Source organism: Coregonus clupeaformis, unplaced genomic scaffold, assembly GCF_020615455.1.
Source record: "Coregonus clupeaformis isolate EN_2021a unplaced genomic scaffold, ASM2061545v1 scaf0057, whole genome shotgun sequence".
NCBI lineage: Eukaryota > Metazoa > Chordata > Actinopteri > Salmoniformes > Salmonidae > Coregonus > Coregonus clupeaformis.
This window is the reverse complement of record NW_025533512.1, coordinates 18,672-162,850: the sequence shown is the minus strand read 5'-3', so window position 1 is coordinate 162,850 and position 144,179 is coordinate 18,672. Positions and strand designations below refer to the sequence as shown.

General features: G+C 45.6%; 5 protein-coding genes across 10 annotated transcripts in view; 2 read left to right on the top strand and 3 right to left on the bottom strand.

Moving 5' to 3' along the window:
• Nucleotides 1-33,415, top strand: part of LOC121569064 (noelin-2-like) — a 96,973-nt gene extending 63,558 nt beyond the window's left edge. For both annotated transcript variants that reach the window (XM_041879684.2, XM_041879683.2), the window contains exons 2-6: nucleotides 18,597-18,746; nucleotides 27,185-27,340; nucleotides 28,821-29,040; nucleotides 29,757-29,863; nucleotides 32,196-33,415. In XM_041879684.2, coding sequence (XP_041735618.1) covers nucleotides 18,597-18,746; nucleotides 27,185-27,340; nucleotides 28,821-29,040; nucleotides 29,757-29,863; nucleotides 32,196-32,870 — 1,308 coding nt within the window. In that variant the 3' untranslated portion in view covers nucleotides 32,871-33,415. The remainder of the gene's footprint in view (nucleotides 1-18,596; nucleotides 18,747-27,184; nucleotides 27,341-28,820; nucleotides 29,041-29,756; nucleotides 29,864-32,195) is intronic.
• A 32,282-nt stretch (nucleotides 33,416-65,697) lies between these two features.
• On the bottom strand, nucleotides 65,698-89,475 carry LOC121569065 (cdc42-interacting protein 4 homolog). Of its 5 annotated transcripts, XM_045212853.1 has the most exons (16): nucleotides 89,206-89,475; nucleotides 77,097-77,212; nucleotides 75,878-75,934; nucleotides 75,255-75,402; nucleotides 74,716-74,778; nucleotides 73,922-74,026; nucleotides 73,605-73,733; nucleotides 73,254-73,400; nucleotides 72,871-73,068; nucleotides 70,771-70,941; nucleotides 68,294-68,323; nucleotides 67,407-67,516; nucleotides 67,079-67,211; nucleotides 66,716-66,840; nucleotides 66,314-66,462; nucleotides 65,698-66,219 (listed from the first exon to the last, which is right to left on the bottom strand). In XM_045212853.1, exons 1-16 carry the CDS (start codon nucleotides 89,227-89,229, stop codon nucleotides 66,068-66,070), a joined length of 1,857 nt encoding a protein of 618 aa, XP_045068788.1. In that variant the 5' UTR covers nucleotides 89,230-89,475; the 3' UTR covers nucleotides 65,698-66,067. The 5 variants fall into 5 exon arrangements, with proteins under 5 accessions (XP_045068788.1, XP_045068789.1, XP_045068790.1 ...); XM_045212854.1 differs by lacking the exon at nucleotides 68,294-68,323; XM_045212855.1 differs by lacking the exon at nucleotides 70,771-70,941.
• A 2,879-nt stretch (nucleotides 89,476-92,354) lies between these two features.
• Nucleotides 92,355-97,372, bottom strand: LOC121570426 (intercellular adhesion molecule 1). The gene is made up of 10 exons (XM_041881886.1): nucleotides 97,167-97,372; nucleotides 95,995-96,258; nucleotides 95,575-95,904; nucleotides 95,119-95,469; nucleotides 94,731-94,994; nucleotides 94,312-94,641; nucleotides 93,958-94,191; nucleotides 93,589-93,822; nucleotides 92,985-93,143; nucleotides 92,355-92,718 (listed from the first exon to the last, which is right to left on the bottom strand). Exons 1-10 carry the CDS (start codon nucleotides 97,240-97,242, stop codon nucleotides 92,546-92,548), a joined length of 2,415 nt encoding a protein of 804 aa, XP_041737820.1. The 5' UTR covers nucleotides 97,243-97,372; the 3' UTR covers nucleotides 92,355-92,545.
• Nucleotides 97,373-99,443: 2,071 nt separating this feature from the next.
• On the bottom strand, nucleotides 99,444-106,607 carry angptl6 (angiopoietin-like 6). The gene is made up of 7 exons (XM_045212860.1): nucleotides 106,246-106,607; nucleotides 104,984-105,465; nucleotides 104,646-104,786; nucleotides 104,241-104,460; nucleotides 102,404-102,597; nucleotides 100,127-100,397; nucleotides 99,444-100,007 (listed from the first exon to the last, which is right to left on the bottom strand). The coding sequence occupies exons 2-7, from the start codon at nucleotides 105,443-105,445 to the stop codon at nucleotides 99,823-99,825; spliced, it is 1,473 nt and encodes a 490-aa protein (XP_045068795.1). The 5' UTR covers nucleotides 105,446-105,465; nucleotides 106,246-106,607; the 3' UTR covers nucleotides 99,444-99,822.
• A 29,224-nt stretch (nucleotides 106,608-135,831) lies between these two features.
• LOC121568656 (protein Peter pan) overlaps nucleotides 135,832-144,179 on the top strand; it is a 10,942-nt gene continuing 2,594 nt past the window's right edge. Inside the window, exons 1-12 of the mRNA XM_041879062.1 lie at nucleotides 135,832-136,018; nucleotides 136,328-136,498; nucleotides 137,012-137,113; nucleotides 137,621-137,671; nucleotides 141,650-141,820; nucleotides 141,999-142,075; nucleotides 142,311-142,418; nucleotides 142,687-142,810; nucleotides 143,135-143,213; nucleotides 143,405-143,534; nucleotides 143,617-143,777; nucleotides 143,896-144,179. The exon at nucleotides 143,896-144,179 is cut by the window's right edge and continues 169 nt beyond it. Of these exons, the coding sequence (XP_041734996.1) occupies nucleotides 136,004-136,018; nucleotides 136,328-136,498; nucleotides 137,012-137,113; nucleotides 137,621-137,671; nucleotides 141,650-141,820; nucleotides 141,999-142,075; nucleotides 142,311-142,418; nucleotides 142,687-142,810; nucleotides 143,135-143,213; nucleotides 143,405-143,534; nucleotides 143,617-143,777; nucleotides 143,896-144,179 (1,473 nt within the window). The 5' untranslated portion in view covers nucleotides 135,832-136,003. The remainder of the gene's footprint in view (nucleotides 136,019-136,327; nucleotides 136,499-137,011; nucleotides 137,114-137,620; nucleotides 137,672-141,649; nucleotides 141,821-141,998; nucleotides 142,076-142,310; nucleotides 142,419-142,686; nucleotides 142,811-143,134; nucleotides 143,214-143,404; nucleotides 143,535-143,616; nucleotides 143,778-143,895) is intronic.

Here is a 144,179-nt window from a genome sequence, read left to right as displayed (position 1 = left end):
GGACTTCCTCTTTAGTGTACATGGACTGCAGGACCTGGCTATGTTCCAATGTCCATACTAGCATACCACTTAGAATTCATGGCCAATATATTACATAATTTTAAGTAGACGGTATACATTTACATTTTAGTCATTTAGCAGACGCTCTTATCCAGAGCGACTTACAGTTAGTGAGTGCATACATTTTAGTAGTATGGATAGTAATGTGGCTATTGAAACAGAGCCATGGTCTAGAAGATCTGCTACAGGATGTGCTTTGAGATCAGTTCTGCTTCCATGGTTGATGTGGTGGATCTGGACTTGATGTTGTGGTAATGGAGTCACCATTTCACATTTTCTGGTTCAATAAAGAACCAATTAGTGTTTCTCATTTTTCAACACTCTCAAAGCAACATTGAAGGCTTCCATCGCCAACATTTTCATATTTTAAAGTCTTAATGACAACTTCTATGAGACATGGTAGATTGGGTGGAATCTAAGCTAGGGGGGAGGGGTTACTTTCCCTATCCACATTAAACACATTATAAAGCTCTCTAAGGTTCAACCATGCAGATGAGCTAGAGGTTAAACCTATGGAAGTCATGGGGGTTAAAGCATTAGAGGAATATTTGACTAACGTTGTTGTTAGGTTAATTTCAAACCCACTCGTCCTTTCTTGGGTCGTCTTGTGACATTGTGGCACCAGTGTGCCAATGGCCATGTATGGCTGCTCCTCACCCTAGTGTCCCCATGCATGCTCAGTGTCCCACATTCACACTGCTCTGAGCTACAATCACTCTGCTCCACTTGCCTTCTGTCCCTTTCCAACAACCAGCTGAGCTGAACTGATCCATGGGTGTGTGGCACTGCACTCAGCATCTAAAGAAGTTCACCATAGTGAGTTCTTCAAAAGGACTGAGCATCACAGTGCCTGAGTCCAAACATGGCTAGCCTGGGTAGTGCAAAACCATATCCGTGAATAATCCAATGAAACAAGACACAACCTTGACACCAGGCGGTATGGCAGTACTCTGTTACAGTATCAAACAAAGCAACAAGTGTGTGTGTGTGTGTTTCAGTGGGCAGTCTTACACACACTCCACACAGTGCTGTTGTCCCTTTGATTTCATGTATTAATAATAACCCAGCCAGGCATAAGGCTGAAGAAGGGAAATATCCCCGTCGATCAAAAGAGCCGGAGGAACAAACACTGGTACCACACAAAGACACAGAGGCCTGCCGCTCAGATTGGGGTCACTACGCTAGTCTGCCTGCATGGTGTCCCTGGCTGTAAACTTTTTCACGTCCCAAAGCCAATCTAAGAAAACTGACTCCATGATTGATTTATGACGGCAGATGAAAGGACCAACTCAGATTAAAGTCGCTCTGTGGTCTTTTATCCATATTCATACACAGTTATTTTATGTTTGATGGTAGAACCTCTTCTCTTGTTATTTGAAGCGCTTAGATCCTCTGTATGAATGAATATTTATATATCTATGATGAATATGAGGTATGATATAGAATGGAGGTAGAAGATATAGTCCTCTGTAGCTCAATTGGTAGAGCATGGCGCTTGTAACGCCAGGGTAGTGGGTTCGATCCCCGGGACCACCCATACGTAAAAATGTATGCACACATGACTGTAAGTCGCTTTGGATAAAAGCGTCTGCTAAATGACATATTATTATTATTATTATATACATCAGCTAGATAGATCACTTGTGGAGATGCTCTACTGAACATATTCACCAATCATCCTGATTGCGAACACACACATATACACTGAATGTACAAAACATTAGGAACACCTTCCTAATATTGAGTTGCACCCCCTTTTGCCCTCAGAACAGCCTCAATTCGTCGGGGCATGGACTCTACAAGGTGTCGAAAGCATTCAGGGATGCTGGCCGATGTTGACTCCAATGCGTCCCACAGTTGTGTCAAGTAGGGCGGCAGGTAGCTTAGTGGTTAAGAGCGTTGTGCCAGTAACCGAAAGGTCGCTGGTTCTAATCCCCGAGCCGACTAGGTGAAAAATCTGTCGGTGCCCTTGAGCAAGGCACTTAACCCTAATTGCTCCTGTAAGTCGCTCTGGATAAGAGCGTCTGCTAAATGACAAAAAATGTAAAATGTAAGTTGGCTGGATGTCCTTTGGCTAGCCATTTGATTAGATGTTCAGGAGTCTTATGGCTTGTGGGTAGAAGCTGTTTAGAAGCCTCTTAGACCTAGAATTGGCGCTCCGGTACCACTTGCCATGTGGTAGCAGAGAGAACAGTCTATGACTAGGGTGGCTGGAGTCTTTGACAATTTTTAGGGCCTTCCTCTGACACCGCCTGGTATGGCAGGAAGCTTGGCCCCAGTGATGTACTGGGCCGTACGCACTACCCTCTGTAGTGCCTTGCGGTCAGAGGCTGAGCAGTTGCCATACCAGGCAGTGATACAACCAGTCAGGATGCTCTCGATGGTGCAGCTGTAGGATCTGAGGACCCATGCCAAATCATTTCAGTCTCCTTAGGGGGAATAGGTTTTGTCGTGCCCTCTTCACGACTGTCTTGGTGGGCTTGGACCATGTTAGTTTGTTGGTGATGTGGACACCAAGGAACTTGAAGCTCTCAACCTGCTCCACTACAGCCCCGTCAATGAGAATGGGGGTGTGCTCGGTCCTCTTCTTTTTCCTGTAGTCCACAATCATCTCCTTTGTCTTGATCACATTGAGGGAGAGGTTGTTGTCCTGGCACCACATGGCCAGGTCTCTGACCTCCTCCCTAAAGGCTGTTTCGTCTTTGTCTGTGATCAGGCCTACCACTGTTGTGTCATCGGCAAACTTAATGATGGTGTTGTAGTCGTGCCTGGCCATGCAGTCATGAGTGAACAGGGAGTACAGGAGGGGACTGAGCACGCACCCCTGAGGGGCCCCCGTGTTGAGGATCAGCGTGGCGGATGTGTTGTTACCTACCCTTACCACTTAGGGACGGCCCGTCAGGAAATCCAGGATCCAGTTGCAGTGGGAGGTGTTTATTCCCAGGGTCCTTAGCTTAGTGATGAGCTTTGAGGGCACTATGGTGTTGAATGCTGAGCTGTAGTCAATGAATAGCATTCTCACATAGGTGTTCCTTTTGTCCAGGTGTGAAAGGGCAGTGTGGAGCGCAATAGAGATTGCATCATCTGTGGATCTGTTGGGGCGGTATGCAAATTGGAGTGGGTCTAGTGTTTTCTGGGATAATGGTGTTGATGTGAGCCATGACCAGTCTTTCAAAGCACTTCATGGCTACAGACGTGAGTGCTACGGGTCGGAAGTCATTTAGGCAGGTTACCTTAGTGTTCTTGGGCACATGGACTATGGTGGTCTGCTTGAAACATGTTGGTATTACAGACTCAGACAGGGAGAGGTGAAAATGTCAGTGAAGACACTTGCCAGTTGGTTGCGCATGCTCGGAGTACACGTCCTGGTAATCCATCTGGCCCTGCGGCCTTGTGAATGTTGACCTGTTTAAAGCGAGCATAGAAGTAATTTAGCTCGTCTGGTAGGCTCGGGTCACTGGGCAGCTCGCGGCTGTGCTTCCCTTTGTAGTCTGTAATATTTTGCAAGCCCTGCCACACCCGACGAGCGTCGGAGCCGGTGTAGTACGATTCGATCTTAGTCCTGTATTGACGCTTTGCCTGTTTGATGGTTCGTCGGAGGGCATAGCGGGATTTCTTATAAGTGTCCGGATTAGTGTTCCGCTCCTTGAAAGCAGCAGCTCTACCCTTTAGCTCAGTGCGGATGTTGCCTGTAATCCATGGCTTCTGGTTGGGGTATGTACGTACATTCACTGTGGGGATGACGTCATCGATGCACTTATTGATGAAACTAGTGACTGATGTGGTGGACTCCTCAATGCCATCGGAAGAATCCCTGAACATATTCCAGTCTGTGCTAGCAAAACAGTCCTGTAGCTTAGCATCTGCTTCATCTGACCACTTTTTTTATTGACCGAGTCAATAAAAACCTTTGACCGAGAAAAACCCAGCAGCGTTGCAGTTCTTGACACACTCAAACCGGTGCACCTGGCACCTACTACTATACCCCGTTCAAAGGTGCTTAAATATTTTTTCTTGCCCATTCCCCCTCTGAATGGCACACATACACAATCTATGTCTCAATTGTCTCAAGGCTTAAAAATCCATCTTTAACCTCTTAAGAATCGCATATGCATATTCTTGATACCATTTGAAAGTAAACACTATTGCAGTTTAGGCGCAATTTAGATTTTGGCCACTAGATGGCAGCAGTGTGTGCAAAATGTCAGATTGATCCAGTGAAGCATTGCAATACTGGACTATTTTGTATCAAGTCTGCCCAAATGTGCCGAATTGATAAATTGATACATTTTCAAGTACATAACTATAGAGAACATACAAAAATGATATGGTAATACAAAATGTACGTTTACACACAGCCCTCTGGTTCCATAGAGGGGGAGGGGCTTCCCACCATAATGGCTGCCCGTCCTGTCTGCTTTCTCTGACGTGTTGCAGTGCGGAATCAGAAGGTTGCTGACCTACTCCCAACATGTTCTCCAGACCCTGAAGGGCAGGTTACTGCCTATAGCTGTTAACAGTGTGGTCTATGTATCAAACTAAGCAGCTCATTCGCTAAACCCTACATATTGTATTGAATGTTGAGTGTGCAATTTGAAGAGACTAGTATGAAAATGTATGCACTAACTGTAAGTCGCTCTGGATAAGAGCGTCTGCTAAATGGTGGTCCTCTGTAGCTCAGCTGGTAGAGCACGGCGCTTGTAACGCCAAGGTAGTGGGTTCGATCCCCGGGACCACCCATACACAAAACATTTATGCACGCATGACTGTAAGTCGCTTTGGATAAAAGCGTCTGCTAAAAGGCATATTATTATTATTATTATTATTATTATTATTATTATTATTAAATGACTAAAATGTAAAATGTAAAATGTACACACTCCCAGGAATGTCATACATGATGTATCATTAGCTTATACACTAACTTTCACACATCTAGATGGCCGGGCGGGGTGGGTGTGGAGCCAGAGACAGCAGGGGTTCAAACTGTAGAACCCAGTTCCTACATTTGAATATAAAAAATGATTTTATCAAACAAAACTATGCTACATTTTATCTCTGGGACCCTTAAGATGACAAATCAGAGCAAGATTACTGAATGTAAGTACATTATTTACCTTCAGAGGTGAATGTATCAAACCAGTTGCCGTGATACGTTTTTTGTTGTTGTGCACTCTCCTCAAACAATAGCATGGCATTTCTTCACTGTAATAGCTACTGTAAATTGGACAGTGCAGTTAGATTAACAAGAATTTAAGCTTTCTGCCCATATATGTCTATGTCCTGGAAACTTTGCTGTTACTTACAACAGTCATGCTAATCACATTAGCTCACGTTATCTTAACCGTCCCGTATATGGGACACCGATCCCGTAGAGGTTAACCTGTTTCCTCCCCTTCATCTACACTGATTGAAGTGGATTTAACAGGTGACATCAATAAGGGATCATAGATTTTACCTGGTCAGTCTATGTCATGGAAAGATGATGTTCCTAATGTTTGTATACTGTACTAAAGCATTGTTTGTTTTCATTTATTCCCTTCCTGTCCTTACTTTACCAATGGTTGCAGGTGTTCATTTCAGGAGGAGATGGTTCACAAAGACAGGATGTATAGTTGGCTCGTGTTCCTCACCAGGACTCTGTATGGTTGTGCCAGGGCCTGGTGCCAGGCTGGTCAGGGTAAGAAAGAGCAGGACAAGTTACGCTCTGACACCACCGTATAGCCGACTCAAAACCACCTGCCTTAATAGCACTTCAGGCTCTTCCACTGAGAGGCAGATAAAGAAAAGAGGAGAAGCAGGCGACAGCAGCAAGAGTGAGAGAAGGGGAGGCCTATCGGACACAAGAGGCACACAAGGATAGAGTGTAGAAGCAATAGGGACCTTTAAAGAGGGTCTGAGGGAGGGAGGAGGAGGAGGGAGAGAAGAGTGATGAGTTTATGAGTCATATTATTGACCAGTAGCCATGCTGTGCTGATTGTGGTAATCAGTTTTACTCTGGACTGCATGGGGAGACCAGGGGCCCTGCTGCTGCTGTGTTGCTGTGATTGTGTGATTCTTCATTGAGTTATATTTAAGACCAGCAGCTGGTCGGTGTGCATTCAGGGGTTGTGGGACTACTGCTCATTTGAGGTGTGTGTGTGTGTGTGTGTGTGTGTGTGTTAACTCATCATGGCAGGCCGGTAATGAGGGAGAAGTTCAGGTGATCTTTTGGCCATGACATACAGTGGGGAAAAAAAGTATTTAGTCAGCCACCATTTGTGCAAGTTCTCCCACTGAAAAAGATGAGAGAGGCCTGTAATTTTCATCATAGGTACACGTCAACTATGACAGACAAATTGAGAAAAAAGAATCCAGAAAATCACATTGTAGGATTTTTATGAATTTATTTGCAAATTATGGTGGAAAATAAGTATTTGGTCACCTACAAACAAGCAAGATTTCTGGCTCTCACAGACCTGTAACTTCTTCTTTAAGAGGCTCCTCTGTCCTCCACTCGTTACCTGTATTAATGGCACCTGTTTGAACTTGTTATCAGTATAAAAGACACCTGTCCACAACCTCAAACAGTCACACTCCAAACTCCACTATGGCCAAGACCAAAGAGCTGTCAAAGGACACCAGAAACAAAATTGTAGACCTGCACCAGGCTGGGAAGACTGATTCTGCAATAGGTAAGCAGCTTGGTTTGAAGAAATCAACTGTGGGAGCAATTATTAGGAAATGGAAGACATACAAGACCACTGATAATCTCCCTCGATCTGGGGCTCCACGCAAGATCTCACCCCGTGGGGTCAAAATTATCACAAGAACGGTGAGCAAAAATCCCAGAACCACACGGGGGGACCTAGTGAATGACCTGCAGAGAGCTGGGACCAAAGTAACAAAGCCTACCATCAGTAACACACTACGCCACCAGGGACTCAAATCCTGCAGTGCAAGACGTGTCCCCCTGCTTAAGCCAGTACATGTCCAGGCCCGTCTGAAGTTTGTTAGAGTGCATTTGGATGATCCAGAAGAGGATTGGGAGAATGGCATATGGTCAGATGAAACCAAAATATAACTTTTTTGGTAAAAACTCAACTCGTCGTGTTTGGAGGACAAAGAATGCTGAGTTGCATCCAAAGAACACCATACCTACTGTGAAGCATGGGGGTGGAAACATCATGCTTTGGGGCTGTTTTTCTGCAAAGGGACCAGGACGACTGATCCGTGTAAAGAAAAGAATGAATGGGGCCATGTATCGTGAGATTTTGAGTGAAAACCTCCTTCCATCAGCAAGGGCATTGAAGATGAAATGTGGCTGGGTCTTTCAGCATGACAATGATCCCAAACACACCGCCCGGCAACGAAGGAGTGGCTTCGTAAGAAGCATTTCAAGGTCCTGGAGTGGCCTAGCCAGTCTCCAGATCTCAACCCCATAGAAAATCTTTGGAGGGAGTTGAAAGTCCGTGTTGCCCAACGACAGCCCCAAAACATCACTGCTCTAGAGGAGATCTGCATGGAGGAATGGGCCAAAATACCAGCAACAGTGTGTGAAAACCTTGTGAAGACTTACAGAAAACGTTTGACCTGTGTCATTGCCAACAAAGGCAACTTTTGTTATTGACCAAATACTTATTTTCCACCATAATTTGCAAATAAATTCATTAAAAATCCTACAATGTGATTTTCTGGATTATTTTTTTCTCATTTTGTCTGTCATAGTTGACGTGTACCTATGATGAAAATTACAGGCCTCTCTCATCTTTTTAAGTGGGAGAACTTGCACAATTGGTGGCTGACTAAATACTTTTTTTCCCCACTGTACGTATGCAGATCAGAGTGGAGTGGAGCTGGAGTGTTTGTAACCCAGCAGAGAGAGAGAGATGTTTCCTGCCTGGCTGTGGGCATCGCTGGGCAGGCAGCAGCTAAAGACGGAAACACCTAGCAGGCTACATCATGTTGCAGAGAGACAGACTCAGTGCTCACTTTCCCTCAAATAGAATCCTACTGTACTCCAGGCTTGTTGTCAGACCCCATCATTCTCTTCCCCTCTCCTTCATCTTCACCATGGAGACCCCTATTCTCTCTTCCCCTCTCCTTCATCTTCACCATGGAGACCCCTATTCTCTCTTTCATCTGTCCTTCATCTCCCTCTCTCGCTCTCTCTCTTCTTCCTCTCTCCGACCCCTTTTTATCCCCTCTTGCCCTCTTCTCTCAGACCCAATCTCTCTCTTCCCCCCCTCTCTCTCTCTGCTTATGAAAGTTGTAATAGACTTCCCGTCACGCTCGTAAAGTGGGGATCTGTAGATTTATAATGTAATTTACCCCGTCTTTACAGCGCTTAGCTCTGCTCCGCTTCAGGGTCGGCCTAATGAAAGGAAGTCAATCCTGCAGGCTCGAGCCCGCAGCGTAGCCCAGCTGCTAACACCTAATTGGTTAATCCCCACTGTAGTTAGTTCATCGGGGCTCAACTGGTAATGAGGCTGGCTGTGAGCTGATGGGTGAGGCGATGGATAGCTGTTGAGATAAAGTAGAGGTTTGAGAAGGTAGAGACGCCAGTGGCAGGGAGGTGGTACTGCAGGATACTGGGTCACCCTGATGGAGACATTGACATCACCCACAGGTCTGTTGAGCTCTCAATTGATCAGTCTTTATGGTCATTGGTCAGTCTGATCACAGATTGATCATTGGTTACTTATTTGGCCATTGATTACCTACAGTTGAAGTCGGAAGTTTACATAAACTTAGGTTGGAGTCATTAAAACTTGTTTTTCAACCACTCCACAAATTTCTTGTTAACAAACTATAGTTTTGGCAAGTCGGTTAGGACATCTACTTTGTGCATGACACAAGTCATTTTTCCAACAATTGTTTACAGACAGATTATTTCACTTATAATTCACTGTATCACAATTCCATTGGGTCAGAAGTTCACATACACTAAGTTGACTTCTCTCCTCATCTCATCTCACTTCTTCTCACCTCTCCTCATCTCACCTCTCCTCATCTATTCCCTCTTCATCTTATCTCTTCATCTCATCTCATCTCTTCTCTCCTCATCTCACCTCTCCTCATCTCTTCTCTCCTCATCTCACCTCTCCTCATCTCTTCTCATCTCTCCTCTCCTCTCCTCATCTCTCCTCTCCTCATCTCTCCTCTCCTCATCTCACCTCACCTCTCCTCATCTCTCCTCTCCCTTTCTCTCCTCATCTCTTTTCATCTAAACTCTCCTCATCTCACCTCTTCTCTCATCTCTCCTCTCATCATCTCTCCTCTCCTCATCTCATCTCATCTCACCTCTTCTCTCCTCATCTCACCTCATCTCACCTCTCCTCATCTCATCTCAAGTCTCCTCATCTCATCTCACCTCTCCTCTTCTGATCTCTCCACATCTCACCCTCTTCTGATCTCTCCTCTCCTCACCTCTCCTCATCTCTCCTCTCCTCATCTCCACACCTCTCCTCTCCTCATCTCTCCTCATCTCACCTCATCTCTCCTCTCCTCATTTATTCTCATCTCTCCTCTCCTAATTTCTTCTCTCCTCTCCTCATCTCACCTCACCTCTCCTCATCTCATCTCTTCTCTCCTCATCTCAACTCTTATCTCCTCTCATCATCTCTCCTCTCCTCATCTCTTCTCTCTTCATCTCTTCTCTTCATCTCTCCTCATCACACCTCTTCTCTCCTCATCTCTTCTCTCCTCATCTCACCTCTCATCTCATCTCACCTCTCCTCATCTCACCTCTCCTCTTCTGATCTCTCCTCATCTCACCCTCTCCTCATCTCTCCTCTCCTCATCTCCACACCTCTCCTCTCCCTTTCTCTCCTCATCTCATTTCATCTCAACTCTCCTCATCTCACCTCTTCTCTCATCTCTTCTCTCCTCATCTCACCTCTTCTCTCATCTCTTCTCTCCTCATCTCACCTCTCATCTCTACTCTTCTCTCCTCATCTCACCTCTCATCTCTACTCTTCTCTCCTCATCTCACCTCTCCTCATCTCTCCTCTCCTCATCTCTCCTCTCCCCATCTCTTCTCTCTTCATCTCTCCTCATCACTCCTCTCCTCATCTCACCTCTTCTCTCCTCATCTCACCTCTCATCTCATCTCACCTCACCTCACCTCACCTCTCATCTCACCTCTCCTCATCTCATCTCATCTCACCTCTCCTCATCTCTCCTCATCTCACCTCTCCTCATCTCTCCTCATCTCACCCTCTTCTGATCTCTCCTCTCCTCATCTCTCCTCTCCTCATCTCCTCACCTCTCCTCATCTCTCCTCTCCTCATCTCTCCTCTCCTCATCTCTTCTCTCCTCACCTCTCCTCATCTCTCCTATCCTCTACTCTTCTCTCTTCATCTCTTCTCTCTTCATCTCTTCTCTCTTCATCTCTTCCTCTCCTCATCTCCTCACCTCTCCTCTCCTCATCTCTCCTCATCTCATCTCTCCTCTCCTCATCTCACCTCTCCTCATCTCATCTCACTTCTCCTCATCTCATCTCACCTCTCCTCATCTCATCTCACCTCTCCTCATCTCACCCTCTTCTGATCTCTCCTCTCCTCATCTCACCTCTTCCCATCTCTCCTCATCTCTCCTCTCCTCATCTCCTCACCTCTCCTCTTCTCTCATCTCTCCTCATCTCACCTCTTCTGATCTCTCCTCTCCTCATCTCTCCTCTCCTCATCTCCTCACCTCTCCTCATCTCTCCTCTCCTCATCTCTTCTCTCCTCATCTCTACTCTTCTCACCTCTCCTCATCTCTCCTATCCTCTACTCTTCTCTCTTCATCTCTTCTCTCTTCTTCTCTTCTCTCCTCATCTCACCTCTTCTCTCCTCATCTCATCTCATCTCATCTCATCTCATCTCATCTCACCTCACCTCTCCTCATCTCTCCTCTCCTCATCTCCTCACCTCTCCTCTTCTCTCATCTCTCCTCTCCTCATCTCTCCTCTCCTCATCTCTCCTCTCCTCATCTCTCCTCTCCTCATCTCACCTCACCTCATCTCACCTCATCTCATCTCACTTCTCCTCATCTCATCTCACCTCTCCTCATCTCATCTCACCTCTCCTCATCTCACCCTCTTCTGATCTCTCCTCTCCTCATCTCACCTCTTCCCATCTCTCCTCATCTCTCATCTCCTCTCCTCACCTCTCCTCATCTCTCCTCTCCTCATCTCCTCACCTCTCCTCTTCTCTCATCTCTCCTCATCTCACCTCTCCTCATCTCACCTCTCCTCATCTCACCTCTCCTCATCTCACATCATCTCACTTCTCCTCATCTCATCTCACTTCTCCTCATCTCATCTCACCTCTCCTCATCTCTCCTCACCTCTCCTCATCTCTCCTCATCTCATCTCTCCTCACCTCTCATCTCCTCATCTCACCTCTCCTCATTTCTTCTCTTCTCTCATCTCTTCTCTCCTCTCCTCATCTCTCCTCTCCTCATCTCACCTCACCTCTCCTCATCTCTCCTCTCCTCATCTCACCTCACCTCTCCTCACCTCTCCTCATCTCTTCTCTCCTCATCTCACCTCTTCTCTCATCTCTTCTCTCCTCATCTCTTCTCTCCTCATCTCAACTCTCTTCTCTTCTCTTCTCACCTCTCCTCATCTCTCCTCTCTTCATCTCTTTTCTCTTCATCTATTCTCTCTTCATCTCTTCTCTCTTAATCTCTCCTCTCCTCATCTCTCCATCTCTCCTCTCCTCATCTCTCCATCTCTCCTCTCCTCATCTCTCCATCTCACCTCTCCTCATCTCTCCATCTCACCTCATCTCTCCTCTCCTCATTCTCCTCTCCTCATCTCTCCTCTACTCTCCTCATCTCTCCTCTCCCTTTCTCTTTTCATCTCATCTCACCTCTTCGCTTCTCTCCTCATCTCTTCTCTCCTCATCTCTCCTCCCTATCTCTCCTCTCCTCATCTCTTCTCTTCTCTTATCTCTTCTCTCCTCATCTCTTCTCTCCTCTCATCTCACCTCATCTCTTCTCTCCTCATCTCACCTCAGCTCTCCTCATCTCTGCTCTCCCTTTCTCTCCTCATCTCATCTCTTCTCTCCTCATCTCTTCTCTCCTCATCTCTTCTCTCCTCATCTCACCTCTCTTCTCTTCTCTCCTCTCCTCTTCTCTCATCTCACCTCTCCTCATCTCACCTCTCCTCATCTCACCTCTCCTCATCTCACCTCTCCTCATCTCACCTCACCTCTCCTCATCTCACCTCACCTCATCTCACTTCTCCTCATCTCATCTCACTTCTCATCTCATCTCACTTCTCCTCATCTCATCTCATCTCACCTCTCCTCTCCTCATCTCACCTCTCCTCATCTCACCTCATCTCACCTCTCCTCATCTCATCTCACCTCTCCTCATCTCACCCTCTTCTGATCTCTCCTCTCCTCATCTCACCTCTTCTCATCTCTCCTCATCTCTCCTCTCCTCATCTCATCTCTCCTCACCTCTCCTCTCCTCATCTCACCTCACCTCTCCTCATCTCTCCTCTCCTCTCCTCTCCTCATCTCTCCTCATCTCACCTCACCTCTCCTCATCTCTTCTCTCTTCATCTCTTCTCTCATCTCTTCTCTCCTCATCTCTTCTCTCCTCATCTCACCTCTCTTCTCTTCTCACCTCTCCTCATCTCTCCTCTCTTCATCTCTTCTCTCTTCATCTCTTCTCTCTTCATCTCTTCTCTCTCCATCTCTCCTCTCCTCATCTCTCCATCTCTCCTCTCCTCATCTCTCCATCTCTCCTCATCTCTCCATCTCATCTCTCCTCCTCATCTCTCCTCTACTCTCCTCATCTCTCCTCTCCCTTTCTCTTTTCATCTCATCTCACCTCTTCTCTTCTCTCATCATCTCTCCTCTCCTCATCTCTCCTCTCCCTATCTCTCCTCTCCTCATCTCTTCTCTTCTCTTATCTCTTCTCTCCTCATCTCTTCTCTCCTCTCATCTCACCTCATCTCTTCTCTCCTCATCTCACCTCAGCTCTCCTCATCTCTGCTCTCCCTTTCTCTCCTCATCTCACCTCACCTCTCCTCATCTCTTCTCTCATCATCTCACCTCTTCTCTAATCTCTTCTCTCCTCATCTCACCTCTCTTCTCTTCTCGTCTCTTCTCTCCTCATCTCTTCTCTCCTCATCTCTTCTCTCTTCATCTCATCTCTCCATCTCACCTCTCCTCTCCTCATCTCATCTCACCTCTCCTCATCTCATCTCACCTCTCCTCATCTCATCTCACCCTCTCCTCATCTCACCCCTCTCCTCATCTCTCCTCTCCTCATCTCTCCTCTCCTCATCTCACCTCTACTCTCCTCATCTCTCCTCTCCCTTTCTCTTTTCATCTCACCTCTTCTCACCTCTTCTCACCTCATCTCATCTCTCCTCTCCTCTCCTCTCCTCTCCTCTCCTCTCCTCTCCTCTCCTCTCCTCTCCTCTCCTCTCCTCTCCTCTCCTCTCCTCTCCTCTCCTCTCCTCTCCTCTCCTCTCCTCTCCTCTCCTCTCCTCTCCTCATCTCTTCTCTCCTCATCTCTTCTCTCCTCATCTCACCTCATCTCTTCTCTCCTCATCTCACCTCAGCTCTCCTCATCTCTGCTCTCCCTTTCTCTCCTCATCTCTCCTCATCTCTGCTCATCTCTTCTCGCCTCATTTCTCCTCATCACTACTCTCCTAATCTAATCTCTCCTCATCTCTCATCTCTTCTCTCCTCATCTCACCTCTCCTCACTGCTCCTCATCTCTCCTCTCCACATCTCTCCACTCCTCTTCCCCACCTCCAGCAGGCATGGTACTGAATGTGTCACTCACTCTTCTGACTGTGCAGAGATAGAGACAGAGACAAGACACAGGCTCAGCAGCTAGAGGAAATTGCTTCCCTCTCACTGAAATTAGACCTAGATTTTCTCTGTCAGCCAGTCTTTAACGGCATCTCCCTCTCTACCTCCTTCACTCTCTCCTTCACTCTAAGTATCTCTCTCTATGTCAGTCTAGCATGGCAGGATGGCTGGTGGGGAGAGAATAGTGTGCTGTGGGGGTGTGGCAGACCCTGGTTCAAATAGTATTGGTTTCCTTTCAAGTACTTAGAGTATTTGATTGAGCCTGTCTGGAGTGCCAGATGGGTGGGATTTGCACTTTTGGGCCTTCTCCATTGGTTCCATTATGCCAGACGATCTTAATCAAGCACTGTTTGAGCATTCAAAAGAAAACAAATACTATTTGAACCCAGGTCTGGTGGAGGTGCCCGGGGAAAGAGGCGAGATCCTAGTGATGATTAATGTGGAGGGGGCAGGTCAGACGTCTTAAGAGCAATGTAATTTTCATTTTAGTGACTAAACCCCATTGATTTGTAATCCCCCATCCCCCATTCTTTTTATTACCGCTGTCATCTCCTTAATGGGCTTTAGCATGGCAGCGTTGACTGTGACATCCCCAAATCTGCTGCTGTACATATTCTATTTAATCTGCAGCTCCTAATGGAGCCATTTCTGGGGTACCAGCAGCACCTCTCTCCTCTCCTCAAACACCCGTCTGGATCTGTCTGTGACTGTGGGAGAATAGGATTATAGTCAGGACTTGCTTTGCTGCCTCTATAAACATTGTTGAATGTTCAGTAGATTCATAGCTCTTTTATCATAAAGCCTAAGTTAACATACATATTGTACTATATACACAGTTCTCCATTCAACTCCCTGTCTGTCTGTCTCAGTCAGTCAGATACTATTCAAGCTTGGCATTTGAAGCTTATTGCTGTTCCCTTGATGCTCAGGAGATTGCTGTTAAAATGCTAATGAGAGGCTGGGAGCCTGCATGCATGGTGTGAATGTGTACTGTGTGTACAGATGCTAGATGATCCATTGTAAATTAGCCCGTTCTCGTCCCAGGAGAGGGAATTTAATAACAATCATATTTACTTAAGTAAGTGGGTGTTGTGTAACAATATGTCAGCTCACTAGGATCAGACTCCTACTCACCACTACTGCTGCTTATGGGGGCTGATGTTTACATGGATATGTGTGTGTGTGTGTGTGTGTGTGTGTGTGTGTGTGTGTGTGTGTGTGTGTGTGTGTGTGTGTGTGTGTGTGTGTGTGTGTTTACAAATATATATATATATATATATATATATATATATATATATATATATATATATATATATATATATCTGCGGCTCAGAAGCTGCGAGACAAATTACCCCCAGTTTCCTCCTTCTCCCCTCTGCTCCCCCTACAGCCACCTGCTCCCTCCTCTGCCATTACGGGGAGATGAGGGAAATTACTTACAGAAGTAATTCGTGGGTGGTAATGAAATTGGGTCTGATTTTTAATAAGCTCTTCATTTAAAAGTCAGTGTTATGAAACATTAATGAACAGGAGATGTCTCTCTCTGCACAAACCTTCTCGGCACCAGTGAATTGCCTGGAGAACGCAGTCACCATATGTGTGAAGATAAGAAGATATGAGGGCAATGGTGGAGCATGTATTGTACATGTGTTGCTGCACCAGATGTTTTGCATATTACTTTTCATGATCATTAGGCTGATTTATATACAGCTCAAGCATGTATGGTAGGCTGCATCATGTGCTGTGTGTAATATTGCTGCTCCTAATGTTTTGCATATTACTGTCATGCTTGTTAGTATTGGCCTACTTTTAAAACATTTTTAGTGAGGGAAACATTGCTTTGTAGTGTTAATGACTAGTGAATGTATGCATTGGCTCAGAACGGGATTGCTAGATGCCCAGTTTTTCTGGTGTTAATAGTCGGAGTAAAGCAACACACGATTTTGTAAGACTGTGGGTCAAAATTCTGTAAAGATCCTACAAAAAAAGGAACATATGCAATTCAGGTAAAATAACAATCTCCCAGGACAAATTAGCTAGCAACAGCAAGATAGCTAAATGTCCATTCATGTTTCATGTGTGTTTGACATGCCCCCAAATGAATGTAGTTGTTTCACTGTTGGTTTTGATATTTTAACCTGTGTGTGATGATCGCGTCTGGGGTGGATGGAGAAAATCAACATGCTCATGATGGAGGACGCACTCTAGTAGCCGGTGTAGTCAGCATATACCCTATATATACATATGTATATGGACACCCCTTGAAATTAGTGGATTCGGCTATTTCAGCCACACCCGTTGCTGACAGGTGTATGAAATCGAGCACACGGCCATGCAATCTCCTTAAACAAACATTGACAGTATAATAGAATGGCCTTACTGAAGAGCTCAGTAACTTTCAACGTGGCACCTTCATAGGATGCCACCTTTCCAACAAGTCAGTTCGTCAACTGTAAGTACTGTTATTGTGAAGTGGAAACGTCTAGGAGCAACAACGGCTCAGTTGCGAAGTGGTAGGCCACACAAGCTCACATAATGGGACCTCCTAGTGCTGAAGCATGTAAAAATCATCTGTCTTCGGTTTCAACACTCACAACCAACTTCCAATCTGCCTCTGGAAGCAACGTCAGCACAATAAATGTTTGTCGGGAGATTCATGAAATGGGTTTCCATGGCCGAGCAGCCGCACACAGGCCTAAGATCACCATGCACAATGCCATGCGTCGGCTGGAGTGGTGTAAAGCTCGCCGCCATTGGACTCTGGAGCAGTGGAAACGCGTTCTCTGTAGTGATGAATCACGCTTCACCATCTGGCAGTCCGAAGGACGAATCTGGGTTTGGCAAATGCCAGGAGAAGCTACCTGCCCCAATGCATAGTGCCAACTGTAAAGTTTGGTGGAGGAGGAATAATGGTCTGGGGCTGTTTTTCATGGTTCGGCCTAGGCCCCTTTAGTTCCAGTGAAGGGAAATCTAAATTCTACAGCATACAATGACATTCTAGATGATTCTGTGCTTCCAACTTTGTGGCAACTGTTTGGGGAAGGCTCTTTATTGTTTCAGCAAGACAATGCCCCTATGCACAAAGTGAGCTCCATACAGAAATGGTTTGTCGAGATCAGTGTGGAAGAACTTGACTGGCCTGCACAGAGCCTTGACCTCAACAAACACATTTGGGATGAATGGGAACGCCGACTGCGAGCCAGGCCTAATCGCCCAACATCCGTGCCAGACCTCACTAATGCTCTTGTGGCTGAATGGAAGCAAGTCCCTGCAGCAATGTTCCAACATATAGTGGGAAGCCTTCCCAGAGGAGTGGAGGCTGTTACAGCAGCAAAGGGGGGACCAACTCCATATTTAATGTCCATGATTTTGGAATGAGACGTTCGACAAGCAGTTGTTCACATACTTTTGGTGGGCTTTTCTTTCATTCTCTTGACTGTTATCACACTAAACAGGCAGCTGGTTTGAAGATGAAACAGGATCATGTATGAAGAAGAGAGACAGATTCATGTTGGAGTCTGAGATTGAGGAGTCAGTGAAGACCTGCCACGTCCTGTAATGCCCCAGAACCTTCTCTTCTCCTTTCTGTGTCTCAGACTGATCAGACACACATGCTCCACCTTAAATGAGAATTCATGAGACTGAGGCAGCCGACAGAGAGAAGGGAAGGGAAGTGAGATTAGCCTCAGACTAGAGAATAGAGCGTTTGAGTTGCTGGTAACTCTGAGCAACTTGATGATGTAAAGGTGGAATAATAAAGGTCACAGACTGACAGGAATATTACTCACAGTAACCAGCTAGATGTGCCACTGTGACATCAAAATATTACTGCCTACTTGAATAACATGGACCCCCAAAGCACCTTGAAAAATGAATGTGTAACAATACTTATCAAAAGGCATGTTGCTTGATGCTGTTTGCCATCATGTTTCTGTCGTCATTTAGAGTTAATGTGCTGTATCTTGTGTAATGTTTACCACGTGCATTAGTGGTGAGTGGTGAGTGGTGAGTGTGAGAGAGTGAGAGTGTGTGAGAATTAATTAATTGGCTGCTACTTTATACTCCAAACACATAGTCCTCCTGTCTGTCCCCCAAGACATTCTAATCTGATTGTCTTTCTCTCCACTTTTGAGGGGCTTGTGTATTTAATTGCATTGCTCTTCACTCTCTCATTACAATTTACTTTGTATTCTGTGTTGGGGTTTGTGTCCATATGCGTGTGTGTGTTGTACTAAAGCCATGTTTGCGTGTACGTGTCTCTTACAGGTGTGTGTGTTTCTGTACAGTATGTCAATGCTTGTGTGTGTGCACGACTCCTGATTTGGATTATTAAGAGAGACATCCATCCTTTCAGCCCCTCCCATGGTGCTCTGGTAAAGAGCAGCGCTATCGATCCCAAACAGCTCCATTTCCTCTCTGTGTCCAAACGTATTAGATGCTCTCCTCTCTCACAGCCCTTTGATCCCTCCTTCTCTTTCTCTACTTTGTATTACCCACTCTCTCTTTCTCCCTTCTTTTGTTTTCTCTCTACATCCTCTCCTGTCTTTCTCCTTCTTACCTTTCTTTACGCCATCTCTCTATTCCATTCTCCTTCCCTACCCCTCCCTCTCTCCCTGACTCCATCTTTCTTTGTCTCTTTCATCCGACCAGCTCTCTCCCCCCTCTATCTTTCCCTCTCTCTTTCCCTCTCTTTCTATCACTAACTCATCCCTCGCTCTCTGTGTCTCCATGCAGGCTCTCTATCCTAGCCCAGAGGAGGGCTGGCAGATCTACAGTTCAGCTCAGGACGCAGATGGGAAGTGTATCTGTACAGTGGTGGCCCCGGCCCAGAACATGTGTAACCGAGACCCACGCAGCAAACAGCTCCGCCAGCTCATGGAGAAGGTAACAGCCGTCAATAACACACACTCAGACATTTTGTTACCCACGTCTGGTACAATCACACACACACACACACACACACACACACACACACACACACACACACACACACACACACACACACACACACACGACACAGACCAATCCCTTCTGTAGTAAACCATTTAGACTCTTAGAGATTAACAGTCACACTATGACAGCCACACTCACTCTATCCCACTGACATTTGATCAGTCATGCACGCAAATATTGTTAGTCAAAAGACTGTAGGAGCATTAGGAAAAATCACTTCAAGGGAGGGCATGTCCTACATTTCCCCATGAAAATTGGCTTCATTGAGCCTTAGTCTTGTAGTGTTGTTCCAATTGGATCCATTAGGCTGAAAAAGCGGTGAGAAAAAAAGAATATGAACCAAATCAGTAAATGGAGCACCCAGCTTACTGCTGCAGCTGCACTCTAACTGTTCACACACAATGTCTGTGTAAATAAACACTCAAACGCACCATCTCTCTTGCTCACACACTCATACACTACAGCACAGCAGCCATATGAAATAGAATGCCTGCATAAACACATGAAAGCATGCACTCACTCACACATCTGTTTTTGTGCCTGCCTTCAACAAAGCTGTGTATAAAACATGTATCCTCATACACGTATCCCAAGACCTAGAGAGTTGCCGGGATAGCTTGGCAGCGGCCTTAGAGCACTGAATATGCAAATGCAATCTCCAACCACTCTCTATGCCCCACATACATACACAACACACACAGGTTTGATGAGAGTGATACTGAATTCCATAGCGAGTCTTAGCCCCTACTCCATAGACTTTCCTGTAAGTCTGAAACGATTGGATAGGTTTAAGCCACCCAAGCAAATCAGAAGCCAAGGTGAGTCACAAGGTGCAAGCTAACCGATCCTGTCAGGTCTAGAAGAGGGCCTAGGGGTTAGAGAGAGAGAGAGAGAGAGAGAGAGAGAGAGGCTCTTCTCCTCCATATCTAACCCCATCTCTCCACCTCCTTCCCTCCTCCCTCAAAGAGCCAGAGGTTTCAGTGGGTTGTGTTGTAGCTAATAGTTTGGCTTGCTGAGTCTTCTCCAGGCCTTTTTCCCAGCAGGGCACTCTGCTCTAACTTCTCATTGACACATCTCCATCTCTATATACTGGAGCCTGGCAGGATGCAGTATTGAGTTAGGGGTTGTGAGGGGAGACAGTGGGTGGGAAAAAGATGGAGGGAGAGGCGGAGGGAGGGAGAGAGGGAGAGAGGGGGGAGAGAGAGAGGGAGCGAGCGAGCGAGAGGAAGGCTGACATTGATATGGTGCTGAGAGAAAAGGAGAACTGAGGTAAATTGAGATGCTGAATGGGCTGTGGAAGCCTCAGTGGATCAATGAGACACCTGAATTCTCTGATCTTATTCACACTGTTAGATAGCCATCTCCTTCGCTCAGATTTTGGGCTACACACAAACTTTTTAGACAAATGCACAAGTGTGTGTGAGCTTGTAAGACAGCAGCTGTGAGGGACTACCGCTCCTGTCTAACAAAGGCCAGACTAATGAGGACACCTGGGGTCAGTGGTTCTGTCTCTGAGCCGCCCGCCCAGCGTACCATAGACTAGCGGAGGAGGTGGGCTGAATGGAGCCACTCTGTCATCCAATATAACATCCTCATTTAAAACGCACTAGACATGATCCTCACCTCAGACAGCCAAGGATATGCTAACAATGTACCATACAAAGTTCAATTATATCCAAAGATTGTAAAATACCACAATAAAATGCCACCATATCTAGCATCATTTGTAAAGCTGTACAAATTCCATACCCATGGTCATGGTTAGGGCTGTTGTGGTGACCATATTACCGCCACACCGGCGGTCATGAGTCATGGCCGCAGTAAAAATCCACGTGACAGCACAGTTGAAAGATATATGGCAAATAGAAATCAAAACTGGATGGTCTTCAGAGACAGATGGGAGGAGGGGTTGAGGGTAGCTGAAGGATGGGACTAAAAACAAACAAAAATAACTATTGTAAAATATACTGTGTCCGTAAAAATGTATATAGTATGTATAAACTGGAAGAAGAAGCCTCAGTGTTATTGTCCATTAGTTTACTCCAATTAGGGGAGGGGTGGTAGGGTCAGGGGAAAATAATAAAGGAAAATATATTTTAAAATATGTTATATACAGTACCAGTCAAAGTTTGGACACACCTACTCATTCAAGGGGTTTTCTTAATTTTTTTACTATTTTCTACATTGTACAATAATAGTGAAGACATCAATCATGTAGTAACCAAAAAAGTGTTAAACAAATCAAAATATATTTTATATTTGAGATTCTTCAAAAAGCCACCCTTTGCCTTGATGACAGCTTTGCACACTCTTGGCATTCTCTCAACCAGCTTCATAAGGTAGTCACCTGGAATGCAATTCAATTAACAGGTGTGCCGTCTTAAAAGTTAATTTTTGGAATTTATTTCCTTCTTAATGCGTTTGAGCCAATCAGTTGTGTTGTGACAAGGTAGGCGGGTATACAGAAGATAGCCCTATTTGGTAAAAGACCAAGTCCATATTATGGCAAGAACAGCTCAAATAAGCAAAGAGAAATGACAGTCCATCCTTACTTTAAGACATGAAGGTCAGTCAAACTGGAAAATGTCAAGAACTTTGAAAGTTTCTTCAAGTGCAGTCGCAAAAACCATCAAGCGCTATGATGAAACTGGCTCTCATGAGGACCGCCACAGGAATGGAAGACCCAGAGTTACCTCTGCTGCAGAGGATAAGTTCTTTAGAGTTACCAGCCTCAGAAATTGCAGCCCAAATAGATGCTTCACAGAGTTCAAGTAACAGACACATCTCAACATCAACTGTTCAGAGGGGACTGTGTGAATCAGGCCTTCATGGTTGAATTGCTGCAAAGAAACTACTACTAAAGGACACCAATAAGAAGAAGAGACCTGCTTGGGCCAAGAAACACGAGCAATGGACATTAGACTGGTGGAAATTTGTCATTTGGTTTGGAGTCCAAATTGGAGATTTTTGGTTCCAGCCGCATTGTCTTAGTGAGACATGGTGTGAGTGAACGGATGATCTCCGCATGTGTAGTTCCCACCGTAAAGCATGGAGGAGGAGGTGTTATTGTGTGGGGGTGCTTTGCTGGTGACACTGTCTATGATTTATTTAGAATTCAAGGCACACTTAACCAGCATGTCTACCACCGCATTCTACAGCGATACGCCATCCCATCTGGTTTGGGCTTAGTGGGACTATCATTTGTTTTTCAACAGTACAATGACCCAACACACCTCCAGGTTGTGTAAGGGCTATTTGACAAGGATGACAGTGATGGAGTGCTGCATCAGATGACCTGGCCTCCACAATCACCCGACCTCAACCCAATTGAGATGATTTGGGATGAGTTGGACCGCAGAGTGAAGGAAAAGCAGCCAACAATTGCTCAGCATATGTGGGAACTCCTTCAAGACTATTGGAAAAGCATTCCAGGTGAAGCTGGTTGAGAGAATACCAATAGTGTGCAAAGCTGTCATCAAGGCAAAGGGTGGCTACTTTGAAGAATTTAAAATCTAAAATATTTTCTGATTTGTTTAACACTTTTTTGGTTACTACATGATTCCATATGTGTTATTTCCTTCACTATTATTCTACAATGTAGAAAATAGTAAAAATAAAAACAAACCCTGGAATGAGTAGGGGTGTCCAAACTTTTGACTGGTACTGTATATTTACCAAGAAAATATATGGGGGATTGGAAATGATGCAGACAATTACATTGATGGAAGCCACAATCTATCTGCAATAAAAAAGCTGATCTACCCTAAAAAAAAAATACATTAATAATAATAATAATTCCATGTGACTTGAGTAATCTCCTCTTATGCACTTTGGACATGCGTTGGTAGTACCCAACTCACTAACTTGATCATCAGGTCCTAATGGCCTGGTACTCAGCGATTTATTGTCCCTCTAACCACTCTGACATCAATGCAAATGTATTCAAAATCACACCAAACACTTATGATCAAAACAGTCTCATTCTTTTAAAACTCACCTCACTGTGATGATCAATTTGAAGAAAGACGTTCAACAGCAGGTTGAAACTGAGTGGAAAACATGGTCATTGTGGATGTTGTTTCAAAGCCTAACACAACGAAATGAACAGCACTTTCTAAGGTGATGATTAATTCAAAACACCCATACTATTACAACTTATGAATACCATAGGCCTATATATGAGCCCAAGCCCGAAAACAAACCCTGAATTAAATTAACGATTGTGCCATTATACAATACATAGCCTATACTCCACAATTCACCAAATTCTAGTAATCGTCTTTGAGTTTGGACTGTAGTATTATGCATACTGGATGGGCTGGTTACCTTATGCTACGCTCCAAAATGTCTATCCATGAGTCAGGGAGAGAACGTCTAGGCCTAGGCGATGCTATTGGTTTGTTGATTGTGCAGGGCGGCTTACAGAGTTAGCCTACAATTATAGTGAATTTTGTATTTTATTTTTAAGCCTAGTAATAGGGCATTTTTTATATTTTCATAATTAATAGGCTGACACGGTGCGTTTCCATCTCCTCTCTCTCCTTAATTCCTTCTATATGCAATCCCGTGTGAAAGCAGTTTTTTGATGGTTGCCACTAAAAAGAGGAGGATCCCAGGTGCTACTATATTTATTCCTCAGCTGCTTATATTTAGCACATGCTCCACTATATAACCGGAGTAGCCTACCCAGCATGATTGAAAAACAAACTGTGGGCAAGCAATCTCCATTCGCTATTCGAGTGCATAGGGTTAACATGTATTTCTTCCCCTGGCTTTGTTCCTGCCCATTTGATAATGGGCCATTCTAAATCTAAACTAATTTTACATATTAATGAAGACAAGATTAAATTGAGAATAGTCTGATGGATGAAAATATGATCACTAGATGAGAGAACAGCGCGTGTAGCCTGAGGCAAGCAACAGAGCTCAAGTTTTTTTTGCAACATGCATCCCATATGTTTTGATTTAAGACATTCTAAGGTTTGTATCATTCACAACTAAAGTTGCCAAATAACTCTAAATCTAGAGTATAGGACCTGTTTAACATGATCACTTTTACGCTCAACATAGCCACTTCATATGCGCACTCGCTCCTGGAGGGGAAAAATATCCTTTCTATTTTATTCAGTGAAGTTCAATTATATTCTTAATACTATAAAATCATATAATATAAAATAATGGCATGGGACTTATAAGTGTATCTTGTTTGCTAAATGAACTAGCCTACAGCCTATGGCATGGGCGCACAGCAAGATAACATGTAGGCCAACTCATTTTCTGTTCTTCTGAAATACATTTTCTTCATATCATAATGTTTCTTTAGCCCTGCCTAAAATAAGTAATGGATTTATTGTGATGGTGTATTAAATGTATTTATTAGACTTTTAAAATGTAGATGTTCCACAGGGGCGCATGAGCGGCTTTTATGCAGCTTGTATGCGTGGGGGCCTGGAGATGCTAAACATGTTTTTACCGGGAGCCCTAGCCACAGCCCTAGTCATGGTGTTTGCTCAAATAGGTCTCTGTAGGTCCGCAGGTGACAGACAGTCCAGACAGAGAGACAGACTAAGATTTAAACAGACAGACAGACATTTAAACAGCTTTTATCACCTCCCTCAGTGAGCTAAGGAGGAGATATGGAGCAGCATGACTCATCGTGCTGGACCGCCAGACAGCAGAAGCAGATTGGACTAGAACATGTAGCTAAACCAGCCAGGAGAATGAATATGGAACTAGCTAGCAGTCTGTGGTTAGCGTTAGCTAGTGTTAGTGTTACCTCAAAGCCTCTCTGGGGATGGAGCTACCTGTCTGTCACACCTGCCAGGCCACAGTGTCTACACACAGTCACACACAGCCGGAGGCTTCATAATATACACTACATGACCAAAAGTATGTGAACACAAAATCATGGACATTAATATGGAGTTGGTCCCCCCTTTGCTGCTATAACAGCCTCCACTATTCTGGGAAGGCTTTCTAATGGATGTTGGAACATTGCTGCGGGGACTTGCTTCCATTCAGCCACAAGGGCATTAGTGAGGTCGGGAACTGATGTTGGGCGATTAGGCCTTGCTCGCAGTCGGCGTTCCAATTAATACCAAAGGTGTTCGATGGGGTTGAGGTCAGGGCTCTGTGCAGGCCAGTCAAGTTCTTCCACACCAATCTCGACAAACCGTTTCTGTATGGACCTCACTTTGTGCACGGGGGCATTGTCATGCTGAAACAGGAAAGGGCCTTCCCCAAACTTATGCCACAAAGTTGGAAGCACAGAATCGTCTAGAATGTCATTGTATGCTGTAGCGTTAAGATTTCCCTTCACTGGAACTAAGGGGCCTAGCTACCATGAAACACTACCATGAAAAATAAAGTAATCCTTCTACCCCCCTTACCCCACCCCAAAAAATAAAAATAAAACATATTGTAAAGTGGTTATCCCACTAGCTATAAGGTGAATGCACCAATTTGTAAGTCGCTCTGGATAAGAGCGTCTGCTAAATGACGTAAATGTAATTTTTTTTTTAAAAAGCGGCCGGTAGACCCATGGGGCAATTGACCCAGCGTCGTTCAGGGTAGGGGAGGGAATGGCCGGCTGGGATGTAGCTCAGTTGGTAGAGCATGGCGTTTGCAATGTCAGGGTTGTGGGTTCGATTCCCACGGGGGGCCAGTATGAAACATTTATGCACTCACTTAACTGTAAGTCGCTCTGGATAAGAGCGTCTGCTAAATGACTAAAATGTAAATGTAAAAACAGCCCCAGACCATTATTCCTCCTCCATCAAACTTGACAGTTTGCGCTATGCATTGGGGCGCAAGTAGCATTCTCCTGGCATCCGCCAAACCCAGATTTGTACGTCGGACTGCCAGATGGTGAAGCGTGATTCATCACTCCAGAGAACTGGTGATCTTAGGCTTGTGTGTGGCTGCTCGGCCTTGGAAACCCATTTTATGAACAGTTCTTGTGCTGATGTTGCTCCCAGAGGCAGTTTGGAACTCGGTAATGAGTGTTGCAACCGAGGACAGACGATTTTTACGCACTACACGCTTCAGCACTTGGTGGTCCCGTTCTCTGAGCTTGTGTGGCCTACCACTTCACGGCTAAGCTGTTGTTGCTCCTAGATGTTTCCACTTCACAATAACAGCACTTACAGTTAGTTGACTGGGGCAGCTCTAGCAGGGCAGAAATTTGACGAACTGACTTGATGGAAAGGTGGCATTCTATGACAGTGCCATGTTGAAAATCCCTGAGCTCTTCAGTAAGGCCATTCTACTGCCAATGTTTGTCTATGGAGATTGCATGGCTGTGTGCTAGATTTTATACACCTGTCAGCAACGGGTGTGGCTAAAATAACCGAATCCACTAATCATACTTTTGTATATGTAGTGTAATTCATGTACAGTACATACCTTAATACACAAATTGAATTAACTACAAACTCCATAATAATTAATGTACATAAATTAATACACAAATGAATATTTAATGATGTTAATTAGTTACATAAGGTTTGGCCAGTTGAACCCTGGCCAGTATGTGTGTGGGAGAGTGGGTGTAGTGTGTGGATGGAATAGAGCAGTAGCAGAGTGTATAGTGAGTGGGTGGTTCCAGTGGGCGGAAGTCACAGTGGGTGGGCTGGACATCTGGTGGTGAGAGGAGGAAGACACAACTAACTTCTGATAAGAGGAAGTGAAGGCAAAGTGCTGTTGGGAGTACGGTACAGCACACTCATTTTAATAAAAAGGAAAAAACATGCCACTGAATAAACATGTCATTCTGTGTGGGTCTGACTGCGTGTCTGTCTTAGTCTGACCCCGTTTATACATGGTGCTAACATGGGTCCTTAGTCCTGATCTTGTCCACATACTGATTGTGCCCACATGTCCAGAAATGTGTCTACACATGGTATTAACATGTGTCTGTTATCTGTCCACTGGGTCTGCATTGTGACTTCCTGGTCCCTTCATTTATGCAAATTATTTCACAGCTATTCTTTCAAAATAAGATGTATTTATTTATTGTAAGACACATATTGATGTAGTCAGTCAATGGTGCCACCTGTCAATGATTTTAGGAATAATGATGACTTAAATGGTTTCTATGTACAGATCTGTCTACACTTGTAAGATATCCAGACACAATGTGTGTCTGACTACCTCTGGAGGTGGGCAGGATGATCTGATCACAATCAGATCACATTGTGTCTTTTGATTGTCGACACCTGTCAAAAAATGTGGGCACAATCGGAATGTGGACAAGATCAGGAAAAGGACGCAAGTTAGAACCAGGTATAAACGGGGCTTCTGTATCTATCTGTCTCTGTCTTTCTGTGCGTCTGTGCACCTAACTGCGTGTGTATGTGTTTGACTGACAGGTCCAGAACATCACCCAGTCCATGGAGTTGCTGGACCTGCGGACCAACAGGGACCTTCAGTATGTGAGGAACACAGAGAGCCTGATGAAGGCTGTAGACGTCAAGCTGAAGACTGCCTCAGACAACCCCCGCAGCCTCAACCCCAAGAGCTTTCAGGTAACGCACATGAGATGCGTGCATGTGTCCATTCATGTGTACTGAATTTAAATCACACAGGTTTCTATGCGAAGCATATTTCTAAACTACGTGTGTGAACTTTCTATAGGAACCTCCTGTACTCTATCACAGTATTTATAAAGAATACTCACTACAGCTTCCTCTACATCACAACACATAATGACACACTAACACTCACATAGCTTATCTTCATCTGCTACTTCAGTGTAATTGAGTCATGTACAGGAGGCAATTTGAGCACGTTCAAATGCACCTTCATTATTAAAACCCCATGACCAAGGACAAGAGTGTTTCTCTCTCTCTCTCGCTCGCGCTCTCTCTGCCTGTTCTCAGTTAACAGCCATATATATTCACATTTATCTCTTCCTTATCTTCCTACAAGTGGAATCTCAGGCTCCATTATTACAGTGTTTCTGTCTTCCTGTCAGTATGCCTTTTCAGGCCTTTCTTTACACTCTCTCGGATATTAGATGGACCATAAAATGGTTTGATTAAAAGATGCTTTGATAAATGCTTTAATGCCTAAGCCTGCTTTACTGCTGGGACTGCACGGCAACAGGGATGGGCCTGGGGAATGGCCTCATGGTGTTTCTCTCTCAACACGTTTTATTATTAAAGTCACTGCAATGTTTACGAAATCCCCCCCATTCATCAATATATCTTAATATCACTAACATATGCCAAGTCGTGCAAATTCAAATAGCCTTCCAAATGTGAATGAATACTCATTCACGATCCAATGGGTTGAAAAAAAATGCATAAGTCTAAAAGCTGCATTTGACTTTCTGTGAGACAGCCTGATCTGTGGAGCTCAACGTCGCCGATGGCAGGGCACGGGAGATTAACGAGAGGGAATTTACAGGGGGTGAACTGGGTAAAATTAGATTTATGATGTGGCGCTGTGTGGCTGAGAGCTGCTCCATCACCAGATTTACGATTAAACTTAACAAGGAGAAAACAGCCCCTCCTGTGGTGGACTAGCTTTATTGATACACCTGCTGCTCCTAACTGCCGTACAGCACAGGGCTGCATTGATATAGCATAGCAGGCTACCTCAGGCTACCTCTTCTCTCCTCTCCTGCTACCCCTTCATCGATACACCACTGGCCTATGAGAAATCATCCCCACCACCTCCCTGACAGCAGATCAGTCATAGATGTGGAGCTGAGGCTAGGCTAGGATAGATGGGATAGGTCCCCCGGACGAGGAAGAGGTCTGCATTGGAAAATGAAACAATAGAGTCCAGGATCAACAGTATGCATGAAAACACATTTGGGTATTTATCATGAGAAAGGTGACTAGTTCTGACATTCGAATGCAGCCAGTACCATCACACACACAAATCTGCCCTTCTGTTTGCTATGTGTGTGGTTCCTCTCTCTCACTCCTCTTTCTACTGTTTTTCATCTTTCTGAATCCAATCTTCCCATTTGTCACCCCTCTCTTCTTCCAACCCCAGGAGTTGAAGGACAAGGTGACCCAGCTGCTCCCCCTGCTGCCGGTGTTAGAGCAGTACAAGATGGACGCCCGTCAGATCAGCCGGCTGAGGGAGGAGGTGAGGAACCTGTCCCTGGTGCTCATGGCCATCCAGGAGGAGATGGGAGCCTACGACTACGAGGAGCTGAGACACAGGGTCCTGCTGCTGGAGACCAGGCTCCACTCCTGCATGCAGAAACTGGGTGAGGAGGGTGGAGGGGGTGTGTGGTTGGTAGTGTCTGTGGAGATCCATAAATATCCATAAAGGTGAAGATCCAGGATGACATTATACTGATAGAAAGATGCTGACATCCCAACCCTAACAGAACGTCTTATGGCTACTCTACTATGACTGGTTAGAGGTAGTCTACATGTACATAATACTGTAAGGGCTATCCAAATTGACTAGGCAATGTGAGAACCTAACACAGATCATTTGTAATATTTTTTATACTAAATGTATTTGTTCACAACCTGAGATGCAGTTGGATTTAGAATAAAGGACTTACTTGTTTTTCTCAATGAATAGTCAAGCAGTGCTCTCTGAAAACACTATTATAAAAACCAGAAGAGTATCTTTACGATCAATTTAATTCAACACATTAATGATACACTAGCACTATAAGCAATGTGAAATGTAGCTAGCTGAGATGCAGGTTATTAATGGTCAACATTCTCGTGATGTTAATGTACAGTACTAGTATTAAGCTGGATAAATTATCCAGTAATGGCCTAGAGATGCCCGGATAAATGATCATTCTCATGTAATATGTGGAGCTAAACTGCTGATTTAGTAAAATCCTGTATATATAAACTGATGATTTAACAGAAAAAGGGATTGCAGCTAAAATGTTGCTTTTAGCTGTTTAATATTTCACGATATTCTGGGTGGGTGGGTGCGTGTGTGTGTGTGTCGCAGGCTGTGGGAAGTTGACCGGCGTCAGTAACCCCATCACCATCCGTGCGTCAGGGTCAAGATTCGGCTCCTGGATGACTGACACCATGATCCCTAGTTCAGACAACCGGGTAAGTTTTCCACACACATGAACGCACACACACACGTTTGTTTTACTATCCTTGTGGGGACCAAAACATTGATTCCCATTCAAAATCCTATTTTCTCTAACCCCTAAACCTAACCCTAACACCTAACCCTAATTGTAAGCCTAAAAAAGCAATTTTCCTTGTGGGGACTGGCGAAATGTCCCCACTCTGAATGTTCCTTGTTTTACTATCCTTGTGATGACCAGAAGTCCTAGGATAGTAAAAGAAGGAACATTCAGAGTGGGGACATTTCGCCGGTAAAAACCAAACCACACACCCTGACCCCCAAAACACAGTTTATCACATGGCTTAGACTACAGCTCCAGAGGACCCTCACAGGGGGGTTGTATGCTGTAATGCTACTTTGGTGACGGACTATTTTACCTACAGTCTGTCAGACTCCAGAGAGTCACTGAGAGCTGAGTCACTGATGGATGGCAGCCCTCCCTCCCTCCCGTCCCATCCCGTCACAGCTACAGTACTCCTGCTGATTAATCATTCTGTCATGGGGGAAGAAATGAACGACTTGTTTAAGCAGAAGTTTCTCCAATCACCTGGGTAATTACCAGCAGTGTGACTGCCAGCCGAGCAGCAGAGCAGCAGAGACTGAGACAGGGCTGTGAGTCTGGACACAGATGATACAGTAATGGGTTTTCCTAATTGGAGATGACATGTTGTCGCACGTTAACAAGCCCCTCTGGTGTAGAGTAAAGAAGAGAGGGGAGAGGAGAGGAGAGGAGAGGAGAGGAGAGGAGAGGAGAGGAGAGGAGAGGAGAGGAGAGGAGAGGAGAGGAGAGGAGAGGAGAGGAGAGGAGAGGAGAGGAGAGGAGAGGAGAGGAGAGGAGAGGGGGTGGTAGAAGGGAAGAGGAGAGGGAGAGAAGGTGGAAGAGGGGGAAGAGAGGGGAGGGGATGCGTGGAGGGGGAGCGGAATGGAGGATAGGAGAAGTGAGGAAAGAGAGAGGGGAGGAGAGGACAGACGTTCCTTTCCGTGGGGGAAAAATTAAGATGGACTTTCTCATCTAAACAGTGTCATCATGTCCCAGACTAAATAGATGGAATGTTGTGTTGTAGACAGCAAAGGTCATCGTCTCCCCCATGCAGTTTAATGATCACTTCGCTTACTGACATCACATTAGAATTCATATCAATCACTGATCCTATAGCCCCTATACATCCAAAGAGTATCACATTAACGCCCGTATCCATCACTGTGATCACATTTGGGATCCCAAATGTCATTGGCTCCTGAGAGTGAAATGTAATTGGCTCCACTCTGCCTCCCGAATGCTACATGACAGAAAACCTCTCTCTCAGACATGCCTGTCTGCCTGTGCGTGTCCCAACCATGGCACAAGTAAAGCCCATCCATGCTCTAGGGACTCGTTTAACTGTGAAAAGGAGAAATAATACTTAATGCTCCATAATCTTCCCTCCTCCATAATTCAGCTGCTATTCCAGCACCACCAGGGCTCCTGTCCTCCCTCCCTCCCTCCCTCCGGCGATCAGCCTAAAAACAAGTGGATAGGACCTAAATCCTTGCCTGATACATTAAGATACATTGTAGGCCGTCATTGTAAATAAGAATTTGCTCTTAACTGACTTGCCTAGTTAAATAAAAAGTACATAAATGAGCTGATTGTGGTTTAATTGAATCAATTAATAGTGGAGAGGCCAGGGGATGAGTGGAGTTTGGGTCATGGAGGGGGCTGATCTGTCAATGACCCGATCCAGTCATTCTCAGTAGCAGAGAAAAGAGAGAAAGAGACGCTAACGGGATTGATTTTCTGTAAGTGGGCTGGAAAGGGCAGTGTGGCAGGCTGGTCTGACTGCAGAGCATACAGACAAGGTCTTCACACACACACACACACAGACACACAGACACACAGACACATACACAGACACATACACAGTAGATCAATAGCACTGCACATACACCACACAAACACATGCACACACCTACGCACGCATGCAGGTATGAACACACACTTTACTCAGGGCACTGCTGTAGGCAGGTTATCAGGAAGAAAGAAGAATAGACACCTCTGATGTAATGGAGCACAACATTATCACTATGTTTACATCCTTACTCACTGCTCCACTCTCTCGCTCTCGCTCTCTCTCTCTCTCTGCCTCTCTCTCTGCTCCTCTCTCTCTCTCTCTCTGCCTCTCTCTCTGCTCCTCTCTCTCTCTCTCACTGCTTCTCTCTCTCTCCTCCTCTCTCTCTCTATCTCTATCTCTCTCTCTGCCTCTCTCTGCTCCTCTCTCTCTCTCTCACTCTCACTGCTTCTCTCTCTCTCTCTATCTCTATCTCTAGGTTTGGTCCATGGACGGCTACTTTAAGGGTCGTCGTGTCCTGGAGTACCGCACCCTAAACGACTTCATGAAAGGCCAGAACTTTGTTCAGCACCTGCTGCCCCACCCCTGGGCGGGGACTGGCCACGTGGTCTACAACGGCTCCCTCTACTACAACAAGTACCAGAGCAACATCATCATCAAGTACCACTTCAGGTCCCGCAGTGTTCTGGTGCAGCGCAGTCTCAGTGGGGCCGGCTACAACAACACCTTCCCCTACTCCTGGGGAGGCTCCTCAGACATCGACCTGATGGCAGACGAGAACGGCCTGTGGGCCGTCTACACCACCATCCCCAACGCCGGCAACATTGTCATCAGCCGACTGGAGCAGCAGAGCCTGGAGGTGCTGCAGACATGGGACACAGGGTTCCCCAAGCGCAGCGCCGGAGAGTCTTTCATGATCTGTGGCACGCTGTACGTCACCAACTCCCACCTGGCCGGGGCTAAGATCTACTTTGCCTACTATACTAATTCGTCTACCTACGAGTACACAGACATTCCCTTCCATAACCAGTACTCCCACATCTCCATGATGGACTATAACCCCAGGGAGAGGGTGCTGTACACCTGGAACAACGGACACCAGGTACTCTACAACGTCACTCTGTTCCAGGTCATTAAGACCGCTGGGGACTAGACATACCAGGGGTGGCTGGTGTCACTTTACATCGGAGGACGGGCCTATTGTAATGGTTGGAATGGAATGAATGGAACGATATCAAACAACCATTCCATTGATACCATTCCAGTCATTAGTATGTGCCGTCCTCCCTTCACAAGCCTCCATGGAGAGACACCTAGAGCTAGCCTGGTCCCAGGTTTGTTGTGCTGTCTTGACAACTCCTAGTGTGACAATGACCGTATGTGTTGGAAAGATAGCACAGACAGATCTGGGACCAGGCTAACCCATAGGCAGAGTCAGACCGATCACACAACAAAACTATAATGGTGTTATGGAGGGGGGGTGGGCGGGCAGACAGATGGACAGACGGAGGCTTGGACTTTTTTAAAGCATTTCAATCTTCTTCATAGACTGCTGTTATTCATTTGGGGAAAAAATACACTTCGACAGCAAGGTCGGTAAATATATACAGACTTGGGAGGCTTTCTGATTTTCTTTTCTGTGATGAGTAAGCATGGTTCTTTTTATTTGTGATGAGAAATAAATATCAACCTTTACCATTTAAGACTTTGTCCTTCATTGTGGCTCCCGCCTCTTGAGTAGACTACGTCCACCATTATTCTCTTTGAGGGCTGAAATAACTCATTTTCTTTAGAAATTATTTTCATTTTGAAAGCTCAATTTCCTTCAATAATCATCCTAACGCGACAGAAGAAACAACACGCAAAATAACATGTCCATCTTGAGCTCTCACCACGTGAAGATCTCAAAGTTTGAGTACAGCCACAATGTTGTTGTTTCCAAGGGGATCTGTCAGTGAAAGAAAGAGAGTGGTCATAAACAGTATGGATGAAAAGAAAAGAGGTGTGGAGGGATTGGAGAGTGTGTGAGAGAGAGAGAGAGAGAGAGAGATAAAAATGGTAAAGATGTGACAACATTAGCATTGAGACAGAAATGAGGCCCCAGGCAACACTGACGTCCGCTGTTGTTTGCGTTTGGCACGCTTCAATCTGCTTCCATCTCTTTAAAAGTACATAGTTCTTCTCCAGCCTGCTCTGCACTACAATAGACAGACACTCAGTATGACACCACCTGCATAAACAGTGACCTTTTCACTGTGTTCCTGTTTATTCAATGACACATAAAAACAAAACTACCAGCAAAATATTATAAAAACACCCTTGGCAGTTCTGAGGAGTTTGGATTGAGACAATGGCCCATTTTCTTTTCTTTTTATTCATTTATACAGGTTGAGACGAGATCAGATCTTTTTAGAAGAGACCCAGGAGAATAAAACAGGAGGACGAGCCGGTGGGGGGTAGCCCTGGGTTACCATGGTGATCTGATTCTCTGGAGGTGACCTTTCTATCAGTCAGCCTTCATGCTGTCCAGGACCATGATGAGTTCACAGATAGAGCAGGGCTGACATTTCACTAGCAGAAGGACGTATGGGAATGCAGGACAATATGAAAACTCACATGATGAACTCAAAACACAAAGGACATGTCTCAATAGCTTTCCTTTGAGACTTCACGTACACAAATCAATCTAATTCAACATGGAGAACAACACAGGCCATATCTCCCACAGAGTAGTGGTCTCTTAGATATACTTTTATTACAGTGTGGTTACTCCCAGCTGTGCCTGAAATGGCATACTATTCCCTATATAGTGCATCTCATAGAGCTCTGGTCCAAAGTAGTGTACTTTTTACGTAATAGGGTGGCATTCTGGATGCACCCTCAGATAGACAGTCCACCAAGAGAGGCTGTGTTTCATGACAAGGTCTAATTGTTCATCCATTTGAGTGAGCGAAGAGGAAGGAAATGTACAGCTGTGATGAAATGGAGGAAATAATTGTGCGTGAAATGAGTTTGGGATCTAAACAGTTGACCATTTTAAATATGCATACACACACTCATACAGTATAGCTATATTAACACACCACAGGAGGCTGGTGGCACCTTAATTGGGAAGGACGGACTCATAGTAATGGCTGGAACGGAAGAAATTGAATGGTAATCGAACTCATCAAAGACATGATTTCCATGTGTTTGATACCATTCCATTCACTCCATTCCAGCCATTATTATGAACCCTCCTCCCCTCACCAGCCTCCTGTGACTCACACATAACTGCTCATGTATTTCCAAAACGTTAAAATTATCATTTTCATCCTACATTCTCCTAAACAATCATATCCACCCAAAGGAAATTATTATATATATTATTTCACCATTATCAGGCTTATTTCAACAAACTTCTGCTTCAATTAGAGAATTTTGCTCCATAAGGTGGCTCTGTACATTGGAAGCCTCAGGCAAGGGTTCAGTCAATTGCAGATAGTGGCTTTCCAGAAATGTGTTTGATCTGCATAGCAACATGTCCTGGATGGAGGGAGATGACACTTGATTTAGAAACCGCCAGTCCATAGTGTTCAACTCATCAAAGTCATCCAGAGCACACAACCAGACTGACAATCTCTACAAGTGTCAACTCCCTCTATCCAGGACATGCTGCTGTGCAAATCAAACACTTCACACTTCTCAAAGTGATACCCTGAAAAATCCACTATCTGCGATTGATTGAATCCTAGCATTAATGCAATCCAGGAAGAGAAGTTTGAACCCTGGAGTGGCATAGTAAGAGTTCATTCACTCAGAGAGTATAGGCTAGCTGCCTATAAGTATGCATGTCTACTCTCCTTTGCTATGCATGCACTCGCTTTGATTGACTCATATAATAGTGGGAGACAGTGTGATGGAGAGGAGAAAGGCTGAGGAGGGCTGAGCTGAACAGGGAGAAGACAGAGAGAGAAACAGTCCCATCCACTCTGGTCCCTGAGAGTTGTGAGAGCCCGTTCCCATCCACCATATTAATCATGCATCCATCCCGTGGAGAGGCAGAAGAAGAAGAAGTCTATTCTACATATAAAGCTGCTGTGTCGTTCGACTGCAGCCGGAGCCGAGGCTGGAGCAGCAAAGATGCACTGCTGTTTAATTAAGACTTACAGTGCTTAATGCAAGCTCCGACAGCTGCTTTATATCCGGTCAATTAAACCATCAGTTACATCCTCCCTGCTATCCTGGACCGACAGCAGGCAGCATGAGGGAGGGAGGTACACATAAACATAACACAGTTACACTGCAGCTATATTCCTCCTCTTAAGAGGGTCCTACAGTATACTAATCACTCACCCATCCCCTGGTTATTCCACTCTGGATGAGCTCTCTCTCTCTCTGAAGGGAGGAGGGATTGTGGAGGTGGAGGTACAGAAGAGAGAGAAAGAGAGGGACAGATGGAGAAAATAAATATGTTTTATTCTACTCATCTCGTGAGAGACCCTGTCCTTTAATTGGTGTGTTTAATAGTGTTTTGGAGCAGCCATCGATCCTCCCAGCCCTAATTAGGCTGTGATTTGTGACGGACAGTAAAGCTGTAGTAATATTCTGGGGCGCAGCCACGGATCATTTGGTTTTATACCTGTAATGTTCTGACATGGCACACTTCATTGAGGCAGTCAAGATTTAGCATGAAATTTAGCTGATGGTGGTGGGGCCACGTGGGCTACTGCTCCCCCAATCTCCCTCTGTAATTACAGTGCTGTAGGTTAGTGGCCAGGGCTGAGGGTTCGGCCGCACCGTGGAAGGAAGCAGCTAGGGTTAGGGCTAATGTTAGGGTTAGGATAGAAAAAGGAGATGTGACCTGGGGAACCCTCACCAAGAAGGCAGCAGACCGGAAGCAGTGGCGCTCTCTTGTGGATGCCTTATGTGCCTCAAGGCACGAAGAGGATTAAGGGCTCTATTCAATCTGTATTGCTGAAGCATAACAGATTGCGCAATATAAATGTTAAGGTAATTTCCGAGTGAGCCGACATATGCAGCGTTTACCGTGAATGCAGTCTCCGCTAATGCGGGAACATTGCCTTTAAAATGTAATAATGCCCTTAGTAAGTAGGGTTATAGTTAGGGTTTAACCGGGGTGTGGACATGAAGCTAGGGTAGGGATAGGGTAAGGTCGGGGTGGGTGGCCACTCCGAAATAAAGGACCGACTGCATAAAAATGGAGAGTCTATAATAATATAATTCCATTTAGCAAATGCTTTTATCATCACACTGTCTCCCATCTCTTATATAACACTTAGTCATACATGCATACATTTTCATTTGGTCCCAGCGGGAATTGAACCCACAATCCTGGCATGGCAAGCGCCGTGTTCGACCAACTGAGCTTAATGTTGTAATGTAGTTAGGGAAGTGCCATATAAAATCACCACTAGGATTTCTTTATAGATTTGGTGCCTGTATCCTGGGATGTGGTGATAAAGAACGGTGTTTAAATGCTATTCATTCGCAATAGAAAAAGGTTGTGTATTAACACAGCATTTACGTGACATGTGTTTGAGTGTTTACCCTCCACTAGGTCACTGCCCGTGTCACAGGTGTAAATCAGGTGTGATATTGTGATGGTGCTGAGCAGGCTAGGCTATTAGTGTAAGTGCTTGTTGTTGTGTGTTCCTGTTACAGGGATCATGGCCTTGACTGATGTCACATCCTCCAGACTAGAACATGATATAGAGGTCTATAAACGTAGCTTAGTAGCAGTAGTGATGGAGCTATACACCACCTCCATCAGTCAGCTCAATGACCATTACATGTATTTACTAAAACATTCACAGTGCCATTAGGATCTCAACTAAATGGAACGCTCATAATCCTGCAGTTCACTCTCAGTTCTATTCTGTCTCTGTCTCACCTTCTTTTCACACCAACAGCCATTCATTTGGGAAGAGAAGGAATAAATGGGTTTCAATAATAAAACACTCCCTCCTCTCTCTTCTCTCTCTCCCTCTTCCTCCATCCTCGCTCTCACACTTCCTCCCCATTTCTCATTTCCTCTCAGATAATGCATCACCAGACAGGAACAGAGTGAATTCATTCTTCAATAGCAAACTGTCTATTCCTTTGGTGGGGTGTGGTGTGAGCTTATGGATTGGAATATAGGTATACAATAGTGAAATAAATACAAACGGAGATAACATGAAGTGCAACAGCGCTGACAGAGCAATAACGAGCTCTAACTCACATCAGATGCTCAAACAAAATATTTAACTGAATCTTGAGGTGAGAGAGGTAGGAGGAAGTGCTCCACGGGAGAGAGAGAGAGAAGGAGTGAAATCTGGGCTGAGGTGAGGAGACGGGAGAGATCAGAAGCCTTTTTCTGCTGTAGTTACTGTCAGTTAGACGAGGGGCTGTTCTCCCCCTCTGTTAGATGAAGAGAACAGGCGGTAGGGGAAGCATCTCAGAAGAGAGAGAGAATCTATTTCCTTCTGCTTCTTCCCTCCGCCTCTTCCTCTAGCCTCATTCCATGACAATGAGGACGTTTTCAGGGAGCAAATGAGAAAGAAGCGGGCTGCCTGTGCTGTCATAGGACCACATGAGTTCTGGCAGAGGGGAGAGGTGCAGAGAGGAGCAGGCTAAGACCCACTTTAGACGTCACAAAACAACACTACATGACCAAAAGTATGTGGACATCTGCTCATCTAACATATTTTTCCAAATTCATAGGTATTAATATGGAGTTGGTCCCCCCTTCTGGGAAGGCTTTCCACTAGATGTTGGAACATTGCTGCGGGGACTTGCTTCCATTCAGCCACAAGAGTATGAGTGAGGTCGGGCACTGATGTTGGGCGATTAGGCCTGGCTCGCAGTCGGTGTTCCAATTCATCCCAAAGATGTTCGATGGGATTGAGGTCAGGGCTCTGTGCAGGCCAATCAAGTTCTTCCACACCGATCTTGACAAACCATTTCTGTATGGACCTCGCTTTGTGCACGGGGTCATTGTCTTCCTGAAACAATAAAGAGCCTTCCCCAAACAGTTGCCACAAAGTTGGAAGCACAGAATCATCTAGAATGTCATTGTATACTGTAGCGTTAAAGATTTCCCTTCACTGGAAATAAGGGGTCTAGGCCCAACCATGAAAAACAGCCTCAGACCATTATTCCTCCTCCACCAAACTTTACAGTTGGCACTATGCATTGGGGCAGGTAGGCAGCTCTAGCATGGCAGAAATTTGACGAACTGACTTGTTGGAAAGGTGGCATCCTATGACGCTGCCACGTTGAAAGTCACAGAGCTATTCAGTAAGGCCATTCTACTGCCAATGTTTGTCTATGGAGATTGCATGGATGTGTGCTTGATTTTATACACCTGTCAGCAACAGGTGTGGCTGAAATAGCCAAATCCACTAATTTGAAGGGTTGTCCACATACTTTTGTATATATAGTGTGTGTGACTAAAACATGGAACTAATTGCAGTGAGCCCAGAGGGCCAAGCTTCCAAGGACACGCCTGCCTGCCGGCTCTCTCCAGCTCTCTCTCTCTCTCTCTCACACTCACACACACACACACACACACAAGCAGGCACGAACACTTGTGCACACACACACACAGTAATATGTTCAGCGGTCTTTGGGTTAGTGAATTCACATTCCTCCTTACACAGAGTTGTTGTATAATTCATGCCCATAGAATATAATAGGGATTCCTTTTAAACGCTACACAAATCTTCATTATATCCATGCATACTTCACAACCATACATACAAAACAGATTCATCCTTGACACCTAATAACGGTTTAGATATTGATTTATGTGGGACACATTCTGAAATCACATTAAAATCTATATGTTGGATTTAGATATCTGTGTGTATTATTTGTATTCAGTGTGTGTGAATGAGCAGGAACTTCCACACAAACCGCTTAGGCTATCGAAATTGGCCCACAGTGTCTCCTGAAAAATTGTGTGTTCCTCGCCCCTTCTGGCACTACAGAGCCCCACCCTGCCACCCTCCTCAGATACAGAAAGTAAAGGTCATTTAAAACACTGCACCCTCCACTTTACCACCCATAAACATTGCAGGAGGCACGCACAATGCCTCATTAATATGCAAATTGGGGCTAGGCCGCTTTACTGGTCCCGTAATTTAATACATTTCCCCCAAACAAGTGGAGGGTGGAAGGGAGGGAGTCTGCTGAGGTAGTCGATGGGTTTTCCTCCTGTCGACGCATATCAATGAACCTTTATCAATTTTACATTCATCACGGCAGGGGCCCTGTCAGCCAAGGAGTCAGAGGGAGACAGAGGGGGGCCGTCTCCTGCTGCAGCACAGTGCTGGCACCGCTACTCATCCCACGCTGCCACCACCGGGCTGGGGCAACCACCGCTGTTCTGCAGTCACAGTCACAGCCACTCACAGGGCCGTCCATCACCCCAGCCACCCAGGGACACAAAAGGATGCTCCCAGCCACACAGGACCTCCCTTGCCCTGCTGGCTCCGCTACCCTGTTCCCCACCTCGCTCCCCTTTTCCCTCCCTCACAACAACCCACTTTCCATCACTTTGCTCTGGCCACTTACCTGTCTCCACAGGGATGGGATGAATGATCAAGTGGCTGCAGTGATAGCGACATTATTTTGTGAAGCTGACATCATGGTGTAATTACCAAGAAGCAGGTGGGACTAACCGCTGCACTCACAGGTTAGCAAAATGAACTGCAGTGCCATCCACAAAATACAGGCCATCGCATACGCACAGACGCACACACACACACACACCACTCTCGCTACTCAATTTCTGCATGAAGGTGCATGTGGATAAAACTGGTTCCAAGCAGTAGCACCCCTTTACTCAATTATATAAAATAAACTGTCATTAGAAATATAATTATTTCTATTCTCTCTCTCTCCTTCAGTATCTCACACACACACACACACACACACTACACACTACACACCCTACCTGTCTATTATGCCACAAACCTTTCCAAATGGCTGACAGGCTGAGGTCTAACCAACAAACAGGGGGCAGTCAGTCCGTCCTTCAGTCCGTCAGTGCAGGTGGGATGAGGGGACGGACGAACGGCCCCCCTGGGTTGTGTGTGTGTGAAAGGCTTTGCAGTTGGTTTCTCCACTTCCTTTATTTGTGTCTTGGGTGACCTTGGGCAAAAGGCTAGAGTGTAGGACATCAGCCAACTGGTTAGCAATCGTTAGAGCAATAACTATGAAAACATGGGGCCACAGGGAGCACTATGTGCTTTGTGTTTAAAACCCTCCACCAGAGACCGCAGAGGAACAAAGATGCTAAGAAGACATGAGGAGAAAAGGGAAAAAATTTAGATAAAATGGAAGAACAAAAAGAGGGGGAGCGGGGAGGAATGGAGGGAGAGAGAAAGAGTGGGATAGAACATCTGCAGAGACAGCAGGTGGAGGGGGACTGTCTCTATGCTGTGGTTGGTAAGTGGGAGAGAGGAGGAGACTGGGGAGGAATACCAAAAAGAGAGGAGTGTGGAGAAGAGGGGGACATAGCGCGGCATACAAGCTAAGAGCAGTGAAGAGAGGAAGAAGGAAGTCAATAGTTGTCTTCTACCTCACCATGCATTTCCCTCCATACTGTTATAACCTTCATTTAAATTCAAACATTGTATTTCAGTTCTCTAAGGCATAAACTTTCCCCTCTTCCACCCCACATATCAGTGTGTACATGTGCAGCTAGCCTGGCGGCAGGCAAGGATGGCTGTTCTGAGTCCAGGTTGATAAGCAGCCAGAGCCGGAGGAGGTCACCAGACTCACTGCATTGAGACGTACCGCTAGTCAATTTTAACTTCCACAAGGACACATCCCAGTACTGCAATCTGAGCATTTCATATCACAGCTAACTCCTCTAGGCCGTTTACACTATCTCACCAGGGGAAGAGGGGAGAGAAGGGGGAGTGGGGGGGAAGGGGGAGGGATGGAGGAGGGGGAGGGGGGAGAGGAGGGGAGAGGAGAGGGAGAGAGGAGGGGGAGTGGGAGGGAGGAGGGGGGGTGGGGGAGAGGACGGGGAGTGGGGGAGAGGAGGGGGAGAGGGTGAGAGAGAGGATCTGCAATGGGCTGGAAAATCTGAATTTCCTGTTTCTGCGATTGTAACCACTGATGAAACTGCTGCGTCACCTCAAGAGAGAGCGAAGGGGGGAGGGCTGGGAACATCAGAGAACACTTTCACAAACAGATTCAGCAACGCTTGAACACTAAGACTAACAAACTAACACTGCAGGGACAGGGGCTCTGTGAAGGAGAGGAATACATACAGTGGCTCCCAGTCCCATTCATTATTCAGTCTGACTGGTTTGTATTTGACTTTGAGAGGAACAGCAGCAGTAAACACAGACCCACACTGAGGTTCAAACAATGTTACGCCACAGACTGTCAGAGAAGAGGACTCTGGGAGAATGAGGCTGTAGGACTCCATGTCTGAAAGAGATGGGGGGAGAGAGAGAGAGAGAGAGAGAGAGAGAGAGAGAGAGAGAGAGAGAGAGAGAGAGAGAGAGAGAGAGAGAGAGAGAGAGAGAGAGAGAGAGAGAGAGAGAGAGAGAGAGAGAGAGAGAGAGAGAGAGAGAGAGAGAGAGAGAGAGAGAGAGAGAGAAGAGAGAGAGAGAGAGAGAGAGAGAGAGAGAGAGAGAGAGAGAGAGAACGATGGCAATGACAGGAGAGCAGGACCCCTGTGGTTACCCGTCAACCAGGAACAAAATGAAAGATTTATCGTCCTGGCCTACTTGCAGCAAACAAAGCCAAGCATTTCCTTGTTATTTTAACGTCTCCTGTTAAATGTTTAATACAGGCATATGGTCCCACGAAATTCAACCCTCTTGCTCGCTTTCTCTTCTACTGTACACACAAGTTCTCTCTCCCTCTCCCCCTCTATCTCTCTGTACCTCTCTTTATTTCTCACTCTCTCTAAACGTTGTTCATGTAGAGTTGCTGCTAGACTTTGATTAGGCCATCTGTAGCAGTAGCAGTAGTGTGCTGATCTTTCAACTTGTGACGAGCCCATTATTAAGGCCTGGAACGAAAAACAGAACAGTGATGACGGGTCAGATCCTGCCAGTTGGAACATGATGCATTGGATTCTGCAAAGCTGTGATTTCTAGATTCTAATAAATGTAAACTAAATATGCACCAGTTTATACAAACTTTTTAGCTGATATTTGAGATATTATTATCAGCTTTAATATTGCATATAGATTGTAACTTCCATCAATGTAATTGTCTGCATCACTTCCAATCCCCCATATGTTTTTTTTTCTCGCAAATATATAGATACAGATATACATATACATACACATATACACAGACATACATATAAATACATATACATACATATATATACATATCCTTTTTAAAAAATATATTTCATTGGAGATATTTGCAGAGCCATGGGACTTCCAATACATACAAAAGTCTTTAGAGAAAATGGAAGAAAAACATTGGCATAGCTGAAAGCTTTCTGATCATTTAGTGGCTGAGCGAGAGAGAGAGAGAGAGAGAGAGAGAGAGAGAGAGAGAGAGAGAGAGAGAGAGAGAGAGAGGAGCAGTGAGAGAGAGAGAGAGAGAGAGAGAGAGAGAGAGAGAGAGAGAGAGAGAGAGAGAGAGAGAGAGAGAGAGAGATAGAGAAAGAGGAGAGAGCAACATATGCAGTTAGAACAAAACAAGTGTATTTCTCTGCCTATGGTGCAGACTTGACAAAGAGGTGAAAATCAATGTACAATCCACATAACTACTTCTACAACCGCTATCAAACTGTACTGCCCATAATAATCACACCAGGTTTTATTGATACTGCAAATGTAATGCTAATACAACAAGAGCATTCGTGCAGTCATTTGGTTGATTAATGAATCAGGTGGATACAGCGGTTTATGTGCATAATCAATACTTTGAGAGTTTTGGCAGCCCATGCAGACAAGCCATGCAAGCCAATGAAGAAGCTCAAATGAAAGTGTGTTTGGATGGAGAGAGTGTAGGACTGGGAGAATGGAGGAGGGGGGAGGAGGGATGGGTAAAGAACGAGTGTTGAAAAGAGGGAAGAAAAGGTAATGATGAGCGCCCCTGCGGAAGAGAAGAGAGGTTGATGAAATGATTGTAGGGTTTATAGAGGTAGAGAAAGAGAAGAGATGGACTCACAGTGAAGGAACCACAGCTCTGTATGAAATCACCCTTTTCAATCACTCATTTCCTTCTATTCAACAGTCGGACCGCTGGTGCAGGACAACATCGATACTACTCAAGCAAATGGCAAGCATATGTTATCATAAGCATCTTTCTCAAACACACACAGACACACACACGCACATTATTATTAGTGAAGTTCACCCAACAAAAAGCCAGCTGAAGAGTTGGAGGTCACTTGAGGCCTATGGTTACTATGGAGATGCATGGATCACTGATAGGATGGCAGGCTCAGGCAGAGGGGTTAGAGGTAATTCTTTATTATATTTCTCATCAGACAACTGTCATCCCCTCGCTCTGACTCACAGAGTTCACACCATGTCACTCAGTGTGTGTGTGTACGTCAGACAGGAGGGGATTTATGCAGAACTGTGTGTACCTGGTTGTGTGCAGTGTGTGCCTTGTGTAGGATTGAGAGAGGGAGAAAGAGAAGGAAGGAGGGAGGAAGAGAGAGAGAGGGAAGGAGGGAGAGCGAGGGGGAAGGAAAGAGGGAGAGAGAGAGAGAGAGAGAGAGGGAGGGAAGGAAGGAGGAAGAGAGAGAGAGGGAAGGAAGGAAAGAGAGAGAGAGAGAGAGAGAGAGAGAGAGAGAGAGAGAGAGAGAGAGATAGGGAAGGAAGGAGGAAGAGAGAGAGAGGGAAGGAAGGAAAGAGAGAGAGAGAGAGAGAGGGAGAAAGAGAAGGAAGGAGGGAGGAAGAGAGAGAGAGGGAAGGAGGGAGAGCGAGGGGGAAGGAAAGAGGGAGAGAGAGAGAGAGAGAGAGAGAGAGAGAGAGAGAGAGAGAGAGAGAGAGAGAGAGAGAGAGAGAGAGAGATAGGGAAGGAAGGAAGGAGGAAGAGAGAGAGAGGGAAGGAAGGAAAGAGAGAGAGAGAGAGGCAGCCAGACTAACAATGTCACTTAGATAGATCCTCTAGAGGTTTATTACCCAGACAGCAACAGCAACTCACCCATGAGAAAGCAAACTTCCTCTCCCCCCCTTCCTCCTACTGCATTCTCCTGTCTTTCCCCTCCCTGCCTTCTTCCCCTCCTCCTCCTCCTCCTCCTCTTCCATCCCACCATCTTCCTCCCCCCTCCCTAGCCCTCTCTCTTCTCTATCTGTGGAGTTTTCTCCAGTGTTGTCACTGCTGCTGTAACCCAGTAAGGGTCACTGCTTAGAGGATGCACCACAAACCTCTGTCTGCCTGGCTGACAGGTGAAGAGACAGAGAGGAGAAAGGGGGAGAGAGAGAGGGAGAGGACGAGCTAGGCATCCTCCTTGCCCAGCAGGAGATAGAGAGAGAGAGAGAGAGAGGAGGAGGAGGGCAGCATGGGGTCTGACAGCAGGTTTTATACTCTGATGTCTTCACAGAGACAGACTGAGTCTAACTGAGTTCCTACAGTACTGTACACATTAATAGCAGCTTTATACTCTGTCACAACCCTCTGCTTCACTGAAAGAATGTACTGACTACAACTACATACATGTGTATGTGTCTAGTGTGCGTACACCCCATGCATGAAATATGGTTTACAGACCTTACTAGGCTGAGTATGTCTCACATGTTACTCCGGTCATCATGTTATGATTTGAATTAGGGTGTGTCCATATGATTTTACTCCAATGCATGTTTGTGTTTTTGCATGTGTAAAGGACATCACACTGCTTGCTTAGCGAGTGCCGCTTCCCCGTGATTCCGCTCATACTGAGACTCGAACTAAGGACCTCTGCCTCGCAAACACACGTGACCGCCCTCCTGAAGCATTCCAACCAATCACGCCACCGAAAAATACCTTCTTCAATGGCGACACGTCAGGCTGAGGAGTGAGTTTCACAGATTCCCATCTGCTACATATGCATGTGGAGGAGGTACTACGTATGTCAATCCTTGTTTGTGAATGTGCATGTGTGCCTCCTCTGTGCGCGCTTCTATCTATTTGTGCTCATGTATGTCTATCTATACCCATTTGTAGGAATCTGAAGGTGATATTATCCAAACACTGCCGTGGAGGTGTGAGCTGTGTGAAGTGTGTGAGAACAGTAGAAATGACAATGGAAAGGTATAACCGTGCTGTGGCTGAGTAAGAGATTGAGGTCATTCTGCCTCCTGATCTTCATTATGTGTTGGGAGACGGAAGGAAGGAGGCTGTCAAACCATGCCAGATGCATGCATGCACACACAAACACACACAAACACAAACACACACACACACACACAAACACATGCAAACACACGCACACGCACACATGCACACACATGCACTCACGCACACATATACACACAGCCAACCACCTAATCATCCACTCCCCCACACGTCTGAACGCTGAAAGGAGATTACATTATTGGGACAGATTCCAATGAAAACAGTTGAATATATAAATACCTTTTTAATCCTGTTTATCTGACAGACCCAGGGGTGAAAAACAACAAACAATGTCTCAATCATTTGTAGCTATTTGAATTCTCTACATAAACATTCTACTCTACACTGCTACTGGCTGCCATCTCCATGTCATTACTTTGTAAGTTGTATAATTAAATAAAGTAATGTGAAGACTGATGCAGATAAAACAAGTCCCAATGGGAAGTATTTATTCATTAGCTCCTGACGTATTGGTCTGCTGTGTGTAAAGTTGGCGCTAAAAGATTAGCCAGGTCTGGGTCACAGCACAGAGTTGTTCTGGGCCAAAGGGGGGGAATTAAATGATGTGTCAAACTCAGCTTTTTCCCCTGAGGAAGTTCAGAGGGGCAAAGCTGTGATTTAAACATGAGCAGCCACTTACATCTGCTTTCTGTTGTCATTTGCATAGAGCCCAGCAGTGAGCAGGTCTGAGACCTGTTGGTACCTGCTGTACAGCACCTGGAAGGGCTGGTTTACTAGTCAGATACACAATGGTATGGGAGGACCAACTACATTACTGTAGCATCGTCACTCTAGCATCACGACAATGGCATCACATGATACATAGTGATTATTTATTTTCATTTAACATACAGTATGCATGCACGCATACACGCCCCGTGCTGTGCCGGTCTCCAGTAATGCAGTAATGGATGGCAGGTATGCTAGATGTCAGAGTGCCTCCCGGGATGCAGGAAGCTAATTAACCTCCCAGCTGGCCTGTTCCCTCCACGCACATCAGCCGCCACACACCAATATATATTTACATATCTAAAACACGGGCGTATGGGCTGTCGCTCTTAAAGACACCTTCATGGAGAATAAATGACACGCATTGGCTACTGGACGTCAACTTTATGAATACCAACACAATAGGACACACTGTTCCTGTGGGGGACAATATATAACAACATGCAGGACAGGACAAGGGCTGTCCTTATCCTGGTCTCATTTCCTTTGTGGTAGCTGATATGAGAAGACTGGTACACACAACAGTAGAACAGTCGACATTCCATTACTGTCCACCAGCAATGGTCAATACGAAATGAAGATTGATCTTTCTTCTACCTCTTTACTAAGAGAAGCCAGCAAGTGTATCTGCCGGAGACATATGGAAAATAATCTATAGCCCTATCCCTAGCCACAGTACAGTGCATATTGCTCTAACTCACATGCTGCAGTCTCTCTACCTCCACACACATGATTATAAATCATAGCAGCACCAGTTATTAATGATAGCCATTTCTATTTGTGCTCCTGTGAGCAGCTTTCCCCAGCCAGCCAGCTAGCAGCACATGTCTCGCATGCAGGCAGGTGATTCTAATTGAATCTGCTTATAAATTATAGATAAGAGCTTTCTAATTATTCCGGTTTGTTCCATTCTTTATAGGAACACAATTTAATTGAATGGAGTTTGAGTTAGGGCGCTTCACCACAGGCACTGAGGAGAATATGGATACCAAAAGAGCCAACCAGAGAATACATCTCTCCAGACCTGGTTTTGGTAGATAGAGATATTGAGGCAGAATACTAGCCAAAGACTACCTGATTACTTCTTAGAGGTGATGGTACTTTATTGTTCAGTTTTGAAACAACCATCCTTTGGCCCATATTCATATTTCAGTCAGTACTGGGCTGTCTCACTGGAACTGATGTGATTTGTGCTGATGTCAGCAGTGGGGATGGAGAAAGGGAATTGGGAAAAAGCAATATGCAAATACAAGGGAGTCTTTATGGGAGTTTGAATGGGGTAGGTGTGTGGCCAATAGGACAGCAATCTAAAAGTTTGTGTTTCTAAATCTCTTTCAATAATTTGGCAACAGCACACTGTTTGTTGTGGGTACCAATGCACCTTATTTGAATATAAATGTGGGGCGGACAGAGGGAGAGCAAGGAAGGCGATAAGGGTGGCTGTAGCGAGGGGAGTGAGAGAAGGGGAGAGAGAAAGAGAGAGAGAGAGAGAGAGAGAGAGAGAGAGAGAGAGAAGGAGAGAGAGAGAGAAGGAGAGAGAGAGAGAGAAGGAGAGAGAGAGAGAGAGAGAGAGAGAGAGAGAGAAGGAGAGAGAGAGAGAAGGAGAGAGAGAGAGAAGGAGAGAGAGAGAGAGAGACGGAGAGAGAGATAAGGAGAGAGAGAGAGAAGGAGAGCGAGAGAGAAGGAGAGAGGGAGAGAGAGAAGGAGAGAGAGAGGAGAGAGAGAGGAGAGTGAGAGAGAAGGAGAGAGAGAGAGGAGAGAGAGAGAGAGAGAGAGAGAGAGAGAGAGAGAGAGAGAGAGAGAGAGAGGAGAGAGAGAGAGAGAGAGAGAGAGAGAGAAGGAGAGAGAGAGAGAGAAGGAGAGAGAGAGAGAGAGAGAGAGAGAGAGAGAGAGAGAGAGAGAGAGAGAGAAGGAGAGAGAGAGAGAGAGAAGGAGAGAGAGAGACGGAGAGAGAGATAAGGAGAGAGAGAGAAGGAGAGCGAGAGAGAAGGAGAGAGGGAGAGAGAGAAGGAGAGAGAGAGGAGAGAGAGAGGAGAGTGAGAGAGAAGGAGAGAGAGAGGAGATAGAGAGAGAGAGAAGGAGAGAGAGAGAGAGAATAGCCTTGCTATTGAGAAAGGTCGCGTAGGCAGACCAGGCTCTCAAGAGAAGACAGGCTATGTGCACACTGCCCACAAAATGAGGTGGAAACTGAGCTGCACTTCCTAACCTCCTGCCAAATGTATGACCATATTAGAGACACATATTTCCTTCAGATTACACAGACCCACAAAGAATTCGAAAAACAAAATCACATTTTGATCAACTCCCATATCTATTGGGTGAAATACCACAGATTTGTGACCTGTTGCCACAAGAAAAGGGCAACCAGTGAAGAACAAACACCATTGTAAATACAACCCATATTTATGTTGATTTATTTTCCCTTTTGTACTTTAACTATTTGCACATCGTTACAACACTGTATATAAACATAATATGACATTTGAAATGTCTCTATTATTTTGGAACTTGTGAGAGTGTGATATTTACTGTTCACTTTTTATTGTTTATTTCACTTTTGTTTATCCATTTCACTTGCTTTGCCAATGTAAACATATGTTTCCCATGCCAATAAAGCCCCTTGAATTGAATTGAATTGAGAGAAGGTTGAGGGATCAGCAGCAGCAACAAGTCCAATCAGTCACAGAAGAGAGTCATTTATCTCAGTCGGAGAGGCACTCATTCAATTATTCTCTAACTGTTTACTTTGGTGGAAACAGAGACGCGCCGGCGGGCACCTATTCATTCATTAGATTTTTATACTGCCACATTATGCTACTAGACTAGGACCAAGCTGGCGTGAATAAATAGTACACACCTAAGACAGTTTGTAACAAGAGAGTGCACTTTGATGTGCCGTGCCAGAGAATGAGTGCACAATATATGAATGTATGGCGCAGTGGTCTAAGGCACTGCGTCGCAGTGCTAGCTGTGCCACTAGAGATCCTGGTTCGAATCCAGGCTCTGTCGTAGCCGGCCGCGACCGGGAGACCCATGGGGTGGCGTACAATTGGCCCAGCGTCGTCCAGGGTAGGGGAGGGAATGGCCGGCAGGGATGTAGCTCAGTTGGTAGAGCATGGTGTTTGCAACGCCAGGGTTGTGGGTTCGTTTCCCATGGGGGGCCAGTATAATAAAAAAGAATGTATGCACTCACTGTCTGGATAAGAGCATCTGCTAAATGACTAAAATGTAGGTGTAAGTTGAAAGTAAATGAGAGAGAGAAACAGAGAGGGGGGGAGAGTCTCTGTTTCCTTGGCGTGCATGAGTCATACACTGAGTGTACAAAACATTAGGAACACATGCTCATTCCATGACAGACTGACCAGGTGAAAGCTATGATATCTTCAATCAGTGTAGATGAAGGGGAGGAGACAGGTTAAAGAAGGATTTTTAAACCTTGACACAATGGAGACTGCCAGGTGCACCGGTTTGTCAAAAACTGCAACGCTGCTGGGTCTTTCATGCTCAATAGTTTCCCATGTGTATCAAGAATGGGGGGAGGGGTGCAACTCAATATTAGGAAGGTGTTCCCAACGTTTGGTATGTTCAGTGTATACCATATTGTAAATGTGCATTGTCAAGATGTACATAACAATGCTATCTGTGTGTTTATGCACTTTGTGTGTGCATGAGAGCGAGAGAGAGAGAGGTATAGCAAGGGATTGCAGTAAATCGTTAACTTTGAGTACACAGTAAATTGCTGACTCATGTAAAGAACAGGAGCCCAATTACATCCTAGGAATGCCTGGCGCCCCTTCGCCCCTCTGGTGATTGAACTGCTGCTTGGACTTCTCACAGCCATTTGTTATTTCAAGGATTTTTTTGAATGTGTGCAAACCCAAAGCAAAACGTGGTCGGTTGTGAGGCATAAAGTTGTGCCGTGACAATCAGCATTTACAGTCCAGATTAAGTCCTCGCTCAGGTTGGCAGTTATGTGTTTTCTTTGTGTTTGTGCCCTTGCGTTATCTACAAGCTTTTCCATCACATATTCCTCTCTGCAGTAAATAGGTCTCCATCCAAAGTGCCCAACTCGCAAGGTATAAATACTGTAATAAGTTAGATGGCAAGCGCTGGGGAAAGGAGACAGAAGCCATTTATTGTGAGAATGGGAACTCCAGTATCGAGAGTCCTAATAGCAGGAGAAGGACAGGGAGGAGACTTAAAGTGTAGGAGTGACTAATGGCCTTAGAGAAAGGGACTTGAGCTTTATACCACTGGTGCCACATTTGTTTGGTGGTTAAGTTTGTGTAAAGATCAAAATGTCTGTTTGAGAGAAACTTATGCAAATTGGATATATTTGGGAGCCTATCCAACAGTGGGGAAGCACTTCAGCTAAAAGTGAAGCAGAATTGGTAGCAAAAGAGGAATAATTGATTCAAATGTTTAGTTCTACAAAGAGGAGTTCTGATATCAATGGATAGGTTCCTGTGCTGAGATGTACTGACAGGTTAGTGGGAGTGGAAGGTTCGAGATAGAGGAGAGGTTGTATGGATATAAAGTGACAGAATGGGATATACAGTTTGGTCCCACTTTGACATAAACAAAATACTAGTTCTGTATCATTCCATCCACAATGATAACTCCATGCCTGAAATTCAGAAGCTGCCAGGGTGTGAAAGCTGTGAGCACACTCAGGTAAGAGCATTGGCTAAAGTAATTTAAGATGGAGAGTAATGTAATCTGTTGAATGGGACAAAGCCTTAACCTAAAACTCATTTCTTCCTCCATGGCATTGTGCTTTGTCTGCAGAAAATAGGATTTGTAGTGAGTTTCCAGACACCTAGAGCTAGTGTTAAAGAGGAGAGTTATAATTCACATCACACCAGATGCCCAGCCCAGTCAACATACACATACACACACACACACACACACACACACACACACACACACACACACACACACACACACACACACACACACACACACACACACACACACACACACACACACACACACACACACACACACACACACACACACACACACACACACACACACACACACATACACACACACACACACACACAGGCTGAATCCCAAATCACCCCCTTCCCCTTCCCCTCCACAATTTGCAGAAGTGTCCCAAAGCTGAGCGAGTGAAAAGTATCAAGGGTGTAGGGGCTAATTAGACCCCCAGATAGACACTTCAACCGAGCCAGCAAGGCTGCAGGCTTCAGAGCGAAGTACTATCCTGACACACACTGCGATATGTTTGGAGTTTGTGCAATTTCATACAAAATAATGGCAATGCCTGATTATATGTCATGTGCATTTATTTATGTCTGATTTGGAGACTTGACACAAAAACCTCCCAAATTACATTTTTAACTGTTACTGAGGTTTATATATTGTAAAACAACAGGGGGGATTTGTTCATTTGAATTTCATGCTTGCTTTGTGGAACATGAATTGCATCATTCAAGTCAGGAGTGTGTCCCTTAAGTTGATGGGTTTACTGATCCCATCGTCACTCTCTGGAAGTCACCCTCATTTCGTCAGCAACACATGACAACGGAGAGCCCTCCGAGCGAGTTGGAAGGGGTGGGGGGGTGGTTTGGGATTCACCGACACAAAACCAAGAGGTCCCTCACCTCTGTTCTACTTCCTCATTCATTACTATTCAGCTGCTGCTCCATATCAGTTTATTTAGGACACCCAGTGCAGCTCTTGGGCAGTATGGTTACAAGGGGCACAGACCTTGTTAAAAGCCCTTGCTGTATGTTCAAAGACACAGGAACAGTGGAGGAGGTAAGGAGAAGGGAGTAGTTAGTTAAGCAGTGGGTAGAAACAGTCTTCATGATTCACTGACTCAAGACCAGAACACTGAGAACACAGACAGAATGGAAGCAGAAAAACGATTAATTAGTTCTAACAGTTAAAGCCAGACCATCAAGGACCACTGGAGTAAAAGCACCATACAGTCTTGGCTGTAAGCTGCCTTCAAATAAATACTGCTATTATATAATTGTACTTTTTACTATTGAGAATAAATTACATGTATTAAACTACAGCGGGAGGTTTTAGGGTGTTACTTCTAGCATCCATTTCACTCAGCTGAAAGGGTATGCTAAGTAGCCCAATGTAAAGGGAACAGGTATAAAAACTGTATAGTGCACATTGGTGTCCATCATATTTCCACACAGTACAGAGTAATGGAACAATAGTAGGTAGGAAATTAGAACATTCATGAACTTACTAATAACTTTCTGACCTCTCAACAGTGGAAATAACATAAACAGTGGTTCTGTCCTTCTGTCCTTCCTCCATCCCTGTGTGTGTGTGTGTGTGTGTGTGTGTGTGTGTGTGTGTGTGTGTGTGTGTGTGTGTGTGTGTGTGTGTGTGTGTGTGTGTGTGTGCAAAGCATGAAGAGGAAATATTAAACTCATTTTGATTTTGGTATTTGGTCATTCATGTAATCATCAGGTTTACTGCAGCAGGTATTTGCTTAATTAATGTATAACTGTTTCCAGATGTGCTTAATAATGCAATAATAATGCCATTTCAGATAGCCCTTTCTGTCAGACTGTAGTCCTAGCCCGAGGCTTAGGGGACTCACCACCCCTCATACAAAACTGAGCATTAAGCTGTGCATATTCTGAGCAGAGGCACATCACTGTGGAAAGCAGAATTGGCTGGGAGGGGATCTATCAGCATGGGAATGGAGGAGGAAAACAAACGCATATGCAAAACAGAGGAGGGCAGAAATAAATCTAAAAAGTCACAGCCAGTAAATCTTTGATGAGTCCCAAACTATTCCTCTTTCAGCAGGAAGGCTTTGGGGTATTTTAACCAGTGTGTTGTTGTTTTTTCCGTCTTGGTGAAGGCCTGGGTTGATTTACTTTATTAGATGGCGGGAGAAATGAAAATAATGACTAGAAGAGTTTGGAGGCAGAGGAACTGAGGGCACAAGGGGATGTGTAGGGGGAGAATCATTCACGGCAGGAGACAGACGCAAAGTGTGTGTGTGTGTGTGATCACGTGAGTCTGCATATCTCTTCTACCTCCGCACCCTCTTCCCCCATAACATGATGGAGCTCATTGGCAAGGTAAATTGACAGCCATGTTTAATTTCCATGAAATAACTGAAAATTGAACACAGTGAGAATGGAGAGCGACATGGCTTTTCATCAAGAGCCCTAGACAAATAAACAGAGTAGGGCTACTATGCTACAGCAAGAGTCAGACACATTCCGTTTTCTCTGGCAGCAACGTCCCATAAACACTACACAGAATCTTATACAACAATGCGAACTGCAATAAGTATAAATGTCTTGAATCAGTTATTTTGTTCAGAAACTATAGAGGACAGAGATAACGGTCAAACAGCATAGGAGATGTTGTCTTTTGCAGTTACAGTATCTTGATAAACCAAGGCTTTATCCTCACATGTACCGTTTCATGTGGGCCAATATTCCCATAAACCACCAGTTACTGTATATGCCTGTAACATGAATAAAGACCCCGGTAACACTGACAATAACTCCATTCCTTATCAAGTCTCATGGTTGTACAGTGGCGGATCCTGTCTGCTGTTTAGAGCAACACCAAGATCTATTTTCTGAACCTCGGAACGCAGAGATGAAAGTATTTCAGCTTGTTGACACAGAACAGTGAGGATCATTATTTATACCCAGGCACACATGGGACTACTTCACTCAGCAGCTCCAAGCCCCAAATGCAACCGACTCACCCATCTCCCTCCTCCAGTCCAAACAAACATTCTCTCACTCAACCCCCCACCAAACACACAAACCTCAATCCGCTCTATGTACTGTAGAACGCCATGGGTCCTTTATTCATCTTTCAGCAGCCCTAATCTAGTCCTAATATCTGCTCTCCCTCCTTGAAAACATTATTTTGAAGAGTCAGAAGGGGTATTTCCATCCAATGAGTGTGAGTTACATAAAGCCCAGTGCATTCAGTGGATATTTCACAGCTTTGCTGTTTATCCTCGGACACAGAGGCTGCACAATAAGAGGGAAATGTAAGTGCTTAGTGGGCCTACTGAGAGGACCCTTAGCCGGGACACAAATTACTTCACTCTGCTCTGAACTAACATGGAGAGAGCTGTCCTGAAATTAGGCTTAATTAGACTCCACTTCATAACAGTGCATCTCTAACTGAAATACTGTAACTTCTCTGATTTGGTGACATACAGTATATGAATGTGCTTTACTCGAAAACATGTGGGATTTGATGGGTTGATGAATGGTTTCCTACATACAGTGAAAGTGTCCAGATATACTGTAGGTCTGTATACAGTCCTACAAGGCAGATCACAGCACACACCCGCTGTCCACTCATAATAATGGTGATCTTGATGCTTTTCACAGTCCAGCTTTCCAAGCAGTTTGTCTCATATGATCACTTTCTGTTCATAAAAAAGAATGAAATAGCCTTGATGCTTTGAATAACTGTGGCACTCACTCCCCCATGCAGTCCCTGTTCCCAGAAACAACTTAGGTCTGGGCATCCCTCCATCCCTCCTGACACGTACGCATGCACTCACACACAGAGACAGAGACACACACACACACAGAGCCACACACACACACAGAGCCACACACACACACAGAGACACACACACACACAAAGCCACAGCACACGTCCAGTCACCCGCCACTTCATCCAGACTGCTCTACTCCCCACGCCATCGCTGCCAGACAAACAGGCGAGAGCTGGCCTGTCTCATCAAACTAGCTAGCAGTAGAAATCTCTGCCCTCTCTTTCCATCTCAGGGAACAGCCGGGAGCTAGGCAACATCAGCTACATCTGCATAAGACATTTTATGTCACCGCTTCTGCAACCTTTGATGGTTTCTTTCCCGCCCCAGTGATAATAAAATGATGCTATGTATGTATGACAGGCTGCTTGGGGACTTTAAATGATGGATGGCAGTCTGTGCACTAATTTATGCTAAGCTAGTTCACATGTTTTCTTCAACAGAACAGTAATGGGTCCTCTAGCCCCTGGGTAGGTTCTAATGTGCTTTGCATGCATGCATGTGCGTGTGTCATTGGAATGGCTGTGTGTTGGAGGGTACTGTATGACTAGAGGAGAGAGTGTAGAGTAGCCAAAGGCTGCATTTACACAGGCAGCCCAATTCTGATATTTTTTTCACTAATTGGACTTTTGAACAATCAGATCAGCTCTGACAAAGATCTGATGTGAAAATATCTAATGTGATTGGTCAAAAGACGCAATTAGTGAAAAACAGACTAGAATTGGGCTGCCTGTGTAAACGCAGGCTAAGTGTGTGGCCAATTAGTAATTTCAGCAGCTCTGTGTTAAATTGCCAAGGTGCAGAGGTCGGTTTTAAACACTGAAACAATCAAGAGCTTAAACCAGGTATGTAGCTCCTCTAACAAGAGGCCAACTGGTAAATCACATGACATCTACATTCTACACAGCATATAATCGCAATTATGCACCGGGAAAAGAGCAGAGAGATGTTAAACGTTGGCTTGATGAGATAGAGCCGCATGGGAAAACAGAGCGTATAGCCTGATCCTCCAGAGATGCGGGCGGCAGGCTCTACGCTACCCTGCCTGGGGTTATAAAAACAGACCGATTCAGGCCCTCCAAAAGTGCATTTCTGATGGGATTTCTTCTTCATTGAGTTTTGTTTGATTGCCTTTCACAGGGAAATCATCCTGCCTGGGGGCAAATGAGCAGAGACAGTACTCTCCCCTATATCCTATCCAAACACACACATTCTCTTTTTCACTATCACCCCTGTCTCATTCTCTCATCTCTCCCCCAAATCTCACTCTCTGCTTTCTCGTTCAATTGAACTTGGCCTCAGAAATAACACATTTACGTTCTCTAAAAGGGTCAGCACCTCATATATATATATATACACAAAAGTATGTGGACACCCCTTCAAATTAGTGGATTCGGCTATTTCAGCCACAACCGTTGCTGTCAGGTGCATAAAATCGAGCACACAGCCATGCAATCTCCATAGACAAACACTGGAAGTAGAATGGCCCATACTGAAGAACTCAGTGACTTTCAACGTGGCACTGTCATAGGATGCCACCTTTCTAACAAGTCAGTTCATCAAATTTCTGCCCTGCTAGAGGTGCCCCGGTCAACTGTAATCTAGGAGCAACAACGGCTCAGCCACAAAGTGAAAAGCTACACAAGCTCACAGGATGGGACCGCCGAGTGCTGAAGCGCGTAGCGAATAAAAATCGTCTGTCCTCGGTTGCAACACTCACTACCAAGTGAGCAAGCAACGTCAGCACAAGAACTGTTTGTCGGGTGCTTCATGAAATGGGTTTCCATGGCAGAGCAGCCGCACACAAGCCTAAAATCACCATGCGCAACGCCAAGCGCCGGCTGGAGTGGTGTAAAGCTCGCCACCATTGGACTCTCGAGCATTGGAAATGCATTCTCTGGAGTGATGAATCACTCTTCATCATCTGGCAGTCAGACGGACAAATCTGGGTTTGGCAGATGCCAGGAGAACGCTACCTGCCCGAATGCATAGTGCCAACTGTAAAGTTTGGTGGAGGAGGAGTAATGGTCTGCGACTGTTTTTCATGATTGAGGCTAAGCCCCTTAGTTCCAGTGAAGGGAAATCTTAACGCTACAGCATACAATGACATTCTAGATGATTCTGTGCTTCCAACTTTGTGGCAACTGTTTGGGGAAGGCCCTTTCCTATTTCAGCATGACAATGCCCCAGTGCACAAAGCGAGGTCCATACAGAAATGGTTTGTCGAGATCGGTGTGAAAGAACTTGACTGGCCTGAATAGAGCCCTGACCTCAACCCCATCGAACACCTTTGGGATGAATTGGAACGCCGACTGCGAGCCAGGCCTAATCGCCCAACATCAGTGCCCGACCTCACTAATGCTCTTGTGGCTGAATGGAAGCAAGTCCCTGCAGCAATGTTCCAACATCTGGTGGAAAACCTTCCCAGAAGAGTGGAGGCTGTTATAGCAGCAAAGGGGGGACCAACTCCATATTAATGCCCATGATTTTGGAATGAGATGTTCGACAAGCAGGTGTCCACATACTTTTGGTCATGTAGTGTATCTTTCTTAAACACCGCTATGTTGCACTGCAGCTGTTCCCAGTGTGAGAGAGAAGAGAGGGAGGCGTTGAACAAGATGTAGAAGATGGGCAAAGATTTTAGAAAGATTTAGTGAGACGAAAAAGGCAGTTAAGCCAACAGTGGTGGAGACGTGCCTCTCCAGCAACAGCATGGAGCCAGAGAGTTGGACTACTGCACTTAGCTAAGTAAGAGAATGTTGGCCTGAATCTGCATTTAGTGGAAATATGCTGATGTGGATTCTGTATGCAGGTTCTCTGGAACTTCTTGTCCGTGTGGCTGGTGATGACAAGTCCAAACACCTCAAGCTCGTTTAGATAAACAAGCAATTTTGCTAACGAATTGTACATTTAGCACAGTTCTGGAGAAGCTGACGTGTTGGGTCAAGATTTGAGTGTTCAGCCAGATGCGCCAACTCTCTGTGATGGGTAAAATGTTGACAAAAACAGGCAGGGAGAGTTTTGTATTGAAGCTTGAAGAGCAGTGACAGCAGATAAGGTTTGCTGGATCAGAGCTCTCCAACTTATCTCACCTTGTGTCTCTGCTCTCTCCCTCTCTCTGGGACTTCTGCAGCAGGCGACCCGTGCAGGCTTCGCAGCCAAGAATTAAGTCACTTTCTGATGATTCATCTCTCTGTCCCTCTCTTTCTCTGCTTTCTGTCTGAAAGCAGTGGTCCTCCTGGCCCCTGTCACTTATCTGTCCTCTCCCTCTCTTCCTCCCTCCTGGGTGAATGGCCCCTTCCTTCTCTTTCTGCTTGTCCATGGCTGCTGAGGATAGAGCTGGTGATAAGAAACAGACCAAGCCAGGATGAAGGTTGCTGCTGCGTCTCCCTACCAGGTGCTGACATTTAATCCATGCAAATGTATCACTACTTTGGCCCACCGCAGCACACAATATTGGATGGCAGGCGCGTCAAAATTGACTGCAACCACAGACATATTGCAGATGACAAGCGCTCTGTGTGTGTGTACAAATGAGCAAGTGCATGTGAGAGGTGGGTGTTTTTGTATTTGAATAAAAATACAGGAGCCTCTTCATAAAGAGCTGATTGTTGTGACTGTAAAAGGAACGAACAAAGTGAGGAACAAACAAAGTGGGCACGGTTAACTGCGGTACTAAAGTGACAGGATGTAACATCGCAAAGTTCCCTCCATCAGACATGTATTAGCATATTATTTGCTGCATTGAGGAAATTGTCAGGAGATCACTTGGGACTTCATAAATAGTGCAGCAGGTCACTGTGGAAGCATCTATAATGTGTTTATCAAAGGCGAAGTCAGACTCCAACATGAGCTAGGTGTTTATGTACACAGGGCTGCAGCTGTCAGGACTAATACTGTACCTCCCACCAAACTCATCTCAGAGCCTAGGGAGTGTTTTACCCTCCATCTCTAGAGATGATAAAAACACAGAAATTAATTTTCTGTCAGGTTCTAGCCACACTCTGTGCATCACTGTGATTGATCTTCAGCTTATTCGCTACAGGGAGACGATCAGCCCCTGGCTTCAAAGAGGAGGAATCCGAGGTGGTTCTACCAGCAGATTACTGTCTGTGTGTGTGACAGTGTGGAGTCTGTCTCTCCCACACAAAGCAATGTTCCGGCTGATGTTGACATCCAAGGTGTCACGCATTCACTGAGAAAAGCTCATCGATCCCCCCCCCCCAGTATGTGTGGATACTGCAGGGAGAACGCAAACAGTCAAGAAAGAGGAGGACACATTTCTCTGACAGCCAATCTATCTGACATCATTGTAAATGTTTCCTCCCTGGTTGTAGAACCACACTGACAAACAGCTTATACCAAAGGACACAGTGCTGAAGTTTTAACAGTATTGATTTGAAGCACATATGGATGCTACTGGTGAGAAAGTCCTTCACCTGCCCTTTCAGAGTGTGGTTGACTGGGCAGAACTACTGTCTAACTAACCTGTTTCTGCTGCTACAACGATGTTCAGTCAAGTCGTTATTAACCAGAAGCTAAGTAAAAGTCAACATGGTCTGCCTGATATCCCTGCATAGCACTGAACAATAACTTATAAAGGCTTTATGAAGTATTCAGAAGCACTATATAAATGCTTTCTAAGCAAGGTCATACTTTTGTACATTCAAGGTGATAAAATATCCTTAGTAAGGACTCCCTACATCTGGTGTTTACTCTGCTGCATTCATAACAGCACTGATGAAATCTCAGCTTGGGGAGAAATTGTGATATTGTGGACTGCTTGTTGCCTTTTCCTCCACATCCCGCCCCCTCCTCCGCCTCTCCCAGGCAGGCAGGCAGCAGTGGGCTCTCTCTCTCAGGCCCGTGGCCCATCAGTCCAACCCAGAGCAGAGCTCTGAGGGGCCATCCATCACAGGGCCCGCCCCGCAGCCAGGGGATAGATTTCCGCTCCCCCGGCCCACTCATCAATCACCACGGGCTCCCCTGCATACCCAAGCAGCACAGAGAGAAGAGGGTGGGAAAGACCAGGTAATGTCACAACTACTAGTACCAACCTGCCAGGCAGCTTCCAATAAGGTGATAAACACATACATACAGAACACTGCTTCTGAGGAGACCTCCATGAAAAGCAGGGGATAAACCAGCATCTGAGGAGGACTTGCATTTCTATCCACTATTCCATTTTTGCTTTGGATTAAATGAATATCAAGTATTTATACTGTAAAACTCCACCACGGTTGGAGATCTTCTCTCAAACGGTCTAAAATGGGATTCTGTGATCAGTGAAAATGGGTGGAGCCAACTGACTGATGCAAACTGATGCAAGGAAGAGAGAGACCTGAGACATTGCACACTACAGTAAAATGTCAATGTAAATGTACAGTGATGACAATTAAGAAAGAAAAGTAAGGAGCTGATGCAACAGGATAGAAAGAGCATGATCTGGGGAATGGGGGCAAAGAAACAAAGCTAGTGTGGGGTTGTGTATTGTGGGTTACACCACATCAACGGTAGTAGAGAGAGAGGGAACATATAAAAAGTACTTACTGTATTGAGTATGAGTCCAGCTGCTGAATTCTTCCTACAGGGCTAATGACAGATTATGGCTGGGGAGTCAGGGAGAAGGGGGTGGGGTCTACCTGCCCTGTTTGTATACTCGTCATAACCGTGATGAGAGGAGGGGCAGAAGGTTTGCTGATGTCAACACAGCCAGGAGGAGTTTACAGGTGTCTGCACTTCCTCAATGGTGACTCCTCCCCACCAACACACTTCTGCCCCACCCCTGAGTGAGTGACTGACAGAGGGGAGCGGGAGCTTCTGTTACTGCTGCTGCTACAGGCATGCTTGCAATTAAAACCTCTAATTAATCAGAGCTATTTAAAGAAGCCCATTCCTCCCCCTCGGCAGGCAGAGCAGGCAGACAGACAACCAGAGAGCATGCAGGCAGACAATCAGAGAGCAGGCAGGCAGACAACCAGGCAGGCAGACAGACAACCAGAGAGCAGGCAGGCAGACAACCAGGCAGACAACCAGGCAGAGGAACCAGGCAGACAACCAGGCAGGCAACACAGAGCAGACAACACAGAGCAGGCAAGAGGGAAAGATTAACTGAATGTTCTCTCTGATTTACCTTCTCTCCCTCTATCCCCCACTTTTTAGTTCTGCTGTTCTCTGTTTTCTTTCAGAGGCCAAGCAGCTGCTTTCAGAATTATTGCATAATGAGAGATTGGCTTTGCATTTGTGTGAGGAAAGGGCTGGCCCCGAGTATAAAGATGTGGACTATTATAAGCAGAGTAAAGTTTGATGTTTGTTTACAGTTCCAGCATAGCATTCTCAGAACTGTATAGTGTTCTGGAAATCAATTGTGTATTACAGTACATGATTTCTGTGATTGTGAATCCACTGACTGAAGATCATATGTGGAAGTTCCAACCCCACATACACAGCTATACCAAAGATCTGAAGCTTTTCCATATTTTCTCCAGTGCCTCTTTCTCCTGAAAAACGTAACTGATGGTGGATCTGGTTGTTTAATCTTTAATCACCAGTGCTGCATTAGGCACAGACATAATATCTTGTTTTGTTGGAACATGCAGCAATAAAGAGCGAGTGTGATAGTAACAGCCTGCTGGTGGCTGACAGAGACAGATTTCTACTGGAGATAGTAACAGAGGATCAGCTTGTTATTCATACTATCTACAGTGTATATATATCCCATTCTATCTAACTGATTTACAAGTAGCTCTACATTTACAGTAACTGATCAATAATCATCAGTTATCGGATGTTTAATGGATACTCTGATATTTAACAGCTACCAACAAAACCACAGGACATCTCAGTTGGGAGGTGAGGTCATACTCTTTACCCATGAATTCAAAAGCTCCATGATCTGCTCTGACACAAACCGTCTCTAGAGAGTGACAAACATAGTAACCATGGCACCATATACTTATTGAGTAGGTATCTTCACTTGTACCTAGGGTTTCCTTGTGAAGCTTGTTTTGTTCATTTTCTCTGATACGGGCACTAATGTAATTCAATCTACATCCTAACATAAAACTAAATATATTGAATTCCCATGAAGAACCCATCCAACCTCAAGGAGAGCAAACATCTACACTAATGCACACGTGGACATCTGAGAGCATGAACATCAGTGTCTACAACGAGCCCAAGTACATCAGATGCACACACATCGATGCAAATTCCTTATGCAAGCAGATAGCCTATCATACATTACCTACTAGATCTCCAGCTATCTCTGGTCGTATCTCTTCTGTTTACTTTTCCTCTGCCTTGTCACTACATCTCTTGTTCCATCAGTCTCACATGCCTGTTGAGGAATCCACCATCCATTCCTGTCATTTAGTCTTTGAACATCTTATTATTAGGGGAAGAAGGGATCATTTAGTTTGTTTTAAGCACAGGAGCTTTTCCTGCTCTCCCACCGTATTGATTCATGAATAATGTCTTGAGTAGATGGAGAGATTTTAAATGACAGAAGTTTTTAAATATTAGGCTATCCCTTGACATTCAGAGAGCAAACAACAGGATGTTCCTTTCTGATTGGAGGAAGCCTACACCATTTAGCCTATCTGCTTGGTTTCTTAAAGACACAGTCTAAGACTTCCAGTGCCTAGTTTGAACAAATAAAATAAACTTGCACCATCCACAAAAATTCCGACCATAGCCCAAACTTTCCAACCAGTGGAGCGATTCAGCCTCCCACCTCAACAGTGAGGACAAAGTCATTGTTAATGCATCAGTTATGACAACAGAGGATGTTTAAGGCTAACCATCGGACCGTTTATCAGTCGCCGTGAGGATGGCTTCTCTACAGGAGAGACCTTTATCGTATCCAGAGAGTAAGAGTAATGCATACAAATGACCAAGCTCAATCAACTGAACAGACAACGCTGCCCGGTGGTCACTTGGCCTTGAGCGCAGCAGCAAGCCAATTAGGTTTTAGAAAGGAAAGGTATAATTTCCTCTTTATAGGCCCCCATACAGAGCATCATTATTCTTTTGGTAAAAAAGGACAGATCGAAACCCCCCCCAAAAATCTATCAGTTGTTGAAGGACTTTTAGATCACTAAATAAAAGTCCTTGTTTTGATCAAGCAGAGGCCAATGTTCGGAATGAGCGCAAGTGCACCGTGATAAGTAGGACATGCGTGAAAATAACCTCTGTCGCTGGTATGTTTTCAAGTGAATGGGTGTTAATGATGCATGCAAATTATTGGTCTAGATAATAATAAACAAGTTTAGGAATGCTTAATAAATAGTTTGAATACCCTGCTCAGAGAGAGGATAGAGGCTATTTGGATATCAGATCACAAGAAATGATACACTACAGCAATAGTGCCATCTGCTGTGACTCGGCTATATGTACATGCACTTGATATTTCTAGGCATTTTCTCATCTCATTCAAATGCATCTTATTTCATGGGGACCAACTTGCTCTCTTATAAATAATACAACAGTTGGCTCTATGCAAGACAAACATTAGCAATACAAAAATAATACATGAATAAATGATGATATAAATAAATGATACATTTATTAGTCTTTAAAACAGAAGACATTTGGATGTTAGGTATATACACAATGCTTTTAACCAGAAAGGCACCTGGACATGTGAGTGAGTTTTACGTTAGGAATATTCCTGCAGTGTGGCTCAACTGAAGGGTCTACTAAAATCCAGACAAAATGGACACATTCACCTCACGAAGATACACATCTGCTCTCAACTTCACAATCTTTATTTATAAGGTTAAAAAGCTAATAAGACAAGTGGTGTTGTGATAGCTAAAATATATTATTTATAACATAAATACGATAGTCTTAACATTGCACATATTCTGTCTGCAACAATTTATTGATATCTATCTCACCTCTGGATACAGACAGTCCACTGTGTTTGCAGGAAAAAGTACAAATGGGAGTTAACTCCAATGATACAAACCAAAACTTGCCTTAAACTTTAATCCTTAATGTAGCAACTTACACATACTTAATAAATTATATTCTCAATACAAACAACTCATTCTATATGATTCAGAATCAAGAGCTATAAAAGTGCTCTCGTATAGGCCATTTATGTTGATGGTTTGAAACTGAGCTGTAGTGAAGATATGGCTGTGATCGTCTGAAACATTTCTTTATTGCTATCAGTATGTGCATGTCTCTCTCTAAGGGGGCTATACTGTCAAAGTCTTTGGCCTCTTGGATGGCTAATATATTTATATATCAGAGCACAAGGAAATAAATTCACGCAAACTCATGGTGGGGCTCATGGTGGGGCGGCAGGTAGCTTAGTGGTTAAGAGCGTTGTGCCAGTAACCGAAAGGTCGCTGGTTCTAATCCCCGAGCAGACTAGGTGAAAAATCTGTCGATGTGCCCTTGAGCAAGGCACTTAACCCTAATTGCTCTTGTAAGCCGCTCTGGATAAGAGCGTCTGCTAAATGACTCAAATGTAATGTAAATGTAATGGTGTTGTCTTCACATACGAGCATATCTGATGTGAATAGTGGCTGTGTCAACAGCCACTATTCCACCATATCCTACTGTTGAATGAAATGCAGTGCCCATAGACCTGTGTTGAGACACTTCCTTGATCTGAGCAAATGTTCTTTGTCCAAAAAGCTGTATGCAATTATGAAGAAGAGCAAGAATGTGATCAGTTTACATTCTGGCTGCATGGGAGTGATAAGAGAGCAGTTTATGGTTAATAATGTGTCAAGGAATCTGGCTCCTGTTCAGTAGGGTACACTGTAGCACTGTGTTCTCATTGGACAAGTTAGTTAGTACCTCCCCGGTTCAAAACATTTTCTTCTTACTGAACACAACCCTGATGTCAAACGCTCCAGTACAGCCCTGACAACAGCCCTTATCTTCCTCCTCTTCCTCTCAATGTGAAAAGGAGAAGCCTTGCCACAGTGAGGGCATATGGACATGTTGGTTGGTTGGTGCCTCATTCTAATCTATATCATCAGTCCTGCTATGATATCCATTACTAAACCACAACCACACTGTGATAATATCTGGAGAACTACGATGAACTACGATGAACCCGGACTATTTGCACTGCCCCCCCACCCCATCCTTTTTACGCTGCTGCTACTCTGTTAAGTATTTATGCATAGTCACTTTAACTCTACCCACATGTACATATTACCTCAACTACCTCAACTAGCCGGTGCCCCCGCACATTGACTCTGCAACGGTACCCCCCTGTATATATAGCCTCCCTACTGTCACTTTATTTTACTGTATATATAGCCTCCCTACTGTCACTTTATTTTACTTCTGCTCTTTTTTTCTCAACACTTTTTTTGTTGTTGTTTTATTCTTACTTTTTTTGTTTAAAATAAATGCACTGTTGGTTAAGGGCTGTAAGTAAGCATTTCACTGTAATGTCTGCACCTGTTGTATTCGGCGCATGTGACCAATAAAATTTGATTTGATTTGAAAATGTGTGGCTTGTGGTAAGTATAGTGACCTAGTACAGCCTTGCAAGCCAGGAGGAACCAAAAGCACGATTGATTGCATCTTCTCTGGCCAGCAGGGGAAAGAAATCATGGGTGCGCATCTCATTGAGGAAATCAAAGCGACTCAATTGGCCTCCTTACGGACACCCAGATGGTCCCACCCACAGTGCTTTTATCTCTTTCGGATTGGTCCCATGAGAGAGCTGCCACAGTATTTTGGAATCATCATCAGTGATGATTGGCCGTTCCCTCAGGCCTCGTGTGGGTGGGATGGGTGTCGGGTCACTTGCTGAGGCTGATGCTGACGTAGGATGTTGGAATGTAGCCCTCGTTCCCATTGGCCCTGCGGACCCTGGTCCAACCGTCCCCTTTATCCTCCTCCACTACAGACAACACCTCCCCCTCCTGCATGGCGATGGTCCCCTCACTGGCACCTAGCAGGGACATGACAGCATGTTAGACTATAGCCATGTGTGTGATACCATAATAGTGTTGAGCACATTGTCATTGTGACCCATCCACACCTACCTGGGAAGTTGTACATGGCTGTACATTGGCCGATGGGAGCGACAAGCTCCTCCTCCTCCTCCTCCTCCTCCTCAAAGTCGTCGTCAAACTCGGCGTAGATGGCCTGAGAGGAGTCTGGGGTGCCTTCATCAGTGTGGGCTCCGTCAGGGCTGGAGGGAGAAACACATATGCTTAATTTAGTCCCGTGTAGCTCAGTTGGTAGAGCATGGCGCTTGCAATGCCAGGGTTGTGGGTTCGATTCCCACGGGGGACCAGTATGAAAGAAAAAAAAATTATGCACTCTAACTGTAAGTCGCTCTGGATAAGAGCGTCTGCTAAATGACTATAATGTAGAATAAATATACATATGACTTCAGTACATTCACTGACAGCCATGAGTGAAGTCTCAGCGTCGTTTCTAACCTGTATGGTTCGTGAGTGCTGCCGTTGTCGTTGAAGGAGTGAGACCTGTAGCTCAACGTATCCTCTCGTAACGTATCTCTCCTGAGCATCGTATCCCCTCGCCTTCCTGCCTCTGTCAACCATGACTACGAAACAAAGCACGGAGGAAATATACGATTGTTTCCTATAGTTTGTGCTTGTGACAGATTGTGAGTGAGACCAAGTACAAGAGAGGGACAGGTTAGTATACTAAATTAAGGAAAACATGAGGTCTGTGTTTACAAAGAACTATGTGAAGAGGTAACAAACAATATGTATTCTAGCTTGCATATGGGAACATAGCATGCGGTACATGACTGTGGCCAGTAGAGGGGAGTCCATTACCTCATACTTGTTGAGCTCTCCTCTCAGTCTCTCCATGTTCTGGGCTGTTTGGTTGATCTGGGTAGACAGACTGGCAGGGTCTCCCATCTGGGGGTTCTTCTCATACACATCCTTCATCTTCCCCAGGGCCTCACTGGAGAGACATGGGTGAGAGACACACAGAGAGAGAGAGGAGGAGGAGATGAGGGGTGGATTGATTCTCTGTGGAAAGGCATCCCCTGTGGAGTGCAGTAATTGGTAAACAACACACACAGGAATACTATGTTGGGAGCAGTTGTCAGTAGTCACAGAGATGGTTGTCAAAGCAGTCAGTCAAACCACCACACACCTCTGGTCCACTTCCTTCTGCAGCTCCTTGCCAATGTCGTCTAGTTTCTGTTGTAACCTCTTCCTGCGCTGCTCGGGGGGGAGATGGCCAAAGTCCTCTGTCACTGTGGGCTGAGAAAACACACAGGGAGGGGCAGTCACTTTAACACTCAACACACACAAGTTCTCCATCATCATGGCATGTGGTAGGAGAGGAACACACCCACCCATCCACACACAACCACCGCTAGAGGAAATGGCGGTCTGTGGTTATGGTTCAGCTCAAGGGAAACAGTTTATGACAAGAAACCATATTTCACCTCTAGTAGTGACATTTGTTTTTGCTTTAGAGTGAACAAACAGATATGCTTTGTTTTTACACAGTGAGCTGAACCCAAGACCACCACCATTTCACCCATATAATAATTCCCAATACCATCCCATTGGCAGCACACCCACCCTAATAAGATAACCTGTTTTTAGGAACTCTTCCATTGGGTTTGTAGTGAAAGTTTAAGGAGGTTTTTATCATAGTGACAGACCAGTAAACTGTGAAACAATGGAGGTAAACTGAAGCCAAAATATCTGTCAAATGATACAAATTAGATAATGTTTCCCATTGCTGAAGTGACTTGAGTTATTAAGTGTTGTCATTTTTTCAGCCCTCTGCTTTGCAACAAATCTTGAATGTGAATCTGGCTGTGTTCCAGTTCATGTGCATCTAAACTAGAGCGTGAACATTCCAGCATTGATTTGAGAGTGTAAACAAGCAGACTTTAGTGTGACGTTTGAGACCAAGATGCTTGTCCAATTGTACTGATGGAGAGGTGGTCATGTGTGAGATTCCCCGTCGATGTGAGAAGCTGTGACACCCTTTAACACCCCACACAGACACCACTCTAGTATTACCATTACTATGATCCTCTCTGGAGTGAGCCTCTGAGGGAGAGAGAAACAGACAGACAGCTCGTGTGTGTGTATACATACATATACACACACACATATATATATATATATACACACACACACACACAGTGGGGGAAAAAAGTATTTAGTCAGCCACCAATTGTGCAAGTTCTCCCACTTAAAAAGATGAGAGAGGCCTATAATTTTCATCATAGGTACACGTCAACTATGACAGACAAATTGAGAAGAAAACAAATCCAGAAAATCACATTGTAGGATTTTTTATGAATTTATTTGCTAATTATGGTGGAAAATAAGTATTTGGTCACCTACAAACAAGCAAGATTTCTGCCTCTCACAGACCTGCAACTTCTTCTTTAAGAGGCTCCTCTGTCCTCCACTCGTTACCTGTATTAATGGCACCTGTTTGAACTTGTTATCAGTATAAAAGACACCTGTCCACAACCTCAAACAGTCACACTCCAAACTCCACTATGGCCAAGACCAAAGAGCTGTCAAAGGACACCAGAAACAAAATTGTAGACCTGCACCAGGCTGGGGAAGACTGAATCTGCAATAGGTAAGCAGCTTGGTTTGAAGAAATCAACTGTGGGAGCAATTATTAGGAAATGGAAGACATACAAGACCACTGATAATCTCCCTCGATCTGGGGCTCCACGCAAGATCTCACCCCGTGGGGTCAAAATGATCACAAGAACGGTGAGCAAAAATCCCAGAACCACACGGGGGACCTAGTGAATGACCTGCAGAGAGCTGGGACCAAAGTAACAAAGCCTACCATCAGTAACACACTACGCCGCCAGGGACTCAAATCCTGCAGTGCCAGACGTGTCCCCCTGCTTAAGCCAGTACATGTCCAGGCCCGTCTGAAGTTTGCTAGAGTGCATTTGGATGATCCAGAAGAGGATTGGGAGAATGTCATATGGTCAGATGAAACCAAAATAGAACTTTTTGGTAAAAACTCAACTCGTCGTGTTTGGAGGACAAAGAATGCTGAGTTGCATCCAAAGAACACCATACCTACTGTGAAGCATGGGGGTGGAAACATCATGCTTTGGGGCTGTTTTTCTGCAAAGGAACCAGGACGACTGATCCGTGTAAAGGAAAGAATGAATGGGGCCATGTATCGTGAGATTTTGAGTGAAAACCTCCTTCCATCAGCAAGGGCAATGAAGATGAAACGTGGCTGGGTCTTTCAGCATGACAATGATCCCAAACACACCGCCCGGGCAACGAAGGAGTGGCTTCGTAAGAAGCATTTCAAGGTCCTGGAGTGGCCTAGCCAGTCTACAGATCTCAACCCCATAGAAAATCTTTGGAGGGAGTTGAAAGTCCGTGTTGCCCAGCGACAGCCCCAAAACATCACTGCTCTAGAGGAGATCTGCATGGAGGAATGGGCCAAAATACCAGCAACAGTGTGTGAAAACCTTGTGAAGACTTACAGAAAAAGTTTGACCTGTGTCATTGCCAACAAAGGGTATATAACAAACTATTGAGAAACTTTTGTTATTGACCAAATACTTATTTTCCACCATAATTTGCAAATAAATTCATAAAAAATCCTACAATGTGATTTTCTGGATTTTTTTTTCTCATTTTGTCTGTCATAGTTGATGTGTACCTATGATGAAAATTACAGGCCTCTCTCATCTTTTTAAGTGGGAGAACTTGCACAATTGGTGGCTGACTAAATACTTTTTTTCCCCACTGTGTATGTATGATATATATATGTATTTTTTTTTTACTGAGTATACAAAACATTAAGAACTGCTCTTAGGTTAAAGAAAGATTTTTAAGCCTTGAGACATGGATTGTGTATGTGTGACATTCAGAGGGTGAATGGGCAAGACAAAATATTTAAGTGCTTTTGAACGGGGTATGGTAGTAGGTGCCAGGCGCACTGGTTTGTGTCAAAAACTGCAACACTGCTGGGTTTTTCACACTCAACAGTTTCCTTTGTGTATTAAGAACAGTCCACCACCCAAAGGACATCCAGCCAACTTAACACAACTGTGGGAAGCATTGGAGTCAACATGGGCCAGCATCCCTGTGGAATGCTTTCAACACCTTGCAGAGTCTATGTCCCGACAAATTGAGGCTGTTCTCAATATTCAATATTAGGAAGGTGTTCTTAATGTTTGGTATATTCAGTGTATGACACCTTCAAAGATTCTGTCTTTCCACTCTGAAAGGTCAACATGACAGAGATCATTGCAGGTATTATGTTGCAGGTATTATGTTGTTTTATCTACAAATAAGAACAGAGGGTTTCGATCAGATACGGTCTGCACTCTTTTGGAGGGAACACCTGAAACATTTTGCTCATTAAATTAGTCTGTTTTGATTGGACGAATTCAGTCATTTCCTGGAACAATAAGACAGAACAGGTTGATCCACCAAACAGGTTGGGCGGAGGCCTTTGTGAGGAGACGTTGCGGCCCCTGACCCTGATGACTCACCGATCGCCCGAGGGTCCGGAAGGAGGATATTCTGGGTTTGACTGTCTTATTGATCTCCTTCAAACAGTACGACAAGGGGTCCCGGCCGAACTTGGGGGAGGGGGGTCCGTTAGCGGGCGAGGGGGCGGGGGGCGTGGACAAGGGGGTGAGTGAGGAAGGGGAGGGAGAGAGCTGGGGCGGGGTGAGGCACAGACACCCAGGGAGGGGGTATGCAGGGGAGAGGGTGGGGAGGACAAAAACAAACAGATGACAAGGGAAAGAGAGAGACACACCATCAACACCTTAAGCACACCACACAGAGAAGACAACACTGCAGCAATTACCCCTGCAGAAGCCCACAGTCACCGGACCATTCACATAGCACCACAACAGCCGCAACACCAGCAATGAAACACCAGTACAGCACCACAGCCCCAACACCAGCACCAGCAACAAAACACAATCCACGACGAAGGGTAGAGTAGAGTGAGCCTACGTGAGAAACAAGGTTGACAGATTGGAGCGGACCAATGGGATTGTTCAATGGGAGGTTCCATTGGTTAACCTCAATCTGGACACAGGTACACAGCTAGACTGAACTATGTACAAAGGACACCCTATAGGTCTGGGCCTAGTATACATGCTTGTAATAAGGGTAATAAGAAACAGGGGAGGTCTCTAAACTGGTGGGAACTACTGAACATTGGCATAATGATGTAACCTCATGACCAAGTGAGGAGCAGTGAGGGAGAATATTGTCAAATCTACAGGCTGGTTTCTCAGACACAGATTAGCCTAAACCTAGAGTAGTCCTGGACTAAAAAGCACTTTAACTAGGAGCTGTTTGAATCAGTGTTGTGCAGTGGGGAGGGGGTATACTTTTTACAAATGACATCCAAAGCTCTTTCTCACAGGCAAATATGAAAGTTAACTCTACTAATTATTGAACCACCTCTTTGGGGAGAGCAGGAGCGATGACACAGAGCAGTGCACCACACAGACAGGACGATAGGGCGTATTACAGGAACAGGATTGGACACCAGTTAGCAGGGTAGCCAATCAGACATGCAGCAGGAGGAAAGTGCTGGAAGAGATTGTGGAGAGAGAGATTGTGGAGAGAGAGAGAGAGATTGTAGAGAGAGAGAGACGGAGAGAGAGGTGCAGCAGTGGGTAGAGGCTGTCGGTGATGTAGGTTAGCTAGGTGTTAGTTTGCTTTACGCTCAACAATAATGTCTAGTTTATTTGTATTCATTTCAGACTGGCTCAGGAGGCTCGTTCAAGGGAGATCCAATATATTCTCGATCTAGACGGCCTCTAGTGGTAGTCCAACGTCATCCATGATCTCCAATGATTGTGTAGAGAGAACACAGCAAAAATGTGTTCACCTGGAACTAGTCATCCCTCCCTGTCCCAGTATCATCCCTGATGGTTGGCATTTCCCAAAGGTGTCATTGTGGTGGTGTGACTCCTAATGTTATAGTCTGGGCCAGTATAATACAGTATAATAGCAGAGTGTTTGTAGCTGATGAAAGCACAAGCCCAGCAGAATGCTGCCTGCCAGTAGCGTTGACCTATTGGAAACCACAGTCAGTCACACACTGCAGAGAGAGAGAGGGGGCTTATTCACAGACAGGCCAGGGACACAGCCATGCAAAGACCTGTTCTAGAAAGGTGTGTGTACGTGCGGGTGTGTGTGTGTTAGAGAGGGGGACCATGCAGTATGTACATGCATAGCTCTGGGAACAGGAAAGATTGTGTGTGAGACCATAGCTTCAGGACCATTGTGACTGAGGTGGTCCCCAGAGGGAAGTTCCCAGACTCTGTCTCCCTGATTCAGCCCCTCTGCCTTAACACTGACACACTGCTCATGGTTGATCTAACTGCACCTTGGAGCACTGATCATTTCATACACTAATAAATCCACTCGGGGGACTAGTCATTCATAGAAGACGGAAATAACCTGATTTGGGCATGAATTGTAGATTAGGATAATAATGTCTATTCCTAATTCAGAAAGCTACTCAGCTAGTCAGAACTGAGTCATGGGAGTGGGATGTACCAGGGGTGTAAACTAGTCTGTCATTGTGTCTGTGAGGAGGAGAGGTGGTACTAGCAGCCTACCTTACTCTTCTTGCTGAACAGCCAGAATGGTTTGCTCCTGTTCTTGCCCAGCAGCTCCAGGGGGCCTTTGGGGGTACCGAGGGTGCCCAGGCTGCTGTCTGAGGAGGCACGGTTGATGCCCTGACTGTAGTCCTCAAAGTCCAGGTCCCCAGGACGCTCAAAGCCTGACTTGTACTGCTCTATAAGAGCTATGGAGTCCTGCAGGGATAGTAGGTTACATTATGACAGTGAAACACAGACCAACAATACCAAAATGTTTCAAAGCATTTGTGTTTAATACCTATTTCCCTCACATTCTGTCAACCTTCATCGGACCACATGTATCTATGTACATTACGTCTGGGTTTGTTTTGTATACATGCAGTACAGTATGGCCGACTCACATTCCTCTCATTGACATTAGTGCCTGCTTTAGCGACGCCCTCCAGACACTTCCCGATAATGGGTATCACGTGCTTCTCTGTGTCTGAGAACAAGACGTAGCCCTGCGCCAGCTTCCTCACCCGCCTCTCATCCATGTCCTGGAGTTTCTATAGGGAGAGGAGGCACATACAGGACAGGGCGTCACTCACTCAGGTCTGCCATGTCAGGGTGCCTGATTAAAGTATAACAACCTCAAAGGACAGCTATGTTTAATGTCTGTTGAACCAAATGTTAGTATTCAAAATAGTTCCAGCATAAGGAAGGAAATCTAGGCTAAGGTCAGGATGGATGGGTGAGAGGCTCTGCCTTACGTTGAAGATGAGAGGCATGTCGCTGAAGTAGAACTGGCTCTGCTCCTTGTTGTATTTCTGCAGCTGGGCTGCGTAGTCGTTCTTACACTCCTCCGCTATGTGTGTCCTCATGTTGGCCTGCTGTTTGGCCTGGACACAAGTAACAAAACACACAGGTCACACACAGGTCAGTCTGGTGGCTCACATTCCACTGTTTAAGGGGAAGCAGGACAAGTAGGACAGCTGGGATGTGTTCAGTAGGGCACACCGTAGGAAAATGTTTTGCAACGGAAAATGAAAATCAGTGTTCTTTTTATTCTGTGTTGGTGTCCTACTACCTTCTCGACGTCGGCCTTTGTGGCGTTGATGTCCTGGTCAGTTTTCTCGGCATACTGAGCAGCTTTGTCCGCTTCCCGCCACTCCCTCTCAAAACGTTTCTTACTCTAAACAGAGAGACAGAAACACCTCCATGTTGATCTTACCTAACCCAATACTGTGCTCTGTGGGCATTGTTTGAATGGAATAGAATAGGCTCTCCTATTGTGTACAAGAGGGACCTCTGCTTCACCCAAGGGTAGTGAACACTTGCCCTAGGCCCACTAGCACCTGACTCTTTACTGAAGGGGGCTGGAACAGCAGTGGTTTAGGCCAGTGGTGCTGACCCATACAGTGAAGAGCGATGGGCTGGAGTGCTGCTGGTTTCTGGTCGCGTTTTGGTTCCCTACCCCTGCTTTAAAAGGAGCTCCTCATCTCTTTTTACTGTATACATCACAAATACTGTTCACCTGAGTCACCATACACACATGCATGCGCTCACAACTAGTCAACAAACGTCCCTTTCACTGATGTAACAATGACCACACTCACAGTAGACAAAAAGCAGACAATATGAGAGTGCATTCAGAAACATTTGACCTCTTTCACAACTATAGACAATGGAGGACAGTGACTGGACAAAACATTGCCCTTTGACTGAAGAGAAATAATAAACAGAAAAGTTGTTCACTGACAAGCAAAGTATAGGCCTACTGTATAGAGAGGATGTATACATTAGTATTCTACCAACAACGTAGATTTTACCTTTGGAAGAGGGATGTTATTGGCAGACGGCCCGACATGTAAACAAACTTACACTGTCGAGCTGCTTATAGGTGCTCTCCAAACTCTGCTGGGCTTTCTTGGCCTCCGACAGATGCTGAAAACAGACAAACAGAGAGAGGACACATGAGACACAGAGAACACTAGGATGACATGACGGTCCCTACTTAGACAGGGCCATGGGCATTGGGTACAGAATAAACAATGGCCACCAAAAACCACTGAACAAAACAGATGGTAAACAAATAGCAGTCTGTCTGTCTGTGGATCATGTCTACTGGGAGACTTTATAGTGTTTCTATATTCCATTGGGGTTGGGCCAAGGCATTCCTCTCCTTTCAGAGGATGATACAACACTAATGTGACCACCCCCTACGAGACAACCCAAGTAAGGCTTCCTTCCTGCCATAACAGGGGAACCTACAAATCTCTGCTCCTCCTTCCTGTCTCCTTCTGACTCTCCCTCCTTTTCCCTAGCTCCCTCCCATCTTCACTCACCCTCACTAAAATATTCTATAAGAGTTTTGAACTCTTCCATCCTTCCCTCTCAGTGTGGATTTTTCACTCTCTCACCGTCTTGCGCTCCATCTTGAGCTCCTGCAGGTACTTGGTGAGTTCGATGCAAATGTTCATCATCATGTTCTCAGCAATCAGCTCCCTCTGTCCTGCGTAGTCGTTCATCTCATTCAGGATGTCCAGGAAGGACTGGTGGTTGGAGAACCTATGGAAGAGGGTGGTGAGTAAAGAAGAGGAAGGGAGGGAGGGAGGGAGGGAGGGAGAGGAAGGATACAGAAGAGATGAGATCTATAATGGATTTGGGCATTGACAGGAAGTTACATACACTGTTGCTTAAATAGCTGTGTTAGCCAGGTAATGATAGGTCCATTACTTCCTTACTCCCGTTTCCCTCTCAGGGGGTATAGTAGCAGTCATTTGCATTGCTCTGCAGGTGCTGGCATAGCCTCTCCAACTACAGTACTATAGACAGGAAAGCAGTTTGAAAACACGTCATTGAAATTACGTCATGTATTGTTGGTGTATTATTTTAGTCAAGCTTTGTTTTCCTTCTCTATGTCTGATTAGGAACTGAAAGTCATGTTGAAGATCACAGCTGGCCTGGGCAGGTAAAAATACAGCACATTTATTTTATGCACACGCACATTCATTCACACACACAAAAGCACACAATAGCTCACCTGCATTCCTGTTCCTCTTTACTGCCTCGTTTAGGATTGTATTTCTTTGTTAGATTTCTGTCAATATTAGGAGAGGGGGAAAGATATGGTAAGTAGTCTGGAAGATTGCATATGTGCTTTTGACATATTCTAACTTAATTATCCTAAATGATAGGAAAACACAATGCATCAACTTAGGGAGTCTATTAAAATCTCAATGAACAAGTTCTACCGACCTAAATTGGTTTGCGTTTAATAGAAATTATTCAACTTAAAATCAATCCACTCCTCTAAAAAACAATACACACAAATATGATTTGCTTCTTGTAGGCAAGACTGGCCCAGTTCACTAGCACACTTTCATTTTTGCTGTTTTTGTCTCAATATCAAATCATTTCTGGGTAACAATTAATTACCTTACTGTAATTGTTTTTAATAAAAAATGGTTCAAAAAATCAAAAATAGCTTCTTTGAAAAATTACATTTCTCAAAAAAGAATTTTGCTAAGACTGCGAGTGGTCTGTCTGCGAGTGGTCTGAGAGACGAGCCTAATGGGAAGGATGTGTAACCTGAAAGCTAGCTGTTACTGGCCTATTATTAACGTATAGGTCAACAACAAAAAAACACGCAGCCAAACAAGCTGAAATTTCAGGCAGCTCTTACACTAAAAGTGCATTATCATAATTTTCTCAATTTCACTGTATTATTCTAACCTCAGTGTGGATATATATAGATATATAAAAAACACAGGAAAATCACGTCTTTGACTGCACTGCCCCTTTAAGGGAAAGCCAACGCAAAACTACAGTCAAGAAGAACATCCATGTTAAAACAGATCCACTTCTCCTATTCTTCCTTCTTTCACTAGAGCTCTCTCTGACCACATCCTGTCCGTCATGTGCCAGTCTGCTCCCACTTCCTCTGCTCTCCACCAGAGCTCAGCAGCAGATACTGACAGACACACTCGGGGTGAGAGTGAGGAATAGAGAGTAAGGGAGGCAGCAGTGCAGGCCCAAGCTTGAGAATGAGGGCAGTGTTTCTGGGACTGTGTGGGCTGGGGCAATGCCAACAGGAGGAGACAAGTTCAATTCTGCCCCAAACTAGTCATAAGACACCACATACGTTTCATAAAACAGCATACATTTCATAAAACAGCTTTTGAGCACACACATCAACTGCTGTGGGCACACATGCAGGAATGAGCCCCGAGGAATGAGGAACCATGAGAAATGAGGCCTACCTCAGCTGCTTGGCATAGTTCTGCTCTATCTCCGTCCTCTCCTTCACAAACTTGACATACTTCTCTACCAGTTCCAGGCCGGATTGCGTGTGCTTGTCGATGATGTCATATTGGTCCTGGGGAGAAGGAACATGAAAGCGAGAGAGAAAGAGATATTATTCACGATACACACAAGATGGATGGATAGCTCATCTCCATTAGATAAGAATGACAGGGCACGTTCCATTGGATGAGTGACGTCATCTAAAGAATGCTGGATATTAATCAGTCTGAGGCAACATTTTGTTTACAGACTGTTGATACTGAATCTCAAGTCACCATATCTACCCATATGTTATGCATTCCAAAAATTCTCTACATATGCACAACCCTTGACCCCCAGCCTTGTGGCGCTAAATCATGCTGCTGCCTTAGAGGGAGAAAAGTGAGAAAAGGGCCAGAGAGACACAGGGAGGAGGACCACCTTTTACCGACAGGAAATAGGAAGCGCCTCGCTCTTGCACTTCCTGTGGTACGTGGACTCAGTAGAAACATCCCAAACTGAGATATCAATATGAATTGCATAGAACACTAAACAACCAACTGATTGCAGCATTACCGCAAACATGGAAGAGGCAAGTGGAAGGGAACTAGTTTGTCTCCCCTTTAAAGGCCAAAATTGGCTAAAAGAAATCGTCATAAATTGAAAAACATACCAGTTTCATTTGAGGACCAAAATGTTGACAGCGGTGCCATACAGATTGCAAAATAGTTGGGAAGAGGTTTTCGATGTACCGATTCCATGGCACATGGTTTATGAACTGATACAAAAACACTTGATTCAAAACGTAAGAGTTTTTCAATTTAAATGATTGTACAGAATTCTCGCCACCAACAGAATGTTATGTATATAGGGCATACAACCATCTCAGCTCTGCAGATTTTGCTGCGAAGAGACAGAATCATTAGATCATTTATTCTGGTATTGCCCCTATGTAGCTTGTTTCTGGTCGCAGGAAGGGGGTGGGTGGGGGGGGGTGCTGATGATTATTTATGTCTGTAATAAAGCCATTTTGTTGGGAAATACTCATTCTGATTGGCTGGGCCTGGTTCCTGCCCAGTCATGTGAAATCCATAGATTAGGGCCTAATGAATTCATTTCAATTGACTGACTTCCTTATATGAACTGTAACTCCGTAAAATCTTTGAAATTATTGCATGTTGCGTTTATATTTTTGTTCAGTATATATTCTTGCTATGTGTAACTACTGTGAAGAAAATAAAGAAGTGCCATGTATGTCAACTGTGTGTATAATGTAGAAAAAATAAAAAGCTGTAAAAACAAAGTTTATTTTTGCCCCCTGAAGAGGGTGGTGGATGGGCGAATAAAGAAACCTACAAAAAACACTAAACATAACACATCGTTATTTGATTTCCCTACATATCGTCAACTCACACAAGAAAAACAAATAGGCTTGCTACCACACGTATCTTTAACAGAAATTCCCACACTTTGATATGCAGCGAGGAGTCTTCTAGTCTCTTCTCTTTAGTTCCTTTTTTGGCTGGGTGCTTTATGGCCACTTCAAGCACAGACAAGCCTGTTAGAGAGTGATGATGATATCTATGAACAGCCAATCCTCCCTCCCTCTGAACACCTCCAAGCCCTCTGTAGTTACAGTATGGAGGAGGGACATCTATGGGAAGAGAGTCCTATCATGTTGGGCCATGTTCTTGACCCATCCTACCCCTCTCAAAGGGCACACAAAAAGAGAGTGAACAAATAACACCTAAGGCCTTTTATTTGAGAAGAGATATTTATTAATCAGTTTGGGAGATTGAATTTATCAACACAGGCTAATTTCTGTGGTAACACGTCAACATGTGGGCTTGTATGAGACATTGTGAGGGAGTTGCTGTATGTGTGCATGTGTATGTCCAACACGGAGGACTTATTTTTAGAAGTCTGATCAAAAGTTTTGGGGCAGGAAAATGAGAGCCACAGCACACAGTGTGCTATTTTGTGTTCACCCTAAACACCACCAAGAGACAAGGAGAGAACATACCAACTGGTTGGTTTTCATTCAAGTTTAACAGAGTCCTCCTGTCTTCCCTCTCCATAAGACCATTTTGTTTAGAAATTGGTCCAATTTAAAGTTTCAGTAAGCTAGGACATTCAGTTTGGCTTTTCATTAGCATACTGTTGGCTTCACGATAGCATTTAGGACACACAGACACATCAAAGACAGTAGGCCTATCCATCCATACCCAGCAGCCTGTCTTCTACCTCCACTCCACCAGCCTGTACTCACTCAGTCACACTAGCAGCCAGGTCTAATGCCCATGCACTGATCTTGCACACTGAACACTAGGTGCCTAAAATAGCTGCTGGATTAACGGCAAGGAAAGCAGGGTGATAGATGCCACAGAGCAGGCAGCAGAGTTGGCCACGAACGTTACTGGCCAAACACAATCACAACCAATTAGGCAGTCTTGACGTTGTGTCCAGATAAATAATTAATGTTGAATGAATGTTGCCAATGCCAATAGTCTCCCTCACACATAAATACAAACATATGAAAACCTGGTTAGGTCTGTGTCATTCTCTCACAATCAATTTAACTAGTAGTATTTGCTAAACCTGATAGGAGAAGGTACAGTAAAATACTAGCTAATAAAATCTGTTTGAGTTTGCATGTTTTCAGAGAAAAGTAAGAGGTTTGAAGAAATACCTCTTGGGTTAAAAAGTGAAACAGATGTGGCACATATATCCATATAAATAAATACAAAAGCATGGATAGATGAGATGTTTTGAGTTCATTAGCTAAATGAGGTCAAAACTAATTAGGTTGCTGGTGCTCCATGCAGCGCAGCACTGAGGATGGAAAGGGGACAGGACGGACAGGAGGAAGAGAGAGAGGCCCAGGGGGAACATGGGTAATGAGGTCAGAACCTACCGTCACACCCTCCTCTCTGTAACGCTCCATTTGTATATTCACTAAGTGTGTGTGTAGGAAGTCAGATCACTGGGTGGGTGGTGGAGTAGCCATAGCCTAGCTCTCAGACAAACAGTGTAGCAGCATTGAGGGGCAGTGTGTTCTTGGCCTGATTTTTAGTAAAAAGACTACTTGTTTCTCTGTTTGTCTTGTCCATTGTGTCGCCTACCAGCTACCACTGTAACTCACTCTGGTGCACATTGGCTGGGGAATCCATGACAACCGGTGTCAGTCAACAGATGTTGAAATCAACTCATTATACTCATTAAAACCATGTGAGATCGATTAGTGAGAGCAAAGATCCATCCAGCAATCTATGTAAAAAAGTAGGCTATTGCTTGTTGTCACACGGTACTCTAGTGGGCACAAATCCTGGTCCTGGAAAGCAACAGTGTACACTACAGTGCTTTTCCAGGCTATTTTAAACTCCTCAATGAAGGTATTGGTGGTCAGTAATTAGCCTAGTTGGCAAACCCTCTCTCCAGGACTAGAGTTGGGTTGGGTTGGTGACCACTGGCATGCTCAGTACAGTGCACTGTTGAAAACATTGAAGGATTGGGGGTAAACGTGCCGTCATGTAACTGATATCATTCAATATGTCAACTTCAAGTCAATGGTGGGTGTCAATATAAGTCGCAAAAGAAAATGTATTTGAAGCAAAATGACTACAGGGGAGCAAGCAAGTGATTGGTTCAAGCAGCCATGCCCATGCCCATGAGACTGTGTGCTCCATCCATGCGCGCGGTGGGCAGCAGGAGGCAAAAGTGTCCTATTTCTGGGAATCAAGTAACGCCCAACTGGGTGACAACTTGTTGCGGGCCCTCCCAAAAGTGGATCCTTCCTTAGGACACAACATAAATTAGTCTTGGGGCAAGGAATGTCAATGAAGTTCACACAAGTTCAAAACATCAAAGGCCTAGGCCCTAGACATTCTGCATGTCTGGCAGTTTGTGCACGACAATCTGGGTCATAAGCTTTTTCTTGAGAAATGAAACACTGACTTGAACTTGGCTAGCTAGCTAATACCATAATGAGCTGAGAGACTAGACAAGAGACCAGCATGAGCCGCTTTGTTGTTCAGCGTCCCCAATGACAGCACTTCGATTCGAAAGTTACAAATCGTGCTGCAACTTATGTACCTGCTACAATGGCTGCGTTTACACAGACAGCCCAATTCTGATCTTTTGCACAATTATATGCAGATTCAGGAATGCCCACATGCAGGAACGCCACAAATTGCGTGCTGCAATCACACACTATTCCAATTATGGGCAAAACGAACTGATTTGATTGGGACAAATTAGTGAAAAATATCAGAATTGGGCTGCCTGTGTAAACAGCGTCAAATTTGTATCTGATCAGAGAGTGACACGCTGGTTCAACTCAAGGTGTCCCAAAAAAATTATGCACCCATCCAATTGGCGACAGATTATCATGTGAATATTCTAAAATCTTCATAAAAACAATATGCCATTTCAGAGTTTCCTTTAGGAAAATATGGCGCCGGACAACATAACAGGGAACATTTTCATTTACCAGACATTTGAGAAATGTTATGGACATCCATCTGCATTCAGATCCAACCTGGTGTAGCCAGCGCCATCAATAAATGAGGGATGTTGGCCAAATGAACCACATTTTACGAGTCCTTAAAAACAGCCTAGAACAAATTACAAAAATACTATTCCTTGTGGGTTTTTTTTGGCTACTTTCCTAAAACAATATTTGTCCACCTCACGGTTCAGCTGTCAGAGATTTGAGCACTAAATGCATCAGGGCATTTCATGCAAAGGCTTAGGTGTCCACTGTATGATATTCATATTTTAAATAGCTTATTTCTCTAAATTGTTGTGCACAAATTTGTTTACATCCATGTAAGTGAGCATTTCTCCTTTGCCAAGATAATCCATCCACCTGACAGGTGTAGCATATCAAGAAGCTGATTAAACAGCATGATCACTACACAGGTGCACCTTGTGCTGGGGACAATATTAGGCCACAAAAATGTGCAGTTGTGTCACACAACACAATGCCACAGATGTCTCAAGTATTGAAGGAGCGTGTAATTGGCATCCACTAGGAGCTGTTGCCAGAGAATTTAATGTCAATTTCTCTACCATAAGCCACCTCCTTAGTCGTTTAGAGAATTTGGCAGTACATCCAACCGGCCTCACAACCGCAGACCACGTGTAACCACGGCAGCCCTGGACCTCCACATTCGGCTTCTTCACCTGCGGGGTTGTCTGAGACCAGCCACCCGGACAGCTGATGAAACTGTGGGTTTGCACAGCCAAATAATTTCTGCACAAACTGTCATAACCCATCTCAGGGAAGCTCATCTGTGTGCTCGTCATCCTCACCAGGGTCTTGACCTGACTGCAGTTCGTAACCAACTTCAGTGGGCAGATGCTCACCTTCAATGGCCACTGGCATGATGGAAATGTGTGCTCTTCACAGATGAATCAACTGTACCGGGCAGATGGCAGACAGCGTGTATGGCGTTGTGTGGACGAGCGATTTGCTGATGTCAATGTTGTGAACAGAGTGCCCCATGGTGACTGTGGGTTATTGATAGCAATTTGAATGCACAGAGATAACGTGATGAGATCCTGAGGCCCATTTCATGCCATTCATCCGCCGCCATCACCTCATGTTTCAGCATGATAATGCACGGCCCCATGTCGCAATTACTGGAAGCTGAAACTGTCCCAGTTCTTCCATGGCCTACATACTCACCAGACATGTCTCCCATTGAGCATGTTTGGGATGCCCTGGATCGATGTGTATGTCAGCGTGTTCCAGTTCCCGCCAATATCCAACAACTTCACACAGCCATTGAAGAGGAGTGGGACAACATTCCACAGGCCACAATCAACAGCCTGCCAACTCTATGCGAAGGAGATTTGTCATGCTGCATGAGGCAAATGGTGGTCACACCAGATACAAACTGGTTTTCTGATCCCCGCCCCTACCTTTGTTTTTAAGGTATCTGTGACCAACAGATGCAGATCTGTATTCCCGGTCATGTGAAATCCATAGATTAGGGCCTAATGTATTTATTTCAATTGACTGATTTCCTTATATGAACTGTAACTCAGTAAAATCTTTGAAATTGTTGCACGTTACGTTTATATTTTTGTTCAGTATGTACGTATCAAATCAAATTATTGGTCACATACACGTGTTTAGCAGATGTTATTGTCAGTGTAGCGAAATGCTTGTGTTTCTAGCTCCGACAGTGCAGTAATATCTAACAAGTAATATCTAACAATTTCACAACATATACCCAATACACACAAATCTAAGTAAAGCAATAGAATTAAGAGTATCTAAATAAATATATGGACGAGCAATGTCAGAGCGGCATAGACTAATGTATACATTGTATTCGGAAAGTATTCAGACCCCTTGACTTTTTCCACATTTTGTTACATTCCAGCCTTATTCTAAAATAGATTAAATTGTTTATTTTCCTTATCAATCTACACACAATACCTCATAATCTCAAAGCAAAAACAGATTTAGAAAATATTGCTAATTTATTACAAATACAAAAACGGAAATATCACATTTACATAAGTATTCAGACCATTTACTCAGTACTTTGTTGAAGCACCGTTGGTAGCGATTACAGCCTCGAGTCATCTTGGGTATGACGCTACAAGCTTGGCACACCTGTATTTGGGGAGTTTCTCCCATTCTTCTCTGCAGATCCTCTAAAGCTCTGTCAGATTGAATGGGGAGCGTCACTGCACAGCTATTTTCAGGTCTCTCCAGAGATGCTCGATCGGGTTCAAGTCCGGGCTCTGACTGGGCCACTCAAGGACATTCAGAGACTTCTCCCGAAGCTACTCCTGCGTTGTCTTGGCTGTGTGATTAGGGTCGGTGTCCTGTTGGAAGGTGAACCGTTGCCCCAGTCGGAGGTCCTGAGCGCTCTGGAGACGGTTTTCATCAAGGATCTCTCTGAAATTTGCTCCGTTCATCTTTCCCTCGATCCTGACTAGTCTCCCAGTCCCTGCCACTGAAAAACATTCCCACAGCATGATGCTGCCACCACCATGCTTCACCGTAGGGATAGTACCAGGTTTCCTCCAGACGTGACGTTTGGCATTCAGGCCAAAGAGTTCAATCTTGGTTTCATCAGACCAGAGAATCTTGTTTCTCCTGATCTGAGAGTCCTTTAGGTGCCTTTTGGCAAACTCCAAGCTGGCTGTCATGTGCCTTTTACTGAGGAGTGGCTTCCGTCTAGCCACTCTACCATAAAGGCCAGATTGGTGGAGTGCTGCAGAGATGGTTGTCCTTCTGAAAGGTTCTCCCATCTCCACAGAGGAACTCTGGAGCTGTGTCAGAGTGACCATCGGGTTCTTGGTCATCTTCCTGACCAAGGCCCTTCTCTCCCGATTGCTCAGTTTGGCAGAGCGGCCAGCTCTAGGAAGAGTCTTGGTGGTTCCAAACTTCTTCCATTTAAGAATGATGGAGGCCACTGTGTTCTTGGGGACCTTCAATGCTGCAGATATTTTTTGGTACATTTCCCCAGATCTGTGTCTCGACACAATCCTGTCTCTGAGTTCTACGGACAATTCCTTCGACCTCATGGCTTGGTTTTTGCTCTGACATGCAATGTCAACTGTGGGACCTTATATAGACAGGTGTGTGCCTTTCCAAATCATGTCCAATCAATTGAATTTACCACAGGTGGACTCCATTCAAGTTCTAGAAACATCTCAAGGATGATCAATGGAAACAGGATGCGCCTGAGCTCAATTTCGAGTCTCATAGCAAAGGGTCTGAATACTTATGTAAATAAGGTTTCTGTTTTTTATTTTTAATACATTTTCTAAAAAACTGTTTTCGCTTTGTCATTATGGGTTCTTGTGTGTAGATTGATGAGGTGAAAAAATTTATTTAATCAATTCTAGTGTCATCCATTTTAGAATAAGGCTGTAACGTAACAAAATGTGGAAAAGTGGAAGGGGTCTGAAAACTTTCCGAATGCGCTGTGTATATACAGTGGGGAGAACAAGTATGATACACTGCCGATTTTGCAGGTTTTCCTACTTACAAAACATGTAGAGGTCTGTAATTTTTATCATAGGTACACTTCAACTGTGAGAGACAGAATCTAAAACAAAAATCCAGAAAATCACAATGTATGATTTTTAAGTAATTAATTTGCATTTTATTGCATGACATAAGTATTTGATCACCTACCAACCAGTAAGAATTCCGGCTCTCACAGACATGTTAGTTTTTCTTTAAGAAGCCCTCCTGTTCTCCACTCATTATCTGTATTAACTGCACCTGTTTGACCTCGTTACCTGTATAAAAGACACCTGTCCACACACTCAATCAAACAGACTCTAACCTCTCCACAATGGCCAAGACCAGAGAGCTGCGTAAGGACATCAGGGATAAAATTGTAGACCTGCACAAGGCTGGGATGGGCTACAGGACAATAGGCAAGCAGCTTGGTGAGAAGGCAACAACTGTTGGCGCAATTATTAGAAAATGGAAGAAGTTCAAGATGATGGTCAATCACCCTCGGTCTGGGGCTCCATGCAAGATCTCACCTCGTGGGGTATCAATGATCATGAGGAAGGTAAGGGATCACCCCAGAACTACACGGCAGGACCTGGTCAATGACCTGAAGAGAGCTGGGACCACAGTCTCAAAGAAAACCATTAGTAACACACTACGCCATCATGGATTAAAATCCTGCAGCGCACGCAAGGTCCCCCTGCTCAAGCCAGCGCATGTCCAGGCCCATCTGAAGTTTGCCAATGACCATCTGGATGATCCAGAGGAAGAATGGGAGAAGGTAATGTGGTCTGATGAGACAAAAATAGAGCTTTTGGTCTAAACTCCACTCGCTGTGTTTGGAGGAAGAAGAAGGATGAGTACAACCCCAAGAACACCATCACAACTGTGAAGCATGAAGGTGGAAACATCATTCTTTGGGGATGCTTTTCTGCAAAGGGGACAGGACGACTGCACCGTATTGAGGGGAGGATGGATGGGGCCATGTATCGCGAGATCTTGGCCAACAACCTCCTTCCCTCAGTAAGAGCATTGAAGATGGGTCGTGGCTGGGTCTTCCAGCATGACAACGACCCGAAACACACAGCCAGGGCAACTAAGGAGTGGCTCCGTAAGAAGCATCTCAAGGTCCTGGAGTGGCCTAGCCAGTCTACAGACCTGAACCCAATAGAAAATCTTTGGAGGGAGCTGAAAGTCCGTATTGCCCAGTGACAGCCCCGAAACCTGAAGGATCTGGAGAAGGTCTGTATGGAGGAGTGGGCCAAAATCCCTGCTGCAGTGTGTGCAAACCTGGTCAAGACCTACAGGAAACGTATGATCTCTGTAATTGCAAACAAAGGTATCTGTACCAAATATTAAGTTCTGCTGATGTATCAAATACTTATGTCATGCAATAAAATGCAAATTAATTACTTAAAAATCATACAATGTGATTTTCTGGATTTTTGTTTTAGATTCTGTCTCTCACAGTTGAAGTGTACCTATGATAAAAATTACAGACCTCTACATGCTTTGTAAGTAGGAAAACCTGCAAAATCGGCAGTGTATCAAATACTTGTTCTCCCCACTGTACTTCCATTAATCGTTTCAACTGGTGCTGGGGGACCTTCAGATGAGTCTTGAGGCCTGTGGGCGTCCTAGAACAAAACAACCTACATGTACAAGTTTGTGAGTCTAACCTTTCCACAGAGGCGTCATTTTAGTGTGTAGCCCAGACTGTTTGAATGCTACAGACAGAAGTTGGCAGATCGGCTGTACCGACTTCAGATGCGTCCCATTGTGTTTGTGAGAGTCATCTTTCCATAGAGGGGTCATAATAATTTGTAGGCCAAACCGTTCAGACGCTACATTTGATTTTCCGAGAAGACAGATTTTCGGGATGTATCATGGTCTGACAACCCCTGCTATAATTCTGCCACTTTTCACAGCAGATGCGGAACTGCAACATCAGCGGATGCGGTGGATTGAGACACATCCAATGCAAAAAAACATATCTCTAGCTTGAATTGACAGATTCCCAAAACATGTGCATTAGTGTTCCAACAGCATTCATATGGCATCGATCACATATTGGTGTAGGAATCAGCTTCGTAGAATGCAGCCTTTTGACAGCATGTACTAAAGTCAATTTAATCCACACTTGCATTAGTCCCCTCGTTTGGGGATTGGTATTTAGGCTGTAACAACGAAAAGGCATCAGACAGACCTACAGTATGTTTTAGCAGGGAAGTTTGGTAGGGTGACCTTATTTGTAACAATGAAAATAATTTTGTCAAAGAGATTGTGAACCGAAAAGTGTATGTTTGATTCTAGAGGGGGGGACAATGAATAGAACAATTATTTGGTAAGGGTGTAGGGGCAGATTTATGTAATCTTGTCTTCAGGAGATTTTATTATCTATTTACTTAATTTAGTCTGATCAGCGGAACAATTCTCATTCTTAAGAATGGGCTAAAATAGAGGGTAATTAGTGTGCTTGTCAGCAAGAACACTACTGGTATTCCCCACACATATTAATATTCCACTTCTTCCCAATTTTATCAGTGTAATCACATATTTGAAATCTGATATGCATACTTGTGTCTTTGAAAATGAATGATATGAGGCTATGTATTATTGCAGCAATTCATGGACAGTTTGGAATAAATCATACAAATAAGCATTGATATTAAATGCTCCAGCAATCAAATATTTTAGTATTGTGCACAAGCTAGGCAGAGATGGTAGGGGGACTCACAACTCATCATATTTAGTCTATATAGAGTAAGATGACGCCAAGGATCTTCAACTATATAGTAGGCATAAGTAGTAAGTAAGTAGCCCTGCACAAGCCTTGGTTTGTGCGAACCGGACTGGCTCATAGGGCAGGAGCCTATCTCCTGTTTCTGTAGCGTGAGGCAGCTTGATGTATACCCCCTGGACAGGACGCTAGTCTATCGCAGGGCCTTACCCCCAATCTATCTCCTTAGTAGGCATAAACCACCTGAATATTGATATTCATTCGATTTTTCATCTAGCTTGGGTGATTTTAAGAAAATATTGTTATAACAAGTACATTTTCAAACACCCAGCACTTTGGAAACATAGATCAGGTGTAGCCAACCTTCCTGGAGAGCAAGCAGGATTTTCCTTCTAGCCCTATTTTAAAGAGAGAGTTCACCCCAATTACAAAATGTTTGTGTTTACCTTGAAAGCAGTCTATGGACAAGGAGACTACAATCTATGATTTGGTTACCCACTGCCATCAACCATTAATATTACAATTTCCTGTGCAGAGCCTTGGTGTAGTGGTAACACTCCCCGGCACATGTTGCATACATCTTTCCACCTGAGAACAGGGATCAATCCCTGCCTACAACCTTTCAACTGTTTCTAGCATTTGCCCCATCTCATTTCATTACTGTCTGAATAAAGTGTCAAACCACATAAATCCCCCAAAAATCTCAAAGTAGTCAAATTTTTTGTGTTCATTTATAGTTCAACGCATCCTAAATAAACCTGACCTGTGGTTTTAATTTCCCACCCCGGTCATAGGCCTAAACCATGTCAAAATATGTAGAATTGCAGGAAATTCGTTTTAAAACAGTAACATTTTCCTGGGGAGGACCTCCAGTCCCCCATCTAGGGTTTGTGCCAGGAGGCAATGAAATTCACATAGCAAATCCCGCTCCAAGCATTCTTCAAAAATTGGCAGCCCTGAATTCTGCATGGGGCAAAGATTGTTTTTGCTGTTTTAAAGCTTATTTCCTGCAATTTTACGATATCATGTGTGTTTATATGTTACCAGGGGACAAAGCCTAAATGAGTTCATTATATATATTATTATTATTATTATTTTTATTTATTTTTTTACACTTGGGACCCGCAGTCCGTTTTGACCCCGTTCTGGGTCCAGTTGAGTATGGCTGGGACAGATGTTTTGAGAGAAAGAATTCTCAGTATAGTTTGACTACCTCCATCAAACCCCGTCTCTTGGTATGCTCATAGTCGTACAAGAACCTACATGCTACATCACATTAAAATTGGCAAAAACAATACTTTGAAAACTTCACGAGAGCTAAAGCGCTTGGCAGAGCCCATACAGCTCGCGAACTCACCCATAGATCCGTGCCCCAGTCCATGTTTAACGTCTTCTTATCAGCGGATCCAAGAATACAAAGAACTTCTTCAAAGTTATCCCAATTTGGAGGACGCCTCAAGCCTGAAAATATTAATTCAGAGGACGCTCAAACAGCCCTTCTGGTATCCTTTCCGTTTCTAAACAGTGAGAATAATTTCACCCTACAATTTAGCTAGTTATCGCTAACTAGTCTAGTTAATCTAAACAATATTCGTTGCAAAGGAAAGAGGGATAAACTAGCTTTCATATCCGCGTCACTCCCAAATCCTAATTCTTAAAGGGACCGTTCACTAATGTATTTGCCTTCATTTACATTTTCACTGGCGACAGACTGGCAGTGGCATATCAAAAGCAGTGATGCTTGTTTATTCATGGCCATACACAAGTCACTTTTAAAAACAATACAATTAATTACTGATATAGAAATATTAACATTCTTATGAAATTCAATGTTATGGTGACAGATGCAAGACACTTGTTGAACAGGCAAAAAAAAAATCTACAAAAGCATAAAGAATAAACACTAGAGTCACACAAAAAAGCTCATAGTTAGATTGTATAAACACAATTCAACAAACTGTACCACTGAATCAAGGCCTATGTATCTACAGTATTCTGATTCCTTTTCTAGACTGAGATAAGCACACACATAGCTACTTCATACTTACATAAATCCTCTAATTTTACAACATTATTTGTTCAAGAGGGCAGCCAGCGCATGGCATTAATCAATTTCCTTTTGTTATTTTCTTATACAGTGTAATTTCTAGTCTAGTCTACACACAGTTGAAATTGATTCAAAATCCCATACAAGCACTTTAACATGCTCTGCCATAGTTGTCTGCCAGAGATAAAAGTTAAAAACCATTGAGTAAACTCACATAGATTTCTTACTCAAAGTCACATTCAAAATCAAGCAAGATACATTAGTCTGATTGAACCCCCACCCTAATCTTACATTTTAAAGAAACATTTTGCAGATCACGCAGTCTCATTGTTGTTTGAAATAAATTATATTTAGTTTTTCATTCAGAATTAATTGTTCATTGATGTGGATGAAATGTCTTTTTAAGGATTTGATTTATTAAATCCCATTGTTGCTTGTAGACCATTTTAGTGTCATACAAAAGTGTTACTGTGGGTGAAGTTTAAAATGCATTTTGTCATTCCTAAATTTGTAATGTGATATATTTTAACATTTCAATTTTTTAACATTTCAATTTTTTAACACACAAAAAAAGATTTAATGAATAAAAGATTGTCTTCCTCAAATGAAGGGGGTGATGACGCAATCTTTACAAGAGGGAAGGAATCTTATTTCAATGGTCCTAAACTCGTGGCTCAGTCATTTCATTCAGGGTAAGTGGAGTTCACAGGAGGTTGGTGGCACCTTAATTGGGGAAGACGGGCTCGTGGTAATGGCTGGAGCGGAATCAGTGAATGGTATCCATGTGTTTGATGCCATTCAATTCGCTCTGTTCCAGCCATTATTATGAACCGTCCTCCCCTCAGCAGCCTCCAATGGACTGGAGTTAGCCGGAGCAGATTAGTTCTGAAATGTACAGTACCAGTCAAAAGTTTGGACACACCTACTCATTCAAGGGTTTTTCTTTATTTTCTACATTGTAGAATAATAGTGAAGACATCAAAACTATGAAATAAAACATATGGAATCATGTAGTAACCAAGTTTTTTATAAACAAATCTAAATATATTTGAGATTTGAGATTCTTCAAATAGCCACCCTTTGCCTTGATGACAGCTTTTCACACTCTTGGCATTCTCTCAACCAGCTTCACATATGCTGAGCACTTGTTGGCTGCTTTTCCTTCACTCTGCAGTCCGACTCATCCCAAACCATCTCAATTGGGTTGAGGTCGGGGGATTGTGGAGGACAGGTCATCTGATGCAGAACTCCATCACTCTCCTTCTTGGTAAAATAGCCCTTACACAGCCTGGAGGTGTGTTGGGTCATTGTCCTGTTAAAAAAACAAATGATAGTCCCACTAAGCCCAAACCAGATGGGATGGTGTATCACTGCAGAATGCTGTGGTAGCCATGCTGGTTAAGTGTGTCTTGAATTCTAAATAAATCACAGACAGTGTCACCAGCAAATCTTGACACAATGCCCGCTTAACCCAGAAGCCAGCCGCACCAATGTGTCGGAGGAAACATCATACACCTGGCAACCGTGTCAGCGTGCACTGCGCCCGGCCCGCCACAGGAGTCGCTAGTGCTCAATAATACCCCTGCCGGCCAAACCCTCGCCTAACCGGGACGACGCTGGGCCAATTTTATGCTGCCCCATGGGTCTCCCGGCTGCAACAGAGCCTGGACTCAAACCAGGATCTCTAGAAGAGACCACTGCGCAACTCGGGAGCCCATTGCTCGTTTTTCTTGGCCCAAGCAAGTCTCTTCTTATTATTGGTGTCCTTTAGTAGTGGTTTCTTTGCAGGAATTCGTCCATGAAGGCCTGATTCACACAGTCCCCTCTGAACAGTTGATGTTGAGATGTGTCTGTTACTTGAACTCTGTGAAGCATTTTTTGGGCTGCAATTTCTGGGGCTGGTAACTCTAATGAGCTTATCCACTGCAGCAGAGGTACAGTGAAGGAAAAAAGTATTTGATCCCCTGCTGATTTTGTACGTTTGCCCACTGACAAAGAAATGATCAGGCTATAGTTTTTATGGTAGGTTTATTTGAACAGTGAGAGACAGAATAACAACAAAAAAATCCAGAAAAACACGTAAAAAATGTTATAAATTGATTTGCATTTTAATGAGGGAAATAAGTATTTGACCCCCTCTAAATCAGAAAGATTTGTGGCTCCCAGGTGTCTTTTATAAAGGTAACGAGCTGAGATTAGGAGCACACTCTTAAAGGGAGTGCTCCTAATCTCAGCGTGTTACCTGACACCTGTCCACAAATTAACTTTTAAGAAGGCACACCTGTTAAATGAAATGCATTCCAGGTGACTACCTCATGAAGCTGGTTGTGAGAATGCCAAGAGTGTGAAAAGCTGTCATCAAGGCAAAGGGTGGCTATTTGAAGAATCTAAAATCTAAAATATATTCCATATGTGTTATTTCTTAGTTTTGATGTCTTCACTATTATTCTACAATGTAAAAAATTGTAAAAAGAAACTAAAACTTTTGAATGAGTAAGTGTGTCCAAACTTTTGACTGGTAGTGTACCTGGCTAATGGGTGAGACACTTTCACATGACCGGTTATCCTGAATTGAACTCAGAGTTGATAAAATTTACCTCGGTAACTCCTCAAACCTGCTTCGTAGGATACCCCGCTGGATCAGGGTTGCCTACCCCAACAGTGTCATCAATGGAACATCGTTTAGCTGGTTGACTTCTGTGGTGTCGTTTGGTATGACTTTATAATGTCCTTGTCTTTTCCTCCACTTATAGAAGATAAATATCAGGGCAAAACTGACCAAGATACCTACTATAATCCCCAAAATGACATTTGTGTAGTAATCTGAAGAGGAGGAGATAGAAAGAGAACAGGAGAGTTTAGACATGATTCAGACCAATTCTGTTTATAATTAGATTCAGGCTAGCTCGTGACCTAGGATTCCTGTTTTGTAATTCATCTCTGTGGGATTGAATGTGATTCATTCATTCATCTTACTGAAAGAATGGTTGGCGTTTGCAAAGATGATGTGTATATGAAGTATGTTTAATGACAACATGAATCACTTCGTGTCTACCATAACATGACCCACAGTCGGTCACTTATAATACCTTTCATAGTTACTGTTGTAGTTCTAGTGGCTGTCCCAACTCTATTCGTGGCAGTGCAGATCTCAGGAGGAGGGTTCCCCTCAGCACTGCAGTTCAGAGACACATCACTGTTGCTGCTCACCCTCACTGTGTCATTCCCTAGAAGGAACTCAGGAGCATCTAAGGAGAACGGGAGGTGCTTTTAGAGTAGGCCACTCAAAACCATGCAATTTATGGGATTTCAGATGGGGTGCCATGCAGTTCAGTTTACATTTCAGTCATTTATCAGACGCTCTTATCCAGAGCGACTTACAGGAGCAGTTAGGGTTAAGTGCCTTGCTCAAGGGCACATCGACAGATTTTTCACCTAGTCGGCTCGGGGATTAGAACCAGCGACCTTTCGGTTACTGGCACAACGCTCTTAACCACTAAGCTACCTGCCGAGACTAAAATACTAAAGGTTGTAAACAATTATGTAAAACCTGGCTCAATCACTATTAGGCCTATTCTACCTTTAAGATCGGTTTGAACAGCGTAAAGCTGATAGTATGTGTGGCTAGAATTAGTTAAACATTTGTAAAATAGTCCAATAATAACATACTTGAAAGATAGAAACATTACTTACACAAGACGTCAATAACAAGCGTGTGAGAGGCATGTCCATGTTTGTTCTTTGTAACCAGGGTGTACTCCCCTCTGTTTTCCCTAGACAGACTTTGAGGGATATCCACTTCCTGTAGGTCTTTCAACCAGGTGATTTTAGAAGAAGGGTAGCCATCAACTGTACAGGTGACAGAGAGGTTGTGATTTTCATTCTCTTTAACTCTATATTGATCAGGACAGGTAAACTTGGGGGCATCTGAAAAGAGTAGGGAGAGAAATATTCAGCATAGACTTCATCAATTTGAAAACAGATGGAGATAGAGAAGCATCTTACAGGAAACAATCTGATAGATCTCATCTCGCAATACAATACTAGATCTCACACACTTACATTCCACTGTGATGTGAACAGTAGAGTTGGTGCTGCCTATGTCATTGGTGATCGTGATGACATACTGGCCTGAGTCCGTCCTGGCCAGGGGTGCAGAGGCATTGACCTGTCTGCCCTCCTGGTACCACACAGCATTAGGGGGAGGATTCCCATTGACAGTATAAAGGATCATGTCCAGGGTGGAACTCTCATTCACATGACTGTCCAGGTTTAGACGTTCAATCACTGGCTTGTCTGCAAATGGAGAGAAAGAGAGAAGGAGTATCAACTCTAAATGAGTCAACTGGAAGCTAAACCTGTCATGTGGTGCTGTTTTTGATTTATGATCATGATAAAGATTAATAGCCAACTCACAGTGCACAGTAATGTTGAGAGGTTCTGATGTCACTGTAGGATGGGGTTGTGGTCCCTCTGGTCCCAGGTCCAGTTCTGCTCTACATCTATACTGAGCTCCATCATCATCTCTACTGGGGCTGATCATCAGAGGAGCTGACACATCCACTGGTGTCTTACTGATGTTACTGTAAATTACATTATCTACGGGTTCATTCCCTTTGTACCACTTCACAACCAGGTTCTGTTGAGGAGCGATGTTCTGGATGTCACACTGCAGCTGGTACTCTGTCCCCTCCACCATGGGACCAGAGTGGCTCAGAACAGAGATGGACACGCTGTCTGGAGTCTCTGTAGAGGAGGTCAACAAGGTAAAAAACCCTCAATGCTGATATACAGTTAAATATAACTTTCACATTCACAAGGAGGAAACTACTCACTGTAAAGAATGACTGGAAGCACTTCTATGAGTTGGTTGCCGTCATTGAGGATGATGTAGCATGTAGGTTCTATTGTCCAATCAGTAAGGTTATCTACAGTCCAGGTGACAATGTTGACATCTTGTCCAAAACCTGTACCTCCGTATGTGGCCTCCCAAACCATCCCCTCATGGTCTGTGGAGGATGTGCTGCAGTTGACTGAGACTGAGTCTCCATATCTCACCACCACTCTGGGAGGGTTGAGCTCAAGAGGAGAGGTAACTACTGTAAAAACATACAAGAATGAAGACATCAGTGTCAAATCCACATCAAATATAAACTGTTCTGCCTTGTGAGATAAGTGAGGGTGAATTAAATAATGTGACTGCAGAGATGAGCTGGTAAATACCTTTTGGCTTGGCTGCTGCTGGGAGGGTGGTCGTAGCTCCTGGAGTTGTGGGTACTGTGGGGAACATCGTTAGGTGACGTTGTGGAGGTACTTCTACAAGGACATGCATTTGCTTGGTGATGGAGCCCAGTCTATTTGTGACTGTGCAGTTGTAAGTTGCATTAGCTGTTACTCTGGAGATAGAGAGAGTACGCAGGCGCCCTACAATGGTCTCATTGGCATTTCCCTCTGCAGTGTTGTTGGTCCACTTCAGCTCAGGAGGAGGGTTCCCCTCAGCACTGCAGTCCAGAGACACATCACTGCCTGCACTCACCACCACTGTGTCATTCCCTGGAAGGAACTTAGGAGCGTCTGAGGAGAAAAGGAGGTGCTTTTAGACAGTTTAAACGTATACAGTTGTAGAATTTCCCTCCTGGTCAGGGGTACAGAGGCAAGATTGAGTATTGATAAACTCACAGTGCACAGTAATGTTGAGAGGTTCTGATGTCACTGTAGGATGGTGTTGTGGTCCCTCTGGTCCCAGGTCCAGTTCTGCTCTACATCTATACTGAGCTCCATCATCATCTCTACTGGGGCTGATCATCAGAGGAGCTGACACATCCACTGGTGTCTTAATGATGTTACTGTAAGTTACATTATCTATGGGTTCATTCCCTTTGTACCACTTCACAACCAGGTTCTGTTGAGGAGCGATGTTCAGGATGTCACACTGCAGCTGGTACTCTGTCCCCTCCACCATGGGACCAGAGTGGCTCAGAACAGAGATGGACACGCTGACTGGAGTCTCTGTAGAGGAGGTCAACAAGGTAAAAAAACCCTCAATGCTGATATACAGTTAAATATAACTTTCACATTCACAAGGAGGAAAATACTCACTGTAAAGAATGACTGGAAGCACTTCTATGGGTTGGTTGCTGTCATTGAGAAGGATGTAGCATTTAGGTTCTATTGTCCAATCAGTAAGGTTATCCACAGTCCAGGTGACAATGTTGACATCTTGTTCAAAACCTGTACCTCCGTATGTGGCCTCCCAGCCCATCCCCTCATGGTCTGTGGAGGATGTGCTGCAGTTGACTGAGACTGAGTCTCCATATCTCACCACCACTCTGGGAGGGTTGAGCTCAAGAGGAGAGGTAACTACTGTAAAAACATACAAGAATGAAGACATCAGTGTCAAATCCACATCAAATATAAACTGCAGTGATGTCCTACAGTGACATCAATCTGCAGCTGGTGAAGCAGTCAGAGTGGGTGGTGTCTTTAGTCTTTGGTTGGATTTCACAATGACATTTCCTAGAAACTGCAGTACAGGTGAACTCTGAGCCACATTACATAAAATGGCTGATCATTGGCTGCCCAAACATTTACATTTCTCGTGAAAATATTACATTATGTTGTTGATGATCTCATCCCTTCTAAAACGCATTGAAAGGAGAATCACCTTGCACAAAATATTCAGACGCATTTCCTATTGTGCAAGTAGAGTATATCATGGAACAACAATTGCTTAAAAGGGCACTGAAAAGCACATAGTCCATCCCTGTGTTACAAAATGAAAGTCAAAGGATTCTTATTTTTGACACCTGAGTGACAATGGTGGATCTGTCAAATATGGAGCTTCCATAGGTTAGCACATACTAGCCAAACTACCATACTAACAATCAAGCACCACACCCACCATCAGTGGTTTTCAGCAGTCATATATGTTGCCATCAATGTTACACCACATGGAAATTCACACGCACCACACCCATTTATACAATGACATATCGCTCAATAACATCAACAGTGTCTGTGTTGTACCTGAGTGAGTGTAAGTGTATTTCTTGTGATTTGATGTTATTATATAATTGTATCCTTTAATTAGGGTCCTGAGTTGTTCCTATCCATGTGACCTGACCAGGAAAAACTCAGACCCCTGTCTACTGATGACTGTTACAGTATTGCATTATTGCAACATATCAATATAAATGTTTTATTGCTCATTCAATACTTTAATTTCTTGACTTTAATTGCTCTCAAATATTAGGAACAAATTAACCACTCACCTCCATGTAACAATATGAGCATGAGGAGGCCCAACATCCTCTGGAGTGACAGCATGGTAGTTCTCTGGTACTCCATGCTGAGCAAGGTGAGGGTGATGGGGGATGTTGTAAGAGAGGATGCTCTGACTGAGGGTCCACCTGTTGGTCCAGGCTCAATCCTAACGCTGTGCTAGTGCCAGTTAGTGTATCTCAGGCAGAGAGCAATACCTTACTGTGTGAAGGGAGAGTTTCAAAGAGGAAATTCAAACCCTGCCCTGATGTTGTGCAGAAATGAGGAAGTTGCTAAATGGAAACATGACATCAAACCACAACGTCAGTGTCACGCCCTGGCTCGGGGGACTCTAGTATGTTGAGCCAGGGTGTGAGTTTTCATTTGTGTTCATTCTAGTATTGTGTTTCTATGTTGGCTAGTGTGGTTCTCAATCAGAGGCAACGAGTATCAGCTGTTGCTTGTTGTCTCTGATTGGGAACCATACTTAAGCAGCCAGTTTTCCCACAGTGTTTGTGGGATCTTGTTCGTGTATAGGTTTGTGGTTTGCACCTTTGGACGTCACGTTATCGTTTGTTGTTTTTGTTCGTGTTATCATTCAAATTAATAAAATATGTTCACCTTCCACACTGCGCCGTGGTCCTCTGTTCCCGACGATCGTGACAGAAGATCCCACCAAAACTGGACCAAGCAGCGTGTCCAGGAGCCATCGCCAGGGGAATCGCTAGCGGATCTCCGTGGCAACCTCGACTGGGTCAAGCCTAGTGAAGAGCAGAGAGGGTGGACTTGGGAGCAGTGGAGGAAGAGTCTCGACTGGGTCAAGCCAAGTGAAGAGCAGAGAGGTTGGACTTTGGAGCAGTGGAGGAAGAGTCTGGCGAGAGATAGGGAGGCCTGGTCCACGGGGAGGAGAGACACCCAGAACATTTTTAGGGGGGGGCTCACGCCGTGGACGACGGGGCAGCAGGAGGCCGCGATAGAGCGGTCCAGCGGGTTGGCAGAGGAGGCCGCCAGGTTACGGGGGCCACTGATATTAAAAGGGAAGGAAAGTGTAGAGGCACGGCGAGAGGTACTGGGGTGTGTTACCAGTCCGGTCCGGCCCGTTCCTGATCCCTGCGTAGGGCCAGTGGTGTGTGTCCCCAGTACGGTCCGGTCTGTTCCTGTCCCTTGCACCGAGCCTGTGGTGCGCGTCACCAGCCCAGTCCGGTCCATTCCTGCTCTCCGCACCAAGCCAATGGTGCGCGTCGCCAGCCCGGTCCGGCCCGCTCCTGCTTCCCGCACCAAGCCAATGGTGCGCGTCGCCAGCCCGGCCCGGCCTGTTCCTGCTCCCCGCACCAAGTCTATGGTGCGCGTCGCCGGCCCGGCCCGGCCTGTTCCTGCTCCCCGCGCCAAGCCAATGGTGCGCGTCGCCAGCCCGGCAAGGCCTGTTCCTGCTCCCCGCACCAAGCTTATGGTGCGCGTCGCCAGCCCGGTCCGGCCCGTTCCTGCTCCCCACACCAAGCCAGTGGTGTGCGTCGCCAGCCCGGTCCGGCCCGTTCCTGCTCCCCACACCAAGCCAGTGGTGTGCGTCGTCAGTCCGGCACGGCCCGTGCCTGTTCCACCGGTGCCTGGTCCGGCACCGGTCAGCTGCTTCACGCCGGAGCTGGAGCAATCCGCTCCACCAGTGTGCAGTCCAGCTCCGGCCAGCAGGGCCAGACCGGACCAGGGGTACTTTGGGGGGTTGGAGAGGGAGTGGGGATCAGGCCCGGAGCCGGATCCGCCGCCAAGGCGGAGTGCCCACCCGGTCCCTCCCCTGTGGTGTTTGGTTGGCGCGGCCGGAGTCCGCGCCTTTGGGGGGGGGGTACTGTCACGCCCTGGCTCGGGGGACTCTAGTATGTTGAGCCAGGGTGTGAGTTTTCATTTGTGTTCATTCTAGTATTGTGTTTCTATGTTGGCTAGTGTGGTTCTCAATCAGAGGCAATGAGTATCAGCTGTTGCTTCTTGTCTCTGATTGGGAACCATACTTAAGCAGCCAGTTTTCCCACAGTGTTTGTGGGATCTTGTTCCTGTATAGGTTTGTGTTTTGTACCTTTGGACGTCACCGTTTGTTGTTTTTGTTCGTGTTATCATTCAAAATAATAAAATATGTTCACCTTCCACGCTGCGCCTTGGTCCTCTGTACCCGACGAACGTGACAGTCAGTTCTCATAAGCAAAAGAAACGGACTCCTACCTCACCTTGTGGTGTTTGTGTATGCGAGTGTATATGTGTGAGAGGATAGATAGATAATATCAAAAAGTAATGTTCAAACATTGTTTTGCAGTTTTTTATTTAAAAAATACATTGCAGTTAGAAAACAATTCCACATGTTGTGTTGTCATGTCAGTCTAACACTGTCTTATTAACATATTTGTTTTAAATATAAGAACTTCATTAACATCCTTCCTTATCCATGAAGGCACAATAATATTGCCCTGAAGCATGATTGACATGTGTGTATAACACAGGAGGCTGCTGAGGGGAGGACGGCTCATAATAATGGCTGGAACTAAGAGAATAATGGCATCAAACACATGGAAACCATGTGTTGGATGTATTTGAAACTATTCCACTCCAGCCATTACCACGAGCACATTCTCCCCAATTAAGGTGCCACCAACCTCCTGTGGTGTATATCTAATATGGAGAGGGTTAGGTGGGTTTGATCATCATGGTGACCGTCTTGAGGGAATAGGAGCCCCCGTGGAACTCTGCCCAGTAAACCCCGTCCTGGTAGCGGCTGCGGTAGTGACCCCCTCGATACCACACGCCGTTTAAGTTGGAGTGGGCACACATGTGGTACCACCAGCCCCCCTTCTGGAAGTGGGCACAGTTCCCTAATGAAGAAATGGAGAGAAACCAACTCATCAAGCCAAACCTGGGTGTTAAAACAGGCAGCCATGAAAAGAGGCAGAAAGGAAAAGAGAGAGGGTAGTAGAGGTGAGAGAGGATTCACCTGAATAAGCATCCTTATCCTTGTCCAGAGTTGTAAAGGCTTTGTTATTGTGCCATGACATTGAGTCTCCGGCGTTGCCTTGGTATTCCCCCAGCCTCAGACGGTACCAGTCGCTCTCAGGCTCCAGGCGGAAGCTGTCGTACTCTGCAAACACCTGGCGGCCCTGCCAGTCCTCCATGGCCACCCGAAGCTTGTAGTGGGCCTGCTTGGTCAGCCAGTAGAGGTGCTCCAGACCCAGCCAGTACTCTCCATCCAGGTTCCCAAAGCCTTGCTGGGGTGGAGGGGTACAACAGATAGTTTAGGGTTATGTTCACTGTAGCAATAGTTTTCATGACTTCTGTGATGTTAAACCGTCCTCAACTGAAGGATACTCTTGAGTCTCTGACCTGTAATACCAGCTGTTCTTCTGGTTTTATAGCCCATTGTGATGATTGCCAATTACAGTAACTATACAGCTCATGTTTCATCACATACAGTGGGGAAAAAAAGTATTTAGTCAGCCACCAATTGTGCAAGTTCTCTCACTTAAAAATATGAGAGAGGCCTGTAATTTTCATCATAGGTACACGTCAACTATGACAGACAAATTGAGAAGAAAACAAATCCAGAAAATCACATTGTAGGATTTTTTATGAATTTATTTGCTAATTATGGTGGAAAATAAGTATTTGGTCACCTACAAACAAGCAAGATTTCTGGCTCTCACAGACCTGTAACTTCTTCTTTAAGAGGCTCCTCTGTCCTCCACTCGTTACCTGTATTAATGGCACCTGTTTGAACTTGTTATCAGTATAAAAGACACCTGTCCACAACCTCAAACAGTCACACTCCAAACTCCACTATGGCCAAGACCAAAGAGCGGTCAAAGGACACCAGAAACAAAATTGTAGACCTGCACCAGGCTGGGAAGACTGAATCTGCAATAGGTAAGCAGCTTGGTTTGAAGAAATCAACTGTGGGAGCAATTATTAGGAAATGGAAGACATACAAGACCACTGATAATCTCCCTCGATCTGGGGCTCCACGCAAGATCTCACCCCGTGGGGTCAAAATGATCACAAGAACGGTGAGCAAAAATCCCAGAACCACACGGGGGGACCTAGTGAATGACCTGCAGAGAGCTGGGACCAAAGTAACAAAGCCTACCATCAGTAACACACTACGCTGCCAGGGACTCAAATCCTGCAGTGCAAGACGTGTCCCCCCTGCTTAAGCCAGTACATGTCCAGGCCCGTCTGAAGTTTGCTAGAGTGCATTTGGATGATCCAGAAGAGGATTGGGAGAATGTCATATGGTCAGATGAAACCAAAATATAACTTTTTGGTAAAAACTCAACTCGGTCGTGTTTGGAGGACAAAGAATGCTGAGTTGCATCCAAAGAACACCATACCTACTGTGAAGCATGGGGGTGGAAGCATCATGCTTTGGGGCTGTTTTTTCTGCAAAGGGACCAGGACGACTGATCCGTGTAAAGGAAAGAATGAATGGGGCCATGTATCGTGAGATTTTGAGTGAAAACCTCCTTCCATCAGCAAGGGCATTGAAGATGAAACGTGGCTGGGTCTTTCAGCATGACAATGATCCCAAACACACTGCCCGGGCAACGGAGGAGTGGCTTCGTAAGAAGCATTTCAAGGTCCTGGAGTGGCCTAGCCAGTCTCCAGATCTCAACCCCATAGAAAATCTTTGGAGGGAGTTGAAAGTCAGTGTTGCCCAGCGACAGCCCCAAAACATCACTGCTCTAGAGGAGATCTGCATGGAGGAATGGGCCAAAATACCAGCAACAGTGTGTGAAAACCTTGTGAAGACTTACAGAAAACGTTTGACCTGTGTCATTGCCAACAAAGGGTATATAACAAAGTATTGAGAAACTTTTGTTATTGACCAAATACTTATTTTCCACCATAATTTGCAAATAAATTCATTAAAAATCCTACAATGTGATTTTCTGGAGAAAAAAAATCTCATTTTGTCTGTCATAGTTGACGTGTACCTATGATGAAAATTACAGGCCTCTCTCATCTTTTTAAGTGGGAGAACTTGCACAATTGGTGGCTGACTAAATACTTTTTTTCCCCACTGTATAATCAGCTGAAATGAAAGGCAAATGGAGGAGGGGAAATTATTATGGGTCTGCAGTGCACAGACTCACTGTGTGGGTTTTTGGTATTGCAGTGTTTTGGAGCACAACAATGGTAACTACACACTGTCTGATGTCATAACAAGCTCTTGAGAGCTTCGCTTTTAGCGGATCACTGCCACTGGAGGTGAGAGCACCTTGTACTGCTCCCAGGTCCTGAAGAAGTTGACTGATCCATCCTGTCTCTTCTGGATGACGGTCCAGCCTCCCTGGGCCTTGGTCTGTTCACACCAGGCCTGCAGAAGCCGGTTGGCGCTCTGTGGACGCAGCAAGTAGATCCCATTGGTGGTCTCGCCCGAGTCCAGCACATGCTGGCAGTCCCTCCAGGGTCCTGAGGGACAAAGATAGTATAGGTATGTGATTCACAAAGGCAGTTAGGATTTAGGAACAGACCTGGTTTCAAATAGTAATAATTGTGCTCGATTGAACCTGCCTGGTACAAAGGAACCAATGGGTGCAATGGAACCAATAGAAGTCCAGAACGTCCCAACTCCGCCCACCTGCCACCAGGCAGGCTCAACCAAATGCTTGAAATGAGGGAGTGATGTGAGGGAGTGAGTGAAACACGTAATAGAGAGAGGGGTCTGGAATTCTGTTTGTTTTAGAGCCAGATACATGTTTTCTCGCTTTGCTTCAGCTTATCTCTTTACTGCCGAAGACATTCTTTCACAACACATGTTGAATGTCTCATGTCACACTGGAAAAGATAAGCATACACTGCATAAACGGACACAGAAAGGCTAAGCATCACCTCTCTCTCACACACTTCAGACCAAGGGTCATCCATACTGTAACTGTACACTCATTCTATAGACGAGTATCTCCTTGTCACTCATCACACACATAGATAAGCTCTGAGTCATGGTCCCTTTATTATACACTCTAACTGGTGTGAAGTCCCCCTGTTACTGCTGCTGCTCAGCTCCACTGTGGGAGGACCCTGTCCATCAAGGTGGTCACACTCATCTAAATGGTCTGCCTTGTAATCTCACACATTCCAGTTGCACACACAAAGTGCATTGTAGGAGGGTATCGCCTTGTAATTCAAGGTTACATAGCAATGTCCTAAAGAGGGCTGTGATTAGGGTGTGTGTTTGTTAGGGTGTGTGTGTGTGTGTGTGTGTGTGTGTGTGTGTGTGTGTGTGTGTGTGTGTGTGTGTGTGTGTGTGTGTGTGTGTGTGTGTGTGTGTGTGTGTGTGTGTGTGTGTGTGTGTGTGTGTGTGTGTGTGTGTGTTTGCTGTGTGTACTGCTGGTAAATTAGATTTTTTTATTTGGAATTCATCCTAATCGCTCTTTCTAAAGAGGTGCTGACAAATCTGATTATTGGTGCCAAATTCTGGATTAGGTACTTTGATGGTTTATTTCCTAAAAGAGGGGATTATATTTTGGCCCATTTGATTGTTATTTATAACAAATATTATTGATGACTTTGCAAATGTTATATCAAAGTCAAACTTTGTGTGTGTGTGTGTGTGTGCATGCGTGTATGTATTCCTCATTAACAAAGCCCCAACTCTTCTCTGATGAGAACAGCTGGCAGTTAATAGACATTGTTTAGGCATTCCCAGAGAAATAACAAAGTCCTATCAGCGGGTCAGTGACTCTCCGAGCTTCTGCACAGTGTCTTCTGGAGAGTAAATAACACTGATAAAATACTGACATTGTTTCATACACAAAATCAAGGTCCGAACAGCAAACAATTAAGCATTTGAAAGGCCGAAAGAAAACAGCTTGCTTGTTGTGATTGTTGTCAGAGGTGACAATGAAAAACAACATCAAAACTAAACAGGAACCAATGAGATGTGCAATGTATTGACTGAAATAGAAACAAAGTGTTATAATGTGTGATAACGCTGCGGGGTGAAGATTGATACACAGTGTTGCTCTTTCACCCACTGCCTTACAAAGACAGTCCTCCATTCCTACACAGACAGTGATGGTTAAGCTGTAAGATCCGAGGGTGCAGTGATTTACCTGGGGTCTTAGTGACAGGGAAGCTTATGAAGGGGGCATCAGTAGGGGTGTCGGCCATGGTGGTGGGGAGCACCTTTATCCCCTGGAGGGGTTCTCTCTCCTCCTGTGGCTGTAGTGGAGAACCACCCTGGTCTCTCTGAACATCATTAGCCATCTCCTTGGACTCTGAGCTGTCATTCAGCGGCCCACTGGACTGGATACTCCGGGGTTCAGAGGTCATCTGTCCAATACAACACAAACACATAAATACTTTTGTACAGAGCATTATGAGTACTGTAGTATGTTATGGTCCAACTTTAGCTTAATGGGTAAGGGTCAGTGCTTGATTTGACTAGTCTTAATGTGAATCTGAGAAAGGCCCATGATAACAATGCCAGTGGTTTGATAAATACAGAGCTCCCCTACCTGTGGAGGTGGGGTAGTGTTCTTAGTGGCCTGGCACTGCTTCTCCAGCCGGGCGATGAGCTGACTCTGGTTGCTCATCATGGAGGTGAGGGCTCCATACTTCTTCTCCAGCTCCCTGTAACTATTGGACATCTGCAGCATCTGGGATGTTGGTCCACCATGACCGAGCAACAGACAATGGGACAATGAGGGATGTTATAAAGGTGTTACATGCCAGTCATAGATAGGCAAAGGATGCTAAGACAGTAGAGAGATAGTAGGAGCAGGTATACAGTTATATGATTCTAACTTCCCCCTTATGAACACAGCTGTTCCCATAATGCTCTCTGTCTGATTACCTGTGTGGTGGCGTTGAGCAGTAGGTTCTCAACCCGCCTCTGTTCGACCACTTGGTCCTTCTTGAACATAACCTCGTGCAGCAGCTGAGTGTAGAGCTGGGCGATGCGGGTGTTCATGCTGCCACTCTCTTTCCGTAGCGCCCGTACCTCCATAGCCAGGGCCCCCTCCTGTTCCAGCTGGCCCTTCAGCTTCTCCAGCTGTTCCTGCTGACGGCTCAACTCCTCCCGCAGAGCCGCTACCTCTGAGTGGTTGGCGGCGCCGGTGGTAGACTCGGTGCTCACACACAGCGCCCCTTTCAGTTTCTGCTGGGGAACGATGAAGGTGTAGGAGCAGCGGCCTGCTTTTTGCTCTGAGGAGTGGGACGGGTGCTTCTGGGACTCCTCCTTCCGCCCCCCCACCTCAGGCATGACTAGGAGGAGCCCCAGCAACAGAGACAGGCCAATAGTCAGCTGCTTCTCCATCTACCTGTTCAACTGCTCCTCTGTCCATGGAAATAAGCAGTGATAGAGATTCATTAGCAGATTCCCCCAATAAAACATGCTACTCTATATCTATAACATGTAGAAATGTATTAATTCAGTAAAAATAGCTTTCCCCCATTTGAAACAACTGTAATTGTACACCAACAAGTACATCACAGTCAGACAGTGCCCACACAGATGCAAAAATCCATACAGGCATTTTCAGTGGAAAGCAGAGCATGTAAAAGCTCTACCGCAATATCTAAGATGCAGCTCAGACTGTCTTTCAAGCCTTGAATGCCCACCAGATGTTCCCCAGGAAGGTGAAAGTACACTTTACCCTGTCTGCCTGGCTGAAGTTTATTAGCAAGTCAACACTGGGGTGACGATGGTCAACAAAACCCAGTCAGAGTCAACTCACACTTCCATCCCATTGATCAACACAATCCTTTCAGGGTCAACTCTGGCTACCACCATTGTCAACACCATAAACACCATTATCACCTCAACCTCAACCTCAACATTGACACAACACACTATATTTGCAGGGGTCACTACTCCACAACCTCAGTGGAACACATTATTGGTACCAACAATTAAACTGGAATACCAAATAACCTAATGATTAAAAAAAAATATATATATATATATATACATCACATGGTATTGTCAGAAGCCCTGTATCACATCGCCAAACATTAATCATTGATAATCTATAATTATAATAACAACACTATTCTTATTAAATCTGAGAGGGGATCCTAACTTTGTAACTTTTAAAGTGAGGGAGCATGACTTACCTCAGTCCTGATCAGCGGTATAGAGTCAGTTGGTGTATCCCAAAATCCTGAGCTCCAATGGGTACAGAATGGACTTATTTAAAGCATCCTCATCTAGAATCCAGATGACAGGACTAATGGACCTGTACTTAGCATTGCCTCAGAATGGTCTACTGCCTCAGAATTGCCTCCCAATAAAAAAGACCACCACTGTGGCTGTATCATGCAGCCCAGCGAACCTTTTTCCTAGTGTGTCTGAGCCTCACAGAGACAGGCAGACCAGAGAGACTGAGCTACAGTAAGAAAGACTCAAGGGAGAAAGAGAACTACACACACACACAACACTGACACACAACGTTTTTTCAGCAGCAAGACCTCCCCCTCACTTCATTCCTGTCACAGGCCCTCTAAACAAAGAGAGACATAATTACAAACTACCCTAATGACACCCCTTCCCTCCCTCCTCCCATCCTCTCAGCTCAGCTACCTCTGGCCCTCAGTGCAGGAGGCAGGAGCCCTCTCTGTCTCCGCCCTTCAGCCTGCTGTTCTCTCACAGAGGCCTCCCAGGCGGTCCAACCGTTACTGTAGTTCAGCTTGAAAATAGCCTATGAGTAATCAATATAATTTATTAAACAATGTCAAAACATTAAAACAATATATTGAGGGTTATAATATGGATGAAATGCAAGATGCAGATTAATGTGAATATCCCACTGTATGATGAGGAATAATTCTGTCAGTCATCATGGATAGTCTCTTTCAACTGCTGTGTACTAGTAGATACGGTAGAGAGGGGCTTTCCATCTAAAAGGACCCATGAGCGCAACGAGACGTTCACAGGAGCATGTCAAATTGGGTGTCAAATGAAAGCTAAGAGACTATTTTATTTATTTATTATTAAGGCATATTTACATTTTCCAACCATTTTCATCCTAAAAATGTGGAATAAGCAAAGGCTTTGATTTCTGGTCAAACAGATGGAAAATGGGTCTTAGAAAATATCTACCAGAAAAAGTATTAAAAGGTATTAGAAATACATTAAAACACAATAATGTAAAGACCTATGCCAAATAATATCAACACTTATATTTAGTTTTGGGTAAATGATTTGCCTTCTGTAAGTTTAAGAAACATTGCCTTGTGCCTTGTAATGCCGTTACCAAAACCCCACATATCTTTAAGATATTTTCACATTTCTCTCGCTCGTGAGGAGGGAGGATAATGAAAGGTCACAGAAGTAACAAGTAAAGGTATACCTACCAATTAGTTATAGTGTTTTTACTGATATCAAGTTTGTTTATGAATTATTAATTGATTAAAACTTGCATCATTTCGAGGGCGGGGGTGTGTGTCTCTTTGTTAACAACAGCTGGTGCACAATCTCTAATATTAAGGAAGTCTTGAAGTTCTACTCGCCTGAGTTAGAATACCTCATGATAAGCTTTTCGTAGCTGTCAATATACCACCACAAACCGATGCTGGCCTAAGACCGCACTAAAAGAGCTATTTGGGCCATAAGCCAACAAGATAATGCTCATCCAGAGGCAGCGCTCCTAGTGGCAGATGATTTTAATGCCGGAAAACTGACATCCATTTTACCTAATTTCTACCAGCATGTACACCTGTACTAGAGGGAAAAAACTCTAGCTCACCTTTACTCCACACACAGAGACGCATACAAAGCTCTCCTCGCCCTCCATGTCGCAAATCTGCCCATAACTCTATCCTCCTGATTCCTGCTTACAAGCAAAAACTCAAAAGAGGAAGTAACAGTGACACGCTAAATTCGGAGGTGGTTCGATAAAGCGGATGCTAAGCTACAGGACTGTTTTGCAAGCACAGACTGGAATATGTTTCGGGATTCATCCGATGCCATTGAGGAGTTTACCACCTCAGTCACCGGCTTCATTAATAAGTGCACTGACGACGACGTCCCCACAGTAACCGCACGTACATATCCCAACCAGAAGCCATGGATTACAGGTAACATCCGCACTGAGCTAAAGGCTAGAGCTGCCGCTTTCAAGGAGCGGGACACTAATTCGGATGCTGGTCAATACAGGACTAAGATAAAATCCTACTACACCAGCTCTGATTATCGTCAGATGTGTCAGTGCTTGCAAACTGTCACGGATTACAAAGGGAAACCCAGCCACGGGATGCCCAGTGACACAAGCCTACTAGACGAGCTAAATGCCTTCTATGCTTGCTTCGAGGCAAGCGATACTGAACCATGCGTGAGAGCACCAGCTGTTCCGGATGACTGTGTGATCACGCTCTCCATAGCCAATGTGAGTAAGACCTTTAAACAAGTTAACATTCACAAGGCCACAGGGCCAGATGGATTACTAGGACGCGTACTCAGAGCAGGTGCTGACCAGCTGGCAAGTGTCTTCACTGACATTTTCAACCTCTCCTTGACCCAGTCTGTAATACCTACATGTTTTAAGCAGACCACCATAGTCTCTGTGACCAACGCCAATGTAACCTGTCTAAATTACTATCGCCCCGTAGCACTGACATCTGTAGCCATGAAATGCTTTGAAAGGCACATCAACACCATCATCCCAGACACCCTGAACCATCTCCATTTCGCATGCCGCCCCAACAGATCCACAGCTGACGCAATCTCTATTACACTCCACACTGCCCTTTCCCACTTGGACAAAAGGAACACCTACGTGATCCTCTGTAGCTCAGCTGGTAGAGCACGGCGCTTGTAACGCCAAGGTAGTGGGTTCGATCCCCGGGACCACCCATACACAAAAATGTATGCACGCATGACTGTAAGTCGCTTTGGATAAAAGCGTCTGCTAAATGGCATATTATATTATTATTATAATGCTTTTCATTAACTACAGCTCAGTGTTCAACACCATAGTGCCCTCGAAGCTCATCACAAAGCTAAGGTCCCTGGGACTGAACACCTCCCTCTGCAACTGGATCCTGGACTTCCTGACGGGCCGCCCCCAGGTGGTGAGCGTAGGCAACAACACATCCGCCACGCTGACCCTCAACACGGGGGCCCCTCAAGGGTGCATGCTTATTCCCCTCCTGTACTCCCTGTCACCCATGACTCCAATACTATCATTAAGTTTGCCGACTACATGACGGTGGTAGGCCTGATCACCGACGACGATGAGACAGCCTATCTGGAGGAGGTCAGAGACCTGGCAATGTGGTGCCAGGACAACAACCTCTCCCTTAACGTCAGCAAGACAAAGGAGCTGATCGTGGACTACAGGAAACGGAGGGCCGAGCACGCCCCCATTCACATCGACGGGGCTGTAGTGGAGCAGGTCAAGAGCTTCAAGTTCCTCGGTGTCCACATCACTAAGGATCTATCATGGTCCAAACACACCAACAGAGTCGTGAAGAGAGCACGACAACACCTCTTAACCCTCAGGAGGCTGAAAAGATTCTACAGCTGCACCATTGAGAGCATCTTGACTGGCTGCATCAACGCTTGGTATGGCAACTGCTTGGCATCTGACCGCAAGATGCTACAGAGGGTAGTGTGTACGGCCCAGTACATCACTGGGGCCGAGCTCCCTGTCATCCAGGACCTCTTTACCAGGTGGTGTCAGAGGAAGGCCCAAGAAATTGTCAAAAACTTCAGCCACCCAAGCCACAGACTGTTCTCTCTGCTGACTCTATGCACACACACTAGACTCTATCCACACACTCACATATACTTACACTGACACCCCAACACACACATACACACACACACACCACATACAGTGGGGGAAAAAAGTATTTAGTCAGCCACCAATTGTGCAAGTTCTCCCACTTAAAAAGATGAGAGAGGCCTGTAATTTTCATCATAGGTACACGTCAACTATGACAGACAAAATGAGGAAAAAAAATCCAGAAAATCACATTGTAGGATTTTTTATGAATTTATTTGCAAATTATGGTGGAAAATAAGTATTTGGTCACCTCCAAACAAGCAAGATTTCTGGCTCTCACAGACCTGTAACTTCTTCTTTAAGAGGCTCCTCTGTCCTCCACTCGTTACCTGTATTAATGGCACCTGTTTGAACTTGTTATCAGTATAAAAGACACCTGTCCACAACCTCAAACAGTCACACTCCAAACTCCACTATGGCCAAGACCAAAGAGCTGTCAAAGGACACCAGAAACAAAATTGTAGACCTGCACCAGGCTGGGAAGACTGAATCTGCAATAGGTAAGCAGCTTGGTTTGAAGAAATCAACTGTGGGAGCAATTATTAGGAAATGGAAGACATACAAGACCACTGATAATCTCCCTCGATCTGGGGCTCCACGCAAGATCTCACCCTGTGGGGTCAAAATGATCACAAGAACGGTGAGCAAAAATCCCAGAACCACACGGGGGGACCTAGTGAATGACCTGCAGAGAGCTGGGACCAAAGTAACAAAGCCTACCATCAGTAACACACTACGCTGCCAGGGACTCAAATCCTGCAGTACAGACGTGTCCCCCTGCTTAAGCCAGTACATGTCCAGGCCCGTCTGAAGTTTGCTAGAGTGCATTTGGATGATCCAGAAGAGGATTGGGAGAATGTCAGATGAAACCAAAATATAACTTTTTGGTAAAAACTCAACTCGTCGTGTTTGGAGGACAAAGAATGCTGAGTTGCATCCAAAGAACACCATACCTACTGTGAAGCATAGGGGTGGAAACATCATGCTTTGGGGCTGTTTTTCTGCAAAGGGACCAGGACGACTGATCCGTGTAAAGGAAAGAATGAATGGGGCCATGTATCGTGAGATTTTGAGTGAAAACCTCCTTCCATCAGCAAGGGCATTGAAGATGAAACGTGGCTGGGTCTTTCAGCAAGAAAATGATCCCAAACACACCGCCCGGGCAACGAAGGAGTGGCTTCGTAAGAAGCATTTCAAGGTCCTGGAGTGGCCTAGCCAGTCTCCAGATCTCAACCCCATAGAAAATCTTTGGCGGGAGTTGAAAGTCCGTATTGCCCAGCGACAGCCCCAAAACATCACTGCTCTAGAGGAGATCTGCATGGAGGAATGGGCCAAAATACCAGCAACAGTGTGTGAAAACCTTGTGAAGACTTACAGAAAACGTTTGACCTGTGCCATTGCCAACAAAGGGTATATAACAAAGTATTAAGAAACTTTTGTTATTGACCAAATACTTATTTTCCACCATAATCTGCAAATAAATTCATTAAAAATCCTACAATGTGATTTTCTGGATTTTTTTTCCTCATTTTCTCTGTCATAGTTGACGTGTACCTATGATGAAAATTACAGGCCTCTCTCATCTTTTTAAGTGGGAGAACTTGCACAATTGGTGGCTGACTAAATACTTTTTTTCCCCACTGTACACCCACACACACGACATGCACACACGTATACTGACGCCACACACATGCATACTGACGCCACACACACACACTTTCACTCACCACATACGCTGCTGCTACTCTTTTATCTATCCTGTTGCCTAGTCACTTGACCCCTACCTATATGTACAGTACATCGCTACCTCAATTATCTCATACCCCTGCACATCAACTCGGTACTGTAATGAATACTCGGACAGAGTGGTAAGATCCAATCGCAGAATAGCGATGCTTTATTAAAGTACAGACAAGGGAAAGGCTTAATCGTGGTTGGGCGGGCTGTGGTCAAAACCGGGCCAGGCATAGACAGGCAGGGGTACCAAAGGAGCGGGCTTAGTCGTAGTCGAGGTCACAGGCACAGGATCCGAGAACGGTAATCACTGGGGTAGACAAGTAGAGGATTAAGCAATACGGGGAGTCAAATAACAAGGCACTGGTCGGATACACGGGTAATCAAAACAACAAACTCTCTCTCTCGGAACAAAACGCTTAGCAAGTCACAATGGAACAATACCTCGCGCCGACTGAGCTTCTGAGCACACCTTAAATCCTATACTAATTACTGACAGGTGTGCTCAGAACTCAGGTGAACCAGATCGAGTCTGATGACTCCCCCTCTCAGTAGATCGGGGAAGTGTCAGACTCTGTCTAGATCCTGCCAAACCCCGATCCCTTACAGTATCCCCCTCCCCAGAGCCGGCTCCTGACGGCCTTCTACCTCTACCGGGTGGTCTTCCTCTGGGTCGGGGTCCTGGCTGATCTGGGTGCTCAGCGTGGAAAGTGGCCTTGAGAGCGGGATCCAGTATATCCTTAGCCGGAACCCAGGACCGTTCCTCAGGTCCATATCCCTCCCAGTCCACGAGATATTCGATGCCCCCTCGTCTCCGTCTTGACTCCAGTATCTCGTGGACTGTATAGATGGTGTCCTGTTCATCCTCCAAAGGTGGTGTAGTAGGTTGTTGAGCGATTGGTGGATACATCGGGCTATAATGGACAGGTTTCAGCAGGGAGACGTGGAACGTAGGGTTTATCCTGTAGTGTCGAGGGAGGAACAGACGGTAGGTGACAGGGTTAATACGCCTCTGTACTTTGAAGGGACCAATGTACCTGGGTTGGAGCTTCTTGCAGCTCCGTCGGAACCGCAGGTCTCGGGTAGACAGCCACACTCGTTGCCCGGGTTGATAAATGGGAGTAGGTCTCCGGCGTCGGTCGGCGTAGGTCTTTTGTTGTTGTGAGGCTTGGCTGAGATGTTGATGGGCCGTCTCCCAGACCTGCGCACTCCGACGGAACCACTCGTCCACCGCCGGTACCATCCCTGATGCGGTATCCCACGGAAACAGGGGAGGTTGATACCCTAGAACACACTGGAAGGGCGTTAAACGTAGGGAGGTGTGAATGAGTGAGTTCTGAGCATACTCTACCCAAGGAAGGAATCGACTCCACTCTTGCGGTTGCCGCGAACATTGTTGCCGTAGATATTTCCCAATTTCCTGGTTGAGCCGTTCTGTCTGCCCATTGGCCTGGGGATGATATCCGGAGGTTAGGCCAACCGAAATGCCCAAGCGTTCGCAGAACGCCTTCCATACCCGGGATACAAACTGGGGTCCCCGGTCGGAAACAATATCCTCCGGGACACCAAACTGCCGGAACACCTGGGTAAACATAGTCTCAGCCATCTGAGTGGCGTTAGGCAAACGGGTCATAGGTACTAACCGACACATCTTGGAGAAACGATCGATGACCACGAGAATTACAGTATGGCCCTCTGATTCAGGTAGGTCGGTAATAAAGTCCATAGCAATGTGCGACCATGGTCGTTGAGGAGTTGGCAATGGCATAAGCTTACCCTCCGGTAGTGCACGAGGTACCTTGGACTGGGCACATACTGGACAGGATAAGACATAGTCTCTGACGTCATCTGCGAGGGAATCCCACCAGTATTTTCGGCTGATGAGTCGTGTAGTTCGAGTGATTCCAGGATGACCAGATCCCAGCGACGTGTGGCACCATTCCATCAGTTGAGGGCGAAGAGAAGCTGGCACAAACACCTTAGACTCCGGGGTTTCTGGAGGGGCTGGTTCCGCTTGTAAGCTCTCCTGAATCGTGTCATCAATAGCCCACCTCACCGGTCCAGCACGGTAACTCATGGGGAGAATAGTTTCTGGCTCCACGGGTCTTTCCGTGCGCTCGAACCGTCGGGAAAGCGCATCCGCCTTACCATTCTTGGACCCGGGGATATAAGACACAGTGAATCGGAACCGGTTGAAGAATAAAGACCACCTGGCCTGTCGGGAGTTCAGTCGTTTGGCGCTGTGACGATACTCCAGGTTGCGGTGGTCCGTGAGCACCTGGAACGGATGCTCTGCTCCCTCCAACCAATGTCTCCACTCCTCCAGGGCTAACTTCACCGCCAGTAATTCCCGATTACCCACGTCATAGTTCTGCTCGGCAGCATTCAATTTCCGGGAAAAGAAAGCACAGGGTCGTGATTTAGGCGGCTCACCTTGACGTTGGGATAACACGGCTCCAACTCCAACCTCCGAAGCGTCCACTTCCACGATAAACGGTAAGGTAGGGTCCGGCTGACATAGAATAGGAGCGGTGGTAAAACGTTGCTTCAGCGTCTCAAACGCACGCACTGCCCCCTCCGTCCAGTTCAGACCGCGACCCTTGTAGCTGGTCATCGCCGACAGAGACCTGCGGTTGTGCTGAAATTACGCACGAACCGTCTATAGTAATTGGCAAACCCTAAGAACCTCTGGAGCTCCTTCACCGTCTTGGGTTGAGGCCAGTCTTGTACCGCTTGCACCTTAGATTCATCCAGTTTAACACCGTCGGGAGTGAGTATGGCCCCAAGGAAGGAAATCGTAGTGACGTGGAATTCGCTTTTTTCTGCCTTCACAAACAGAGAATGTTGTAGGAGCCGATCCAGAACCTGTCGTACATGGGACACATGTTCACTCAGCGAGTTAGAATATATGAGGATGTCATCAATGTATACTATGACAAATCGATCAATCATGTCTCTGAAAATGTCATTCATGAACGCCTGAAATACTGAGGGCGCGTTGGTAAGTCCATAGGGCATGACACAATATTCGTAGTGTCCTCGATGTGTGATGAAGGCGGTCTTCCATTCATCCCCCTCTCTAATACGCACCAGATTGTACGCACTCCTGAGGTCCAGTTTACTGTACATGGAGGCCTGTCCCACCTGTTCAAGGGCGGCTGGAATCAAAGGAAGGGGATAACGATTTTTTATGGTTATATCGTTCAACCCTCGATAGTCGATACAAGGACGCAGTCCGCCATCCTTTTTCTTCACAAAGAAAAAACTGGATGCGGCGGGAGACGTCGATGGGCGAATGGCCCCTTGCTGTAGCGCCTCATCAACATACTGACTCATCGCTTCTCGTTCAGGCTGTGACAACGGGTAGATTCTTCCACGAGGAGGTGTAGCTCCGGATAGTAGATCATTCCCGCAGTCCCAGGCCCGATGAGGTGGTAACACGGTAGCCCTCTCCTTGGAGAACACCTGCGCGTAATCCTGGTATTCTGTAGGGACCACAGTAGACACCGCACCCTGCGCATCCTCCACAGTAGACGTTTTGCACGGTAAATTGAGGCACTCTGCCCTACATACCTCACTCCAAGCTGTGATATCGCCAGATTTCCAGGAGATGACCGGATCATGGAGGACGAGCCAGGGGTGGCCGAGAACTAGTGGCTCCCGTGGAGCGGAGATGACGAAAAAAAAAAAATTCTCCTGGTGTATGGCGCCCACTTGTAACTTGATCTCCCCGGTACGGTGCGTAATGAACCCAGTGCCCATGGGCTCACCGTCTAGCGCGTTGACTCGCAGGGGAGGTTGAATAGGAATAAGTTGAACTCCCAACTCCTCAGCAAGACCCATATCCAGAAAGCTGGCCGCCGCTCCGGAATCAATAAGTCCTTCCAACCTGCGCACTTTCTCTCCGACAGATAAGGTAACAGGTACATACATTTGTTTGGCTGTAATGTTCAAAACGGGAGTCTCACTCACCGGTTTGGCAGTTCCGAGGCGATATCCTGAGGTACGGTTAGGTCGCACCGGACATTGACGCACGAAATGACCCGACTGACCACAATACAGGCATAGTCCGTCTTGCCGACGTTGTTGTCTCACCGACCCTTGTAGAGGTGACCGTCCCAGTTGCATAGGTTCCTCCTCAGATTCTCTCCTCCGCTCTGTCGCTTGCATAGGACCAGTGATCGAGGGCTCCCGAACTGTGGATGCCTTGTGTTGCACTATAAGATTATCAATAGAGATGGCAATTTTGATAAACTCATGTAGCGTAGTGATATCTCCTCGACAAGCCAACTCAGTCTGTACGTCTTTGCGCAGTCCTCTACGGAAAACTGTGAGCAAAGCAGTCTCGCTCCATCCGCTACCGGCTGCTATAGTACGGAACTCTAAAGCGTAGTCGGCTACTGTGCGACGGCCCTGCTGAAGTTCGCATAGCTGATCTCCCACACTACGCCCAGATACTGGGTGGTCGAACACCTCTTGAAACAGTCTCTTGAACTGAACTTCCTCATTCAGCTCGGGGACCTCAGCTGCCCAAAGCGCAGTAGCCCAATCCAGTGCTCTTCCCGTTAGCAGAGAAATCATGAAATCCACCCTGCTACGGTCATCGGAAAACATGGAATGATTATACGACATATACAGGGACATCTGGAGTAGAAACCCCTGACATTTGCCAGGTTCCCCGTCGTACCTTGTCGGTATAGAAATCGGAGGTGCATGACGAGGACTGACCGTACTCGGGGTGGTGCCTTCCGCTGCACCAGCGTTGAGTAACTGTAGGAGTTCATCCATGCATTTCTCCTGTATCTCCCATCGCCTCTGAAATTCCGCTGGATCCATGGGTGGGGCGAGGTATTCTGTAATGAATACTCGGACAGAGTGGTAAGATCCAATCGCAGAATAGCGATGCTTTATTAAAGTACAGACAAGGGAAAGGCTTAATCGTGGTTGGGCGGGCTGTGGTCAAAACCGGGCCAGGCATAGACAGGCAGGGGTACCAAAGGAGCGGGCTTAGTCGTAGTCGAGGTCACAGGCACAGGATCCGAGAACGGTAATCACTGGGGTAGACAAGTAGAGGATTAAGCAATACGGGGAGTCAAATAACAAGGCACTGGTCGGATACACGGGTAATCAAAACAACAAACTCTCTCTCTCTCTCTCTCTCTCTCTCGGAACAAAACGCTTAGCAAGTCACAATGGAACAATACCTCGCGCCGACTGAGCTTCTGAGCACACCTTAAATCCTATACTAATTACTGACAGGTGTGCTCAGAACTCAGGTGAACCAGATCGAGTCTGATGACTCCCCCTCTCAGTAGATCGGGGAAGTGTCAGACTCTGTCTAGATCCTGCCAAACCCCGATCCCTTACAGGTACTGGTACTCCCTGTATATAGCCATGTTATTTTCTACTCCCTGTATATAGCCATGCTATTTTCTACTCCCTGTATATAGCCATGCTATTTTCTACTCCCTGTATATAGCCATGTTATTTTTACTCATTATTGTTATTCATTATTCACTGTGTATTTAGTCCTCGTGTCACTATTTTTATATATATATATATTTTTAAATCTTATCTTTAACTCTGCATTGTTGGAAAAGGACCCGTAAGTAAGCATTTCACTGTTAGTCTACACCTGCGACTAATAAAATCTGATGTTATTCTGTTATGAAATTGCTAATGTAATTAGTGAACAATCTGTAACAGAATTACTGCAATTGAATTGGCTACAATGGGAAATCATAGTTCAAACCACAGCTGGGACCAACCAAATGTGGTCTTGTTTGGGCCAGAGCACATTACAATGATAGGCAGTGTGTAGAATACCCAAATATGCGAAAGAAGGACATTTAATATTTCTACCTTTATGGTGATGTATCCTCTATTCATTTATATACATCACGATGAAGATAATGATATTCATATCCATAAAGAAAGTAGTGGGATGAGCAGTAGGCTTACTAGACGGCATCTTAACTGTAACTTTTACTTTCTTTATCCGACCTTTAGCTACAGTAGTCAATCCAATATTCTCATCAACTTCTTTCCCATTGTTGCTGGCGTCATCGGATTGAAACTCGACATCTTCATCCATCATCCTCAATCTTGGATAGACATACCCATTAGTATCCACATCGCTTTCACTATCGGATGCCATCGCCGTAGCCACATACACGACTTGGAAACATACACGACTTGGTAAAGACTACTTAAATGAGGATGTGCTGTTTGTTTTCCTGACAACACGTTCTTTCTGCAGATATCTTTGAATCTTAATTTGGAGCAGATATTTAACAGAGTTTTTGGAAAACTTGGTCGCATAAAGAACTGAGGGAGATTTTACCGTAATTGTGTTACCAAACTTTGCATCGGCACAGTTCTTCCAGTAAATGTGTTTTTTGAGAAATGTTCTATGTAAATTGTTCAAAGTTGTCATTGTGCATAGAGTTGTATGGTTTGTTAAACTTTGAAATTAATGTTTTTTGTTTGGCATACATTTTAAAGTGAAAAATCTGAGTCAGCCCCCTCCTGCACGTCACCAACTCAATCATCAAGTTTGCAGACTACACAACAGTGGTAGGCCTGATTACCAACAACGACGAGACAGCCTACAGGGAGAAGGTGAGGGCCCTGGCGGAGTGGTGCCAGGAAAATAACCTCTCCCTCAACGTCAACAAAATGAAGGAGCTGATCGTGGACTTCAAGAGACAGCAGAGGGAGCAAGCCCCCATCCACATCGACATGGCCGCAGTGGAGAAGGTGAAAAGCTTTAAGTTCCTCTGCGTACAGATCACTGACAATCTGAAATGGTCCACCCACACAGACTGCCTGCCCTCCAGGACATCTACAGCACCCGGTGTCACAGGAAGGCCAAGGAGATCACCAAGGACCTCAGCCACCCGAGCCAAATGGTCCACCCACACAGATAGTGTGGTGAAGAAGGCGCAACAGCGCCTCTTCAACTGCAGGAGGCTGAATAAATTTGGCTTGGCCCCTAAGACCCTCACAAACTCTTACAGATGCACCATTGAGAGCATCCTGTTGGGCTGTATCACCACCGCCCTCAACCACAGGGCTCTCCAGTCTCCAGAGGGTGGTGCGGTCTGCCCAACGCATCACCGGGGGCACACTGCCTGCCCCCGAGGACATCTACAGTACCCGGTGTCACCGGAAGGCCAAGAAGATCATCAAGGACTTCAGCCACCCGAGCCACGGCCTGTCTACCCCGCTACCATCCAGAAGGCGAGGTCAGTACAGGTGCATCAAAGCTGGGACAGAGAGACTGAAAAACAGCTTCTATCTCAAGGCCATCAGAATGTTAAATAGTCACCACTAGCCGGCCTCCATCCAGTACCCTGCCCTGAACTTTACTCACTGTCACGGTTTCGGCCGAGGCTGCCTCTCTCCCTTGTTCGGGCAGGCTTCGGCGTTCGTCGTCTCCGGAATTCTAGCTGCCACCGATTGATGTTTCATGTTCGTTTGCTTTTGTCTGTTTGTTTCTACACCTGTTTCTGTTTTGTAGTAATTAGTGTCCTATAAGTTTCTCGTTGTGTTTGTCTTTTGTTGTGTGTGATTGTTACCGTCAGTCTGTGTATTGCTCGGTTGAGCGTTATTTTCTCCACTGTTTGCTGGAGCGTTCGTTGCACTTGTGTGTGCACTTATTTCATCCTGACGCACCTGTTTGTGCGCATTGTCTTTCGCCTTCGTGCGTATTTTGCTGTCAGGCTTATTTCGTCCTGTTGCCTGTGTTTAGGCAGGAATACAGCTTTTGGAATTCAGTCTGCTTCCTGCGTTTGATTCCTACACCACACCTACAACACGACCTGACAGAATCACACACCACACAGTATGGAATCAGCAGGAGCCGAAGCAGCACATTCAAGACTGGAAACCCAGGTTCGGGAACAGCAAGAGCAGCTCCTGCAGATGGGGGCCGCCCTGCAGGAGGTGATGACCACCCTCCGAGGCTGGGGTCCGCCTCCACCGCCAGCCGCCCTGCCAGCACCATCGGCCAGCCCACCCAGTCCAGCGCCGGAACCTCGCGGAGTCCGACTATCTCTCCCGAGGTCCTACGACGGGACCGCAGCTGGGTGTCAGGGATTCCTGCTCCAGGTAGAGCTGTACCTGGCCACAGTACATCCGGCACCTTCAGGGCATGAGAGCGTGTCCGCCCTGATCTCCTGCCTGGCCGGTAAAGCGTTGGAGTGGGCCAACGCGGAGTGGAGGAAGATCGACGCCACGACTATTACATACACCGAGTTCTCCCGCCGCTTTAGGGCGGTGTTCGACCATCCCCGGAGGGGAAAGCGGCGGGGGAGCGTCTGGTCTTCCTCAGGCAGGGGAGGAGGAGTGCCCAGGAATTCGCACTCGAATTCCGTACTCTAGCGGCAGATGCAGGGTGGAATGAGCGGGCCCTCATCGATCTATACCGATGTAGCCTCAGAGAGGACGTCCGTCGGGAGCTGGCCTGTAGGGACACCAGTCTCACTTTCGACCAGCTGGTCGACATGTCAATCAGGTTAGATAACCTATTGGCTACCCGCGGACGTCCTGAGGGGGTCCGTCCATTCCATCCTCCAGCGCATCCGAGCCGTGTCCTATGGAGCTCGGGGCGCTGGCGCTAGAGATAGGAGGAGTCGGCAGACTAGGGGGTCCATCCACTGCACCAACTGTGGTCGGGGAGGACACACCGCGGCTAGGTGCTGGGGATGGCCTCCTAGGGGAGATGACGACAGGTCCCGCACTGGGGATTCCTTCCAGGTGAGTAGGCGCCCCACTCACCCAGAGCTCTCTGTTGCCCATTTCTGTATGCCTGTATGTTTTCCACAGGTAGCACCTCATGCCCAGCATAAGGCGCTGGTAGATTCAGGCGCAGCTGGGAATTTTATTGATAAAAAGTTTTGTTTAGCGTTAGGGATTCCCCTCATTCCTGTTGATGTTCCTTTTCCCGTTCACGCCCTAGATAGTCGTCCGTTGGGTACGGGCTTGATCAGGGAGGTCACGGCGCCACTTAGGATGTGTGCGCAGGGGGGATCATCAGGAGATGATTCAGCTGTTCCTGATTGACTCTCCTGCGTATCCGGTGGTGCTGGGCATGCCCTGGTTGAGTACCCATAACCCAGTGATTTCGTGGCAGGAGAGGGCTCTGATGGAGTGGTCTGCTCAGTGTGTGGGTAGATGTTTGGGCGTTTCCGTAGGGGGCTACCTCGGTGGAGAGTCCAAACCAGGTGCCCGCATTGCACATTCCACCTGAGTATGGGGATTTGGCTATCGCGTTTAGTAAGGCGAGGGCGACGCGGTTGCCACCCCATAGGCAGGGGGATTGTGCGATAAACCTTCAGGCAGGAGCTGCGCTCCCACGGAGTCATGTGTATCCTCTGTCTCAGGAGGAGAAGAAAGCTATGGAGATTTACATAGACGAATCGCTGAGACAGGGATACATACGGCCGTCCACTTCCCCCGCGTCCTCGAGTTTCTTTTTCGTGAAGAAGAAGGATGGTGGTTTGCGTCCGTGCATCGATTACCGTGGTCTCAATCAGATTACGGTGAAGTATAGTTATCCACTCCCGCTGATTGCGACCATGACTGAGTCGTTGCATGGGGCGCGTTTCTTCACGAAATTAGATCTCAGGAGCGCGTACAACTTGGTGCGCATCAAGAAGGATGATGAATGGAAAACAGCCTTTAGTACCACCTCGGGCCATTACGAGTATCTAGTCATGCCATACGGGTTGATGAATGCTCCGTCGGTTTTCCAATCATTTGTGGATGAGATCTTCAGGGACATGCAGGGACAGGGGAGTCGTTGTGTACATAGATGACATTCTCGTGTACTCACCTACCCGTGTCGAGCATGTGGCCCTGGTGCGCAGAGTGTTGCGGAGGCTGGTGGAGCACGACCTGTATGTGAAGGCAGAGAAGTGTCTGTTTTTCCAGGAGTCTATCTCCTTTTTGGGGGTATCAGTTGTCAGCGTCAGGGGTGAAGATGGAGGTAGACCGAAGGCGTCGGCCGTGCGTAATTGGCAAACACCAACCACTGTGAAAGAGGTGCAGCAGTTTTTGGGGGTTTGCGAATTACTACCGGAGGTTTATCCGGGGTTTTGGGCAAGTGGCAGCTCCCATCACGTCTCTCTTGAAGGGGGGTCCGGTGCGTCTGCAGTGGTCAGTCGAGGCGGACAGGGCGTTTGGGAGGTTGAAGGACCTGTTTACCTCGGCTCCGGTGCTGGCGCATCCGGATCCCTCTTTACCATTTCAGGTAGAGGTGGACGCGTCTGAGGCCGGTATTGGCGCCGTGCTTTCACAACGGTCAGGCGCGCCACCTAAACTCCGCCCCTGTGCCTTCTATTCCAAGAAGCTCAGCCCGGCGGAGCGAAATTATGACATAGGGGACAGGGAGCTGTTAGCTGTGGTACAGGCCCTTAAGGTGTGGAGGCACTGGCTGGAGGGGGCTCAACACCCTTTCCTCATTTTGACGGACCACCGTAACCTGGAGTACATCCGGGCAGCGAGGAGGCTGAACCCTCGGCAGGCTAGATGGAGTATGTTTTTGACCCGTTTCTCTTTTAAGATCACCTACATCCCTGGGTCACAAAACGGGAAGGCAGATGCGCTGTCTCGGCTGTATGACGGGGAGGAGAGGTTCGTGGAGCCCACTCCCATACTGCCGGAGTCGTGTCTAGTGGCACCGGTGGTGTGGGAGCTCGATTCTGAGCTCGAGCGGGCATTACGCACCGACCCTAGTCCACCACAATGCCCGGAGGGTCGGAAGTATGTTCCGCTCGAGTGTCGGGATCGATTGATCTATTGGGCTCACACGTCACCCTCCTCTGGACACCCGGGTATCGGCCGGACAGTGCACTGTCTTAGTGCCAAATATTGGTGGCCCACGTTGGCCAGGGATGTGAGGGTTTATGTTTCCTCCTGCTCGGTGTGCGCCCAGTGTAAGGCGCCTAGACATCTGCCTAGGGGTAAGTTACTGCCCCTGCCCGTTCCACAACGACCATGGTCCCACCTCTCGGTGGATTTTATAACTGACCTTCCCCTCTCTCAAGGGAATACTACCATCCTGGTCGTTGTGGACCGGTTCTCTAAGGCCTGTCGTTTGCTCCCCATGCCGGGTCTTCCTACTGCCCTGCAGACCGCCGAAGCTATATTCACCCATGTGTTCCGGCACTACGGGGTGCCCGAGGACATTGTGGCTGACCGAGGTCCCCAATTCACCTCCAGAGTCTGGAGAGCTTTTATGGAGCGGTTGGGGGTCTCGGTGAGCCTCACCTCGGGTTACCACCCGGAGAGTAATGGGCAGGTGGAGCAACGTTAACCAGGATGTGGGTAGGTTTCTCAGAACGTACTGCCGGGATCGGCCGGAGGAGTGGGCGAGATATGTGCCCTGGGCCGAGATGGCACAGAACTCTCTCCGCCACTCCTCCACCCAACTAACCCCTTTTCAGTGTGTTTTGGGGTACCAGCCGGTTCTGGCACCATGGCATGAGAGCCAGATCGAGGCCCCCGCTGTGGATGAGTGGGTGCGGCGCTCGGAGGAGACGTGGGGACGCTGCACACGTCCATCTGCAGCGTGCCATACGTCGACAGAAGACGAGCGCCGACCTACACCGCAGTGAGGGGCCCAGTGTACGCACCTGGAGATCGAGTCTGGCTCTCTGCCAGAAACCTGCCCCTCCGCCTGCCCTGTCGGAAGCTGGGTCGGCGGTTTGTAGGGCCATTTAAAGTCCTGAGAAGGTTGAACGAGGTATGTTATAGATTACAGTTACCAGTTGAGTATAAGTGTATTAACCCCTCGTTCCATGTGTCCCTTCTCAGGCCGGTGGTAGCAGGCCCACTCCAAGAACATGAGATCTTGGAGACCCCCCCGGCCCCGTTGGACATCGAGGGGTACCGGCGTACACCGTGAGATCCATCTTGGATTCTAGACGTCGGAGAGGGGGTCTTCAGTATCTAGTGGAGTGGGAGGGGTACGGTCCGGAGGAGCGGTGCTGGGTGCCGAGGAGAGACATCTTGGACCCGTCGCTCCTGACGGAATTCCATCGGGGGTATCCGACGCGCCCTGCGCCCGCGGCCTCCGGGTCGTCCCCAAGGCCGGAGTCGGCGCGCGTCTGGAGCCGCGCGTCAAGGGGGGTACTGTCACGGTTTCGGCCGAGGCTGCCTCTCTCCCTTGTTCGGGCAGGCTTCGGCGTTCGTCGTCTCCGGAATTCTAGCTGCCACCGATTGATGTTTCATGTTCGTTTGCTTTTGTCTGTTTGTTTCTACACCTGTTTCTGTTTTGTAGTAATTAGTGTCCTATAAGTTTCTCGTTGTGTTTGTCTTTTTGTTGTGTGTGATTGTTACCGTCAGTCTGTGTATTGCTCGGTTGAGCGTTATTTTCTCCACTGTTTGCTGGAGCGTTCGTTGCACTTGTGTGTGCACTTATTTCATCCTGACGCACCTGTTTGTGCGCATTGTCTTTTCGCCTTCGTGCGTATTTTGCTGTCAGGCTTATTTCGTCCTGTTGCCTGTGTTTAGGCAGGAATACAGCTTTTTGGAATTCAGTCTGCTTCCTGCGTTTGATTCCTACACCACACCTACAACACGACCTGACACTCACTGTCACTAGCCGGCTACCACCTGGTTACTCAACCCTGCACCTAAATAATGGAACACTAGTCACTTTAATAATGTTTGCATACTGTTTAACCCACTTCATATGTATATACTGTATTCTAGTCAAGGCCTATCCTATTTAACTATTGCTGTACAAATACTATTCTATACTACGTATTCTTCAGATATACTGCATATTCTATCCATATACTATCCATATACTGTCCATAATGTCTATACATCCCAGCATTCGGAAAGTATTCAGTCCCCTTGACTTTTTCCACATCTTGTTACATTACAGCCTTATTCTAAAATTGATTAAATAGTTTTTTTCCCTCATCAATCTACACACAATACCCCATATTGACAAAGCAAAAACAGGTTTTTAGAATTTTTTGCAAATGTATGAAATAAAATAAAACTGAAATATCACATTTACAGTATTCAGACCCTTTACTCAGTACTTTGTTGAAGCACCTGTGGTGGATATTATAAAATAAGTATTTGCTGGAGTCTAAAATTCTTATTTCTGAGATTAGAGGGAACAGAGTTACACAGCACAGTGTAGACAGTCTGAATTCCGAAGCATTGGGTGATAAGCACATTTCTTTATAGTTTCCTATTCTTGGGCGGAACTTTCAGTTATCCTTTCATCTATATAAGGACACAGGAGCAAGCTGGAGCAGGTTTTCATCAAGGATCTCTCTGTACTTTGCTCCGTTCATCTTTCCCTCGATCCTGACTAGCCTCCCAGTCCCTGCTGCTGAACAACATCCCCACAGCAGGATGCTGCCACCACCATGCTTCACTATAGGGATGGTGCCAGGTTTCCTCCAGACGTGACGCTTGGCATTCGGGCCAAAGAATTCAATCTTGGTTTCATCAAATCAAATCAAATTTTATTGGTCACGTACACGTGTTTAGCAGATGTTATTGCAGGTGTAGAAAAATGCTTGTGCTTCTAGCTACGACAGTGCAGTAGAATCTAACAAGTAATATCTAACAATTTCACAACATATACCCAATACACACAAATCTAAGTGCGGAATGAATTAAGAATATATACATATATGGACGAGCGATGTTAGAGCTGCATGTTGTTTCTCATGGTCAGAGTCTTTAGGTGCCTTTTGGCAAACTCCAAGCAGGCTGTCATGTGCCTTTTACTGAGGAGTGGCTTCCGTCTGGCCATTCTACCATAAAGGCATGATTGGTGGAGTGCTGCAGTGATGGTTGTCCTTCTGGAAGGTTCTCCCATCTCCACAGAGGAACTCTGAAGCTCTGTCAGAGTGACCATTGGGTTCTTGGTCACCTCCCTGACCAAGGCCTTTCTCCCCCGATTGCTCCGCATGGCCGGGCGGCCAGCTCAAGGAAGAGTCTTGGTGATTCCAAACTTCTTCCATTCGAGAATGATGGAGGCCACTGTGTTCTTGGGGACCTTCAATGCTGCAGAAATGTTTTGGTACCCTTCCCCAGATCTGTGCCTCGACACAATCCTGTCTCTGAGCTCTACGGACAATTCCTTGGACCTCATGGCTTGGTTTTTGCTCTGACATGCACTGTCAACTGTGGGACCTTATATAGACAGGTGTGTGCTATTCCAAATCATGTCCAATCAATTGAATTTACCACAGGTGGACTCCAATCAAGTTGGAGAAACATCTCAAGGATGATCAATGGAAACAGGATGCACCTGAGCTCAATTTCGAGTCTCATAGCAAAGGGTCTGAATACTTAAGTAAATAAGCTAAGGTTTTCGCTTTGTCATTTTGGGGTATTCTGTGTAGATTGATGAGGGACATTTTTTATTTAATCCATTTTAGAATAAGGCTGTAATGTAACAAAAAAGTATAGGGGTCTGAATACTTTCCGAATGCACTGTATATATATCTTTATATATACACCACCAGTCAAAAGTTTGGACACACCTACACATTCAAGGGTTTTTCTTTATTTGTACTATTTTTTACATTGTAGAATGATAGTGAAGACATCAAAACTATGAAATAATACATATGGAATCATGTAGTAAACAAAAACGTGTTAAACAAATCAAAATATATTTTATATTTGAGATTCTTCAAATAGCCACCCTTTGCCTTGATGACAGCTTTGCACACTCTTGGCATTCTCTCAACCAGCTTCACCTGGAATGCTTTTACAACAGTCTTGAAGGAGTTCCCACATATGCTGAGCACTTGTTGGCTGCTTTTCCTTCACTTTGCCGTCCGACTCATCCCAAACCATCTCAATTGGGTTGAGGTCGGGGGATTGTGGAGGCCAGGTCATCTGCTGCAGCACTCCATCACTCTCCTTCGTGGTAAAATAGCCCTTACACAGCCTGGAGGTGTGTTGGGTCATTGTCCTGTTAAAAAACAAATGATAGTCCCACTAACACAAACCAGATGGGATGGCGTATCGCTGCAGAATGCTGTGGTAGCCATGCTGGTCAAGTGTGCCTTGAATTCTAAATAAATCACAGACAGTGTCACCAGCAAAGCACCCCCACACCATATCACCTCCTCCTCCATGCTTTACGGTGGGAAATACACATGCAGAGATCATCCGTTCACCCACACCGCGTCTCACAAAGACACAGCGGTTGGAACCAAAAATCTCCAATTTGGACTCCAGACCAAAGGACAAATTTCCACCGGTCTAATGTTCATTGCTCGTGTTTCTTGGCCCAAGCAGGTCTCTTCTTATTATTGGTGTCCTTTAGTAGTGGTTTCTTTGCAGCAATTCGACCATGTAGGCCTGATTCACACAGTCCCCACTGAACAGTTGATGTTGAGATGTGTCTGTTACTTGAACTCTGTGAAGCATTTATTTGGGCTGCAATTTCTGAGGCTGGTAACTATGAACTTATCCTCTGCAGCAGAGGTAACTCTGGGTCTTCCATTCCTGTGGCGGTCCTCATGAGAGCCAGTTTCATCATAGCGCTTGATGGTTTTTGCGACTGCACTTGAAGAAACTTTCAAAGTTCTTGAAATGTTCCACATTGACTGACATTCATGTCTTAAAGTAATGATGGACTGTCATTTCTCTTTGCTTATTTGAGCTTATCTTGCCATAATATGGACTTGGTTTTTTACCAAATAGGGCTATCTTCTGTATACCAACCCTACCTTGTCACAACACAACTGATTGGCTCAAACGCATTAAGAAGGAAAGAAATTTCACAAATTAACTTTTAAGACGGCACACCTGTTAATTGAAATGCATTCCAGGTTACTACCTAATGAAGCTGGTTGAGAGAATGCTAAGTGTGTGCAAGGCTATAATCTCAAATCTAAAATATATTTTGATTTGTTTAACACTTTTTTGGTTACTACATGACTCCATATGTGTTATTTCATAGTTTTGATGTCTACAATGTAGAAAATAGTAAAATTAAGAAAAACCCTGGAATGAGTAGGTGTGTCCAAACTTTTGACTTGTACTGTATATATATTTATACTCCGGACTCCAACATTGCTCGTCCTAATATTTCTATATTTCTTAATTCCATTCTTTAACAATCCTGTGTAACAACTAGCGACAACTTTGTACTTATGCAGATATTACAGATATGTACTCTGTGGTGTATTAGTGTGTTTATTTTCTCACTTGGATGGCGCTTTCAGAAGCTGACGATTAGATTGTCAGAATGGGTAACGTACTTTGTAGGTACACAATAATTAAAAGTATGTATACCTCTAGATACACTTCATTTTAACTAGCTAAATCCTGTGTAACACCTAGTAATTACATTGTACTTATGCAGTTATTACATATACTCTGTGGAGTACTAGTGTGTTCATTTTTTTACTTGGATGGTGCTTCCAGAAGCTTTAAAATTAGGGCCAGGTTGTCACGATGGTTAACGTACTATATAAGTACACATTCATTACAAGTAAGTACCCCTCAAGATTAGTGGTGGAAAAAGTACCCAATTGTTATACCTGAGTAAAAGTAAAGATACCTTATTAGAAAATGACTCAAGTAAAAATGAAAGTCAGCCAGTAAAATACTACTCGAGTAAAAGTCTAGAAGTATTTGGTTTGAAATATACTTAAGTATCAAAAGTAAATGTAATTGCTAAAATATACTTAAGTATCAAAAGTAAAAGTATAAATCATTTCAAATTCCTTATATTAAGCAAACCACAGGGCACCATTTTCTTGTTTGTTTTATTTACGGATAGCCAGGGGCACACTCAGACATCTTTACAAATGAAGCATTTGTGTTTAGTGAGTCCGCCAGATCAGAGGCAGTAGGGATGACCAGGGATGTTCTCTTGATAAGTGTGTGAATTTCACAATTTTCCTGTCCTGCTAAGCATTCAAAATGTAATACGTACTTTTGGGTGTCAGGGAAAATGTATGGAAAGAAAATTATTTTCTTTAGGAATGTAGTGAAGAAAAAGTAAAAGTTGTCAAAAATATAAATAGTAAAGTAAATTACAAATACCCCACAAAACTACTTAAAAAGTACTTGAAAGTATTTTTATTTAAGGACTTTACACCACTGCTCAAGATACACTTAATTTCAACTAGCTACAGTGAGGGAAAAAAGTATTTGATCCCCTGCTGATTTTGTACGTTTGCCCACTGACAAAGACATGATCAGTCTATAATTTTAATGGTAGGTTTATTTGAACATTGAGAGACAGAATAACAACAAAATAATCCAGAAAAACGCATGTCAAAAATGTTATAAATTTATTTGCATTTTAATGAGGGAAATAACTATTTGACCCCCTCTCAATCAGAAAGATTTCTGGCTCCCAGGTGTCTTTTATACAGCTAACGAGCTGAGATTAGGAGCACACTCTTAAAGGGAGTGCTCCTAATCTCAGCTTGTTACCTGTATAAAAGACACCTGTCCACAGAAGCAATCAATCAATCAGATTCCAAACTCTCCACCATGGCCAAGACCAATGAGCTCTCCAAGGATGTCAGGGACAAGATTGTAGATGTGACACTCTGGCTCCATGGACTTTGATATTTGAGCCAGGGTGTATTTTGTTTTGTTGGGTATTTGGGTGTATTTCGATGTTGGTAGTTCTGTTGTGTGTATTTCTAGGTTTGCCTTTCTGTTGGGTTCATTTCTAGGTTTGGTCTAAGACTCCCAATCGGAGGTAACGAGTGTCAGCTGTCGGCTCGTTATCTCTGATTGGGAGCCATATTTAATCTGTATGTTTTCTTGTTGGGTTTGTGGGTTTTTGTTCCTGTACAGTCATTGCCACTGTGGACTTCACTTTCGTCTTGTAGTTACGTGCTGTCTTTATTAAAGTCATCATGTTCACTCAACGCGCTGCGTATTGGTCTGCTCCTTTTATAGACGATCGTGACAGAAAAACCCACCATCAAAGGACCAAGCAGCGTGTCAAGCGGCAACAGGACCCAGCTCCAAAGGCTTCCTGGACATGGGAGGAGATTTTGGACGGAAAGGGGTCCTGGACTTGGGAGGAGATCCTGGATGGGATGGATCGCCGTCCATGGAGCGAAACGGTGGAGAGGCGACGGCGAGAGGAGCAACGGCGTCAGCAGGGCCATCGTCGGAAGGTCGAGAGGCAACCCCAAAAAGTTTTTTGGGGGGGGCACATGGCTTGGGCGGCTGGGCAGCAGGAGGCTACCACAGGGCTGACGGAGGCAGAGAAGGGGCGTATTCAAGAGGCAACCAGGTTACGGGGGTCACTGGGCAAAGTAGGGAAAGGAGATGTAGAGGCACGGCGAGTGGTACTGGGGTGTATTACCAGTCCGGTCCGGCCCGTTCCAGTTCCCGGGGTAGAGCCAGTGGTGTGTGCCTCCAGTAGGGTCCGGCCTGTTACGACCCCTCGCACCAAGTGTACGGTGCGCGTCTCCAGCCCGGCTCGGCCTGTTCCGGCCACTCGCACCAGGGATACGGTGCGCGCCGCCAGCCCGGCCCGGCCTGTTCCGGCCACTCGCACCAGGGATACGGTGCGCGTCGCCAGCCCGGCCCGGCCTGTTCCGGCCACTCGCACCAGGGAGACGGTGCGCGTCGCCAGCCCTTTCCCACCAGTGCCTACACCACGCACCAAGCCTCCTGTGTGGCCCCAGAGTCCTGTGCGTCCTGTTGTTGCTCTCCGCACTAGCCCTGAGATGCGTGTCCTCAGCCCGGTACCTCCAGTTCCGGCACCACGCATCAGGCCTACGGTGCGTCCCCAGGGTCCAGCATGCCCTGTTGCTTCTCTCCGCACTAGCCCTGAGATGCGTGTCCTCAGCCCGGTACCTCCAGTTCCGGCACCACGCATCAGGCCTACGGTGCGTCCCCAGGGTCCAGCATGCCCTGTTGCTTCTCTCCGCACTAGCCCTGAGATGCGTGTCCTCAGCCCGGTACCTCCAGTTCCGGCACCACGCATCAGGCCTACGGTGCGTCCCCAGGGTCCAGCATGCCCTGTTGCTTCTCCCCGCACTAGCCCTGAGATGCGTGTCCTCAGCCCGGTACCTCCTGTTCCGGCACCACGCACCAGGCCTACGATGCGCCTCAGACGGCCAGAGTCTGCCGTCTGCCCAACGGGGCCTGAACTGTCCGTCTGCCCAACGCCGTCTGAACTGCCCGTCTGCCCAACGCCGTCTGAACTGTCCGTCTGCCAAGCGCCGCAGGAACTGCCCGTCTGTACTGAGCCTGCAAAGCCGCCCGTCTGCCATGAGCCTTCAGAGCCGTCCGCCAGACCGGAGCCGCTAGAGCTCTCCGCCAGACAGGAGCAGCCAGAGCCTTCCGCCAGACAGGATCAGCCAGAGCCTTCCGCCAGACAGGATCAGCCAGAGCCTTCCGCCAGACAGGATCAGCCAGAGCCTTCCGCCAGACAGGATCAGCCAGAGCCTTCCGCCAGACAGGATCAGCCAGAGCCTTCCGCCAGCCAGGATCAGCCAGAGCCTTCCGCCAGCCAGGATCCGCCAGAGCCGTCCAGCCAGGATCCGCCAGAGCCGTCCAGCCAGGATCCGCCAGAGCCGTCCAGCCAGGATCCGCCAGAGCCCCTTAGTCAGGTACTGTCCCTTAGTCCGGTGCTGCCCCTTAGTCCGGTGCCGCCCCTTAATCCAGTGGGGGTTAGTTGGGGGGTGGTCATGTGGAGGGGGCTACGGAAGCGGATAGTGACTAAGGTGGGGTGGGGACCACGACCTGGGCCAGAGCCGCCACCATGGACAGACGCCCACCCAGACCCTCCCCTAGACTGTATGCTGGTGCACCCGGAGTGCGCACCTTTAGGGGGGGGTACTGTGACACTCTGGCTCCATGGACTTTGATATTTGAGCCAGGGTGTATTTTGTTTTGTTGGGTATTTGGGTGTATTTCGATGTTGGTAGTTCTGTTGTGTGTATTTCTAGGTTTGCCTTTCTGTTGGGTTCATTTCTAGGTTTGGTCTAAGACTCCCAATCGGAGGTAACGAGTGTCAGCTGTCGGCTCGTTATCTCTGATTGGGAGCCATATTTAATCTGTATGTTTTCTTGTTGGGTTTGTGGGTTTTTGTTCCTGTACAGTCATTGCCACTGTGGACTTCACTTTCGTCTTGTAGTTACGTGCTGTCTTTATTAAAGTCATCATGTTCACTCAACGCGCTGCGTATTGGTCTGCTCCTTTTATAGACGATCGTGACAGTAGACCTACACAAGGCTGGAATGGGCTACAAGACCATCGCCAAGCAGCTTGGTGAGAAGGTGACAACAGTTGGTACGATTATTCGCAAATGGAAGAAACACAAAATCACTGTCAATCTCCCTCGGCCTGGGGCTCCATGCAAGATCTCAACTCATGGAGTTGCAATGATCATGAGAACGGTGAGGAATCAGCCCAGAACTACACGGGAGGATCTTGTCAATGATCTCAAGGCAGCTGGGACCATAGTCACCAAGAAAACAATTGGTAACACACTACGCCGTGAAGGACTGAAATCCTGCAGCGCCCGCAAGGTCCCCCTGCTCAAGAAAGCACATATACAGGGCCATCTGAAGTTTGCCAATGAACATCTGTATGATTCAGAGGAGAACTGGGTAAAAGTGTTGTCAGATGAGACCAAATCGAGCTCTTTGGCATCAACTCAACTCGCCGTGTTTGGAGGAGGAGGAATGCTGCCTATGACCCCAAGAACACCATCCCCACCGTCAAACATGGAGGTGGAAACATTATGCTTTGGGGGTGTTTTTCTGCTAAGGGGACAGGACAACTTCACCGCATCAAAGGGACGATGGACGGGGACATGTACCGTCAAATATTGGGTGAGAACCTCCTTCCCTCAGCCAGGGCATTGAAAATGGGTCGTGGATGGGTATTCCAGCATGACAATGACCCAAAACACATGGCCAAGGCAACAAAGGAGTGGCTCAAGAAGAAGCACATTAAGGTTCTGGAGTGGCCTAGCCAGTCTCCAGACCTTAATCCCATAGAAAATCTGTGGAGGGAGCTGAAGGTTTGATTTGCCAAACGTCAGCCTCGAAACCTTAATGACTTGGAGAAGATCTGCAAAGAGGAGTGGAACAAAATCCCTCCTGAGATGTGTACAAACCTGGTGGCCAACTACAAGAAACGTTTGACCTCTGTGATTGCCAACAAGGGTTTTGCCACCAAGTACTAAGTCATGTTTTGCAGAGGGGTCAAATACTTATTTCCCTCATTAAAATGCAAATCATTTTATAACATTTCTGACATGCGTTTTTCTGGATTTTTTTGTTGTTATTCTGTCTCTCACTGTTCAAATAACCTACCGTTAAAATTATAGACTGATCATTTCTTTGTCAGTGGGCAAACGTACAAAATCAGCAGGGGATCAAATACTTTTTTCCCTCACTGTAAATCCTGTCTAACACCTAGAAATTGCATTGTACTTACTAAATGTACTCTGTGATGTACTTGTGGGTTTATCCTCTTACATGGATGGCAAGGAGATTCAGGTTTTCATAATGGGTAGCGTAAACATTAAATATACATTATTTTTGTATTATAAACTGGGTGGTTCGAACCCTGAATGCTGATTGGCTGACAGCCGTGGTATACCACGGGTATGACAAAACATGTATTTTTAATGATGTTGGTAACCAGTTTATAATAGCAATAAGGCACCTCAGGGGTTTGTGGTATATGGCCAATATACCACGGCTAAGGGCTGTATCCAGGCTTGTTGCGCCGTGCTTAAGAATTGCCCTTCGCCATGGTATATTGGCCATATACCACACCCCCTCGTGCCTTATTGCTTAATTATATTCTGGGATGACACCCATATGGTAGACCCCAGTCAGTGAGGTTGACCTATATACACTGCTCAAAAAAATAAAGGGAACACTTAAACAACACATCCTAGATCTGAATGAATGAAATAATCTTATTAAATACTTTTTTCTTTACATAGTTGAATGTGCTGACAACAAAATCACACAAAAATTATCAATGGAAATCAAATGTATCAACCCATGGAGGTCTGGATTTGGAGTCACCCTCAAAATTAAAGTGGAAACCACACTACAGGCTGATCCAACTTTGATGTAATGTCCTTAAAACAAGTCAAAATGAGGCTCAGTAGTGTGTGTGGCCTCCACGTGCCTGTATGACCTCCCTAAAACGCCTGGGCATGCTCCTGATGAGGTGGCGGATGGTCTCCTGAGGGATCTCCTCCCAGACCTGGACTACATTTTCCGCCAACTCCTGGACAGTCTGTGGTGCAACATGGCGTTGGTGGATGGAGCGAGACATGATGTCCCAGATGTGCTCAATTGGATTCAGGTCTGGGGAACGGGCGGGCCAGTCCATAGCATCAATGCCTTCCTCTTGCAGGAACTGCTGACACACTCCAGCCACATGAGGTCTAGCATTGTCTTGCATTAGGAGGAACCCAGGGCCAACCGCACCAGCATATGGTCTCACAAGGGGTCTGAGGATCTCATCTCGGTACCTAATGGCAGTCAGGCTACCTCTGGCGAGCACATGGAGGGCTGTGCGGCCCCCCAAAGAAATGCCACCCCACACCATGACTGACCCACCGCCAAACCGGTCATGCTGGAGGATGTTACAGGCAGCAGAACGTTCTCCACGGCGTCTCCAGACTCTGTCACGTCTGTCACATGTGCTCAGTGTGAACCTGCTTTCATCTGTGAAGAGCACAGGGCGCCAGTGGCGAATTTGCCAATCTTGGTGTTCTCTGGCAAATGCCAAACGTCCTGCACGATGTTGGGCTGTAAGCACAACCCCCACCTGTGGACGTCGGGCCCTCATACCACCCTCATGGAGTCTGTTTCTGACCGTTTGAGCAGACACATGCACATTTGTGGCCTGCTGGAGGTCATTTTGCAGGGCTCTGGCAGTGCTCCTCCTGCTCCTCCTTGGTAGCGGTCCTGCTGCTGGGTTGTTGCCCTCCTACGGCCTCCTCCACGTCTCCTGATGTACTGGCCTGTCTCCTGGTAGCGCCTCCATGCTCTGGACACTACGCTGACAGACACAGCAAACCTTCTTGCCACAGCTCTCATTGATGTGCCATCCTGGATGAGCTGCACTACCTGAGCCACTTGTGTGGGTTGTAGACTCCGTCTCATGCTACCACTAGAGTAGCGGCAGGTAGCTTAGTGGTTAAGAGCGTTGTGCCAGTAACCGAAAGGTCGCTGGTTCTAATCCCCGAGCCGACTAGGTGAAAAACCTGTCGATGTGCCCTTGAGCAAGGCACTTAACCCTAATTGCTCCTGTAAGTCGCTCTGGATAAGAGCGTCTGCTAAATGACCAATTTAATTTAACTAGAGTGAAAGCACCGCCAGCATTCAAAAGTGACCAAAACATCAGCCAGGAAGCATAGGAACTGAGAAGTGGTCTGTGGTCACCACCTGCAGAACCACTTCTTTATTGGGGGTGTCTTGCTAATTGCCTATAATTTCCACCTGTTGTCTATTCCATTTGCACAACAGCATGTGACATTTATTGTCAATCAGTGTTGCTTCCTAAGTGGACAGTTTGATTTCACAGAAGTGTGATTGACTTGGAGTTACATTGTGTTGTTTAAGTGTTCCCTTTATTTTTTTGAGCAGTGTATAATATGTTTTTGTAAACTCAACCAAGGTAACCCAGATGGTATACTTTGGGGGCAAGTGCTAGCAACAACATTGAGTGGAGATTTTGCAGAGTGCGTATTTACTGGTAGGTAATTGGAGCCTATTGAGCCTCCAACCTTTGTAATCTCTGACACCCTGCGCATCTGTCCACAAGAGAGTACAACCTTGTGACATTTATTACTGACTCGGATGCAGCTGAGAAGAAACTAAACACTAAATTGGTGAATTTAGTGGAAACTTGCCCATTTGTAACAAACATGGTAACAAGCATTTGTTGTTACACCTCTGTAATTACAGACTGCAATTACCACCAGTTACATGTTATTATAGTGTAACTATGAGTTATTACGATTAACTACAATACCTGTTACATGTAATTACACTGTAATAAGGACCCCTTAAAATGAAGTTTTAGCTTGCAAATGTTCTTTAAATTCCTCTAGCAACACCAGGTTGGTTGCCAAATACACACGTTAGAAACTGAGAACAAAAGTTTGGTTAGGCATTTGAATAAGACGAACGTTTTTCAATGTGACACAGAGTGCGTCGGCGCAGTGAGGTCCACGTGGTTGAAAAGCAGTCACTAAGTATCTGATTGAAATGGAGGACACGGAGAGGCATATCAGAATTTGCTCGCTTTTTACATTCAGATAGCTAGGTGCATTAGCCACGTTTTATATTATTGGATTCATTATATTATTTTGTTAAACTTCAACTGCCAGTATGGGAAAGTCTAAGGTAAGCAGTTAAGAAGTTGTTGGCTAACGTTAGCTAGCTAATGGTTTCTAACTAAAGTTAGGTTAGCTAGCTAGCTATTGACACGATTCATATTATTGTAAACTGAATATACTGGTAACTATATTGAACATTGTCTCATCAGCATGTGGATGTTTAGCTAGGTGGATGAAAATGATGTTATGAGAATATATGAACAATGATTAAAATATTTGTAACTGATTACATCCACAACGGCTACAGTACCCGCGTTAGCTCGTAACATAGGGAAGTATCTTGGCCAGCTAAACTAACGTGTTAATTCAATTTCAGACCAAAAACCAGAAGAAATCACGTTTGAGTGCGAACCATGTGGCGGAAGAGGTGTTCGGTGCGGTCCCTCACTCCTTCGTGTTTCACCGTGGGCAAGTCGGCAAGAATGTCGGTCAACTCGTGGAGGACATGCGGCGCGTCATGGAGCCCTTCACTGCAGAATCCCTTAAGGTCCGTTTGTTCATGTCATGAAACTCTAAACTGGTCTTTATAACTGACTTGAATCAAAGAATTTACTTCAAGCCACATTTGTTACTTAATATATTTTGTGAATTTATAGAACGATTCATAATTCTGTAATCTTGCACTTTCAACCACTGCTCTGAGTACATTTTACATTTTAGTCATTTAGCAGGCGCTCTTATCCAGAGCAACTTACAGTTAGTGAGTTTTATTTTTTCATACTGGCCCCCCGTGGGAATCGAACCCACAACCCTGGCGTTGCAAACGCCATGCTCTACCAACTGAGCTACATCCCTGCTGGCCATTCCCTCCCCTACCCTGGACGACACTGGGCCAATTGTGCGCCGCCCCATGGGTCTCCCGGTCACGGCCAGCTACGACAGAGCCTGGATTCGAACCAGGATCTCTAGTGGCACAAGTGGCCTTAGACCACTGCGCCACAAGTGCATCTTGTGCTCATAATGGATTGCATTTGAGGTCTTGCTTGCGTGTGATTGACAGGTGAGGAAGAAGAATGTGCTGAAGGACTTTGTGGCTGTAGCAGGACCACTGGGAGTGACACACTTCATGATCTTCACCAAGACGCCCAGCAGTATCAACATGGTAAATAAGTCTGCAAACACCAGGGGTGTATTCATTACTGAAACCGTTTCACTGTTAACTGTTTTTAAGAACCAAACTTAAGTAAACAACTCTTGTTTTTGTTGTCAAAACGTTTTATGTTTGGATTAAACAATTTATTTAGCAACAGAAGAACGTTTTGCAACATAATCTGTGTAATGAATACACCCCTGTTGCGTTACTGTACCATGAGGTGCTTTAACAGTAGACAGTCCCTATTTTTACAGCTGCTCTCTAAACCCTTGGCCTTTCAAAGGCAAGCAAAGGGAATATCTTTATGATTTATCGCTATTGATCAATGAAGTATATGCTGTGTCAGCCACCTCCTTAGTTATTCCAATTGCTGATGCAGATGATGAGTTATGAGAATATCTGAATTCATGATTAAGATGTTTTATCACTGATGCATCAATATCTACAGTTGGGCTGTTTACCAGATCCTAATGGCAAATGAGCGACTGTTTTAAATATTTTTTTTTCTCATTCCAGAGGCTTGCTCGGCTACCCAAAGGCCCTATGCTCCATTTCCGGGTGACCAAAGTGAGTACACAAACCCATATAATTTAATGTTATTTATTTTTACTTTTATTTAACCAGGTAAGCCAGTTGAGAACAAGTTCTCATTTACAACTGCGACCTGGCCAAGATAAAGCAAAGCAGTGCGATTAAAAACAACACAGAGTTACATATGGGGTAAAACAAAACATAAAGTCAAAAATACAACAGAAAATATATATACAGTGTGTGCAAATGTAGCAAGTTATGGAGGTAAGGCAATAAATAGGCCATAGTGCATAATAATTACAATTAGTAATAACACTGGAATGATAGATGTGCAAATAGAGATACTGGGGTGCAAATGAGCAAAATAAATAACAATATGGGGGTGAGGTAGTTGGGTGGGCTAATTTCAGATGGGCTGTGTACAGGTGCAGTGATCGGTAAGGCGCTCTGACAACTGATGCTTAAAGTTAGTGAGGGAGATAAGTCTCCAGCTTCAGAGATTTTTGCAGTTCGTTCCAGTCATTGGCAGCAGAGAACTGGAAGGAATGGCGGCCAAAGGAGGTGTTGGCTTTGGGGATGACCAGTGAGATATACCTGCTGGAGTGCATACTATGAGTGGGTGTTGCCATGGTGACCAATGAGCTAAGATAAGGCGAGGATTTGCCTAGTAGTGATTTATAGATGGCCTGGAGCCAGTGGGTTTGGCGACGAATATGTATTGAGGACCAGCCAACAAGAGCGTACAGGTCACAGTGGTGGGTAGTATATGGGGCTTTGGTGACAAAACGGATGGCACTGTGATAGAGTACATCCAATTTGCTGAGTAGAGTGTTGGAGGCTATTTTGTAAATGACATAGCCGAAGTCAAAGATCGGTAGGATAGTCAGTTTTACGAGGGCATGTTTGGCAGCATGTGTGAAGGAGGCTTTGTTGCGAAATAGGGAGCTGATTCTAGATTTAACTTTGGATTGGAGATGCTTAATGTGAGTCTGGAAGGAGAGTTTACAGTCTAACCAGACACCTAGGTATTTGTAGTTGGCATGGGCAAGTTGCAGCGGAGGGTGCAGAGCTGGTGGCCGGGGTAGCCAGGTGGAAAGCATGGCCAGCCGTAGCAAAGTGCTTGTTGAAATTATCGATTATTGTAGATTTATCGGTGGTGATAGTGTTTCCTAGCCTCAGTGCAGTGGGCAGCTGGGAGGAGGTGCTCTTATTCTCCATGGACTTTAGTGTCCCAAAACTTTTTGGAGTTAGTGCTACAGGATGCACATTTCTGTTTGAAAAAGCTAGCCTTTGCTTTCCTAACTGCTTGTGTATATTGGTTCATAACTTCCCTGAAAAGTTGCATATCGCGGGGGCTATTCGATGCTAATGCAGTACGCCACAGGATGTTTTTGTGCTGGTCAAGGGCCGTCAAGTCTGAGGAGAACCAGGGGCTATATCTGTTCTTAGTTCTGTATTTTTTGAATGGGGCATGTTTATTTAAGATTGAGAGGAAATTACTTTTAAAGAACAACCAGGCATCCTCTACTGATGGAATGAGATCGATATCCATCCAGGATACCTGGGCCAGGTCAATTAGGAAGGCCTGCTCACTAAAGTGTTTTAGGGAGCGTTTGACAGTGATGAAGGGTGGTCGTTTGACCGCGGACCCGTTACGGACGCAGGCAATAAGGCAGTGATCACTGAGATCCTGGTTGAAGACAGCGGAGGTGTATTTAGAGGGTAAGTTAGTCAGGATGATATCTATGAGGGTGCCCATGTTTACGGATTTAGGGTTGTACCTGGTAGGTTCCTTGATAATTTGTGTGAGATTGAGGGCACCTAGTTTGGATTGTAGGATGGCCGGGGTGTTAAGCATATCCCAGTTTAGGTCACCAAGTAGTACGAACTCTGAGGATAGATGGAGGGCAATCAATTCACATATGGTGTCCAGGGCACAGTTGGGGGCTGAGGGGTGTCTGTAGCAAGCGGCAACAGTGAGACTTATTTCTGGAAAGGTGGATTTTTAGAAGTAGGAGCTCAAACTGTTTGGGCACAGACCTGGATAGTATGATAGAGCTCTGCAGGCTATCTCTACAATAGATTGCAACTCCACCCCCTTTGGCAGTTCTATCTAGATGGAAAATGTTGTAGTTGGGGATGGACATTTCTGAATTTTTGGTGGCCTTCCTTAGCCAGGATTCAGACACTGCTAGAACATCAGGGTTGGCGGAGTGTGCTAACGCAGTGAATAACTCAAACTTAGGAAGGAGTTTGGTCTGATGTTAACGTGCAGAAAACCAAGGCTTTTACGGTTACATAAGTCAACAAATGATAGCTCCTGGGGAGTAGGAGTGATACTGGGGGCTGCAGGGCCTGGGTTAGCCTCTACATCACCAGAGGAGGACTAGAATAAGGATACGGCTAAAGGCTTTAAGAACTGGTCTTCTAGTGCGTTGGGTACAGAGAATAAAGGGGGCAGATTTCCGGGCGTTGTAGAATAGATTCAGGGCAATATGTACAGACAAGGATATGGAAGGATATGAGTACAGTGAAGGTAAACCTAAGCGTTGGGTAACAATGAAAGCGAGAGCATCACTGGAGGCACCGATTGAGCCGGTCTCTGCGTGTATGGGGGGTGGAACAAAGGAGCTATTTGAGGCAGTTTGAGAGGGACTTGGGGTTCTACAGTGAAATTGTATAATAAGAACTAACTGGAACAGCAATAGGCAAGGCATATTGACATGGGAGAGAGGCATAAAGCAATCACAGGTGTTATTAGAGAGAGCTAAGACAACAATTGGTAATGGCGATGAATGTTTGGGCTGAGGCTAAACAGATAAACAAGACAGAGTACTGTGTAAAGGAACAGTCCAGCAGGCATCAGCTGTGCAGCTGAGTGATCATAAGGTCCAGTGAACAGCAATATGTGAGTCCGAGGGCAGTTCGAATTGGTGCTACAGCACAGCGAGCAGGAAGCACTGCTGTTGTTTGCGTGTGCTAGCGGGCCGGGGCTAGCAGATGGATCTTCGTGGTCTTAGCAACAGGAAGCCTGTTGAAACCACAGACGATTACGTCGGCAGATCAGTCGTGATGGATCGGCGGGGCTCCGTGTCGACTCTAGGAGGTACCGTCCGGTTGACAGAGAGGTAGATAGCCGGGAGATGTGCCTGACTCGAGGCTAGCTCAAGGCTGATTAGCCAACAACAACATCCATTTGGTTGCAGCTAGCTAGTTGCGATGATCCGGTGTTAAAGGTCCAGTGATTCCGGCAGAAAATCCGATATGTTCTGGGTCGATAACGTGCTGTGCAGACTGGCCGATAATAGTCCAGGCAAGAGCTGGCTGGTAGGTAGTGCAGGCCACGGACAATGGTGAAAAACCGCTAACGGTGGCTAATAGCAAGTAGCTAGTTAGCTGGCTACTCCTGTCCGGTAGACAAAGAGGTAGATAGCCGGGATATGGGCCTGGCTCGAGGCTAGCTCAAGGCTAACTGGTGCTTGCTTCGGGGGCAGTGGTGATTAGCCTACAGCAACATCCATTCGGTTGCGGCTAGCTAGTTGCGATCCGGTGTTAAGGTCCAGTGATTCAGTTATTCCGGCAGAAAATCTGACGTTCTGGGTGAAAACTGCTAACGGTGGCTAATAGCAAGTAGCTAGTTAGCTGGCTAGCTAGTTTCAACTGGAGATTCTAGATAAAGGTGAGTAAATAATAGAATCCGTTCCACATTGAGTGAGGCGGGTTGCAGGAAAGTATATTTAGTAGAAGGATGAAAAGTGTGATAGGGAAATATATACGTAAAAATACAAAAAACTGGCTATTTACACGGACACACAACAGAGAACATGACCGCACTGCTACGCCATCTTGGAATCAGATGGGAAATGGGCTCAAAGGATGACAGATTTCGACATGACTGTTGAAATGATATATGTTCAAAGTAAACGCACTGATGAGCCCCAATACTAGAAACAAGCAAATATAGGGTTTAGGGCTTCAATTGCTTTTCCTGAATATGTTCTTTCTCGTTTTCAGTACTCCCTTATTAAAGATGTGGTCTCGTCGCTGAAGAGGCACAGAATGCATGAACAGCAGTTCACGCATCATCCACTGCTGGTCCTCAATAACTTTGGCTCAGAGGGCATGCATGTCAAACTTATGGCCACCATGTTCCAAAACATGTTCCCTTCCATCAATGTGCACAAGGTATGTCAAAGGTACCAGTACATGGAATTTTGCTGGTTTGAGGATTTGTGAAATATGATTATCTGTGACGATCACTCAAAAGTAAACGCTTTCTGATATCCCACAATCCTTTTATCCTTTAGTATTATATTGAAGAGAATCAGGTTAGTATACATTTTAACAGATTTGCCTCTTGTAGGTAGCCCTCAACGCTATAAAGAGATGTGTTTTGCTGAACTACGATCCAGTGTCTCAAGAAATTGAATTTCGCCATTAGTAAGTATACAAGATGTTATGCACTCGTTTTAATTCAAGGTGGCTTGGTTAATCTATAGGAAGAATGCTTGGGCTCAGAGGATCACAGATTCCGAATTGACTGTTTAGTGATGTATATTCAAAGTAAACGCACTGATGCGCCCATCATGCAGAAACCCCACCCCCCTGTAGCTGACTAAATGGATCAGTCCACACTCATCCTTGACCTTGTCCTTCTCCCTTTCCCTCTCTGCAGCAGCCTGAAAGTAGTCCCTGTGGGCATGAGTAGAGGAGTGAAGAAGCTGATGCAGGAAAAGTTCCCCAACATGAGCAAGTTTGAGGACATCAGTGAGCTGCTGATGAAGTAAGAGCCCTGGCTGTTGTTGTCCTAGCAGACGGCAGAGTATCTCCTGCTGTACTTGAGGCTGGTCTATCTGCATATGTTTGGGTTCTCAATATTGCTTAGATTTGTAGCTGTTTCATAATGTTATTTGGGTGATAATACCATGTCTATGTTGGCTGCGAAGTGATCTACCTACCAAGTCATTCTGAGGCACCCTACTGTGTAGTGCATAGTTGTTTACATTTGGCCAGCTGTTATGTGCTTTCTTACCCTGCTAACTTTCTTTCAGAGGGGCTAACCTTTCAGAAAGTGAAGCCGAGCAAGATGGTGATCACAACATAACGGAACTGCCACAGATCTACTCCGGGCGTGGTAACATGGAGTCTCAACAGAGCGCTGTGAGACTGACTGAGGTGATTACCATGGTGCCTTAGAGTGGCTGATCTTACTGATATTACATTGTAACCAGTGTTTCAATAGAATTGTCTATGCCTGTGTTGGCAGTGACTATAAATACTAGGTTTATAGCATCAGTTTGTCTTGTCATTTTCTGTCCATGGGATGTACATGATGAAAAGACAACTATGATTACCTGTGATATTTCACAAAAGTAAACGCTTACTGACACATCCTGACAGAGGTTATCAACATGGTGCCTTCAGCAGTTGATCCTACTGATGTGACATTGTAACCAGTTTCTGGTAAGTTTTTACAGCATCGGTTTGTTTTCTCTTCAGATTGGCCCACGCATCACCATGCAGCTGGTGAAGATCGAGGAGGGAATGGGAGAGGGGAACATACTCTACCATGCAGTCAGTAAGTACACCTGTCAGTTTCCTGTTGATTTAGCTGTCCATGGGATGTACATGATGAAAAGATAACTGATTACCTGTAATATTTCAACAACAAAAATAAACGCTTACTGACACATCCACCGAGAATGGGTGTTTCTGTTGGTTGGTCATGGTAAAATGCTGATGCAGGCCCTCTGAATGTATTTTCTGAAGTCGCCAAGACTGAGGAAGAGCTTCAGGAGATCCTGATCCGAAAAGAGGCGCAGATGAAAGAAAAGCAGGAACGGAAGAAAAAACAAGAGCAGGATGTTGCCCAAAAGAAAGCGTTACGGGAGGAGAACAAGTGAGTGTTATAGCACATTGTAACTGCTTTTCAGTCCACATGAGTTGGAGTGGAACAGTGATATTTGTTTCTGTAATGTCAGAAAAAGAAGCATGGCAGGCATCAAGAGGAAGCGCCAGGAGGAGGAAGAGCATGACCCTGAAGTGGAGGATCCTGGGAACCAGGATAACAGGCCTCCGGTTGTTGAATCTGACGACGAGGCAGAGTACTACAGACAGGCTGTAGGGGAGGAGCCAGATGAAGGTATGTACTCTTTAAGTACTGAACCATGTTTCTATAGTTTGTTTTGTTGTACTATATTATTGTGCTACTTTGGCAGACAATCACCTTCTATATTAATTTTTCTCCCTCCCCCATCTAGATATGTTCCCTGCAGCCAAGAGGAGGCAAAGACCTGAAAGGCCCTCAGGCGGACCCTTCAAGAAGAGGAAACCGTTCTCTGGTGACGACAGTAAAATCAAATATGGTTCCAAGTCACCTCATAGGTCTGGTCCAAGAGGGAAACCCAGAGACCGAATGGGGGGTGATGGGGACAGGAAAGAGGGAAAGAAATTTGGGGGTGGAGGCAAATCTTTTGGAAAGATGTCACCGGGGGGCAAGAGGTTTGGAGGGAAGACATTTGGGGATGGGGACAAGCGGTTTGGA

What these genes read in the sequence shown, in the direction of transcription:
- LOC121569065 (XM_045212853.1), bottom strand. Translation starts at nt 89,229, where the DNA reads ATGGACTGGGGCACGGATCTATGG. An exon ending in AACTATGCCAAGCAGCTGAG is followed by an intron (nt 75,935 to 77,096) that starts GTAGGCCTCATT and finishes TAATATTGACAG; the next exon opens with AAATCTAACAAAGAAATACA. An exon ending in AAAGAGGAACAGGAATGCAG is followed by an intron (nt 75,403 to 75,877) that starts GTGAGCTATTGT and finishes CCTCTTCCATAG; the next exon opens with GTTCTCCAACCACCAGTCCT.
- LOC121570426 (XM_041881886.1), bottom strand. Translation starts at nt 97,242, where the DNA reads ATGGAGTACCAGAGAACTACCATGCTGTCACTCCAGAGGATGTTGGGC. An exon ending in GCTTCCAGTCATTCTTTACA is followed by an intron (nt 94,642 to 94,730) that starts GTGAGTAGTTTC and finishes CCTCCTCTACAG; the next exon opens with AGACTCCAGACAGCGTGTCC. An exon ending in GCTTGTTATTGACGTCTTGT is followed by an intron (nt 93,144 to 93,588) that starts GTAAGTAATGTT and finishes CGTTCTCCTTAG; the next exon opens with ATGCTCCTGAGTTCCTTCTA.
- angptl6 (XM_045212860.1), bottom strand. Translation starts at nt 105,445, where the DNA reads ATGGAGAAGCAGCTGACTATTGGCCTGTCTCTGTTGCTGGGGCTCCTC. An exon ending in GGACCTGGGAGCAGTACAAG is followed by an intron (nt 100,398 to 102,403) that starts GTGCTCTCACCT and finishes CCTCCACCCCAG; the next exon opens with CAAGGCTTTGGGAACCTGGA. An exon ending in GGATAAGGATGCTTATTCAG is followed by an intron (nt 100,008 to 100,126) that starts GTGAATCCTCTC and finishes TTTCTTCATTAG; the next exon opens with GGAACTGTGCCCACTTCCAG.